At 42.2% G+C, this 138,640-nt stretch overlaps 1 protein-coding gene and 2 long non-coding RNA genes across 6 annotated transcripts; 1 reads left to right on the top strand and 2 right to left on the bottom strand.

The window, feature by feature from the left end:
* The first annotated feature begins 28,523 nt into the window (after positions 1 to 28,523).
* Positions 28,524 to 87,126, top strand: ARK2N (arkadia (RNF111) N-terminal like PKA signaling regulator 2N). 4 transcript variants are annotated; one of them, XM_077777607.1, is made up of 6 exons: positions 28,524 to 28,668; positions 40,471 to 41,255; positions 62,090 to 62,272; positions 75,284 to 75,410; positions 76,277 to 76,330; positions 83,673 to 87,126. In XM_077777607.1, the coding sequence occupies exons 2-6, from the start codon at positions 40,541 to 40,543 to the stop codon at positions 83,860 to 83,862; spliced, it is 1,269 nt and encodes a 422-aa protein (XP_077633733.1). In that variant the 5' UTR covers positions 28,524 to 28,668; positions 40,471 to 40,540; the 3' UTR covers positions 83,863 to 87,126. The 4 variants fall into 4 exon arrangements, with proteins under 4 accessions (XP_077633733.1, XP_077633735.1, XP_077633734.1 ...); XM_077777609.1 differs by lacking the exon at positions 62,090 to 62,272; XM_077777608.1 differs by lacking the exon at positions 76,277 to 76,330.
* LOC144242624 (uncharacterized) lies at positions 35,327 to 111,307 on the bottom strand. Its single transcript, XR_013338398.1, has 3 exons — positions 111,148 to 111,307; positions 108,969 to 109,082; positions 35,327 to 35,401 (listed from the first exon to the last, which is right to left on the bottom strand). It is a non-coding gene; the product is annotated as an uncharacterized LOC144242624 (long non-coding RNA).
* Positions 111,308 to 128,694: 17,387 nt separating this feature from the next.
* On the bottom strand, positions 128,695 to 129,893 carry LOC144242740 (uncharacterized). The gene is made up of 2 exons (XR_013338449.1): positions 129,705 to 129,893; positions 128,695 to 128,846 (listed from the first exon to the last, which is right to left on the bottom strand). It is a non-coding gene; the product is annotated as an uncharacterized LOC144242740 (long non-coding RNA).
* Between the last annotated feature and the right edge of the window lie 8,747 nt (positions 129,894 to 138,640).

The raw sequence follows: 138,640 nt of genomic DNA, 5'->3' as shown, positions 1-138,640 counted from the left end.
CCTGTTCTCCGGGCGCTGAGAGGAGGCTGGAGATGCCGCAGCCCGCGGGCTGCGCGGGGGAGCGGCTTTTCGGCCTGGAGTTGTCTTCACGCAACTTTCCTGCGTCCCGGCCCGCCGGGGAAGCGGCCGCGGCAGCTCTGCCAACTCTGCCAGCTCCGCGAGCGGGGATCTGGCGCCGACACCTGCCCCTGCTCCCGGGAGCCCAGGCATCCGCCCCTGCGCCGCGGCTGCCGCGGCCTAGGAGGAGGGAGAAAAAGCTTCCTTTGGCTGGCGCCGCCTGCCTCCCGGCGCTTCCACTACCTTGGGTCGGCAGACGCCTCCGGTCGATGGGAAGGAGGTGTCAGCCTCCAGAATTGACCTATTCTGGAGAGTTTGTCAACTTTATTTGGAAAATCACGGATGTTAAACTGACGGATCCCAAGTTAAAGATCATTGTCTTCTCTGGCTCTTCCCAGGGAGTTTTCCTTTCTCACCATTAGCGCGTCCTACTTTGTAATTTACTTCTGATAGCCCTGATCTCAGTTTATTGTTGTGGCAGCAGCCCCCTCGAGAACAGCAGGTCATTTATTCTCCCATTAATTTACTTTAATTTTATTATTCTGAGAGAGAGAGAGGAGAGAGGAGAGAGAGCATATCAAGTAGGCTTCCCGCTGTGATTGCAGAGCCCCATGGTGGGGGGCTCGAGATCATGACCTGAGCCTAAATCAAGAGTCCACGCTTAAGGGAATGAGCCAACCAGGCGCCCCTTATTTTCCCATTAAAAAAATTTTTTTAATGTTTTAATTATTTCTGAGAGACAGACGGGAGCGTCAGAGAGAGAGAGAGAGAGGGAGACACAGAATCTGAAGCAGGCTCCAGGCTCTGAGCTGGCTGTCAGCACAGAGCCCCATGGGGCTCGAACCCACCAGCTGTGAGATCATGACTTGAGCCGAAGTAGGACGCCCCACCGACTGAGCCACCCAGGCGCCCCCTTATTTTCCCATCTAAATCGTGCTTTCTGCTGTCGCAGAATAGTGTCTCTCGGGTTGAAGGAAGGAACGTCTGTCTGTACTTGATCTTCCAGCTTGAACCGCCGGAGCAGTTTATGCTTAGATGTGCTTTTCACTTCTTGACTGAGCTTTTGCTTTCTGAATCCTTCCACTCGGTAGGATGAAAATCCCACTGGTGATGCATTGTCAAGGTTGGACCTCTTAATTACAAATACATCTGGCAGTTTTGCCTAGCCTATTATTGTGTAGTGTTGTTGGGCACATGCTAACAGTTTGAATCACTCCCTTTCTTCTCCTGGGATATTTTAAGGATGGAGGCTATTAACCTTCTAATGTAGTTTTGCTGATCTAGGCAATCTGAATTCCTCCAGTAAGAGCATTGCCTTTTGGTTTAACAAGCATTTTTAGAGACCTACAATTGATAGTTATTACCTGATGTCCTGAGGAGTCATAACGCTAACTGTTTGTTAGTAGGAAGTGTAATATTTTGGCTGTCTAATTAGTAGGAAGTGTAATATTTTGTTGTCTAATCTGGCCAATATGATGCCTAATTTAGTGCTTTATGCACAGTAGGTGGTCAGTAAATATAAAACTGAGTTAAATTTTTAATCAGAATTAGTTTGGGAAACTAAAATGAAATTTACTGCAGTCACCTATGCTACTTTAAAAAAAATTTTTTTTTAATGTTTTATTTATTTATGAGAGAGAGAGAGAGAGAGNGAGCCCCATGGTGGGGGGCTCGAGATCATGACCTGAGCCTAAATCAAGAGTCCACGCTTAAGGGAATGAGCCAACCAGGCGCCCCTTATTTTCCCATTAAAAAAATTTTTTTAATGTTTTAATTATTTCTGAGAGACAGACGGGAGCGTCAGAGAGAGAGAGAGAGAGGGAGACACAGAATCTGAAGCAGGCTCCAGGCTCTGAGCTGGCTGTCAGCACAGAGCCCCATGGGGCTCGAACCCACCAGCTGTGAGATCATGACTTGAGCCGAAGTAGGACGCCCCACCGACTGAGCCACCCAGGCGCCCCCTTATTTTCCCATCTAAATCGTGCTTTCTGCTGTCGCAGAATAGTGTCTCTCGGGTTGAAGGAAGGAACGTCTGTCTGTACTTGATCTTCCAGCTTGAACCGCCGGAGCAGTTTATGCTTAGATGTGCTTTTCACTTCTTGACTGAGCTTTTGCTTTCTGAATCCTTCCACTCGGTAGGATGAAAATCCCACTGGTGATGCATTGTCAAGGTTGGACCTCTTAATTACAAATACATCTGGCAGTTTTGCCTAGCCTATTATTGTGTAGTGTTGTTGGGCACATGCTAACAGTTTGAATCACTCCCTTTCTTCTCCTGGGATATTTTAAGGATGGAGGCTATTAACCTTCTAATGTAGTTTTGCTGATCTAGGCAATCTGAATTCCTCCAGTAAGAGCATTGCCTTTTGGTTTAACAAGCATTTTTAGAGACCTACAATTGATAGTTATTACCTGATGTCCTGAGGAGTCATAACGCTAACTGTTTGTTAGTAGGAAGTGTAATATTTTGGCTGTCTAATTAGTAGGAAGTGTAATATTTTGTTGTCTAATCTGGCCAATATGATGCCTAATTTAGTGCTTTATGCACAGTAGGTGGTCAGTAAATATAAAACTGAGTTAAATTTTTAATCAGAATTAGTTTGGGAAACTAAAATGAAATTTACTGCAGTCACCTATGCTACTTTAAAAAAAATTTTTTTTTAATGTTTTATTTATTTATGAGAGAGAGAGAGAGAGAGAGAGAGACAGCGTCAGCAGGGGAGGGTCAGAGAGAGAGGGAGACACAGAATGTGAAGCAGCCTCCAGGCTCTGAGCCAGCTGTCAGCACACAGCCTGATGCGGGGCTCAAACCCACAAACCGTGAGATCACGACCTGAGCTGGAGTCAGATGCTTAACCGACTGAGCCACCCAGGCACCCCTCACCTATGCTACTTTAAAAAGGATCTCAGTGAAATTTCATGCAGTTCCATTGAGAAATAATATTTTTAGCCATTTTTTGGGTAATTAAAAAAATATTTTTATTGGGGCACCTGGGTGTTTCAGTCGGTTAAGCGCCTGTCTTCAGCTCATGCATGATCTTGCAGTCAGTGAGTTTGAGCCCCACATCGGGCTCTATGCTGACAGCTCAGAGCCTGGAGCCAGCTTCGGATTTTGTGTCTCCTTCTCTCTCTGTGCCTCCCCTACTCATGCTCAGTCTCTCTCTGTCTCTCAAAAATAAATAAATGTTAAAAATTTTTTAAAAATGTTTTTATTTTTGAGAGAGGGTGAGAGTGTGTGCATGCGAGAGCACAAGTGGGGGGGGTTGTGGGTGCGGAGGCAGGGAGAGGGAAACACAATCTGAAGCACGCCTCAGGCTCTGAGCTGTCAGCATAGAGCCTGATGCTGGGCTTGAACTCTTGAACCATGAGATCATGACCTGAGCTGAAGTCTGATGCTTAAATGACTGAGCCACCCAGGCGCCCCTTTAGCCATTTTTAAATATGAATGCTTTTCAGTGTCACTGTACTTTTTTTTAATGTTTATTTATATTTGAGAGAGAGAGAGGCAGTATGAGTAGGGAAGGGATGGAAAGAGAAAGGGGAGATAGAATCTGAAGCAGGCTCTAGCCTCTCAGTTCTTAGCACAGAGCCGATCGTGGGGCTTGAACTCATGAGCGGTGAGATCATGACCTGAGGTGAAGTCGGATGCTCGACTGACTGAGCCACCCAGCCACCCCTAGTATCACTGTACTCTTAAAACTTCAAACCATGTATTTTTTCATAATGTTAACATGTAGATGTAAACTTCGATACAGGTGTATACGATATGAAAAGCAGAGAGAAACTGCAAGATAATTATACCTAAAGCATCAGCTGAATGATTTCTTAATGAAAAAAATTTTTTCTGACTTTTTTGTGAAAAATGATTGGCCTGGATTTTGGAGCTAGAAACTTTTCCCATTGCTAACTTCGTATTACATTCACAGTGTAGTTGTTACATTACTCACTAATTAGTTTATATTACTCTTAAATGCATTTATGAACAAACAAGTGCTATAATGCTCTTTGTTTTATACTCTTCATGATTAATGCAAGATCTGTATATCAAGGGTAAAATCAGCTTTAGATTCTAATTTAATACAGTTCTGTTGGAACTGTATTATTCCAATGTTATGTCCTTCCAATGTATTCCAAATGTATGTCCTTCAAAGATTTTATTTTATAAGTGACGTTGGTACTTTAAAGGTCCAGTTACCACACATGACCATTAACTTTTATGTAACTTGTAAACTCATTAATCAAAGAATTGTTTTGCTGGGATCTTCAGTTTTACAGTTTTGTTCTGACATGTGCATGGAAAGTTTGGTGTTTGGGCAGTTAGAATGTTTTTTGTTTTGTTTTGTTTTGTTTTTAAAGTTTGGACTGGTATGTACTAGAGACCCAAACCCTACATTTGTAATTTTGACAAACTGTCTTAGACCTTTCTAATTTTCCTGTATGTAACTAGGGATATGAAAACACATGTATATTCATGCTTACAATTGACAGTACTTGAGAAGACCTGTTAAAATATTTATTTTTATTTATTTATTTTTAATTTTTTAAAAAATGTTTTATTTCTAGGAGAGAGAGAGAGAGAGAGAGACAGCATGAGCAGGGGAGGGTCAGAGAGAGAGAGGGAGTCACAGACTGAAACAGGCTCCAGGCTCTGAGCTGGCAGTCAGCACATGAGCCCGACGCAGGGCTCGAACCCACGAACCGCGAGATCATGACCTAAGCGAAAGTCGGACGCTTAACTGACTAAGCCACCCAGGTGCCCCAAGAAGACCTGTTAAAATAAATATGCTACTTTTGGGGTGCCTGGGTGGCTCAGTCGGTTGAGCATCCGACTTTGGGTAAGATTATGATGTCATGGTTCGTGGGCTCATCTTTGCGTCAATCTTTGCTGACAGCTTGGAGCCTGGAGCCTGCTTTAGAATCTTTGTCTTGCTCTCTCTTTCTGCCCTTCCCCTGCTTGTGCACTCTGTCTCTCTCAAAAATAAATAAGTAAACATTTAAAAAATGTTACTTAAAAATTTTTTTTTAAGTAAATACTACACCAAATGTGGGGCTTGAACTCGTTGCCCCGAGAACAGAAGTCATATGCTGTACTGATTGAGCCAGCCAGGCATTCCTAAAAATATGCTATTAATGTGTTTTCTTTTGAACCATACTGACTTTTTGGTATTCTATGTTATTTTAAGAAAGAAACTGGGGTCAAATGAATTTTCTTGGATAGGTGTTGTAAAAATGAAATAGACACAGTAATAAATGAGTAAAAAGCTGACTGTAGAAAGGGGGAAGAGCTATTGAGAAAGCACGGCAAACCGTTCAGGTAGAACCTCTTTATTCTCAGGACACTTATTTATTGATTGCTTACAATGCCAGTAGTGCTCTAGTTGTTAGAGCTATATTTGGTGAATAGGACTGACTAACCAGGTCCTGATGCTAAAGGAACTTAAGCATTTAAACTGGCATTTGTGGGGCGCCTGGGTGGCTCAGTAGGTTAAGCATCTGACTTTGGCTCAGGTTTTTGGCTCATACAGCTCATAGGTTTGAGCTCTGTATCCAGCTCTGTGCTGACAGCTCAGAGCCTGGAGCCCTGCTTTGGATTCTTTGTCTCTCTCTGCCCTCCCCTCCCCCCATCCCCATCCCCATCTCTTCAAAAATAAATAAACATTAAATAATTTATTTAAATGGAGTTTGAGATGGGTTTCCAGATGGACATTCTAGGCTAGCTAACAGCCTACGTAAAAGTCATGAGTATCAATAATCTTGACTAGTTAAGTGTGAGCAGTGCCTTGAGTTTACAGAGGGATAGGTTGTGAAGATACTTTAGTCTGCTGATGAGTTATTTTCACCTTTTAGGGAAAAAAGGTTCAGGTGGAATATGAAGGATTTGAGAGGCATTCCTTTAAAAGATTTTCTTCATCCTTATGTTAAATGAGTAGAAATGTTACTGGTTTTCTTTATTTGGGGTTGATTCTTATTTGTAAGACTGAAGTAATTTGATAGTTATTTTTCTTTNCACGAGCAGGGGAGGGTCAGAGAGAGAGGGAGACACAGAATCCGAAGCAGGCTCCAGGCTCCGAGCTGGCAGTCAGCACAGAGCCCGACGCGGGGCTTAAACCCTGGAACTGAGATTATGATCTGAGCCGAAGTCGGATGCACAACTGACTGAGCCACCCAGGCACCCCAACCATTTATCTTTAATTGTACCTATATTCCTTACTCTTTCAGGGCTGATTGAATTTAGAGGAAATAAACAGTTTTCTGCTTCTGTGTGGGCCACTTCTCAGCACAAGTGGGATTGATGTTCAGTCAGTTTTCACACTCAGCCTACAGGTCCTTGTGGTGAAAAGGAGCAGGGTGAAACTAGGAAGCATATTCCTTCTATGTTTCTTAACTAAAGGAGGAATGTGTGTTGTATATATTTTACATATTTTTCATAACAGCATCAGATGATAATAGTAAACATGGTTTAAAAATACCATAAAATAACCAGTATGACTCACATTTGATGATTGTCTTTTTTAGGTTTTGTGGCTTTATAGCGTTCATTGTAAGTTTTGTTTGTTCTTTTTCATGTCTTTATTCAAAACAAGGACCTCAGCTTTTGTCACTTAATAGCAAAAAGATAGGTGGTATAAACTCTTATTAATTTGACGTTATTAACTTTTAAAACTACCTAGATAAGTATTTTCTAATTAAGTGAAGGTTAATTAAAAGTAGAAACCAATCACAGAACTGACTTATGTGTATGTTGGGGGGGATGTTTATACTTGATTAAATTAAAATCCCATTTACTGAGTATTTAGGTGCCAAGTGGGGATGGGTGGAAAGATGGAAGAAACCATTTCTGCCTAAGGTACTCAAATCCAGTGACCCAGATGACTTCTAAATTTCTCTCCTGCTCTAAAATGTGAAGAAAAGTTGTGTGCCTGGTGGCTCCGTCAGTAAATAAGCATCCTACTTTGGTTCAGGTCATGATTTTGAGATTCGTGGGCCCTGCATCGGGCTCTCTGCTGTTAACACAGAGCCTGCTTTGGATCCTCTGTCTCCCTCTCTGCCTCTCCCCTGCTTTCTCTCAAAAATTAAATAAAAACCAGTAAAGTTTTTGGGGCACCTGGATGGCTCAGTCAGTTGAACGTCCTGCTTTGGGTCAGGTCATGATCTTGTGGTTCAAGCCTCATATCAGGCTTTGTGCTGACAGCTCAGAGCCTGAAGCTTGCTTCAGATTGTGTGTTTCCCTCCCTCTCTGTCCATCCCCTGCTTTCATTCTGTCTCTCTTTCTCTCGAAATAAACAAGCATTTATTTATTAAAAAAATTAAAAAAATTTTTTTAATGTGAAGAATAGTAGGCTATAGGAGAAAATAGTTCTGTTAAACAAAATAATTATAGTATGGAGTTAGTCTTATCCTTTATAAAATTATTTTACTGTTTTACTTATTTTAATTCAAAATGTTATTCCTTTAATTAGCAAATTTGGGCGGGAAAGGGGAGGAAGGGGGCAGGTGTCAATAGATAGACACATTAGTAATCAGCTGATTTATTTTTTAAAGTTTATTTATCTGAGAGAGAGCACTTGTGCGCAAGCGGGGACGGGGCAGAGAGAGGAGAGAGAATCCCAAGCAGGCTCTGCACTGCCAGCCGATGCGGGGCTCTAATTCACTACTATGAGATCATGACCTGAGCTGAAACCAAGAGTCTGACAGTCAGCTGACTGAGNGCTCCAGGCTCTGAGCTAGCTGCCAGCACAGAGCCTGACGTGGGGCTCAAACCCTTGAACCGTGAGATCGTGACCTGAGGCGAAGTCGGACACTTAACCAACTGATCCACCCAGGTGCTCCAATGATATTTTTCTGAAATGGGTCTCTAAGTATAAAAGAAAATGAGGACTTGAGTATTCTTTTTTTAAAAAAATTTTTAAACATTTATTTATTTTTGAGAGACAGAGACAGATCATGAGCAGGGGAGGGGCAGAGAGAGAGGGACACACAGAATCGGAAGCAGGCTCCAGGCTCTGAGCTATCAGCACAGAGCCCGATGCGGGGCTCAAACCCACGAACTGTAAGATCACGACCTGAGCCAAAGTCGGAAGCTCAACCACCTGAGCCACCTAGGCGCCCCGCGTGTTCTTTTTTGCACTGCCAGTTCATTTACAAAATACTTTGGATTTCAAGTCCACTTATTACTAAGTTCTGGTCATTTGTTCAAAGAGCAACAAAATGAAATCTGTTAAAACTTATAGCAGTCATTCTTAGGAATGTGGATAAACTAGGATTGTGCTTAAGTAATTTAGAAATTTAAGTTTTCAGGGTACCTGGGTGGCTCAGTCTGTTAAGCATCTGACACTTGGTTTTGGCTCAGGTCACCATCTCATGGTTCATGAGTTTGAGCTCCACATTGGGCTCCGTGCTGTCAGTACAGAGCCTGCTTGGTATTCTGTCTCTCTCCCCCTCTCTCTCTGTCCCTCCTCCTGCTTGTACTCTCTCTCAAAATAAATAAATAAGCTAAAAAAATTTTTATTTTTAAATTTTTTTAATATTTTATTTATTTCTAGGAGAGAGAGACAGCGTGAGCAGGGGAGGGTCAGAGAGAGAGAGGGAGTCACAGACTGAAACAGGCTCCAGGCTCTGAGCTGGCAGTCAGAACAGAGCCCGACGCGGGGCTCGAGCCCACGAACCGCGAGATCATGACCTAAGCGAAAGTCGGACGCTTAACCGACTAAGCCACCCAGGCGCCCCTAAAAAAATTTTTTTAAAAAGTAGTAAGTTTTCATTAGCATGGCAAATATTAGGGAAACAAGATACTGACCAAAGTGTTTAGAAGTTACTTTTTACTGAGTTGTCTGGTTTAAAAAAATAACTTTTATGATGTTCTGAGTCAGCGTTTTGCTAGATGCCTTATAATTAGAGAAAGGTATTGTTGGGGTAGGGAAGTTGGGTGTGGACTAAAACTCTGGGAAAACAGAACTGTTTCCCTTTCTGTGTTAAGAACAAAAACCTCATGTGGTTAAGATTTTAAGCAGTATCCTGTCTGCCTTCGTTAAAAAAATTTTTTTAAGTTTATTTATTTTTTAGAGAGAGATAGAGAGAAAGTGGGGGAGAGGCAGAGAGAGAGGGGGACAGGATCCCAAGTAGGCTCTGCACTGTCAGAGCAGAAGTGGATGGGGGGCTTGAATCCACCACTGTGAGATCATGACCCAAGCCAAGACCAAGAGTCGGATGCTTAACCAGCTGAGCCACCCAGGCACCCCTGGCTGCCTTAGTTTTAACCTAACATAGAAGCATAGTTTATTTTTACGTCAATACTTTATCATCAAGGGTTTCCCATTATTTTACTCCACTGAAGTCCACTAAATGATTTGCTCTGATAGGTTTTTGGTACCATTTATCTTGGAGACCTCAGATCCTGCCATATGGTGACCCATCTTTATGTGTTTGTCTGTATTCTGAGGGAGATAGAAATGGCCAGAGCAGAAATCTTGCAGAGAATCTAGAACCTGTTCTTTATTCTTAATTTACACAGTGATGTTGCCTTTGAGTAGAGGGTGTCTCATTAGCCATGGTGCATTCCTTGCACTTGGTAACTTCCTTGGCTCTTGATGCAGGTTTATTCGCAGCCTGGGGCTGGGCCAGATGCATGTCAGTAGTGGTAGTATCTGTAACATGAAGTGATTTGAGCAGCCGTTATCACTCTTGGCCTATTTATAGAGCTTATATCAGCGGAGGGAAGGTTGGCTGGCAAGCAAGCAGAGCTGCTCTCTTCCTGTGGTTGCAATCTCTCAATTTATGTTTCAGTCCGGACAGGCCAAATCCATTCAGCTGCGTTCATTTTTAGCGTTCCTTTTCTGTACTCCAGTCTTTTAGCATTGCAGTTTTTTAGTCAACTTCACTCTTAAGGAAGAAACCCAAACAGCTATTACCACACTGAAAATAATTAGCAATAATTCCTTACTATCATATGACATTTAGTGTTCAGATTGTTCTCTCATAAATGTATTTTTATGCTTATTCAGATTAAGTCAAATAAGGTCTGTAATGTTTTGTAATTTAAAGGTTTCCCCCTCGTTTTTTCCCCTGGCAAATTATTTGTTGAAGAAAATCTCCCTAGTTTGAATTTGTCAGTTCTATTCTGATGGTGGTATTAAACATGTTCCTCTGTCCCTTTGGTTTCTTGTTATTCGGTGTTGGGTTTAGAAGCTTGATCAGATTCAGTTTCTGTAATGTATATTCTCTTTTTCCCCTTTTTCTTTGAGGGGGCAAAAATATTTTATAGGTGATGTTGAGTACTTGCATCAGGAGGCACATAATATTTGGTTCTCTGCGGTATTAGCAGCTCTTGATAATCATTGCTGAGTTCCATTACTTAATTACTCATAACTCCTCATTCTGAATGTCCTTCATCATTCCCAGTTCTAAGCCTTTTATACCGTACCTTGTTTATAGACTCTTCAACCTCTTCCTTTCAAGAGTTGAGTGAAGGGAAGGGATGGATTGCTGTGGAGAAGAGAGCTATTTCAAGTATATTATAGTTTTGTAGGAGTTTTTATTTCAATCCTGATATTTGGTTACTGCACTTTCCATTTTATCCATGCTACAACTTCTCAGTGGAAAACTAACCCCAAATCCAACAAATAATCAAAAGAAATCCTTCAATGGTAAAATTTGTTTTGAGATATTAGTGTTTATCTAAAATAAGGGTACTGTTGTCATTAAAGTAAGTTAGTGTTTATATTTATACATAAAAATAGAAACAAGGTTAATTTTTCTACTTCAAAAGATTTGGCAACGACACTATTAAGGACATAATGGAATCTCTTTCTAGAACTGAACATTTAGGAGGAGGGGGCTTTTTTATTTATTTTTATATACAAGTTGATAGTACTGTTAAGGTGTTTAATCAGTGGTCTTGGTGATTTTTTAAAAAAGATTCTTCAGTTCATCAATTCAACAGATATTTATTAAATACTATGTATTAGCGGGGCGCATAGGTGGCTCAGTCGGTTAGGTGTCCCACTCTGGCTCAGGTCATGATCTCACCATTCACGAGTTCCTAGCCCCGCGTAGGGCTCTGTGCTGACAGCTCAGAGCCTGGAGCCTGCTTCAGATTCTGTGCCTCCCTCTCTCTTTGCTCCTACCCAGCTCATCCTCTCTCTCTCTCTCTCTCTCTCTCTCAAAAATCAACATTAAAACTTTTTTTAAAAGTTAAAAAAGCGCAAAATAAAGCAAAACTTGAAAACACCTTAGGCCTTTTTTTCTTTTTTAAAAAAATTTTAGGTGTAGGGCAGTCAGAGTTTAACAAAGAGCTTAGAAATGGTTTTAAAGACTTGCAACTGATTGTCATGGATTTTTTTTTTTTAACGTTGGTCCCAATTATTAGGAAAGCTATTCTTACTTAAAAAAAAATGAGTAGTAGATGCAAACTATAATCTGTTTTATATCATAACTGTCTTAGAGGCAGAAACTTCTTTTAGAGTTAAGTTACATTGTTGGTGGTAGGTAGTCTCCTGATTTTTGTTTTAAGTTACATTTATGTCAGAAGTGATTTTACAACAGTGTAGAAGCAGTCCAGTTGCTTTGATTTTTAGTGCTAAGAGAGTGCATCCTTTTTGAACCATAGTTTCAATAATAAACACACATAGTTGAGTATTTAAACTGTAAAGAAGTCCCACAGTTTTTGGATTTTGAAGGCAAGCCTATTAAAAAAAAACAACTTAAAAAGATTTGTTTAGACTGCTCTGAGGCTATTTATTCATTTTTTAAAGATCTTATTCTTTTTAAGTAATCTCTACACCCAACATGGGGCTTGAACTCACAACCTGAGATCAAGAGTTGCATGCTCCACCATCTGAGCCAGCCAGGCGCCCCTGCTATGAGGCTATTTAGACTGCAATTCCCTTGCTTAAGAAACTCCTTCCCTATTAATATGGCGTAGTTTTTCTTTTATTGATTAATTGTTTGGTATGCCTTGGGCATAATTTTCAGTGCAGTATGGAAAAGTACATCTATTTTTTTCAAATATAAAGATACTAAAGAAATGGTGGTTGTGGGGTTTCTACAAAGTGAGTAAAAACAGTGGATATTTGTTTTTAGGGAAAGTTATCAAAGGAGTAGCCTTGTAGCCTCTTAAGTGTAAAACGTAGATATACATTGATTTACATAAAATAAGTTTTTTTGGTTAAAATATATTTAGTTTCTGAAAATGCTTATTTATTTATTTAGAGAGAGAGTCAGCAGGGGAGGGACAGAGAGAGAGGGAGACAGAGAATCACAAGCAGGCTTCCTAGCTGCTAGCACTGAGCCTGACGTGGGGCTCAAACCCACCACCTATGAGATCATGACCTGAGCTGAAACCAAGAGCCAGACGCTTAGCTGACTGAGTCACCCATGCACCCCATATAAATACATATAAATACACAATGTGGGGCTTGAACCCATGACCCGAAGATTAAGAGTTACATGCTCTTTTGACTGAACCAGCTGGGTGCCTCACAAAAGATGTATTTTTGTGTAATTGTGGGCAAAACCAAATTATTAAGTGGTTTAGTATTTATGTAAACGTTTAAGCTTGTATTAGTTGGGCCATAGATGTAAGCAAGGAAAAAATGGAATACCATTTGCTTTTCCTGTGGCTGCAATTTTGAAAAAATAATTTGTTTTACATAAGCCTTGTATCATTATTGTGCATAACTGAAAGGCATGTGCTAATAATAATGATGAATTTGTGAATAAAGCCAGTGCTAAAGGGTAACTACACTTGTAGCAGTTTGTCCTTAAAATTGTTATTTATTTATTTGTTAATTCATTTATTTAAAAAATTTTTTAATCTTTATTTTTGAGAGAGAGAGCATGCCTGTGAGCTTGCGGGGGAGGGGCAGAGAGAGAGGGAGACATATAATCTAATGTTTTTGTTTTTTTTTAAATTTATTTTTAGGAGAGAGAGAGAGTGACAGTGTGAGCAGGGGAGGGTCAGAGAGAGAGGGAGTCACAGACTGAAACAGGCTCCAGGCTCTGAACTGGCAGTCAGCACAGAGCCTGACGTGGGGCTCGAACCCACGAACCGTGAGATCATGACCCAAGCGAAAGTTGGACGCTTAACCGACTAAGCCACCCAGGTGCCCCGAGGGAGACATATAATCTAAAGCAGGCTCCAGGCTCTAAGCTGTCAGCACTGAGTACGACATGGGGCTCGAGATCATGACCTGAGCTGAAGTCGATGTCTTAACCAACTGAGCCACCCATGCGCCCCTATTTAGTTATTATTAAATGTTTATTTTTGAGAGAGCGCTTGTGAGCAGGGGAAGGGACAGAGAGGGAGACAGAGAATCCCAAGCAGGCTCTGCATTATCAGTGCAGAATCCGGCTTGACCCTGAGTGAAATCAAGAGTCAGACGCTTAACTGACTGAGCCACCCAGGTGCCTCTGTCTTTAAAATTTTTAAATGGTTGGGAAATTACTAAAAATAAGATTTTTAAAATGGACAGTTTTTTTCTTAATGTTTTATTTATTTCTGAGAGGAAGAGAGACAGACACAGCATGAGCAAGGAAGGGTCAGAGAGAGAGGGAGATACAGAATCTGAAGCAGGCTCCAGGCTCTGAGCTAGTCGTCAGCACAGAGCCCAACCCGGGGCTTGAACCCACGAACCATGAGATCATGACCTGAGCTGAAGTCGGATGCTTAACTGACTGAGCCACCCAGGCACCCCTAATGGTCAGTTTTTGAAAAAGCAAAACATCCTCAATATTTTAATGAAACTTGTTTTTTAAAAACTGTATCTACAGGCCCTAGCAACATATCTTTTACTTAATAAATACTGAATATAAGTATATGTTGTTTAACAGGTATTAAATGTCTGCTCTGTTGGGTGTTTTTCTAGATGTTACAGTGAGACAAATTCTCTGCCCTCTTGTATTCTATGAAGCAGACAGAAACTATAAATACACAAATGAGCAAGGTAATTTTAGATCCCTTCTAAAAAATGGAGAATAATGAGGTATGGGTGAGAGGTGTTTAGTATATTTAAGGAAGGCCTTTTTTTAGGTGAGTTTGAATTGAGATCTGAAATATAGGAGTGATCCAACCTTCAAAAGTGAAGGAGCATGCTTTCCTGGTAGTGGGAATTGCATATGCAGAGTCCCGTGAATCAGAGAGTATCTTATTAATGTGTTGAAAAATCTGGAGCCTAAGGAAACAAAATGATGCTGAAGTGAGACTAAAGCAGTACATGCCTTGTAAGCCTTAAAAGTTTTATTTTAATTGTAAGGAAATGTATATAAAAGAAACTATAGGTCTAAGCAAGGAGCAGTCTTGTTTACCTTCTTCAGTGTACAAGGTAAGATATACCCTGATTCATTCAGGAGATATATTTTTGTATATTTGTGTGGAAAACCCCAAATTTTAAATGTCAAACCTCGAATACATTAGGAAAACTTATTTTGAGGAGCTTATATAAAAGCCTTATTTTAAAAATGTATAACCTAAATTATCTTTTGTAAAGATCCAGATGTTCAGAACTTCCATTTTGATTGAAGGAGGCTACTTGTGTAGCACAGTTAATCTTAGGTTAAGAAGCAGGTTGGAAATTCAGAAACTGTTCTACTAAATATATCTATCTAAATCTATCTAAATATATCTTGGCCATTGACCTACATATTCTTTTCTTAGAAACGAAGATTATACATTTCAGGTTAACTATGAGCATTAATTAATAAAAATAATTAAAATGTTCTGGAAACCTAGAATTGTTTAGGAAGTTGTCAGTGTGAGCAGACCACTTACTCTTTTTATCTTTTTAAATTACAGCTTTATAAAGTGTCTACAAATAAGCAATGAAACATTGATCAGTTTCTTTTTTTTAAGTTTATTTTGAGAGAGAGAGGAAGCATGTGCATAAATGGAAGAGGGGCAGAGAGAGGGAAGAGGAGAATCACAGGCAGGCTCGGAGCCCAGTGCAGGGCTTGATCCCACAAACTGTGAGATAATGACCTGAGCCTAAATCAGGAGTTGGATGCTTAGCTGATTGAGCCATACACGCTCCCCTCATCAATTTCATTTTTAAAATTAATAGTGGCTGAAGCATTCTTTTAGTAGGGTTTTCAGTTGAAATTGCTTATGTATTTTTTGCTTTTTAAAATATCACTTGAAACTTTCTGAAACATTGAGGTCTTGGCTAATTCATGGTTGAATTTTATGCTGTATCTGAAATTGACTGTAGTCACTATTAGTAGTGCTTGGAGGCACTAGGATACCAGGAAGCAAGGGCCAAGGTAATGCAGATTGCTCTCATGTTGACTTTTCAATCAAGTCTGCACGTAGATCTGTTTTCTGTGTACAGTGGCCCTAGCTCCTGCAAAAATGTTTATGCAGATGACTGTACCACATGTGTATTGTAGCACCACATGCATTTTTCAGAAAGCAAAACAGATCTAATAGGTTCACTTAACTTTGAGAAGTCTAAGGTACACCTGGCCTCTAGCCTATCTGGGGCTAGGAACTTATTTGATATCATCTGGGCACTGTTTTTCTCTTTGTATATAGGCTTCCTACTGCTTTTCTTTGTGGGCTTCATTTTTAGCCAGATTTTCCTTTCATGAGGGCAAAGTTGGTTTTCCAGCAGCTCTAAGCTAACAGTTTGCTCAGCATTTAGAAAAATTAATAGGGGTGCCTGGGTGGCTCAGTCGGTTAAGTGTCTGACTTCGGCTCAGGTCATGATCTCAGTCTGCGGGTTAGAGCCCCACATCGGGCTCTGTGCTGACAGCTCAGAGCCTGGAGCCTGCTTCACATTCTGTGTCTCCCTCTCTCTGCCCCTCCCCCACTTGCTCTCTGTCTCTCTCTCTCAAAATAAAGACGTAAAAAAAAGAAAAATTAATAGACTTTATATTTTAGAGCAGTTTTAGATTTGCTAAAAAATTGAGCAGAAAATGCAGAATTCCTGTATACCCCCTCTTCAGTTTTTTTTTTTTTAATTTTTAAATGTTTTATTTATTTTTGAGAGAGAGAGAGAGAGAGAAGCAGCATGAGCAGGGGAAGATCAGAGAGAGAAGGAGACACAGAATCTGAAGCAGGCTCCAGGCTCTGAGCTGGCTGTCAGCACAGAGCCCGACGTGGGGCTTGAACCCACGAAGCGTGAGATCATGACCTGAGCCGAAGTCAGACGCTTAACGGACTGAGCCACCCAGGCCGCCCCCCGCCCCCTTCAGTTTCCCTATGAATAATATCTTGCATTAGTTTGGTACATTTGTTACAATTGATGAGTTAATATTGATACATTACTAAAGTCCCCGTTTACATTAGGTCCCACTTTTCATGTTGATAAACAGAGATACCACAGTATGGAATAACAGTTCTGTGGATTTTGACAAATGCCTAATGCCTGTCCATCATTGTGGTATCCAGCAGAATAGTTTCACTCCCCTAAAGATCTTCCTTGCTTCACTTAATATTCCTTGCCGTTCTCCATTCCTCCTTGGCAACCATGAAATTATTTTGGCAGTTTATTTATTTCATAGACTTTTTAAAAAAGAGTAGTTTAAGGTTCACAGCAAACTTGAATGGAAGGTACAGAGAGATTTTTCATGTGCTCCTTGGTCCCACACATGTATAGTCTGCCCTGTTGTCAATATCCCCTGTCAGAGTGGTGCATTTCTAACAACAGAGGGACCTCCATTGACACACCATCACCCAGAGTTCATAGTTAACATTAGAGCTGACTCTTGGTGTTGTATCATTTCTGGGTTTGGACAAATTTATAATGTATATCCACCATTGTATTACACAGAGTAGTTTTCACTGCCCTAGAACATCCTCTGTGCTCCACCTATTCATCTCCTTCCTCTGAGCCTCTGGCAACCACTGATCTTTTTACTGTCTCTGTAGTTTTGCCTTTTCTAGAATGCCGTATAGTTTGAATTACAGAGTATGTAGTCTTTTCAGATTGGCTTCATTACTTAGTCACATGCACTTAAGTTTTCTTCCTGTCTTTTCATGGCTTAATAGCCCATTTCTTTTTAGTACTGAATAATACTCCATTGTCGGGATGTGCCACAGTTTACTTGGTCACCTGCTGAAGGACATCTTGGTCGCTTCTAATTTGCAGTATATCCTGTAGCATTTTTGACTGAAAATCACAATATTGAAAGCATTCTTTTTCTTGACTTTATTACTGTTGTCTGTAGCAAATATTTTCCCCCTGTAAGAGTTATTTGCTTTTCAAAAAATGGCAAGTGTTAGAAGAAATTTTTCTCCTACGCGAAGACAAGAACAGTTCTATTTTAAAAACAATAAAGTGCATGGGGCGCCTGGGTGGCTCAGTTGGTTAAGCGTCCAACTTTGGCTCAGGTCATGATCTCACGGTTCGTGGGTTCGAGACCTGCGTCGGGCTCTGTGCTGACTGCCAGCTCAGAGCCTGGAGCCTGTTTCAGATTCTGTTATCTCTCTCTCTCTGACCCTCTCCTGCTCATGCTGTCTCTCTCCCCCCACCCCCCCCTCAGAAATAAATAAAACATAAAAAAATTAAAAAACAATAAAGTGAAGATTAAATGTTTCTCCATTGTTAATCTAGCATTGAATGGTTTACAAAACTTTTGACATTAATACTCAAAATAACATTCTTAGGTTAATACTGTAGTATTATTTTGTAGCTGGAAAGTGGCTTAGTGAGGTTACATGACTTATCCAAAGTCACATATGTGCCAGATAAAAACAAAAGTCATTTTGCTGTAAGTCTTCTGGGTTTTGCATGGCACTTTGCCCTCCCTTTGCTTTATCCTAACATTTTTTGAGGGGTAGGGGGTACTAGTTAAGTATTGTATCTAAGTGCTTCAAAATCTACAAATTCTCTGTATAAACTCCTCTGTGTAATCTCTATTTGTTTCTCTGATTCCAAAGCCCTTACACTTTATGGTTTAACAAAACTAGCACCTAATTGTTTATGTTAAGAGTGATGGCTTGAAGGTTGTCAATAGCAAATACTTATTGAGCATCTCATTATTTTAAGGTATAGTGCTAGGTGGGATATATTGTAGAGTGATAAGTGATAAAAAACTTGGGCTCTGGAGTTCCTTCTGAGAAAATCCTGAGTCCAGTTTTGACTTTGAGTTTGTGCAGATTCCTTAGCTTTGCCTCTGTCTGCAAAACAGAATAATAGTATTTACCTTATAGAGTTGTTGGGGGTGGGTTAATGCATTTTAAATGCTTACGATTTTCTGGAGATTAAAGAGTGCTTTACTTTAATAACATTACTGTTTTTATGAATATGAACAGATGTAGTGTATCCTTGGGCATCAAACAGTTCTATGCAGTCATCCAAAGGCTGGATAATTTGCAGTTACTTTTACAACAATGTAAGATTAGCACTAAAATACCACTAAAACAACTGCTTCTCTTTTCTACATAAATGCTATGTATTCAGAAGTGTCTAAGTAGTGTGCTTGGGCAATCTTTGCTTTAGACTTTTTAAAGTTGTATGCTCTTTCATATATGCGTCTGTTCTTTTAACCTTCAAAATCTGAATTTCTACTTCCTATTCCTTTTTAAATTTTACAGATTAGGAACTGGAGAAGAGAACAAAGGTAGAGACTCAATCCTAGGTTATACAGTTAGTGGCAGAGCTAAGATTAAAATCCAAGTACCTGACTCTTATCAAAATTATTTTTCTTCTCTACTTTGCTGCCTTTCTTTCTCTCTTTTTTCCTTTGTCTCTTTCTTTCTTTCTTATTTTAGAGAGAGAGAGCGAGAGCGAGAGAGTGCACACACAAGTTGGAGAGAACAGCAGGGCAGGGTTGGGGGGAGAGAGAGAGACAGAGAGAGGAAGAGAGTCAGAGAGTCTCAAGCAGGCGCCATGCTCAGTGCAGAGCCCAAAGTGAGGCTTAATCCCACGACCCCAGAATCATGACATTAGTCAGAGTCCAGAAGAGTCAGATGCCCAACCAGCTGAGCCACCCAGGTGCCTCTGCCGCCTTTCTTCTTCATGTCATTACTTTTACACACAGTGAGAGGTGCAGAAAGAAAATAGAGAAAATAGTAGCTGATTGTCAAAGAATAGAATTTTTCCATTTCATTGTTTTATTTGGTTTTAGGAGTGCCAGGAATACTTTAATATTCTTGGCGGGAAAATCCCTCCCCAACCTCTGCTGAGCTTAGACCTAAATATGAAATATCTTAGTGCTTCTCCAGCATTTCTTTGGGTGTCTCAAAGCTACTTTAGAATCCCTAAGCCTAAAACCAAACTCTTGATGTTCTTTTCTCCTCCAATCGCTACACAGGTCCTTTCACGTTCCCTTAGTGATTGGTTTAACTGTCAGTCTAGTTGCAGAATCCAGAAACAGAAGACTTGCCCTTGACATGTGCCTTTCTCACTCCGCGTGTTTGCCCCATGATCTCACATCCATCTACATCTCTCTGTTGCTAGTAGCATCAGTCCAGAGCTGCTGTAATTTTTTGCCTTGCCTTCAAATTGTTCTATTGACATTTACTTGTCTCCTTTTCCATCCTGTTTCCACTATGCAGCCAGAGTGCTCTTTTTGAAGTACAAATCAGCTTAAATCTAGGTCTCCTTCCTCTTTCTAAGAGTGGGTTCCTATTTGCTTTTGGCTATGATACATTCCTCTTTCTTTTCTCCTTTAATGATGCCAATATTATCTTTTCTCTGACTTATCACAGTAGTGAACTTCATATTTGTGTGATTATTCAATTATGTGATTATTCATTTGTCTCTTTCTTAGACTTTAAGTACTGCTAGGGAGGTACTGTGTATTTCCCAGTGCCTGGCACAGGTACTCAATAAATATGTACTGAATACCTGAATGAATTCAGATAACATTGTAGAGAAGTGACATGTTCGTTCTGTGAGGGACTTGAAGTGAAGAGGAAGAAGAGAGAATAGAAAGGTTTAAAAAAAATGCTCTTTCTTAAAATTTGACTTTGTAGTTATATACTAGGTGCTTTGCATGTGTTACTCATTTTGTCCTACCAAGGACTGAAGTTTTACAAACAAGGAGTTTGGGGTTTAGAGAACATCAGTAATTTGTCAGTGGATACATAGCACTTCAAGTTACCTTTCTTTTCTTGCATCAGGACTGGTGTTCTTAGGAACTTTGGTTTTTTTGTTGGAGAGGTGATGGATTACCATATCTCAATGGCTATGACCATACTGTGTTAGTGCTACTACCATATTGTATGAATGCTGAGAGTAATGTTAATGAAAAGTGACTGACAGCAGTTTTGTTTATGCAGGATTATTATTTTTGCTAATAACCTCCTCATCTTAACATAATCAAGTTAACTCAGATGAAATCCCATCTTGGGTTTTGAGTCCAGTGTCTCTGACCTTTCTTGCTTCTAATGTTTTTTTTTCATGTCTCTTAGTATACAGTTTTAAGATTCTGTGGTATCCCTTTTAATTCTTGCTTTTGTTTATTAAAATCATTCTTACTTTTCCAAACCCAGTTTAATTATCCTCTTCATAGATAGTTTTCCCAGTTCTGATCTTGTGAATATCTGGAGTTTTTATACCTCTCCTGTAGTGTTTCCCTGTTTTGCCCTATTTGTTACATTCATCCAGTTCATTTTTTTAAAAATTGTTTTAAATGTTTTATTTATTTCTAGGAGAGAGAGAGAGAGAGAGAGAGAGAGACAGCGTGAGCAGGGGAGGGTCAGAGAGAGAGGGAGACGCAGAATCTGAAACAGGCTCCAGGCTCTGAGCTGGCAGTCAGCACAGAGCCCGACGGGGGGCTCGAACCCATGAACCGTGAGATCATGACCAGAGCGAAAGTCAGACGCTTAACCGACTAAGCTACCCAGGCGCCCCTCATCCAGTTCATTTGTGTAGGCTGCTTCCTGTCTTTAAGTGCTCTGAAACTCTTGAATAGTAGGTTTTCAACCTACACATTTGTGACTGATTACACCTTAGTGTGAGTACTGTGATTTATTCATTTTTGTAAACCCAGACCTAGCATGTTGCTTGATATATAATAGGTTTTTGATACATACTAGTTTCTAAAAAATTTTTTTATGTTTATTTATTATTGAGACAGAGAGAAACAGAGAATGAGTGGGGGAGGGGTAGAGAGAGAGGGAGACACAGAATCCGAAGCAGGCTCCAGGCTCTGAGCTGTCAGCACAGAGCCCGACATGGGGCTCAAACCCACAAACCCTGAGATCATGACCTGAGCCAAAGTTGGACGCTTAACCCACTGAGCCACCCAGGTGCCCCAAGTGGGAAAACGATTCTTAAAAAAAGAACTAAATTCAGAGAGATGAGAATGAGACAACAAAGGAGATCTAAGTTGGTTGAATTATAGTGGGAGTGGGAAAATCCAGGATACTGTGATGGTAGAGAAATCTGTGGAAAGGAATTTTCAAGGAGGAAATGGTTAACAGCATCAGATACTGCTGAGAGGTAAGAAATGAAGACTAAAAATGTCTCTTGGGTTTAATGACATGAAATAAAGGTAGTCTTATCAAACTTTAGGTAGAATGGGAACAGAGATTAGATTGCATTGGGTTAAGCAGTGAAAGATAAAGAATTAGAGATGGTGAAGCACTGAGTGAGTGGCTCAGTCAGTTAAGCGCCTAACTTCTGCTCAGGTCATGATTTTGTGGTTTGTGAGTTTGAGCCCCATATTGGGCTCTATTCNGTACACACATGTGCTTGCTCTCTCTTTCTGTCTCTCTCAAAAATGAATAAACACCAAAAAAAAAAAAACACACAAAAAAAACGCAATTAGAGATGCTGACGGATCCTAAAGTTTGGTAGTTGAAGTGAAAGAGCAAGAAAGATTGTGNACATACTTTTTATTTTTTTAATTTATTATTTATTTAAAAAAATTTTTAATGTTTATTTTTGAGAGAGAAACAGAGTGCAAGCAAAGAAGAGGCAGAGAATGGGAGACACAGAATCTGAAGCAGGCTCCAGGCTCTGAGCTGTCAGCACAGAGCCCGATGCGGGGCTCGGACCCACAAACCGCAAGATCATGCATGACCTGAGCCAAAGTCGGAAGCTCAACTTACTGAGCCACACAGGCGCCCCTGAGCATACTTGTTAAACGTTTCCTTCTCTTGACAGTGCCTTTGCGGAGCAGAAAAATTTAATTTTAATAAAGTCTGTTTTTTTGTTCATTGGTTGTGCTTTTGGCATTACATATAAAAATTCATTGCCAAGGGGTGCCTGGGTGGCTCATTTGTTGAGTGACTGGGTTGGGCTCACATTATGATATCCTGGTTCATGGGTTTGAGCCCCTCTTCTGGCTCTGTGCTGGCAGCTCAGAGCCTGAAGCCTACTATGGATTATGTATCTCCCTCTCTTTGCCTCTTCCCTGCTCGCTCTTGCTCTCCTTCTCCCTCTCCCTCAAATTAAAAATAAACAATGAAAAAATTAAAAAAAAATTAATTGCCAGGAGCACCTGGGTGGCTCAGTTGGTTAAGTGACTCTTGATTTTGGTGGGTCATGATCTCACAGTTGGTGAGATTGAGCCCTTATAGGGGACTGTGCTGATAGGGCAGAGCTTGCTTGGGATTCTCTCTAATCATTATCTCTCTGCCCCTCCCCCACTTGCTCATGTACCTGCACTCTCTCTCAAAAAATAAAATAACATTGAAAGAAGTAAAAATTCATTGCCAAACCTAAGATCACTTAAATATTCTCCTGTTTTCCACTAGAATTTTTATAGTTTTGCATTTTACCCATTTATGTCTCTCATCCATTTGAGTTAATTTTTGTAAAAGGTGTAAGGTCTGTGTCTAGGTGATTTTTTTTTCCATGTGAATGTCCAATTGTTCCAGTACCATTTGTTCAATAGGCTTATTTATCCATTGAATTGCTTTTCTTGCTCTTTTGTCAGTGGTTAGTTAAATGTTCTGGGCTCTCTATATTCTGTTCCATTTATCTGTGTAACTGCCCTTTGGCTCGTACTACATTATCTTGGTTACTGTAGCTTTTATAGTAAGTCTTAAAACAAGGTAATGTCAGTCCTTCAACCTTCTGTACAGTGTTGACTGTTCTGGGTCTTTTGCTTTTCCATATACACATTAGAATCTATATGTTGATATCTATAAAATACCTTGGCATTTTGATTGGGAATATATCGAATCTGGATCAGATTGGGAAAAATTAACATTTCAACAATCCATGAATACAGGTTAGTCCCCCATTTCTTTATATCATCTTGAAAGCTTAGAATAGACAACTTTAATCAGTGGTGATATAGGTCCAGAAAAGTCCAAAAACTTTTTGGGGGAGGGGCAGGTAATGATTAGAGAGGGCATGGAGGAGGCTTCTGGGATTTGGGGAATGTTCTTTCATCTGTGTGGTCATTACATGGATATGTTTATTTTGTAAAAATCATCAAGTTGTACACTTAATGATGGGTACACTTATTTGGTAATATTTTCAATTTCTTTTTTATAATGTTTTTGTTTTGTTTTTGTTGGTTTTGTTTTGTTTTGTTTTGTTGAGGGAGAGTGCAAGTGGGAGAGGGGGCATAGGAAGAGAGGGAAAGAGGATCTGAAATGGGTTCTGTGTTGACAACCGAGAGCCCTGTGAGGGGGGTTAGACTCACAGGCTGGAGATCATGATGTAAGCCAAAGTCAGATGCTTAATCGATAGAGGCACTCTTGTGCCCCTATTTTCAATATTTCTTTAAAAAAAAAAAAAAGAGGAAAGAGTCTGACTATTTTGATTAAAGAGCAGAAAACTTGGAACCCAAATTTGTGTTTTAGTGGTCTTAACATTTACTAGCTTTGAGATTTTGTGGGTATGGAGTTTTTGTGAGAAAGGAAGTAGGTAAAGAATTTAAATTTTAAAAATAGGAGCAGACTTACATGAAAGGTTTTGGGGGTTTATATACATTTTTTTTAACAGTCTCTCACAGAAGTGACTTTATTTATTTATTTTTAAACATTCTTTAATGTTTTATTTATTTCTGAAAGAGAGAGAGAGAGACAGCTTGAGCAGGGGAGGGTCAGAGAGAGAGGGAGGCACAGAATCTGAAGACAGTCTCCAAGCTCTGAGCTGTCAGCACACAGCCCAACGCAGGGCTCGAACCCACGAACTGTGAGATCATGGCCTGAGCCAAAGTCAGAGGCTTAACCAACTGAGCCACCCAGGTGCCCCTATACATTGTTTTTATGTTGGATGGTTTGGATGGTCACAGAGTTAGGAGTTTTTTAGTATCAATTTTAAACAAAATGATGGACTGAAGTAGACTAACTCTCGGGAGAAAGTTATGTCATAAATTTTATTTTGAAACATAGTGTTCTCCCAAGGTTGGTTGATGTAAACTTGGTATTTGATGCTAGATTAGATAGAACAGTAGAAGACATCCTGTTTGGAACAATTCCACATTATTTCAAGGAAATAGTATCATTTGCAAAGAATCAAAAATTAAAAAAAAAAATTATTTTGAGAGAGAGAGAGAAAGTGCGCAAGCAGGAGAGGGGCAGAGAGAGGGAGACACAGAATCTGAAGCAGCTGTCAGCACAGAGTCTGATGTGGGGCTTGAACCCACGAACCATGAGATCATGACCTGAGACGAAGTCAGACACTCAACCAACTGAGCCACCCAGGTGCCCATAAGGATTTTTTTTAACTTAAAGTTTTATGACAGAGCAAATATTATATCTTGTACTACTCTAGTGATCAAAAGCATTGTTATTTTGTCATTAAAATATTGACCATTTTTAAAGTTGCTCTTTTGGGGCACATGGGTGGCTCAGTTGGTTAAGCATCTGACTTCGGCTCAGGTCTTGATCTTACGGTTCGTGGGTTTGAGCCCAACATTGAGCTCTGTGCTGACAGCTAGCTCAGAGCCTGGAGCCTGTTTCAGATTCTATGTCTCCCTCTGTCTCTGACCCTCCCCTGCCCATGCTGTCTCTCTCACTCTCAGAAATAAATAAAAGTTAAAAAAAAATAAAGTTGCTTTTTTGTCTAAATAGCCATATTTAGTGCAGAGTATTGCTTTGTATAAGAGAACAGTGTTGGTGTTTATTTTTTTGAGAGAGACTGAGTGTGAGAGTGGGAGGGGCAGAGAAAGAGAGGGAGACACAGAATCTGAAGCAGGTTACACGCTCTAAGCTGTCAGCAGAGCCTGACGTGAGGCTTGAACTCAAGAACGGTGAGATCCTGACCTGAGCTGAAGTCGGATGCCCAACCGACTGAGCCACTCAGGTGCCCCAAGAGAGCAGTGTTGGAATTCAAGAATTATCTAATACTATGGCTTGTACATGTGGAGAAGCAGTGTAAATTAATGGGTTAATGGGTATATATCATGTTTGAGGCATTAGCTGCTTATTTTTCTTTACTGGTCTAAGGTGGTGATATGTAGCAATGCTAGCAATTAGAATGCCCCATTTTACATGACTCTGGAGAAAATCTTGCCTAGAAGCATTTTTACATAATGGGCTGTGATTGTGTCAACTTGTGGTTTCAACGGAAAAGTGCCTGTAGCAACAGTAAACTTTGAACAGCAGATGACTGCAGTTTGCATTTGTCACATTAGGAAGAACAATATTGCTTTAGTTTATTCGTTCATTTTATGTCATTATAATGTTATTAAAGGATGGTTAGTGATGGTTGTAGCCAATAAGAAGTAAAATTGAGCAGTGTAAAAGGCATACCTTTCATATGTTGAGTGCTTAATGATTTTATATGCTCTGCTATGTCAAAACTCTCAGGAGGGTTTCCTGTAGTGGTTGGTCTTAGATAAGTCCCGGTTAATCATGGTCGATTCTCACAATTCTAAGTTCATAGGAAGTTGTTAAACATCTAAAAATGTATTGCGAGAAGGAAGACTTTCTTCTATGTCTGTGTTTTACTGATACTTTTATCTTTTTTTTGGCCCAAGTATAATTTTTTTTTACCTATCAGCTTATATGCTAAAGCATATATTTACATTTTTATTTTTATTATTTATTATTTATTTTTAAAATTTATTCCTTTAAAATTTTTTTAATGTTTTATTTATTTCTGAGAGAGAGAGAGAGTGAGTTTGAGCAGGGGGGGTCAGATAGAGAGGGAGACACAGAATCTGAAACAGGCCCCAGGCTCTGAGCTGGCTGTCAGCACAGAGCCCGACGTGGGGCTCGAACCCACGAACCGCGAGATCATGACCTGAGCTGAAGTCGGACACTTAACCGACTGAGCCACCCATGCGCCCCTACCTTTTTTAAAAAAGTCTGTTTAGAGTCTCTCCTCTATTTTATGCTTTTTAAAATTTGATGGTATATTCATCTACCACCTCTTCTTGTATCAATAATGTCCAAATCTGTATTTCTTTATTTTTTTCCTTTGAGACCTATATTCCTGAGCGTTAATCTACTCAAATTAAAGTTGATTCTTTCTCTTTTTACTTTCTAGTAGTCCATGTCTTAGTTTGGGGTTACCCTGTACCCAGTTGCAAATGCCATTCGCTATCCAAGGAGTAGTGTTCCATATTGTCATATGGGTTGAACTTGTTGATAATGTTCAAGTATTCTAAATTCTTGCTGACTTTCTGTCTAGTTTTATCCATTTATAATGAGGACTGGAAATCTGCAACTCTTGGTGTTGAATTCTTTCTCTCCTTTCCATTTTGTTAGCATTTTGATTTTTATGTTTTTCTGATATATTAACATTTGTATCATTATGACATGTCCCTCTGTCTCTATCAGCATTTTTTGTCTTAAATTCTATTTTATCTCATGTTGATGTAAACATTTTAGCTCTCCTGTTGTTGGTCTTTGCATAGTATATCTTTTCCTGTTACTTACCCTCAACCTATTTTATCTTTGAACCTAAGGTATGTTTCTGAGACTATATACAAATTGGATCTTTTTTATTCATTCTGATAATCTCTTTCTTTTGATTGGAGCATTTAGGCCATTTACATTTAATGTAATTATTAATTTAGTTGGGTTTACATTTGTTGTTTTATTTTATTTTTTAAATATCTTTTAACATTTTTATTTTTATTTTTTATTCTTTTTAATAGTTTATTGTCAATTTTTAAAAATTAAAAAAACAAATTTTTTTTTTTTTACAAATAGTTTATTGTCAAGTTAGTTTCCATATAACACCCAGTGCTCATCCCCACAAGTGCCCTCCATGCCCATCACCCTCCACTTCCCCCCACACCCATCAGTCCTCACTTTGTTCTCAGCATTCAAGAGTCTCTCATGGTTTGCCTCTCTCCCTCTCCCCCAATATTTCCCCCCTTTTTCTTCCCCACGGTCCTCCGTTAAATGTTTATTTTTGAGAGAGAGAGAGAGACAGAGTGCCAGCAGGGGAGGGGTAGAGAGAGAGAAAGACCCAGAATCTGAAGCAGGCTCCAGGCTCTGAGCTGTCAGCGCAGAGCTGGACATGGGGCTCGAACTCACGAACTGTGAGATCATGACCTGAGCTGAAACCAAGAGTCAGACACTTAAACTGACTGAACCACCCAGGCGCCCCTGCCATTCTATTTTCTAATGTGTTACTGTTTGTTGTTCCTGTGTACCTTATTTATTGTCTTAGGAGATATATACGTATGTGTATACATATGTATGTGTGTGTGTGTATTATTTATGTTAGTGGTTGCTATGGAGATTACATCTATATCTTTATCACAGTCGTCTTCAAATTAGTATTTATTTAATTTCAATAAAATATAGAAACATTGCACCCGGAGGGGAGAGCTTCATCTCTTCCTTCCTTTTTTAGTATTACTTTTGTATAACAGCTGTGTATATTATAAACCTTGCAACACAGTGTTATAATTACGGCTCTGTGTAGTCTTTTATTTTTTAAGGGAAGAAATCATCATTTATAGTGTCTTTTATGTTAACATATGTATTTAGCACTTTTTGTTGTCTGCATTTCATTTTGTGGATTTGAGTCACAAAATCTTTCCTTTTAGCCTAAAAAATTTCCTTTATTATTTGTTGTAAAGCAGGTCTGCTATCAATGAAATTTCTAAGTCTGTTTATCTGGAAATTCTTTTTTTTCTTTCTTTTTTTAATTTTAATTTTTATTTATTTTTTAAAATGTTTATTTTTGAGAGAGAGAGGATCTGAAGTGGGCTCTGTTCTGATGGCAGAGAGTCTGATAGGGCTTAAACCCATGAACTGCAAGAATATGATGTGCGCTGAAGTCAGACGCTTAACTGACTGAGCACCCAGTGCCCATCTTTTTTCTTTTGCCTTCATTTTATTTTTTTAGTAATCTCTACACCCAGTGTGGAACTTGAACCCATGACTCTGAGGTCAAGAATCACACACTCTTCTAACTGAGCCAGCCAGGCACCCCCATTTTTAAAAATTCTTTTTTCTTTCTTCTTTTTTTTTTTTTTAATTTGTTAATGTTTGTTTATTTTTGTTTGTGTGTGAGAGAGATGGAATGTGAGCTGTGAGCAGGAGAGGGGCAGATAGAGAGGGAGACACAGACTCTGAAGCAGGCTCCAGGCTGCAACTTGTCAGCACAGAGCCTGACACAGTGCTTGAATTTAGAAACCGCAAGATCGTGACCTGAGCTGAAGTTGGACGCTCAACTGACTGGGCCACCCAGGCGCCTCATAAAAAAATTCTTTTGGTTTTAAAGTAGTACCTCTGCTCAACTTGGAGCTCAGACTCATGACACCAAGATCAAGTCACATGCCCTATACAGACTGCCTAGCCAGGTACCCCTTTTTATCTTCATTTTGAAAGAATATTTTTGTTGGATATAGCACTCTTAGTTTTTCTCCTCAGCGCTTTGCTCTCTCTCTTCCTTTCTCTCTCTCTCTTTTTTTTTTTGTTTTTGTTTTTTTTGTTTTGTTTTTAGAGAGAGAGCTCGAGTAGTGGGAGGTGAGGGTCACAAAGGGAGAGACAAGCAGACTCCACATCAGTGTGGAGCCTAACATAGGGCTCAGTCCCACAACCCCAGGATCAGAACCTGAGCCAAACCGAAAGGACACTCAACCTGCTGAGCCACACAGGCAGTCCCTCCCCTCAGCACTTTGAATGTCATTCTACCTTCTGGCCTCTAGGATTTTTTTTTTCCTTTTCTTTTTTTAAAGTTTACTGGGGCACCTGGGTGGCTCAGTCATTTGAGCATTTGACTTCAGCTCCTGTCATGATCTCGCATTTTGTGAGTTCAGGCCCCATGTCAGGCTCAGTGCTGACAGTTCAGAGCCTGGAGCCTGCTTTGGATTCTGTGTGTCTCTGTCTCTGTGCCCCTCCCTCACTGTCTGTCTGTTTCTCAAAAATAAATAAACATTAAAAAAAATTGAAGTTTATTTATTTTGAGAGAGGGAGAGGGGAGTAGAGAGAGAAGGAGAGAGAGAATCCCAAGCAGGCTCCATCTGCAATGTCAGTGCGTAGTGCAATGCGGGGCTCAAACCCACAGACCATGAGATCATGACCTGAACTGACACCAAGAAGCTGAAGCTTAACTGACTGAGCTAATCTGTCTGGCGCCCCACACATGTTGATATTCTTGACATTGTCCCTTGTGTTTCAGAGGCCCTGTTTATTTTTTTAAATTCTTTTTCTTTCTATTCTTCCAGTTGCACAGTTTCTATTGACTTATCATTTTGTTCACTGATTTCTTTATTCTGTCATCTTGAACCTGTTGTTGAGCCCTAGTAGTGACGTTTCTTTTGAGTTTTTATATTTCTCAACTGCAGAATGTCCATTTGGTTCTCTTGATAATTTGTTTCTTTATTGAGATTATCTACTTGTTGATTCATTGTTGCCATACTTTAATTTTTAAGTCATAGTTTTCTTTAGTACTTTGAATATATTTAAAGTAGTTCTTTTGAAATTTTTGTGGAGTCCATCTAAGGACACTTGTTTTTCTAGTGACTGCTTATATCTCCTGTGTATGAGTCACGTTTCCTATTTTTTAAAGGTCTGTTAATTTTTTCTTGTAAACTGGACATTTTAGATAATATATTGCAGCAGCTTTGGATTCTTACTGTTTTTCCCTTGTAAATGTTACTTTTTTTTGTTTAGGTAATTGGTAAATCAGAAATCTGTCTCTCCTGCAGTGTGTTGTTGCTTATGTCTCTGCTCAGCTTTTTATTTTTTATTTTTTCCTATTTTAAATTTTAAACCTGGCGTTCTAATGGTTGCTCTTGTCCATTCCAATACAGTTTACTGATCAGCCAGTACTTGGACAGAGATTTTGCTCAAATACCTCCCACCAAAAAGGAATTTTGTTCTATACTGATGGATCTGTACATGGATGGGTGAAAGCATTTTAAAGTTCAGGTCATTTTCAAGTCTGCCTGGACTTTTTTTTTTTTTTTTACTCTCTTGAACCATTTGGCATTTTCTCTGCATAATCTTGCAGCCTCAGCCAAGAATATGCTTGGTCCATTCATGATCACATCCTCAGGCTAGTTGGACCCCTTGGCCTCCCTGCTGACCTGCTGCTGAGATTGTCACTTGCCCATATATGCCCCTTGGCGTAGATGTGGCCAGCCATTCCACATTGAGTGAGGCCCCTTTGTATGTACAAAAGCAGATCCTCAGATCCTCCAGGCCTGTTGTGTGTAGTTAGGCTGAACCTGTTGAGCTCCAGGACTTGCAGGGAGGAGTGGGAGCAGCCCTAGGCAAGAACATCACAGACCCCCACTATTCTTTTTTTTCCCCTTAGTTTATTGTGAAGTTGGTTTCCATATAACACCCAGTACTCATCCCGACAAGTACCCCCCTCCATGTCCATCACCCCCCTTCTTTTCTCCCCCTCCTCTATCAGCCCTCAGTTTGTTCTCAACATTCAAGAGTCTCTCACAGTTTGCCTCCCTCCCTCTCCCCCACTGTTTATTCCCCTTTTCCTCCCCCACACTCCTCCATTAAGTTCCTCCTAATCCACCTATGTGTGCAAACATATGGTATCTGTCCTTCTCTGCCTGACTTATTTTGCTCAGCATAACACTCTCAGGTTCCATCCTCGTTGCTACAAATGGCCAGATTTCATTCTTTCTCATCGCCATGTAGTATTCCATTGTATAGATAAACCACATCTTCTTGATCCATTCATCAGTTGATGGACATTTAGGCTCTTCCATGTTTTGGCTATTGTTGAAAGTGGTGCTATGAACATGTGCCCCTATGCATCACCACTCCTGTATCCCTCGGGTAAATTTCTAGCAGTGCTGTTGCTGAGACCCCCACTATTCTTAATAAAAATCCGTACAGGTTTTCATTTTTTTAAAATGTTTTTTAATTTTATTTTTGAGAGAGAGAGAGAGAGACAGCATAAGTAGGCGAAGGGCAGAGAGAGAGGGACACAGAATCTGAAGCAGGTTCCAAGCTCTGAGCCTTCAGCACAGAGCCCGACGCGGGGCTTGAACTCATGAGCTGCGAGATCATGACCTGAACCGAAGTCTGATGCTCAACCGACTGAGCCACCCAGGTTCCCCATCCTGCAGGTTTTTAAACATCAGTACTTTTTGTGTATGCTTTTGACAGATTACTAGAGCTCTGAAATGGTTAAATTTTGTCATGCCTTATAATTACATTTTGGAGAGTTTTGCTGATCCCATCCCTTGCTCATAGCCAGAAGTCCTGCCCTGCCCAGAAGTCCAGCCTTGTAGGAAACCCTACATACTCAGAATCAATCACCTCTGCCTCACCCTGAAGAACTATCCTGATAGTAACCACTATCCTGACAGTTTGGTAACCATTCCTTTGCTTTTTAAAGTAGTTTTACTCCACAGCTGGGCATCCGTATATATTACGTCATTTTGTTTTGTCTTAGTTTGGACTTTATATACATTGATACAGGTGGGGGGTTTTTGTTTTTTGCAATTTCTTCTTCCATTTTTCTTTTTTCTTTTTTTTGCTTACCATCGTTTTTATTGTTTTATCCATGTTGATGTAGTTGTCTTTGGTTTCCACTGCTATATGCTCCTTTATTGTACCACAGTTTATTTTTCCATTCCACTGTTTGTTACTAGATGTTTTGTTTTTGTTTTGTCTGTCTCAGAAACAGCTGCTGTGACCCTTGTGTTTCTCTAGACAATGTTTTTCAAGTTTTAGGTCACCACCTACTGGGTTGTGAAATCAATTGACTGAGTCATGACCAACACTAAATTTTTTCAATGTATAGAATGAAAAAGAAAACATCTGAATACTTTACATAGGTTTTTGTTTCATGAATGTTACCACAGGAAGCTCCGAACTCCTAAGTCACCCCTTATTTCCTGTACTCTAATCTTCAGAAAGCACTGCACAGTCCCTGTTCTTTTCCTTCCCCTCCTTCTCCAGTTCACTTCTACTTTAGTTCATCATGAGCACAATCACCGATATTCTTAACATCCTCTCTGAACTTCCCCTTTTTGCACTAATAGCAACATGGGTTTCCACTGAGGGCACTGCTTGACCTTGCAAGAGGGTGGCTGTGCTTTTTTTCTCCTGCAGTCCTTATCCTTTGGGTTGGATTTCCTGGTTCCTCATTGCTTTTCAGATAATTGCTGTCAGCTTTTGACCACTGACCCCTTATACTGTGATGATTTTTGTTCCTTGATTAGTGTCATTTTGTCCATTATTACTGTTAATTTTTGGTGATTTCAGTATACAGATGATCCTTATGGCACTGCCCACTCAATTCTGTGTACTCTCCTGTAATGATTTTGTTCTCTCCCTCAGCTACTTATTTCCACAGCCATACTCTAATCAGTGCTTCTAGAATTACGTGTTTTGAAGGATCGGTATTTTTTTTTTTTTAGGACCAATGTTTTGTTTTTTAAGTTTATTTATTTATTTTGAGAGAGCGAGTGAGAGAATCCAGGGAGAGGGGCAGAGAGAGAGAGAGAGACAGAGAATCCTAAGCAGGCTCCATAGGTCAGCATAGAGTCCCATGTGGGGCCCCAAACTCACGAAACTGTGAGGTCATGACCTGGGCCAAAATCTGACCTGATGCTTAATTGACCAAGCCATCCAGGCACCCTGGGACCAGTGCACTGTATTTCCAGTCTATCATTGGTGGATTTTTTTTTTTTTGGTAAAATACAGTAAACTAATTACTAGGAAATTGAAATACTGTTTGGATGTCATGACAGTATCATATTGCTCAAAGTTTCTAGTGAATTACTCTTAATTTCTGTCACATAGTCCTTCAAGAACATCATTTTGAGTAGGACAGTTTTAGATGTTGGCAGTTACCAATAAATGCAACCCTTCCATAATCTGTTTCTTTCACTTGCTCTTGGGCTACCACCTTCTCTTTTCCAGTTCACTGTAGTACTTTGACTCCACGGGGATATCCATTCCATTGGACATTTTTCACTGTCCTGTACCTTCTGGATGTGATAATTACAATCATTTTCTCGCATGCACTTTTGTTTCTTTCTTACACTGTTCTGTTTGCTTGGTGAAACTAGAATTCTGGTTATATTTCTTCCTCCTCTGTGTTTGGCCTTGCACAGTTGAACTTCAGAGGAGAAAAACATAACCATGTATGCCATTCTCCCATGAAATTTGTACTCCAGCCCTTAAAGTGGGCCCTTGTTATTGCCTGGAAGTCCTACACTGTACCTCCCTAGTGTCTTCCCTTTCTCACTTCTTTTTCATTCCTGGTCCTCTGATCACCCTCAATACCACCTCATTCATCTTCCCTCTTAACAACGACCTTGGTTTCTACTGCCTTGAAAAATTTGTAGTCAGAGGGAACTTCTACAGATTCCCATTCTGTTTATCACTGGGCCATGAAAATTAGAATGACAAATTTTGTCTTGACAATAATTTTTGCCTTAAGGTCTGTTTTACCTATTAATCATAGAGGTAGATCACCTGGGGGTTACATAATTTTTCATTTGTATAATTTTTTACTTCTTTAAATTTATATAAGTCCCTTTGTATGGTAGATGGACATTAAATAAAGTTAACGACAATTATGTAAAGTACTATGAAAGAAGATAGGCATATATATGATCTTTATATAACAGGGACCCTATTAGTAAGGTACCAAAGGCTGTCCCAAGGAAGTGATACTTATTCTAATATCTGTGAAGAGTAGCCAGCAAGAGGGCTGGCATAAAATGAGTAAAAGTCCAGAGATCTNACCCGTTCATGTGACATTCTTTGTAGCTGGAGGGAGCTAGAGTGTGAGTGGCCCAACATGAAACTGGAAATGGTGGGCAGAGGTTTTCAGCAGGGAAGAACAATCACACACTGCCCTCCCACCCCCATCCCTTAAGTTTGTGTTAATGGTCCCTACATAGTGTGGGAATTGAGTAGTATTATGAATTATTCTTTTTGACACTGTGTAAATTACTGTGCTTAGCAGTTTTATTCTCCTCAGATTTTCTGTAGCAAAAGTTTTAGCCCTTTTCCATATTTACAAGCTTCAAAACCTGGTCTTTTCACCTTGTATTACGTTTTGCTGACGAAGAATGAGGTCTAATGGTAAAGAAAATCCCTTCAGATGTTCACAATAGCCTCATTTAGCCTTATACTTTGTACTCCTTTTTCTTAATACTTTTAACTTCTGTGTCTTAGAGGGCAGTATATTGCTTCTTTTCCATGGTTTAACTCTCCTTCCTGTCCTCCTCTTTTGTCATCTTAGTTTCAAGATGAACACAGGACTAATACATGCTGCATTTTGATTGTCCAGAACCCAGGTTTTAAAAATAATTGCATATAATTCTCTATAAAGGGGAGAGAGAAACTCACATAAATCTCAGGTTGCCTTGATACTCTCTTCTTATTCATCCCCCCATTCCAACCTCGTAAGACATTAAAAAAATACTTTATGTGTAATCTGAAAAACAAAAACCTCTCTCATATAAACATGTCATATTTGCCATATAAAAATATTGTTCTGCCTGCTCTATGGAGCTCAGGTTGGTAGGCCAGGAGCAAGACTGAATATGGAGAGAGGAGATGATGATTGTCAGTGGTTCCAATAAATCACAGAGGTTGTGTTTAGAGTGGGTGACAGTGGAGATGGAAAATAGTATCCTGGAAATATAACGAGGTAGGATCTATAGGAATTAGTGAATGATGAGATCCAATAAGTAAAGGAGAAGGCATTGTTAAGGATAACCCTCAGGTTTTTGATACGAGCAACTGAAGTAGTAGTGATGCTGTTTTTGTTGAGCTAGGGAGAGCTAGAGAAAAGTAGAGTGAGGTAGTTCAGAGATGGCTGGTTTGGTTTTGGACGTGAAGAGATTGTAGTTTGGCCTTTATGAAACCTAAATGCAGATGTCAAGGGGCTATTTGTGTAGACTGGTATAGCGCTTGGAGAAAAGCTGAGATGGAGAGACAGGATTACTGGTATAGGGATGGTATTGGAAACTGGATGTAGAAAAGGTTACTTTGATGGGTGTGAAAAGGACCTACCTTTGGACTAATGCTTGAGATTTGGTAGAGGAAGTTAAATCCACAAGTAGGCTGAGAAGGAGCAGTCAGAAGAAAGGAAGCCTGGAAGCCAAAGAAAAATATTAGTTTAAGGGGGAGAGGGAGTGGATAAGTGTAGAATACTGCTTAGACATTAAGATGAGGGCCAAACTATGTTTGTTGGATTTAGAGGTATGGGGGTCATTAATGACCCCAATAAGAACTGTTCTTCAGATGTGATAAAAGCAGATGTCAGATGAGATTGGGTTGGAGGAGTATGAGAAGTAAAGAAATGGAAGGAGTTTAGACAACTCTTAATGAGGTTGGCTGTGAAAGAAGAGAATGGTATTTGGAGGAGGAGATGTGAGGTTGAGGTGGTAAGTAGGAGGGGGATTTTTTCAAATGAATGAGTGAATGAATGAATGAATGAATGGATGGATGGATGGATGGACAGTCCATTTGAGCTGAGAGGATAATGAATGCTGAAGAATAATCAGCAAGGGCTCTAGAGAGATGAGGTGGGATTAACTGTAATATCCAGGTTGAAGGGGACCAACTGTAGAGTGGAGATTAGAACAGCATGGTAGGAAATAAATAAAAATTACTAAATAAGTGCTATATGTTGTTTATTTAATACTTCATTGTGAATTCATCAAATATTAAAGCAGGTGGTTGAGAGCCTTTTATCCCATTTATGAGATGCAGGTATCATTTGACAGTTTTATATTTTTGCTTCCAGCTTCTTTTGCTTACCTCTAAAAAGAAAATATACATATTTTCCCTGACCAAAAACAATATGCAGTAAATACTCTGGTTCTTCAGGAAGATTACTGTTTTCTATACATACGACATCTTATCCCCCTATATTTAGGGTACTTCATTTTTATTCTGCAGAGAGTTTTGTCAGAACTTCTATTTTCACTTTGTGACTTTTTTTCATTGTGTTTTATGAGTTATAACAAAATTCCAGTACAGGGGGCAACTATTACACTTCACTGACTAAATTTGACTGGAACATTAAGTAGTCAGTGTCATGAGCAGAAAATGCCAAGTCCTGTTTTCTTCAGAACACTTTTCAGTAGACTTTTATGTTAGAGTGGATTTTTGAATAGATAATAACTTGTACATGATAGTAAATTCAAGGTGTAAAGACTGTGTACAGTGGAAAGGTCTTTTGATTCCTGTTCCCCTCATTTGCTTTCCTTCCTTGCCAGAGTAGCTTCTGTTACTGTTTTCTTAAGTATCTTCCCAGTGATTCTGTACATTTACAGGCAAACTCACATATGAATATAATTTCTTTGTTTACACTTTTGGTATAATGTACCTTTTTTGTTCTTTTGACATTATGTATTGAAAATTTCTTCATATTAACGTATTAAAGAACCTTTTTCATCCTTCATGGCCACATTGTATGGACATACCACTATGAGCTAACTGATGTCCTATTAATGATACTAGTGTTTGTGATTAAAATCGCTTTTTTGGCAGTAAAAGTTATTGTTAATTTCTTTTTCTTCCTTTCTCTTCCTTTCTCTCACTCTCCCTCTCTCCCTCTCTCCCTCTCTCCCTCTCTCCCTCTTTCTTTCTTCCTTCCTTCCTTCCTTCCTTCCTTCCTTCCTTCCTTCCTTCCTTTCCTCCCCTCCCTTCCCCTCCCCTCCCCTCCCCTCCCCTCTCTTCTCAAGTTAGTTAGCATATAGTGCAATAAGTGCATATAGTTTTCAGGAGTAGATTCCAGTGATTCATCCCCTATGCATAACACCCAGTGCTCATCCCAAAAAGGTGTCTCCCTTAATGCCTCTTACCCATTTAGCCCGTCCTCCCACCCACAGCCCCTCCAGCAACCCTCAGTTTGTTCTCTGTATTTAAGAGTCTCTTGTCCCCCTCCCTGTTTTTATATTATTTTTGCTTCCTTTCCCTTATGTTCATCTGTTTTGTATCTTAAATTCCACAAATGAGTGAAGTCATAGGATATTTGTTTTTCTCTGACTTATTTCGCTTAGCATAATACCCTCTAGTTCCATCCATGTTGTTGCAAATGGCAAGATTTTATTCATTTTGATTGCTGTGTAATACTCCACTGGTGTGTGTGTGTGTGTGTGTGTGTGTGTGTGTGTGTACCACATCTTCTTCATCCATTCATCCATTGATGGACATTTGGGTTCTTTCCATACTTTAGCTATTGTCAATAACACTGCTATAAACATTGAGGTGCATGTGCCCCTTGGAAACAGCACACCTGTATCCCTTGGATATATACCTAGTAGTGCAATTGCTAGGTCATAAGGTAGTTCTATTTTTAAATTTTTCAGGACCCTCCATACTGTTTTCCAGAGTGGCTGCACCAGTTTCCATTCTCCCCACAGTGCAGAAGAGATCCTCTTTCTTTGCATACTCGCCAACATCTGTTGTTGCCTGAGTTGTTAATTTTAGCTCTTCTGACTGATGTATTGTAAATTTCAATTAATTCTTAGATATAACCATCTTGAAATGAATAATAATCATTTGATTGATTTGTCATATTAAAAATACTCATGTTACATTTTCCTAAAAGAAAAGCAGTTTAGATTTATTTGTCTTACCCACACAATTCATTTACTGAAGAAACAAGATTTTTATGGTCATGTTAACACATTTACTTTTTAGCCTGATGTTATATACTTTGAAAAGGTCCAGTACCTTCTGCTTTCAAAAATTAATTTGAGACGTTTGATTCTTGTGCTTTATGGCTACATTAATTTCATTTGAGTATATTTCTCAAATATTTCAGCTGTGAGAAAAAGTTTTATTACAGAAATATTAACTTCATTCTCTGCAGAATACTCAGCTCTTGTTTTTATTCCGCTAGAAAAACCTTCGTTTATTCCTCATCTATGGGGTTTTTCATATGTGTGAATATTTTATTTCCTGTTTATATTGCCAGCATGCTTTAGTTATGACACTGGCAGTTTTCTGGTTTAACTTTTACTCCCTCTGTTGGCTTTCAGAGGTGTTACATTCCTTTTGGAATGGTGTTAGGAATAATATTTATGCTTGTATTTTTATTTAACTTAAAAATTAGTGACAATGCAAATATACTTATAAAATAGGCTACATATGAGATTGTTTTACATTAATGTTCCTATTGGCCATGAATGTTCTGGTTTTCATGAATATGTTGAGGAATCTTCATCAGAATGTCTGTGTTATCAGCAGCTGAGAATAAGGCCATAAAAAGCAAAGAATAGTAGTATAGATTATTCATGTTTATGGTAAGCAGAAAGTAGCCTTGGCATGTTAGATAAAAAAAAAAAGATTTTCCAAGTATCTTCTAGTTGCTGTCTACCATATATTGAACTGTCAAGCAACTTGATAGAGTGAACAGTAAAGCTGTCTGCAGCTCCTGATGAGCACACCGTCTCACTTCGTGTTTGTGTTTGTCTGTTACCAGTGGGACATCATGATAACTGCTTTCTATGGCATCTCATGTACAGAGTGAGGTATTTACTTGCCTTGCACATTCTTAGCCTTACCCTTTATTTATTTATTATTTTTTAAGAACTTTTTTTAATGTTTATTTTTTAGAGAGAGAGACACACAGAGCGTGAGCGGGGGTGGGGCAGAGAGCGAAGAGACATAGAATCTGAAGCAGGCTGAAGGCTCCAAGCTGTCAGCACAGACCCTGATGCGGGGCTCAAACCCATGAGCTGTGAGATCATGACCTGAGCTGAAGTTGGATGCCCAACCACTGAGCCACCCAGGCGCCCATAGCATCATCCTTTTAAAACCAAAGCACCAGTTAATGAAGTCTGTATAGATCACCACTCTTATGGTTAAGGACTATGTCCTGTTTCTCCACGATTAAGAAGAGTTGTAGTACATTCAGTGGGGGAAGAGTGTTAGGCTCTAAAGTTAGCATATAAGGTAGGAAAGGTATGTAGGATGTTTTCTCTTAAACCCCTTAAGTCATTCATAGACTAGAGTGTACTAGGTTCACAGAGTAGTTTCTCTGTATTTAGTGGCTGTTGCTTATGAAACAAAACATTTGAAACACTAGGCTCACATTCAGCCTGAGGAGAGTAGGTGGGAACTAGGAAGGACTATGAGGAAACAGTATCGTCAGGCCTGACATCTTTTTTTTTTTTTTTAAGTTTATTTATGTATTTTGAGAGAGAGGAAGAGAGAGTGTGCACAAGAACTGGGGAGGAGGGCAGAGAGAGAGAATCCACACTTCCACCATGGAGCCTGATCCAGGGCTCAGTTCCATAAACCATGAAATCATGACCTGAGCCGAAATCAAGAGTTGGACACTAAACTGACTTAGCCACCCAGGCACTCCAGGTCTGGCAGCTTAATACTCCTCTAGAGCAGTTCTTCCTGAGAGAAATAGCAAATAGGTTTGATGCATAGTTACTTTGGGTTCTCATTTGCCCAAATGCATGTGGTTGAAGGTTTTTTTAAACACAAGTGTACATTTGATGTTACTCCACTGTAGCTTCTTCTCTTTGTTGGTTTGAATATAAAAGTAATTATTCTAGTTAACTTGTTTCTGAGATTTTTCAAAAATCTCATTTCCAGAATTTTTGGGGAAGCATTCTTTTTCTTTTATGTTAAAGTCAGAATGTACATATTTAACTATATCAGAGTTTTGAGGCTCCCTTTTTTGAACATCTTAAATAAGGCTTTAAAGTTAAATCTTTGGTTGCTTGCTGGGCTTGCAAGTTTAGTAATTAAGGATTAATATTGTGCCACTGTTAGTAGTTGTGTATGCTAGTTTTTTGATAATACTAAGTTTTTTGAATTTGACTATCAGGCAGATAAACAGATCTATTAAAAATTTTTTTAATTTTTTTATTTAATTCTGGTATAGAGAGGGACAGCGTGAGCAGGGGAGGGTCAGAGAGAGAGGGAGACACAGAATTTGAAGCAGGCTTCAGGCTCTGAGCTAGCTGTCAGCACAGAGTCTGGTGCGGGGCTCAAACCCGCAAACCGTGAGATCATGACCTAAGCTGAAGTCAGACGCTCAACCGACTGAGCCACCCAGGTGCCCCTAAACAGATATATTTTAAAGGCTTGTATGATGGTAACTTTTGCTACCCATTTAGAAAGATAGGTATGTCGTGTTCATTAAATAATCTATCATTCTTGTTTATTGATTGTCGTGTTTTTTTGTACAGGTTGCTTTCCTGTTGCATCTTTGACCTACTTTCTTAGACTCTGCTCCATGATTGAACTTGAAAGTCTGAAATGAAGATGGAGGAGGCAGTGGGAAAAGTCGAGGAACTCATTGAGTCTGAAGTCCCACCGAAACCATCTGAACAAGAGACCACTAAGGAGGAGGATGGATCTGTAGAACTGGAATCTCAAGTTCAGAAAGATGGGGTAGTGGATTCTACAGTTCTTTCTTCAATGCCCTGCTTGTTGATGGAACTGAGAAGGGACTCTTCTGAGTCTCAGTTAGCATCCACAGAGAGTGACAAGCCAACAACTGGCCGAGTTTATGAGAGTGACTCCTCTAATCACTGCATGCTTTCCCCTTCCTCTAGTGGTCACCTGGCTGATTCAGATACCTTGTCTTCTGCAGAAGAGAATGAACCCTCCCAGGCAGAAACAGCAGTGGAAGGAGACCCTTCTGGAGTGTCTGGTGCCACAGTTGGGCGCAAGTCTCGACGGTCCCGGTCTGAAAGTGAAACCTCTACTATGGCTGCCAAGAAAAACCGGCAATCCAGTGATAAACAGAATGGCCGAGTCGCCAAGGTTAAAGGTCATCGGAGCCAAAAGCACAAGGAGAGAATCAGGCTACTGAGACAGAAGAGGGAGGCTGCTGCACGGAAGAAATATAACCTATTGCAGGACAGTAGTACCAGTGATAGTGACCTGACTTGTGACTCAAGCACGAGCTCATCAGATGATGATGAAGAGGTTTCAGGGAGCAGCAAGACAATCACTGCAGAGATACCAGGTAGAGGATGTTTTTTAAACTGACTGTAGAGCAACCGATGGCATTTCTAAGCTGTCAGGCTGAGTTAGATGAGTGACACTTGAGAAAAAACCCAGGAGACCTGCAGCTCTGTGTAAATTTGAAGACTGCAGTGTATTAACGAGACATGGCCAATTTAAAAACCTGTTCTGAGGTTTCCAGTGCACTTTTGCACATCAGCAAAAAAATATTTGAATGGTTAATATAGGGACAAGATTATTTTTAAGTCATGGAATTTCCTTTCTCTGTAACTCATTACCTGAACTCCCATCATTGCCTTTTTAGCACTGCTTAGATTTAATATTCACTGTTTAGCATTATTACTAAGTAAACCCTCCTCAGGAATAGGCACCTTGCTTTATTATATAGCCACTGTATTCGAGCTTACAGTGTCTGAAATAACATGTTCTATCTTCCGTTAAAGTTTTCTAATAACTGTTCCTCCTAAAACCATAGTTTTATGCGTTTCCCCCAGTTCAGCGCATGATAAGATAGTTATCCTTGTGGCATATTTTTCTATTCTAAGTTGTCACTTGCACTGAAAAGAATGCTTTTTGTGGAGTTTTACCCTTAATCCCCCAAGCTTTAAGAAGTCTGATAGAAATCTGTTTGTTCTAGCTCTCATTGGTGTAAGGGTCTGTAATTTATTACATGTTTGACATATCTGCTTTCTCCATATTATATCCAGTACTGTGTACTACAGGGGCAGTTTTGAGAGTTCAAGGTGGAAGAAAGATGAAGTCTGAACAGTTCTTAATTGGTGAATTCTCATAATTGAAGAGACTCTTATGATTAGGAACATTTTATAAACTACATGGCATTTAATAGATAATGACAGCATTGTTTATTGCTACATTAAAGAGGGGGAAGTTTTGTTTTTTAAAATTTTATGGGTGATTGTTTTTTCCTCCTAGTTTCTGAAATGTTTGTTTCTACACATGAAGACAGCATATTGCTGATATACAAAGAATATTTCACAAAAAATCATATTGGTTAATTAAACATGTAGCCAACCAAACTTCTATAAACTCAGTAACAAGAATGATTTTATAGGTGTTCATCTTATAATAAATCTCATCCATATAGTACATTAAATATGAGTTTTTAACAATTAGAAATGCTTACTGTTTTAATATCTATTGAATTCTTTGGTAGTTCCTTGTGTTAAAATTGCTGGGGAGGGGATTTAATTGAAGTTCATTAGTTGAAAGCATGAAAGAAGCAGATTTTGGGGTTTTCCGGCAGGTTCTAGGTATATTTCAGTTTTACATCAGGTAATATGTTTAAGAAAGCTGGATTAACACCTGTAAAATTGTTTATTTATGCATTCTTATGTCCTGTGTTCTAATCCATTAATCAAGATAATGATGAATCTTCGATACAGTGCTTAATTTAACTCACTGAACAGATTTTTAGGTAACCACCTTAATATTTTACCTCCTTATGGAAAGGGAAAAGAAGGCAGGTGAACAAAATTCTCTTTGAAAATAGATCCAATTATAGAAGTGACACGAGAAATGTCTTCATGGGCACTCTGCTATTTGGCTTACATAGATTGGTTGTGCTTTGTGTATATTATCCAAACTTCCTTGGTAATTGACTTTCACCAGTGTGTAAAACTTTAAAACACCTGTTTCTTGTCTATTCTGAAATGTATGCAAACCAAAACACCGAATTATCTGAATCTATGATTTAATTTTCTTTTTTTGCTCACACCACTTAGTAAGTTTGTGACTTTTGAAAGTTTGTAGAATTTTCTAAGGTAATCATGGAGAATCAAGTGGTAGGTAAGGTGCTGGGCCATGCATATGACTGCCTAGACTGTGCACACTGCACAGTTTCAGGGGGTACTGTTCATATAAGCGGGTATGCAAAGCAGCAAAAGAGGGAACAGCCTAAGTTTAAATATTAGGAAGTTCATTTAAACTATCTATATTGCTACCCCTAAAAAATTGTGACGTTGTTCATTTGTAATGTAATAGTAATGTATCCCTCAGTTTCCTGAGTCCCATTATTACTTTGGGAAGGGGATATACTCAAGTGTATAGCTAGGGCAGTTGTTGAAAGTTGTATAAATTGTAAAGATAGGATAAATTATGAACTGACTTGAGGGCAGCAACATGGACATTCAGGTGAACTTAAACTAGATGTGCCTGATGGAATCTCTTGGATTTTGAAATTTAAATCAAGCTGTTTACACAGAATGAAAATCAAAAGGACAGGTAGAAACTGAGATTCTTGTTATACTTTCTCATCAAGGTACAACTGATTTAGTAATTCAGAAAATGCTTCATTTATAAGCTTCCTCAGCAGCATAAATGTTCTCTTATGCGAAGTAATTCACAATTAATAGATTTTCTTTTAAAGAGTGAAGATAACAATGCAGACTTGTACAGTGTCCGATCGTGCTTAGTAATTGAGTTGGTATCTGGAAACAGGTTTATGAAGATTTTTCATTTTTAGTTAACAGTGAACTGATAGCGTAGCATCCACACTAAGTCCTTCTCTCCTTGAAGTCTTTGAGAACCTATTGCTGTTTTAAGAATCGTTTGGAGATACATTATCAAGATTATTCTGGCAGTTCTTGCATTTGGGAAACTTAGAGATGAGCAAAAGAAGAGTATTTGTAGTGAATGATAATGTGAAAATACTTTGTGATGGACTTGAGTATTTGAGGCTTTTAATCAAATGTCTCATTTATCTTTATAGATGACCTTTCTGTACTCTTAGTCACTCTTTGCAGTTTTACGGTGAGAGTATTATTTCTTCTAGTGATGGAGGGGTGGGACAGAATGTTACTTCTCTGTAAAATCACTCTAAGTTGAGACTAGTTCTGTAAAGTCTGCTCTTGCAGGGAATTTTGATTTTAGTGAATATGAATAATGGACATCAGACTTCATTAAGTTCAAGAAATTAGTTCTCTGAACAGACTAACTTAATGTCTATCAGTGTACGTGGACAACAAGGAAAAGTTTTTCCAGTAACTGTTATTTTTGATAAATATTTAGCATAGAATAAACCTCAGGGTGGCTATCCTATAAATGCCTTTTCAGACTGAGGTACCAAAATAGTATCCACGTTTGTAGGTAAGGGTCAGTTGTCTTGGCAGGTTTGCATTTAGAAAATCTAATTGATCTATTTTGGAGAATGTGAGGGGAGAGGGAAGCTGTTGAGGACAGCTGGCTAAATCACTTGCATTTTCAGTCCGTGTGGCCAGGCTCAGCTCCACTGAAGCCAGGATCTCAGCACCTCTTACTCACTGTACACATTTATGCACAGAAATGCATCATGATAAGCTATCACCTTACCTCACGGTTTTTCTGAGGTAAAGACTTAATGCTTAATCAGTTAACTCTTGCTTGGAAATGAAAAATAATTTTTTTTAAGTAGTAAATGCTTTGTAGAAAATTTTGAAAATAGAAAAATGTGAAATAGATTAAAATCACTCACAATTCTCCTTTTGTTAACATTTGAGTATGTTGCCTTCTATAATATGTATATATCCATCTTCCTTTCTCAGTGGGGTTTTGAACTTTTTAACAAAACATAATATTCTCCCTAGAATGTATAGATTTTGAATTATTTAGCTAACCGTAAAATAAATTCCCCAGTGTTGGTCCTTTGGGCTGTTTATGGGTTTTGCTATTATAAGGAAAGGGTATGAATACTTAAAGGCTCATGACACATATTGCCAAGCTGCTTTTTAAAATAATATGTTAAGTTTGTTGCATCCAGGAGTTTGTGTATTTGTTGCATTATATTCTTTCTATTGAATACTTACATTTTTAAAGTCTTGCTGATTTTATGGAAGAATTGTATCTTAGTGTTAATTTGCATTTCTGTGCTCACTAGTGAAGCTGGAAAATTATGTTTGGCCATTTGTTATTTCGGTAGACACCCTATACCCATTCTTTGCACATTTTCCTCCTGCTACATTTGTTTTTCTTATTCATTTGTGAGGGTTCTTAGCCTATGGGGGATTGGATTACTTGGGATTTTTTTTATATTGATTTAAGCAGTTGGAATTCATGGGAGAAGACCCCAAACCCACATAAGCAATCCTGTAACTTTTTTCTTGGATTGCATATGAAGTGGGTAAAAGCCCCACTTTTCCCATTTTAAGCCTCTTTTAATCTTACTGTCTTTTGATAGCTATTTTGAAGACTCATTAAATACACTGATAACAAAACACTGAGATGTAGCAATCAGGTGAAAACTGCCTATTTTCAGCTTAGTAAATGCAATCAAGGCAAGTAAAATCCATGCAGTTTTCAACCTGACTACATGTTAGAATCACTTGGGAACATTTAAAACTAATGATGCCCGGGCCCCACTCCAGACCAATCAAATCAGAATCTCTGGGTCTTACCCAAGGCATCAGCCTTTTCCCCCAGCTTTTTTGAGATACAATTGACCTATAATATCATGTAAGTTTAAGATGTATAATGTGATGCTTTGGTGTATGTATGTATTGCAAATGATTACTACAGTAAGCTTAGTTAACACATCTGTTACTTCACATAGTTGTAATATGTATGTTGAGAACTTTTAAGATCTCCTTTAGTAACAGCATTGTTAACTATAGTTACATCCTCAGAACTTATACATCTTATAACTGGAAGTTTATACCCTTTGATCACCTTCACCCACAATCTACCCCATGAGTTTGGTTATTTTAGATTTTATGTATATGTGTGATAACATATTAAATTTTTTTTTAAGGAACATATTAAAATTTTTTTTAAGGTTTCTTTTTTGAGAGAGAGAGCAAGCGAATGTGTGCATGAGTGGGGGAGGGGGTAGAGAGAGGGAGACACAGAATCCAAAGCAGGCTCCAGACTCCAAGCTGTCAGGCTCGAACTCACGAACCCTAAGATCATGCCCTGAGCCAAAGTTGGATGCTTAACCAACTGGCCCACTTAGGTGCCCTGCATTTTTTTTCTTTTCTTTTTTCTTTCTTTTTTTTTTTATTTTATTTTTAATTTGAGAGAGAGAGAGAGCGCCGCGATGCTGGGGAGACGAGCAGAGGGAGAAAGAGAGACAAAGAATCCTAAGCAGGCTCCATACTCAAAATGGAGTCCGATGTGGGGTTCTATCTCACAACTGTGGGATCCTGACCTGAAATCAAGAGTTGGATGCTCAACTAACTGAGCCACCCAGGTGCCCCTAGATCTTGCATTTTTAAACTCCCTAAATGATTACAGTGCGCAGCCAGGGCTACTCAGTTGAGTGCTGATGTTAAGTCTTCTACATAGTTAAAAATCATTCTGAAACTGGTAATCTGCCTCAATTGAGTTCTGTTACTGCTAATAGGTACCAAGTTCTGAAGAGTGGAGTCTAGTTTTTAAAAGTCCTATTAGTTATAAAAACTGTAGCACAGTTCTGTATTAATTTAACACCTATAAGCACTTTTTTCTTTTATTTCATTTAAGTGATTGTTTTAAAAGCATGCATTGTTTCTCTTTCATACAATGTCTGGTTAATGTGATCTTAAATTTGGAAGCTTTGAAGTCTTACTGGTGGATATCCTTTGGTAATCTCATGTTAAAGCACTAAGGTATTATTTTTGGCCTGCTTTTCCTATCCCTAAAGTTGAGTGCCTATATTAACTTTGTATATGCAAAAGCATAAGCTTTGCTTTCAGTAAGTCTTTTTCTCAAAGTAGGATATATCTTAGTATTAATAAAAGGACATATATGTGTTTAAAGTGAGAATATGGTCCCTGTTTTTATTTTTTAATATACTTTATTTTTTAGAGCAGTTTTAGGTTCACAGTAAAATTGAGCAGAAGGTACAGAGTACCCATATATTCCCTGCCCCCACATATGCCCCGCATTTTCAGCACCCCCAATCCCCTGCCAGAGATGGTGGTGAACCTACATTGACATCATTATCACCCAGAGTCCATAGTTACATTAGGGTTCACTCTTGGTGTTGTACATTCTGTGGGTCTCGACAAGTGTATAATCAATTGGTCCTTGATTAAAATGCCTTATTTATCAGTATTTATTGCTGGTAGTAATCTCTACAAGGCCACAACTTAACTCACTGTCCCTGGCATAAGAATTCTTACACCATTTTCTGAATTTAGCTTTTAAATACCCATTTTTTAGTGTTTGTGGAAAAATAAGTGCCAGAATCAGAAACAGATCAAAGTAGCCATCTTAATTGTCTGTTCTATACACTAAAATTTCCTCAGCACTTATAATGGATAAACTGCTTAAAGAGAGTGTCATATTCTGTAAATTCCATTTAGTGTTTCTGTAAGTCAAATACAAATTTGGGGGAAAGGTATGTTCTTCTTGAGGATGTTTTTGTATAAACAAGATTTTTTTAAAACGTTAGGACAAGGGATGGAGTAATCCCGGGAAGAGGAATAATATCAACTTAGAGAATAATAAACTCCATGAGTTTTTTATTTGCTAAGTATGGGCCAGAAATTTTTCCTGTAGCCTTTTTAGGCATTGTAAAGAGGTGGAATGACTGATTAAACCGTTCTCAATTTCTAGAAGAAACACTGCTATTCTTCATACTGAGACCTGGGAAATTTTTCTTTTGCATCTTCATAAAAAGCCCTTATGACATAAAGTGAACCATATTTTCAGAAATACCCTGGAATAAATTCTGTAGAGCATTTCATAGGGCTGTTCTTTGTAAAACTTCTTGGTATAGGTAGATGGTATAAGGGCAAGGTTGATTGATTCCATCATTCATTTATTCAGCAAATACATGAGCACCTGCTATGTAACGTGAGCACAGCAGTGAATGAAGTCTCTGCTGTCATGGAACTTCATCTTTTTTAGAAGACAGATAATAAGGGGGTTTATCATATGCTATCAGAATATACACTACAAAAAGTAATAAAGCAGCATATAAGAGATAAAGATTGACTAGGAATGGAGTTGAAAAGCTGTTTTATTTATTTATTCATTTTATTATTTTTTTTTAATTTTTATTTATTTCTAGGAGAGAGAGAGAGAGACAGCGTGAGCAGGGGAGGATCAGAGAGAGAGGGAGATACAGACTCTGAAATAGGCTCCAGGCTCTGAGCTGGCAGTCAGCACAGAGCCCGACGTGGGGCTCGAACCCACGAACTGCGAGATCATGACCTAAGCGAAAGTCGGACGCTTAACCGACTAAGCCACCCAGGCGCCCCGAAAAGCTGTTTTAGATAGTACAGTAGTCACGAGTGGTCTGATGAGGTAACATTTTTTTACTTTTTATTTGTTTTTTGAAGAGGTAACATTTTTAGTAGGTCCCTAAAGAAATGAAGTGTTCAGCATAATTAGTTTTATTGGAAACCCAAACTCTATGGGATCCGATCCAGACCAAAGATAACCTTACATAGTTTAAAGATAAAACAGTGTATGTAAAAGAGCATATCCTATACTGGAATCCCATGAAATGACTTCTTACTGGATATTAATAGCTGTAGACTGTTCACACATTTGGAAAAGTGCTGGATCATGTGGAAACAGGTTTCTTTACTGCAGTACAACTCAGACATTAATGTGTTTTTAAGAGGTGGAGGATACGATTTGTAGCATATCCTAAACTTAAACGCAAACTTTTTTTTTCTTTTGTTTTTTTAAGGCATACCTTTTAGCACCTTGTATAGACCAGAGTTTGTAACAAAGCTGACCCAGAGGTATATACATGGATTGCGTATATCCTTTACGTGGTTTTCTATAAGGCATATTTTTTAACTTCATATAAGAGCATTTGATAAGAATCAGAATTGTATACTGATTCATTATGGGTTAGCTGTGAAAACGGCTTTTAGAATTTTAAAGTCAAAACAGTGAAAATATTCAGGGATACAGTGGTTCTCAACTGAGGTTGTACACAATAATTCACATGGGGATCTTAAAACAAAACAAACCACCAATGCCTGGGAGCCCTAGGTTTTGATATTTGTTAAACCACTCCAGGTTTTTATGTGCAGCAAAGGTTGAAAACCACTGTTACAGGTTAATGATTAGTTGTATAGTAACAGAATACAAGTTACTGGGCAAATAATATTGAAGCTGTGAAAAATGGTAGTGTTACTTAATTTTTGTTGGAGTTATGTTACTCTTGTTTAGTTAATTTAATTGCTGCTTACCAATGCTTTATATGGCTCTTCTTAGTAATGCTTAAGCAATTTTCCTGAATAAGCATGTCTTAATAAAAGTACAGTTTTCTGAATTAATGATGTTTTATCAAATGGCCTCAATGTCTTTAAAGCTGACTTTAGTTGTGCTGGGGGAACTGAAGGAGCGCCCAGGGAAATTCCAGGATTACTTGACAGGGGTGCTGTGTATGCTAGAAACTGCAGAGGCAGTGTCGTAGAAGAGGCCATGAGCTGTTTTTCCAAGATGCAGAGGCAGACAGAGGAGAAGTTTCGCGTGTGGATGGAAGAGCTAAGTTACCTTGACACTGGTGAAGAGAGCAAGCAGCTATGGAACCCAGGGAACTTAAAATGCAACTAGTCGTCCAAAGAATTACCCTTCTCACCCAGTCAGGGGCTTATATTCAGATGCCTGATTTCCAAGAACTATCACAGCAGCCCTTTGGTTCTTATGCGACTTGTCGAAATGTTGACAGTACAGTAGAATTCCCAAAGACATAACACTTTTCAGTCAACTTGACCAAAAATGGGACTATTACAGAACAACCTTTGAATCTATCACAGAATCACTTGTGTTAACTGTCTGCTTTTTGGACTGTGTAAGAAGGAATATGCTTTTGCCTATTGTAAGTTTCTTTTGATGGTGTTTTAAAAATTATAATAGTAAACAGTTTCTTTTAAAAAAATAGATACTCAAAACAGCAGAGTTGGATAAATTTTAGCTTGTTTCATTATGTATGGTTGGAACATAGAACCATATTTATACGATAATTGGAGTGATCCTCATCTTTGTGCTTTTTTCACCTCAAAAATATAAATAAGATATAGGGAATGTTAGTGAATCCAAATAGGTAAGTAGTGAATTCTTTGAGAATCTCTTAGCATTTATTCTCCCCAAACACTGTTGACTCTCTTCTGATTACAGAGGAGGGAATCATGTAATTAATCCCACTCTGAAGACCATAAATGATGAATGCACTGCATGAACATTTTGATATCATTCTTCCATATGTCATTTAATGAATGCATTTGTTGCCAGTCTTTAATGAATTATGACTTTAACGTTTGTATGTAGGAAGAATGAATTAATTTTTGAGGATATATATACTCTGTACCTACTATGCAAGATATTGTAGAGAAAGCAGAGAAGAATGGAGTTTGATCTCTTGCATGAGGACTTTTCATTGCTACATAGATGAATTTTTATCTTGAGTATTAACTTAAAAGCTCACTGCCCAAGACAGTAACCTGGCAGACATCATTCAGTGAAATTGTCTGGTACCTTGATGTAAAAGGATACCTCTAGAGGAAATAGTTGAATAGTCTCTCTATTAAGGGTATGTACTGAATGGGTTTTTAAGTTACTAGTGACTTAAAACTAATGTATTAGCTAATATACTACCAATTTAATTTTGCTTTTTAATCCCGGGACTGAAAATAAATGGCCCTTTGGCACGTTAAAGGGCCCATAGAGGGTATCAGAGGGGAGAAAATATCGCAGGATTGAAAGTCTTGCAGTTTGATAGTTGTTTTTATGTGTGGCCTGGGATTGGGAAATACTGTTATTTTATCTTCTCTGGGTTGGTGAGAAACCACTAAATGAGGATGAAATTTTTTTGTAGGAATATGTAACTTTACTAATACTGTTTTTGTTTAAAATTTTGCTTTTTACTGGATTTACTTACAATAAAAATTTATTGGTTTTTCCCTACAAATTTATAACTTAATAACTTCTCAATATGAAAAAGGTTAATTATTTTAATATTTAATGAAGTTGCAACATTGGAAAAACTAATTCTGTTTTGTGAGAGGAAGCATAGGTGATTTACATAACAATGAAGACCTTTATTTTAGTAATTTATCAGTAACTTTACTCAGCAAATTGTTAGTGTATTTTCTATTTAGTTCTTTAGCCAAATATTTGCAGCTTCTAAATTAACTGTAATAGACCCAGCCAACCTTTTTTTCCTTATTTAGTTTTGAATTGAAAGATAAACTGTATGATTTGGTTTTTTCTTTTTAGAACTTGATGGAAAAGAATTGGAAGTTAACTTTTGGGGGAGGCTTGTTAATGTGCTCAGTTCTCTTGGAAGAATGTATGCAGAAATTGATGAAAAAGATTAGAAGTCTCTTAATTGTGTAATGATGGTCAGATTTCCTGAACTTCATGTTTGACAAATAGGAGTAAGGTTTGAACATCAGTGTAAATTGCAATAAATTTCTTAACATCAGCTAAGCTTTTATATAACATTAGTATGAATTTTCAACATAAACTATTATAGGAGTTTATAATAACTGATGTAGTTTTCTCTGAAATGATAAAGTACATTTGTAAATTACTTCAGCTAGTATTATTTTTAGATTAAGTTTTATATCAACAGGAAGATACTGGTTTGGGATAACTGACTAGATTTTAACTAATTTGCAGTCATTATTTGAATTTGAGGTATTTTCAGGGGACTTTGTTCTGTCTTCAGTTTCTTCCTGGGATCACCAATTTTACTAGACATGGAGTTTTAGACATAAAAAATGTCAGTATAGGGGTGCCTGGCTGGCTCAGTCAGTAGAGCACGCGACTTTTGATCTCAGAGCTGTGAGTTCAAACCCCACATTGAGCATGGAACCTACTTAAAAAAATAAACTTAAAAGGTTAACTTCTGCATGTTAACATGACTACTTTTTTCTATGCACGTATGAACTGTTTCAAATACTTAGCAGGTTTCTTTTCTGTTTCATGACTTAATATTTGATATATTAAGCATGTACTGATACTTTTTATTTTTAAAATAGAACATAGGAATTCATCTTTTAAAAACACAAATTATTCCTAGTGTTGACTGGATATATTCTAGTTTTGTTATTAGACAATTGAGCAAAAAGTTTATAGATACATTTTTTGCCTTTAAGAGGAAAAATTAAAAGTTTTAGTGGGATAGAACTATCAAACATAGGCGTTATTTATTTTGTGACGGGAGAGGACCAGAGAGAGGAGGGGGACAGAGACTCCCAAGCAGGCTCCACACACTGACGCAGGGCTCGAACCCAGGAACCACACAAATTATGACCCAAGCCAAACTCAAAAGAGTCAGATGCTTAACCAGCTGAGCTACCCAGGTGCCCCTCAAACATAGGTATTAATAACTTCTATCCTAGGTAAGATGATATTTAGGATATTTGAGAAGGTATGAAACAATAATTTTGGGAAACCTTTCTACATAATTTTGGATAAAGAAGTGGAGAGAAGTTTTGGTAGAAAGAAAAGGAACACCAGAATGTATTGATTTAATTCATAGAATATGTTTCAGATATTAAAATTTATTCTAAAGTAAAATTTGACACTTTCTGGTTTGGAGTGTTTAAACTTAATAATTTTGAAGCAGAAACATACATACAAAATTTATCCTGATTTTTTTAAGTTTCTCACAGTGCCTTGATAATGAAAATGTGTAGCTGTCATAGGGAATATTATTTTGAAAAACAATAAGTTCTTATATGAGTTGTGCATTAAAATGGTTACATCTTGTCCAGATTGCACAATTTAAAAATTCCTCTTTCAAAAAATTTTATTTCTGTTATGTATTTACAGAAGTATCCAGTACTGAACTTAAAAAAAATAACTGCTGTTTTGGATTATTGAATTCTCTTTCAGTGAGGCAAAGCCTGTATCTCTAAGATTATACCCCCTCATCTGTGGGGGTTATGTTCCCAGACCCCAGTGGATGCCTGAAACCACAGATAGTACCGAACCCTATAAATACTATGTTTTTTCCTATACAAACTATGGTAAGGTTTAATCTACAAATTAGGCACAGTAAGAGATGAACAACAACAATAAAATAGAACAATTATAACAATATATTGCAATAAAAGTTATGTGAATGGGGCCTCTCAGAATATTTTATTGTACTGTACTTACCCTTCTTGTGATGATGGGAGGTGATAAAATGTGTATGTGAGGAGAAGTGAGGTGAATGGTACAGACACTGTGACATAGCATTAGACTACTTTTGACCTTCTGACCATTTGTCAGGAGGATTGTCATCTGCTTCTGGACCGTTCTTGACTGATGGTAACTGAGATCATGGCAGTGAAACTGTGGTTAAAGGGAGACTGTTACAGGTATGAGTACTAAAACTAAGAAGTGAGAATTGCTTATGGATTACATGGTGGCATTTTTATGTACGTGTTGTATGAGAAGTGCCTAGTGGTCTTCCCTAATTTCTCTTGAATTCCTTAATTTTCCTAGAATTTTAAGAAGGATAAGGAATGTATCCTGTTTGAACCTTTTTGTAGTATATAAAGGGCTAATGCTGGGAAGAAACTTTTTTTCAACCTAAAACATTACCCTAGCTGTCGTTGAAATACTTTCTACTTAAGAATAAAAATCTCATTTCTCTAATATGTACACATGGAATTAGGTGATGGTATTTAAAAGGAGGCATTATCCCCTCATTAAAGGTAAATGTGTTTTCTGATAATCTGTCTACAGACTACTTTCTCCCTAGTTTTTACTAAGTCACTGTTGTAGGACATTAGAATTTTAATCATTTTAAGAGCACTTAACCAGATTAGAACAATCTGGTTATTTGAGTCACTTGTTAGATAATAACTCTCTTAATTGCATTGATGCATATTTTGTGCACATCATTAAAAATGAGTGTAATAAAAGCCCAAATAAAATTTTAATTTAGAACACAACACAGTGAAAATCTTAGGATTTAATATTTTATATGAAGTGTTTTTTTTTTTTTTTAAATAAAGGATTCTATAAAGCCTTTTTTCTTGTTACCAAGTCAGAGAAATGAGCCTTATCTCAAGGTGTGTGTGTGTGTGTGTGTGTGTGTGTGTGTGTGTGTGTGTGTCTGTTTGTGCCTGAATGCACGCACATATGCCCACCTTCTGAAATAACTAATTTTTGTTTTTTATTAATGTTACCTTTGACAAGTTGTTGGAGACAGATAACAATGGAATAGTCTACAGGGATTTTTATTAATATAATATCCATTCGTGTATGTAAGAGTTGCCCACACATAAGCCTAGTTGAGGTGATAAAATTGGAGAAAAAGTTACTTTATGGATTTTGTTTTTGTCATGTAAAGGTTTTTGACCTTTTGTTTACTTCACTAGCAGACTGAGTAAAAGAATAATTAATTTTGCTTCATTGCTTTTTTCATTCTATGCTGTTATGTAGATTTACCAGCAGAGACCTAGGTCTCTGAATCTAGGTATATCTCAATTTACATAAGATTTATTACTTAAAATTTATATGCAAGTCAGAATATTAGAAATGAAATACTTTTAAATGATTAAATCTGCTTGTTAATGGAAGAAATGCTATAGTGAATCCTTTTGTTGAGCAAATAAAGCACCCAAATTGATACTACTGATAATTTTCATTTTTAATATACAGCTGAATTTGCCTAATGGTACAGCTATATGAAAGTTATAGTTAAGATGATAAACAGGTTTCTTTCTATCACCATTTGTTTAGAATAACAGATTATAGGCAAGCTGACTTATAGAAGGTGACCTTTTAAAGTAATTGTACCTGTTATATTTCGTTTAGCTTATATTTATTTCCCTTTTTCCTGTTTGAATTATTTAAATGATACAGTGAGGGCACAGTGAAAGAGATTTTGTGGAATGTCACATATTAGAAAATACAGCATCAAAACAGTTGGAGCAAATTTATTAAACTTAAACATTTTTTACTATTAAAATTTTTCGATATAAATTGTTCTAGAAGAAAAATTCCTCTCAAAATTCTCTCCATAAATGGTGTCTATGTCCTTAATAATTGTACAGATAAGAAACTTGTCTTTTTAATTTGTCTGGAACAGCTGTATATTACGTGAGTTGTACACAACGTGAATAACTTCAAAGTTTCTACACTTTTCATTTTTTTCTTGATTTCTGTTTTTAGTTTCTCTGAGTTTTAGGAAAGTTGGTGGCCATTGAAAACAAATTATTAGTACTAGCATTGAGTAGATCTTCTTGAATTATATTAAATTTACCACAGCATAAAATAGAAGGCATCCTAAAAACTGAAGGAGTAATAATCTATGAGGAAGTATATTCTTTGGTAATGAAATCTTATAGCTTTAAGATTTGGGAAAAATGTTATCAAATAACTGATTTTTATTTTATTGCACTTTCTTTATATATTTTACCTAAATGCATTTGAAGTGTAACAATCTAGATAAATAAAAGCTTTAAAAAAGAAATGTTTCTTGTTACTCTGTTGAGGACAACATTGATTGTTATATTAGTGATTCTCTACCAGTTAATTCACATTATGTGCTTGGGTGTCAAGAAACCTGCTTTTCCATAATGAAATGATGATATTAGTTTGTGGTCAGAATAATAGGTTTTATGTGATGTTTTTGAGATAATTTTCAGGTTTTTTGTAATTGCTATATTGAAAAGTAATAATGCCAGTGTTAACACAAAAGTTTGAGATTCTTTTTCTTTACATGTCCTACTGAATTGTCCTATTAAAAATTGAGGAATATTTGGAAAATAGTAGAATTTAGACTACTTCAAGGAGTAAGCAGAAAGCTAGAATGGAGGTATCTTTAACAGGAATCATAGACATGGAGATGTGGCTAAAATAGTACCTAATTTTTGTATTCTTTGTGTACATAGTACAGATACTTTAGTTTTGTTTTCTGAATCCTCAAAGCAGTGGGTCATGAGTTTGTGTCTGAAATAGGAAGATAAATTGAAAGATGGTGACTCTTCAGGTGCCCTGTTTTCTGAATTTTTAGGTTTTGTTGAATATCCAGATAGCTGACCTGAGTTACTTTATGAATAACCTCCCAGTTTTCTCAGCTTTATTGTTAATAGTGAAATGTTAAAATTAAATTTTCTTTCTTGAGATCAGCCTTCTAACTACTCTGATAATCTTGAATATTTGCTTTTACCTTACTTTGATCCTCTCAAAATTAACTCTTAATTGGTATCATAGGTAAATTTCCTGTGGACAGAATGACCTATCATTTACCAGTATAAGGACAGATGGAATCCTTAAAACTTTATTTCCACCTTGCAAACTTTATAATGTCTAAAATTTTAATAATTGAAATGAGTATAATGGAAAAAGTACAAAAACAGATTTGGTTTCATTTTGAAAATGACTTATTGCCTGGAGCCTGGCTGGCTCAGTCAGTGGAGCATGCAACACCCCACTTTGGGTGTAGGGATTACTTAAAAAACAAGTAAAAATTTAATTTAAAAAATGAAAATGACTTAATGCCTAAACATAAAATTTTATTGCTGCATTTAGTTTCCATTTAGCTCTGTCTCAGACATTTTTCTTTTTGCTGAAATAGCACTTGATATTATTCTGGAGAAAATATACACACACAGGTTTTGGTATTTAAAGCTTTCTTCTAGAGATGGCACTTTTCGGTATAGCTTTTTGTTTTTTTCTGGTAGGTGTAATTATTCCTCTTTTTCAACAGCTGCTTTGAAAATGACTACTTTTTATTTTTTCGCGTGCATTAGTATTCTCAAGTACTTTTTTCTCATTTGCAAATATAAATTTTCACCTTGGTAAGTATTTTGGTATGTAATGAAAATGCCCTTTGTCTTGAATAGGTTCTGCCAAAATGCAGATTTCCTTTTGCAGCTCTTGAGGTTTGCCCTTCCTCTCAATTCCTTATTTCCCCTCACATTGCATTCCCTTATCTGGCCACCACATACATATACTCTCCCTTCTTAGACCCCTTGGCTAGATAGTTCCTAAGAATCCTTCTTTCAGGTGTAACTTTTTTGAATCTGACTATCTGGATTGAGGCCAAGTGTAATTTCCACCTTTCTCTTGATGTTGTAGATAATGGCACTGAGCATAGGGCCTTTAATGACAGTGGCAGTAGAGCTTATGTGGGATTGTTTGACAGTAACAAGATAGTGTTTTCTCCCCTCCTAGTGAGGGGTTTCAGGAGATTGGCTGTACTAGGGAGGACAGAAGGAATTTTCTCTGGGTTTTGTTGTACATTACTACAGTCATAGAAATGGGAGTTGAAGGGGCATTGGCCCACCTTGCCTTGGGTCTAAGACTTAACCATTAGAGAGAAAGAGAGAGAAGGAGGAGTGGCAATTCTAGGGTGTCTGAGATACTTTGAGGAATTCCTGTCTTTCAGATCTAATTAAACCTCATACTGTGAGACTGACACTTGTGTTAGTGAGGGGCTCTGTAGGCAAGGATGATGCAAAATATGAAATAATCCAAAAATGATCTCTTTGGCTTTGAAACACTTTCATATGAACACACCTAAGCTGACATTACACTTCAGACAAAAAATAAAAGTACAGAAGCCTCCTTTGTAAGATCTCAATAATCCTAGCAAAGCATTTACTTAACAAGTGGGGTTAATCTATGACCAGCATGAGGTACCACCCCAGGCAGGGATGTTTTCTCACAGCTGCTGCTGCTGCCTTTTTTTTTTTTTTTTAATAAAGTTTATTTATTTTGATAGAAGGAGTAGGGGCAGAGAGAGAGAATCCCAAGCAAGTTTCGTGCTGTCAGCACAGAGCCAGATGAGGGGCTCAAACTCATGAACTGTGAGATTGTGACCTGAGCCAAAATCAAGAGTTGGACACACAACCAACTAAGCTACCCAAGAGCCCCTTTTCTCAAAGCTTCTTGCATGCAGGCTCTGTAGAGTAGAATTTACATGTAAAGATAAACAAAAAAAGTAGGGCAGGTGCTAATTATAGTGGAAAGATGGGGCAATGGACCCCATCTGCTGGTATGTCATCTTTAACTCTTACCATAACCCTGTGAAGAAATGAGTCCTACAGCTTAGTAGTAGCAGGCAGGACTTTGACCTATATGTTTGCTGCCAAAAATCTGTACTTCCTATGTTGCTCCCAGTCTTCTCTTGTATATTCCCAGTTTTCTCAACATTGAACAACTGTAATGTAATTCATTTCTGGTTCCACCTAACTAGGACTCAGATCTCTCATCTGTAAGACAAGAGTGGTAAATTATGTATTCCCTTACATAATTTTAAGATTCTGTGCTTTTGGTAGTGAAATTCTAAAAGAGGTTTGTCAGGGATAAACGCAGTAAAGGATGCTAGTTTTGTTTTGCCTTTTTGTTTGTTTCATAGTCTTTCAGTGACATTTAAAAGANCCTAAGCGAAAGTCGGACGCTTAACCGACTAAGCCACCCAGGCGCCCCTAAAAGAATATTTTTTAAAGAACATAATTGATTGAAAGAAAACTAATTCATAAAATCAAACACTTGATGACAGTAGTAGAGAAGGTTTAAGTTCCATAAAAGAGTAAACCACTATGTCAGAAATGTGTGATGACACCGATGCATCTGTATTTTATTATTTGAAAAGTTAGAACCTGTGTGTAGGTGAGGATATAATTGAGAGAGCACAAACCTATTTCTAGCATAAAATGGACAAATTAATGTTCTTAAAAAGTCAGTGGATTGCTTGATTTTTAATTTTTTGCCTTGCAATTGTAATGAGCAGCAAAATTTTCAAAATCTTGTAATCAGAGAAGGAAACAGCACTTTGATTAACCACAGGCCAATTAGTTATTAACTAATTGTGTTAGATTTACCTTTATAGAGATATGCTTCTAAGGATTGTAGAAAAACTAAGAAGTAATTATTATAAATTTGTGTTTTACGATTGTGACAGACATCAAGTTTAGCAGATGGGAGAATGTGTAGTTTGGCTAATCCTTAAATGTTGTAACATGGAATGTGCTTACATTAATGATTAATTTTTAAATTGGAAATGTTTCCATTTGTAACTTTACTTGAAGTGACTATTTTGATGCTTTTGAAAGTCAAAGTAATCTTAGTAGCAGTGTATTTGTTTTCGCAGTATAGATTAGTAATCAAGTGGGAGAGAGGACAGTATCTCCATGTTTATTCCGTCCTGTAATGAATTGTTTGAGTCAAATTGGAAGCATAGTTGCTGCTTCTCTTACTAATGTGCTGAATTTTCCTAGCTCCTCCTCAGTAGCTTTTGTTTCCTTTCTTTTAAAAGACAGATGAAATTACTACAGGATCTTACCTGTCTCTTAATTCTGCTGTGCAGCAAGAATCACTTTTAAAAGAATAGCACAAATTATCACTATCAGTTAGCTCATGTTCACTTAGTTCTTTCAAGTCCAAGCCTTGATGCTAACTAAGTGCTTTAAACCTACCTTATTTCATCTTGGTTTGCTAATGAGAAGTTTAAGATGACCTTGGAACACAAGATCCTTAATTATGGTTTCTTGTTGGAAGAAAGATGGAAAGGCAACCATTCCTTTAATTTATTAAAGTTTGTATAGTATTGACTTGTCATTGTTTTGGATATACTGGAAATGAGAAATGACACTGATAACTTACTTTAACTTTTAAGTGTAATTAAAATATGAAAATATTACTGTCTTTGTTTATGATGAATACTAAATTTAAGCTAAGCTATAAGGTGTGCTGTTTGGAAATATGGAAGATACAAGAATGAAGCCAGATAACAAGTTTATGCTTGTATTTCCTACTGATGAAGACTTTCAGACCAGTTATTTCCATGGGTAGGTGATGTTAACTCTGCATGTACATATACAACTCTACTCTTTGCATGATTCTACATGTAGGAGTGGTACAATTTTGACTTGACTGTTGACCTGATGCCTCAATTTGGTGGTTGTAGTGGGGAGGGATGTTAGAGCAAGAGGTTGTGAATGGTATTAGTGGTATAAATTTTAAAATCATTAATTTTTTTTTGCAAAACAACACTTAACTAAAGCCCTTTTTAAAATAGAACATTTGGTCAAATAGTCAATATTGTACTTGACCCTCATATCTTCTGCACCCAAGTATTTGGACATCACACAGTATCTTGATTCCATAATAATCATTTTGAACTCTGACGAGAACTCCGTATATAATAGAGCTTTCTTTTCTTTTTTAGAAAAGAAAAAGCATCAAACATGAGCTAATTTTTTGCTATTTGAGCTAAAATCCATTACCAACTGACACCAAGGCTACACTATTGAATTTTATGAACTTGATTTACCCTCTTGGGGGAATTGGAAATTATCGTTAAGTAATCAACTAAATTTGTCATGATCGTCAGAATTTCATATTGTGACATGTCTGTTCTTATACAGTGGCACTTAACAACTTGTTTGCTTTTATTTGGTCATTTTTATTTTAAAAATGTTGCTACGTAAGCCTTTGGTTTGGGACCTTTGCTTTAAGGGATAAATACCCCAAATGTGTTCCATGTTTTGTTCAGTCACAATTCACACAATGGATGTTTGTATTAAAACTAATCTTTCATTGTGTTCTATTTTAATGATTCATTGGCCTATGTATTCCTTCATAGTCAAGAGTTTCATACAATAGGTGTGTTGAATGTCAGACAGTCTTGATATTAAAAAATCTTTATGGAAATAAATAATTTGCCTGCACTTCATAAATAGCTCCTGGGGGGAGAAACTGCAGTCCTTTATTTCTGCTTTATTCTAAAATGGAGATAGTAGTAAGGGATGTATTTCATAATTGAATGAAAACTCTATTTTTGTTTTTTTGCTGTTAGAAAAAGGGTAGCATTAGCATTTTAAAGCATGTATCTATTATACAAGCATGATTATTGAGTTATTTTAGTATGAGTCACTGCAGTTTAATTACTTTGGAACTCAGCTGCCTTTTTCAGCTAGTTTAAGGGTGATTTGGAGGTAGAAGAGATCTTTTATTTTCCAGTTAGAACTTTAATATCTTCCCCTAAAATAACCCATAAGGTTGCATATCATTGCCTTGGAATGTGAACTGGTTGTCTTTCTCAGGGAAAAAGAAATTTTATTCCTAACAAGACATCCAAAGCAAAATTGTGATGGTGGATTTTGTGAATATTATCTTTTTGTAGAATGCTAGAAAATGCATAAGAACCTTGATATTTTTATTTTTTAAAGTTTATTTATTTTGAGAGAGCAAGAGAGAGAGAGAGCATAGTGGGAGAGGGAGAGAGAGAGAAGGAGAGAGAATCCCAAGCAGGCTCTCTTTCAACATGGAGCCCGACACGGGGCTCGATCCCACGAGATCCCATGAGCTGTGAGATCATGGCCTGAGCCAAAACCAAGAGTTGGATGCTTAATTGACTGAGCAACCCAGGCGCCCTGATCCCTGGTATTTTTAAAGGGCTTTATTGGACATAAAGAGCTCAAGTAGCGCTCTTAATGTTAACTTTATTTCTTTAGAATAGAAACATATGTATTTGATATTCTTCTTTGAATCTAATAATGACTTTTAAGTATTAGCTACTAAGAGAAAGAACTAGATTTATTCTCTTAAAAACTATAAATTGAGTTTTAATAGTTTGCATCAGTTTTTTTTTTCCTTAAAAAATCAGTTTTACTTTCTCCTGTGGAGTCTTCTCCTTTTTTATAATCTTTTGCTCTTTAGGAGTATGATGAGAATTCAGTGTAACTTTGTTCAGTACAGTCTTGTCTTCTGTTCTTCATAATAATGCTCCTTTTCTCCTTTTCAAATGTGTCCCCTCATCTTATAAGCTTGGGTTATCTTTTCTACTTCCACATCGTGTACAAAATATTGGATGTATAAAGTGCAGCTTTTCTGACCAGGTAGAGTAATAAGATAAAGGCAAATGGTGTTTAGAGGGCTCTTAGTTGCAGAAGTATTTTTCACCCCACAAGTTAGATACAAGTATACATTTTCTTTCCTCCCTAGATGGACCTCCAGTTGTAGCTCATTATGATATGTCTGACACCAGCTCTGACCCAGAAGTGGTAAATGTGGACAATTTATTGGCGGCTGCAGTAGTTCAAGAGCACAGTAATTCTGTAGGAGGCCAGGACACAGGAGCTACCTGGAGGACCAGCGGGCTTCTAGAGGAGCTGAATGCGGAGGCAGGTTGGTCTCCCTCCCCTTCCCCTTCTCTGATGGTGTACTGTGCATGTGTCCTGGCAGCTGTTTGCCTGGTAGCGGGCCCCGCCAAGGAGAGCAGGCCAGCTAGAGACATCTGGCATTAGATGATTGCGACTATCCAGGGTGCCCTTTATAACTGAAGAGGAGATGTGGGTAGCATGTCTGTCATTCATCTTTCCTAACCTCAAGGAAGCAAAAATGAGAATTAATTGTAAGCATAGGTAGATTTCAGTAGACCTATTTCTTGGGTTAAAAATGCTTAACATATGTTAAAAACCACCCAGATGACCTTCACGCTCACCCACCCTCCCCTTCCTTCTCTAGGGGTTTCTCTCATTTAATCTGTATAGCAGCCTTGTAGTTAGGAGAGGGAGCTGATTAAACTTGCCCCCGGGCTGTTCCTGTGCAGGGCTGCACTGTTTCTTCAGCTTCTAGCAGTGCCAGTGTCCCTGTCCATTCCGCTCCAGTAATTCTCATGTTTGTCTTTTCCAACACTTTTCTTTCAGTTTCTGCTTCTTGTATCTCGGGAAAATCTCTCTCCCTGTCTTGCATAATTTATCTGGGCTCTGTAATAATTATGAAGAGTGATTAAAAAAAAAAGATGAAAAAAAAAACATTGCATTACTTTTGAAAACCTTGCCCAGTGCCTCCAACTCTCCTGCAGTGTGTTCCTCAGTACTTGTTCAACATTCTTTCTCGTTTAAACCTTTTTCTTACTGTGCTAGTTCTTAAGTTTGAGAAAAGAGGGGAAGGAGATTGAGAGACTACTTTTGTAGTGTGTATTTTCTTTAGTGCTACAGAAGGATTATAGTTTTGTAGTTAAATTATAAATTGCCTTGGCTTTTATGAGCTAATCCTGTAAATCAGAACCTAAAAAATGTTTATGGCAAACGGGTTTTACAAAAATAATAATGGACTTAGAACTGTTTATACTGAAATTGTTAAGAAATAAAAAAGGAGACAGAACTCCACAGATCATTGTCCTTAATTCTTCCTTTCATATCTTCCATATCTTTGATTGGAACAAAATAGAAATCTCTTGTTGAACTTCGGATTAATTTATTGCGACTAATTTTGGAGCAGGACCTAGATTTAGTTTTAAACATGTTTAGACTGCTATCTATTTGACCTTGACCTTGGATAAGATGTTTTTCCTCTGGACCTCAGTTTTTATATCTATAAAGACTTGTTTTGCCCAACAAGGATCTGTTAAGGATTTATTAATATGTATAAATACTTTTAAGAATTAAGCAGTAATATTTTATATCAAAGGACAGTCAGTAGTTTGACCATATGTGTTTCTAAGTTACATAATTTGTTCTGTACACTGGAGAATTTATCTTCATTTTTTTTTTTTTTTAAATGTTTTATTTATTTCTAGGAGAGAGAGAGACAGCGTGAACAGGGGAGGGTCAGAGAGAGAGGGAGTCACAGACTGAAACAGGCTCCAGGCTCTGAGCTGGCAGTCAGCACAGAGCCCGACGCGGGGCTCGAACCCACGAACCGCGAGATCATGACCTAAGCGAAAGTCGGACGCTTAACCGACTAAGCCACCCAGGCGCCCCGAATTTATCTTCATTTTTATCCGTTGACAAATGATCCATTCTATTTCAGTTTTATTCCCCTGTTTCTTAGTCTTTACATTAAAATGTAGACCACTATATGTATAGTAAATTCTTGGAGAAAACATCAAAATTTAATTTTTGTTTTTTATGGAGAGAGGTTTTTTTTTTGAGGGTTTCTCAAATCTTCATTTATTTATTCATTTATTTTTTACAAATAGTTTATTGTCAAATTAGTTTCCACATAACACCCAGTGCTCATCCCCACGAGTGCCCTCCTCCATGCCCATCCCCCCCCGCCCTCTTTTATGGAGAGTTTTAATACTAGTTTAAACCACATGGAATTGTTAATACTTGACTTTTTGACCTGTAACAAACCCAGCAGTTTCAGATACTTCAACCTAATAATGCAGGCTGTGGAGTCTTAAAGTATCCTTAAAGTTACCAGCATTGGGGATAGCATCACATTTTAAGATTCAAGTAATTGTTAGCTTGGTTATTTAAAACATCACTAGCCTTTGTGTACTTATTTTTTTTTTATTTTTTAAAAATTTCTGTAACACAAAAAAATGGTTTTTTTTAAGTTTATTTATTTATTTTGAGAGAGTGTGTGTGTGCACGTGGGCAGGGGAGAGGCAGAGAGAGAGAGCACTGTCAGCATGGAGCTCAATATGGGGCTTGAACTCAGAAACCGTGAGATCATGACCTGTGCTGAAATCAAGAGTTGGATACTTAAGCTTAACCACTTAACCTCTTAACTAACTGAGCCACCCGGGCACCCCTCAGTCATAAAAAATGTTAAGAGTATATCACTCAGGTACTTACCACCATTCTTAAGAAATGAAATGTGACAGGGATGCCTGAGTGGCTTAGTTGGTTAAGTGCCGGACTTCAGCCCAGGTCATGATCTCAAAGTTTGAGCTCCACGTCGGGCTCTGTGCTGACAGCTCAGAACCTGGAGCCTGCTTCAGATTCTGTGTTTCCCCCTCTCTCTGCCCTGCCTCTGCCGCTGCCGCCTCCGCTGCTGCTGCTGCTGCTGCTGCTGCTGCTGCTGCTGCTGCTGCTTCTCTCTCAAAAATAAATAAACATAAAAAAAAAGAAATGTGACAAAAATATATGAGGAGGGAAACACCCATGTCTTCAACTCTGTTCCCTCTTTCTTTTCCCTCTCCACTCCAAAGCTGTCCTGAATTTAGTATTTGATGTTGGCATTTCTGTGTATTTCTTTATATTTTTACTGCATTTGTTATGTATCTATAAACAGGCATGTTTTAATATTAATTGGTGTTATATAGAAGGTAACCATTTGTAACTTTTTTTAAACATTTTGAGTTTTGTTCTTGTTGATTAGTATGGCTCTAGTTCATTCATTTTTCACTATTTAGTATTCGCTGTATGAATATATCACAGTTGACTTACCCATTTTCTTTTTGGACATTTAGGGTGCTATTCCAAGAGATGCTAACGATTAACATTTCTTGTATGCCTCTTGATACATGTATGTGATAAATTTCTCTAGGGTATAATATGTAGAGAACACATGTGTGTATTGGGCCATAAATTGTGTGTAGATTTTTGTGTATCATAAGACATGGTCATCACTGTTCAACAGATCCTTATGACATTTTCTTATGAAAATGTGTTGGCTCATGAAAGTCTTTTTTTTCTAAATTTGACAATGCAGGTATGTGAGTAATAAAGAAAATTTAATAATATTCTCTAGTCTTGATATAATTGTCATAGTAGGAACTCATCTTGCAGATTTTGTTTTGTTTTTTTTTTCATCTTGCAGATTTTGAATATACTTACAGTGCCACACCAAAATGTTAACAGAATTTATGCTTGCTTGCCAATTTTATAGTTTTGAAATTTGAACTGTTAGCATCAATGAGATGTCATTCTTGTGGTTTTAGTTTAAGATAAATATTCTGATGGTTGATCTGAGTTGCCCTACTGTCCCTCCCACCAAAATAAAAGCCCAGTCACTGAACTGATTATTCAGAGGGTACTTAGTAGCAGGATCTCAGACCAGGTCTGCAGCCCCACTCTGTTGAGGATCCTGTAAGTAATCATTGGAGATAAGAGTAGCTTGCCTCCTTTTCCAAGCAATTAGATGATGTTCTTGTATGCAAGAGTTTTTACTCTTTAGTTTTAGTTTTAAGCAAGGAAAAGATTTGAAATTAGGAGAGCCACTGGTCAACAAAAGACCTAAACTTTCCATTTCGACTTTTGCCATGTGTTTTCTTTTTTCTTGGTTGATGCTGGCATCAGACAGTGTAGTAGGTGGCAACTTGCTGCCAGCAAACATCCTGGTTTGGACCAGCAGTCACTCGCATACTATGTGAACGCAGATAAAGGACAGTTGTTTTCCCTATCTGCGGCACTGGGCTACAATTAGTATGCACTCCAAAATGTTATTGTTTCCACTAGGTAAAATAATATATATAATGTACTTAGTACAGAATACAGTACATAGGCCCTCAGGAATGCTAGCGAGCATTATGTTAATGTATTTATGCTGAAGTAGGCTGAGTAAGGAAGGAGGTGACTAATGGACCTAATCCATGAATTTCTAATTTACTGTCCTACCCTGCAGTGAGTTGCTCCGGCTACAAGAATGTCCTATACTTGACCTGAGTGAAAAAATTACCTAGGGTGCTAATAAAAATTCAGAATCCTAGATTTCTTCCTGAAGATTCTGTAAGTAGATCTGGTATGGGGTCTGGAAAACCTGTTTTTAATAATCACCCCCAGGTAACTCGTGCATTGGACATGGTTAGGAAACTGTATCAGTGGATCTTAAAATGGCTTAATTTTTATGTATTGCTAGTTATAGCTTACTGTAAATGTAAATGTGGATGAATCTAAGACCAGCAGAAGTCTGAAGTACTCTTGATGTGCAAGGCTTGTAATTATGGTAAACTAAATTTATTTAGAATGCCCCCCTGCCCTCCAAGAAATTATAACTAATATAGAAATGATAATTGTTTCCCATCGACCTTCTTGTCAAGAAGGTAGGCTATGAGTATGTTCCCATCCCTAAAATAGGGATGATAGTCTTGATTTGTGCATAATACTAGTTGTAGTGCAGAGAAACGAAGAAACAAATCTTGTTTTCTGTTCTTAGGGCAGGGCTTTTTATAGTTAGGCCAGGATGGGCATGTTTCTATTACTAGCACTTTAAAGTCAATGTATCAGTCGTGTGAAGGGGATAAATTTGGTCAGGTACTGCTTGTTTTTACCTGTTTAGTATGGACTATAGAAGATTTTACATTTCTGACTTTTTCTTCCCATACTTAAAAAAAAATTTTTTTTTTCATTTTATTTGTTTTAGAGAGAGAGTGAAGGAATGCAAGTTTGGGGAGGGGCCAAGGGAGAGAGAGAATCCTAAGCAGGATCCACGTTCAGCACAAAGCCTTACACGGGGCTTGATCTCACAACTCTGGGATCATGACCTGAGCCGAAATCTAGAGTCAGATGCTCATCTGACTGAGCCAACCAGGTGTCCTTCATCCCCTACTTTTTAAAGGTTTTTTTAGCGTTTTTTTTTTTTTTGTTTGTTTGTTTTAATTTATTTCTGAGAGTCAGACAGAGACAGTGTAAGCAGGGGAGGGTCAGAGAGAGAGAGGGAGATACAGAATCTGAAACAGGCTCCAGGCTCTGTGCTAGCTGGCAGCACAGAGCCCACCGCGGGGCTCGAACCCATGAACTGTGAGATCGTGACCTGAGCTGAAGTCGGATGCTTAACCCACTGAACCACCCAGGCACCCCTAAAGATTTTTTTAAACATTCTTACTGAAAAAACTAAATATAAGGTAATGATTTACTACTTGCTATAAAGCTAAGCGAATAGCGACTTGAGATATTAGCCTTTTTATACCTAATATGCCATTGTCATCCAATATGTAATAATTTCCTTTAATGTGCTGCATATCAGCTTAGGACCAGTTCTTACCCAGTAGATTTGTGATTTAAAAAGCAACTACCTTGGGGTGCCTTGGTGGCTCAGTTGGTTGAGCATCTGATTCTTGATTTTGGCTCACTCAGGTCATGATCCTAGGGTCATTCAAGCCCCTTGTTGGGCTCAGTGCTGAGCCTGGAGGTTCCTTAAGATAGATTCTCTCTCTCTCTCTCTCTCTCTNTCCCCCCTCCCCCTCCCCTCCTGCCCTGCTTGTGCGTGCACGCTTTCTCTAAAAAATAAAAGTAAAAACATGATTTGTCTTTAAAAAATGTAGCTATATTATTTCTTTTGAAGACAAAAAAAATGTTTGTCATGATGATTTAGTTACTACTTTTTCATGCTGTTTCTTTCTGACTTGTGTGTTGAAAACTGGGAGGACAAAAATTTAGAATTTTCTCACAGAGTACATGAAGTTATCTTTCCAAAGAGTCGCGCAGGCAAAGAGCTACACAGAGACAGCCAACCACCCCAATAGTTAAATATAAGTCCTATGATTTATTTTCACTTTAATATGGTAATTGTGGTATTTACACTTTTTCTATAGGGCTTATGCTTGCCCTGAAGTAGGAAAGATTATTGCCATTGACAGAATTTGAGAACCCCATAGCATCTTTGAGAGTCACTTTTATGTATGTATGGTTTAGCCATTTCTCTGTTGTTGGAGTCCTGTGAGGTCACTGGTTGGAGGGGTGACAGTGGAGGACGGCCCAGGGGCGGGAGAATGGAGCTCTGCACAGGAGCTCCTGCAGGAATGTGTGACACACTGAAGAGTGTTACACTGAGAGAAAAGGACGAATGTCCTGGCTCTGAAATAGATAGAAGAGGGGATGTATTCCTGGCTGTTGGAGAAAGCCTTGGTGTCTCTTGTAGAGCATGACGTCCCATAGACTCGGTGGCATCTCAGCTGACTTGTTATCTGAGTGGCACATTTTATCTAATGGCTCTGACAGAAAATGTGGCACAACACTCACACCACATTGACCAAGAAATTTGTATTTAGTCCCCATCATTTACTTCAGTGTCCCTTTATTTTATTTGATACTGATTTTTAGACTAAGCAGTAAAGATACTGGCTATAGAGACCCTGGTTTTAAGTGGTCAATTTAAGAATATCACACAAGTTCTGTAAATGCCAGCAAGGTTGGATTACAATTTTTATGGCCCATATTGCACTGCCAAAATGATTTGAACTGCTCTAATATAAAGGCAGTATGTTAATTACTAGTTTCTGGATCCATAATGAATGAATAAAGTTAGAAGAATTTTAAAATATTGGTGATAGTTACCTTGTTTTTCTTAAGATATTGTTATAAAATTGTGAGCAAAAGTAGCATGGTAATTTTCATTTCTTCTCCTTTCTTTAAAAAAAGAAAGGCAGAGTAATGATATTTCTAGGTCTAAAATGAGGTGCTGTAGGTGATAGGGTCATAATGAGGGACCTGATCAGTGAAGACTGATTATTTAGAAATATTGATGACTGAGGCAGAACATTTCACAAGTTGGAATCATCATTTAGAATTGCAGGCTACCCTCAGATTAAAGAAAATAATTTTAAAAATTAGAACTGTGGAGATAGAACCGGGCACAGAGGTACTAAGAACTAATTCTGTCATATTGTCGTGTTTTCTTAATGACCGTTGAAAAGATTCGAGTAATCAAATATAACTATATTTTAGTTATAATAATAACTATAATTTAGTTATAGCAACCATGACTCCTACAATCTGCTTTTTTAGTTTGGTTTAATTCAGTTATCTTGTTTGTTTTCAGGATGGTTAGGGCTGAGCCCCTTGCTGGGAGTCTCCCGCAGGGGGTTATAAGTGCCTCTTAGGGCTCAGCTCCTTAGAGAGTAGGCATGGACAATTTTGGGCTGGTTGTCCACAGAAATAATCAGCACACATAGAAGAATAAGGAGACATAAACTGGAGAGAGACAGACAGACAGACAAAGTGAGGTGCCAGTAATGTTTCACTGGATGAGTGAAACTGTCCTCGGGTTGGTATTTGACAGTCAAGGGAAGTACCCTGGGAGATGGGGGCAGCTGGCGTTGGTACATGAGGATGGTCGGCAGGATTTGTCAGTGATTCTGGTCCTGAAACTCAGGTGTAGGAGCAGCTTCAGAGGACTGCGGGGTAGGTGGCATTTTCAGGAGAGTCCAGTTTCCACAGGGAGAGGTGAGAAGAAAAGGTCAGTGCTGTTTTCCATGGAGCTGGCATTCCAGAAGGCGGTGGAAAAGTTGTAGGAAGGTAAATAGTGGGTGGCTGGATGGAACAAAGGAGAGTAGCCGTGGAGTGAGGACCAGACCCAGACCGGAGGGCAGTGGGTGGGTCCCAGAGGCTCGTGTTTGTGGGATGGAATTACGGTGTTTATTTCTCCTAACCACTGCTTTTGCTCCTGTTCTTGCTTTCGCCTTCTCCTTGTCTCCGGGGGCTCTTCCGTCCTCTCATGCTGTTCCTTCTTGCACTGCTCTTCTGCCCGCAGCCGGCCCTGTGCCAGCCCCCTGCTGGCTCCACTTCTCCTCCACTCTCGTGTGTTCAAGCCTAGCACTGCTTTACCAGCTCCCCAGCTTTCCCGTCGTACCCAGCTGGCAAAGTCTAATCCCTGGATGCACACTTGGAGCCTGTGTCACACTGCTTAGTGTAGCTGGGAGAAAATCACATAGCTGCAGAGTTGAGGGCTGAGTTTAACTTCCTCATCCGCAGCCTCAACCTGGGTCTCCGTGCTGCCCAGCAGATCCTGTCTTTGCTTAGGCAGTGTGATTCCTTCACTTTTCTGACCCCGCACCCTGCTACCCTACCCATACCTGTGCTCTGCACATACATGGCCTTCCCTCATTCTTCACAGATGAAGATTGCCTCAGCCTTCTGCCGTCACATGTCTTTGTTCTCTGCCTCCCCCACCTCCCCACCCCCAATTTGGCCAGGTCTCTCCCATCTTTTAAAGTTATTCATACGCACACATTCCCCTTTCTCAAACCCATTTTTTTCCTTTCTCAGTACTATGCTATTGCATTTTCCTTCATAGCATAACTATTTTAAATATGTCTGTTCTACCTGACTTTCCATTATTGTTTAGCTTGCTTTGCTACATTGGCTTTAGCTCTATCAGTCTTGAGGCCTTTCTTGCCAAGGTCATGGTCATCTTAACTGCTGAGTCTAGTAGACTCTACATAGTTCCTCTTCTCATTGAATCTTTCTGTTGGGCACTGATAAGTACTTCTTCCTAGAAATGCTCATTCCATGGTATACTGGCTTCGTATTTTAAGGTTTTCTTACTACCTCTCACTTAACCTGGTGAGCTCCCCTTCGTCTACCCACCCTTAATTATTGATGTTCATCAGCGTTGTTCTAGGCCCCCTTCATTCCTCTCGTTAACCTTTACCTACTCAGCTGTTGCCGAGGACTCTATTTCCTCCGTAGACCTCTGACCTGAGCTTTAGAACAGTACCTCCAGCTGCCCTGTGGACATCTCAGAAGCATGTCCTCGGCATGTCCTTACAAGCAGCCATCCTCAGCTGTTCATTGGTGCCCCGAAGGGCACTGTTACTCTGTCTGGTTACCTGAATCAGAAACCTGGCCATCAATGTTTACTTCGATTTGCCCACTGTTACCAACCCTCTGTATATACACACACGCAGACTATTCCCCATTTTGTTTCTTTCCTAGTTCTGCCATAGTCCTTTCTCACCCAGGAAACTACAGCAGTCTGACTGATTTTCTTGCCTCTAATATTCCCTGCCCTGATACTAGTTCCATTTCTACACACCAAAAAGCAATTTTTAAAAATGGAAAACCAGATCAGGTCACTGCTTAAATTCTTTAGCAGTTTCCTACTTTTCAAGGTCACGTTCCAGACTCCTTACTATGATCTGAACTCTGTTGACTTTGCCAGCCTTGTTCCCCATTACTGTTTTTACTATGTTACCTCACATCTCACTGAACTTTTATACTCTAAAGGACAACATAGTGTTCCTCATTGCTACTTCATCTCACCTGTGCCTACTCTTTCCTGAGAGCTCAGTGTCTTTGATTATTCTCAGGTCTGGGAAATTTTCCTTTTCTGTGTCTTTATTTTTTATTTTTTAAAAAAATGTTTATTTTGAGAGAGGGTGGGGGGGAGGATGAGCAGGGGTGGAGTAGAGAAAGAGGGAAAGAGAATCCCAGGCAGACTTCATGCTGTTGGTGCAGAGCCTGATGCTATGCTCAAACCCATGAACTGAGATCGTGACCTGCGCCAAAATCAAGAGCCAGACACTTAACCGACTGAGCCACCCGGGAACCCTCTCCCTTTTCTATATCTTTAAAGGTACTCTTTACCTCTCTAGCTGAGCAATTTTTTCCTTTTTCTTTTTTTTAACTTTTTTTTGGTTGATTAATTTATTTTGAGAGTGAACGTGAGCAGGGGAGGGGCAGAGAGAGAGAGAGAATCCTAAGTAGGCTGTGTACTGTCAGCATGGAGCCTGATGCAGGGCTCAAACTCACAAACCATGAAATCATGACCTGAAGTGAAATCAAGAGCTGGACACTTAACTGACTAAGCCATCCCGCTTTTTTCTTTGAGAGAGAGAGGAAGCGTGTGAGCTGCAGAGGGAGAGAATCTCGGGCTCCATGCTCGGTGTGGAACCTGAAGCAGGGTTCGATTCCATGACCCTGGGATCATGACCTGAGCCAAAATCAAGAGTTGGAGATTGAAGCAACTGAGCCAGGCCCCCCAGCAATTTTCAAGCCATAGTAAAATGTACTGCTTTTTCTAATCCCAGAGTATATTGTGAGCTCCTTGAGGGTAGGCACTACACTTCCTGTCCTTGTTCTCTAGCATTCGAAGCACCTGCCTAGTGCATAGCATGTCATAAACAAGTATTTATTTTAGGAACAAATAGAAGAACCAAATTGTTATAGTTGCACAAAACAAGGCTGCTCAAAAGATTGAATATGGACAAATTGAAGGTTTGAAAAAAGATACTATCAATTTGTATTCCTTTCTAGAAGTGTAGTAGGAACAGTGTGTATGATAGTTCAATTTTTTTTTTTAATTTTTATGCTTTTTATTTATTTCTGAGAGAGGAAGAGAGAGGCAGTATGAGCAGGGGAGGGTCAGAGAGAGAGGGAGATACAGAATCTGAAGCAGGCTCCAGGCTCTGAGCTGGTAGTCAGCACAGGGCCTGACGCGGGGCTTGAACCCACGAACCGTGAGATCATGACCTGAGCCGAAGTCGGACGCTTAACCGACTGAGCCACCCAGGTGCCCTGCTAGTTCTAACTCCAACACTGAACTAGAAATTAGACAAAAGACTTGGCCACAAACAAGATACTGGCATCAGAGCAAGAATCTTGAGTTTACCAAATCAAGATTTAACCATACTTCATTTAAATACCCACCCCACATTTAACAAAACTGACCTTTATCTGGTAAATGCCATCTTTCATTTGCTTGTGAGGCTCAAAGATATTTACCCACTGCCAATATTTAGAATTCTATTTAGGCTATTCTTTAATACAGAAAGTTTAACAAGCCCTTGCAGACTGTAATATAATCTCAATTACCTGTTGTATGTGGAAGCCATTTTAAGCTTTTTAGTCTTTTTTCTCATATGCAGTGTTCAATTAAAGAAAAAAGTAAAAGTAATATTAAAGAATTGTAAAAAAGACCCACAGTCATATTCAAGCTTGATTGGTTTTTACAACTTTTACCCAGCACCAAAATGTTTTTATAGTGTTATATGTGACACTTTCTGTGTTATGCATATATTTCCCCAAGTTTCTACATAGACTGTAGTCACTATCTTTGGACCTCATAACATTTCGCTTATTTAAAGTTTTTTCCCTTAGGTTAAATTCTCAGAGATGGGATTACAGACAGGGTCAGAGGGTATAAAAATTGTAAGGCGTTTGCTTTGTGACTGTGTATCATTTTCTAAGAGGGTTATACTAAAAGTTCACAGGAGTATGAAAAGTACAGGGTTTCTCAGTGAACTTGAAGCATTGGAATTAATGATGTGAAGGGGTAATAGAGGGGGAAGGGAGAGTTGTGTGGTTAAAATCTTACTGATACTGGCTTAGTTTATATGAGGTGTCACCAAAGATTTTTTTTTTAATGGAGAAACAGTATTGTATCAGATGATAATATATTTAAATAAAAATACCCTTTAAAGAGTAATTGAAAATGTGTGCCTGTTGCAACTTGATTTATTTCATGTTAACTCCTAGATATTCTATTTCATAAAGGTTAGAACATTTTAGAGCTGGGTACATAAGCTGAATTGTTTTAACCCTTGTTAGAATTGTTTATATAGCTGTGTACTTTGATGTTATGCTCTTAGACTTTATTGAGAGTTCTGTGAAGTTTTCTGTGAGTTGGGCGAATGTTTTATTCCACCATGAAATAGATGCTTTGTGAAGTCCCTTGTGAAAAAGTTCTTACATGCCCCGGTGCCACAAATTGTTGTGCTTTTCCAGAATATGTGCTTTTTTTCTAATAACTGTCAGCAACGTACAGGTTATGTTTCAGTTGCTCAGAACAGAAATTGTGATCTGCCTCTAGCCTTTTCTTTTAGATGTGGTTTGGGGTCAGATTTTGTCAACTCTACTTTCCTTTTGAGAAAAACTATTAAGATTGTTTAAAATGGAAAGAAATTTGTTAAATCCTTCATAAAACATTTTAGTATAAATATGATATTAATGAGTACCTCTGTTATTTATTCCATTTATGCCTTTGAACTTTGTTGGTTTAGAATTTTGCTCTCTTAAAATTTACTGAGGGGCGGTGGTGGTGCCTGGCTGGCTTAGTCAGAAGAGTTGCAATTACTGATCTCAAGGTCATGAGTTCAAGACGCACGATAGTTGTGGAACCTACTCAAAAATGAATGAATGAATGAATGAATGAATGAATGAATGAAATTTACCGGTAAGTAGAGAACCTTATTGCTTTCTAGGTGGTGACAAACCTATTATATAGGCCATTTATTTATTTTTAATTTTTTAATTTTTAAAAAAAATTAATTTCTGAGAGACACAGTGTGAGCAGGGGAAGGTCAGAGAGAGAAGGAGACCTAGAATCTGAAGCAGGCTCCAGTTTCTGAGCTAGCTGTCTGCACAGAGCCCGACACTGGGCTCCAACCCACACACTGTGAGATCATGACCTCAGCCGAAGTCGGACTCCCAACCAACTGAGCCACCCAGGTGCCCCTATACAGGCCATTTAAAAGGAGACTAGAGTTGAATGCAAAAGGCATTGTGGAATAAAATATAAGAGTATTATCACAGTTTATATATACCTATTTACTAAAGTACTCAAAGTTTTTTTTTCTCTCCTAATGAATAGAGAGTGAGAGACTTGATGGTTTCACTCTGCCAAGCTCTCATACGGCAGTTCTCTTTCTGTGGTTAACCTGGATGGGAAATCTGTCAATGAGTTTTTCGTGCTGATTGTAAGAAGTCAGACTGTAGTGCTTATTTTACCCCCCTTCTCTCTCAGGTCATTTGGATCCAGGATTCCTAGCAAGTGACAAGACATCGGCTGGCAATGCACCACTCAATGAAGAAATTAATATTGCCTCTTCAGATAGTGAAGTGGAGATTGTGGGAGTTCAGGAACATGCAAGGTAGGACGTTCACTGGAGCATTCTGACATTTTACATGTGAATTTGATTTTAACCAGAAACAAAGTAAGAAGAAAATGGTAGTCCTCGTGGCATGGCTGTCATGAATGGTGGGAGCTGTCTCTTGGCTTCCTTTGACTTAAAAAATGCTTTTTGATTAAACATGATAATGAGCTTGAGAATGTGTTGCATCTTATATCAAGAACATCTCAAACATATGCATGTGAAATAGAACTGATGTTTTCCTCTTATTTTTAGCAAATATCTAGATAGCTTGACAGATTTTTCTCTTATGGCATAAGTATCATCCTGCTTATTATCTTTTATGGCATAAGTATTATCCTACATTTACCCCCTGTCATTCATATTTTCTTGCCTTGCACTTTATCTTGAAGTATATTGGGAGCAAACAACTGGGAAATATACATCTGACATCATATCTCTATTACTTGTTTCCTAAAGCACCTCTTGTCATTCATTAAAACCTGCAAGTTACTTTGGTCTGTTCCTAACATAGTATATTTCTAGTGATGTTCATGTGACTCAGGCAGTCCTGTTTTTAGGATTAAAAGCCACAAGACATCAAATTTGTCTAGTGTTGTAAAAATAACTTGAAGTTTGTCATTGTTTAAGATAGGGATGAGCAAACTCGTCTGTTGCCTGTTTTTATATGGACCTTTTGCTAAGACTAGTTTACATTTTTAAATGGTTGGGGGGGGTGGAATCAAAAAAAGAATGATGTTTTATGACTTGTGAAAATTTTATGAAATTCACTTAAATACAACATATTTATCCGTAAATAAAATTTTATTGGGATGGAGCCATGCTTGTTCATTTACATACTGTTTGTGGCTGCTGTTGCATTCCAGTGGCAGAGTTGAGAAGAAGTTTCAACAGACACCTGATAGCCCTCAAAGCCTAAGGTAATTACTGTCTAGCCCTATGTAGAGAAACATTTACTGACTCTTGCTTTAAGATAATGTTCCTAAGAATTGGTTATAGTCCTCTCAGAGGTATTCCTGAGGAACATTTAACACACACACGCACTTGTATCGAAAACAAAAATTTAGACTTTGGAAAATTTGTATTCTATATAGCAAACAACTTTTCTGTAAGAGTTAAGTTGTGATTTCCCTAAGTAGGCATGTAAAACAATATCTACATTACCTGTTTCTTAGATCTGACTTTACTCTTTGGTTAGAAAGGTAAGAAAACATTCACCAGCATTTCTTCTGTCATGTAGATATATAAAAGGCGAACTTAGGAGTAGAGAGCACAGGCAAAATACACATGCGTATATAAATCGAAGGTACATTTGTCTTAGAACTGAGTCTACTTTCTTTTTTTTTTTTTTTATTTTTTTTTTAATGTTTTATTTATTTGTAGGAGAGAGAGAGAGAGAGACAGCGTGAGCAAGGGAGGGTCAGAGAGAGAGGGAGTCACAGACTGAAACAGGCTCCAGGCTCTGAGCTGGCAGTCAGCACAGAGCCCGACGCGGGGCTCGAACCCACGAACTGCGAGATCATGACCTAAGCGAAAGTCGGACGCTTAACCGACTGAGCCACCCAGGCGCCTCGAACTGAGTCTACTTTCTGAGAGCATTTTTCAGGTCATACCTGTTGGGACTTTAAGGATGTAAAGTTATGTCATAGTTTAGCATGTCTTCTCCCCAAAAGTGGCCAGTTCACTTTATCAGAAGTAAGCACTTCATCCTCTGTCCTGTGTTGATGCCAGAAGTATGCCTGCATAGCTGCTTCCTTTTTTCTTTCCTGTGTTTAATGATTATTTCCCCCATTCTGGTGGGAAAGAATTTTCATTCTTCTGTCTTTGCTTAATCTCATCCTTTTTTTTTCTGCCTTAATCACGAACTTTTTCCTGTTCTCTTTTTTTTTTATTTATTCCCTTAATGCTGACTTACCTCTAGATGAAAGGGCATAGACCTTCTGACTTTTTCCCTTTACTTCAGCATGTGTCTGCCATTATTTATTTCACCATGTTCTTTACAATGAAAAAGACATGAGTATCCTTTTAATCCCTACTATAAATCTCACCTTGCCTATTAACAGATTGATATAGGTAAATTATCGTCAGTTGTGCACATTATCCATTCACCATCTTCCTCACGAGTTACATTTCAAATTTTAATTCATTGTTGGTCCTGTGTTCCTACTGAAGTAACAAAGAATAGGTAATAACCTGTGTTGCTTACCTAATCTCTTTCTCGAAACATGTTACTTGGCCCAGTTCTCTATTAACTTATACTGAGTCTCACTTCTTTACTGTTTACTTGTGCCTACAAATGTTACAGAGTGAGCCACCCTTCTTCTTGGCTTCTTTGTTCAACTTTTCTTCCATCATGAACTCTTTAGCTTTTTTTTTTCTACCAATATTTTTGGTATCTGGAGTTAAAATTATCATTATATTTCTCTTAAAACTCAGAAATTTAAATTTTAAGTTCCTACCCACTCCCAACACACACACACACACACACTCACACACTCACACACACACACAATCTCTAGTACACCCTTCTCTATACTTATTAGGTCTTTTATCCAGATTGCCATTTTACTCTATAGGTATGTTTGTTCCACTCTTGAACTAAGTGGCTGACTACATTTTAAATAACATACTGTATGTAACATTACTTTCAAGGACATTTTCCTTACAAACCCTGAAGCATAAAGATGTGTTTTATTCTGATACTTCTGTTTGAATCCTGTGGAAATATGGTCTTAGAGGTGACACATTTATTATGAAATGTCACTGGTGGTTAATGCTGCCCATACAATAGAATGTTGTGTTGAGAAGTTTCGTTGAAGTACTTTGAACTGACCCTTTTGTCATCCCGAGAGGGTCTTTTATTTTGGTCTTCAGGTCTAGGACTGAGCAGAGTCTCACTGGTTCTTCTTTGTCTTTCTGAACATTTTTCCAGCACTTTCTTTAGAGGAAGCATGATAATCTTTCAAATAATTGAGATTAAAAGCTGAGGAGCAGGTGGGGGGAGAAGTTTTCTTGTTGGTTACTTCAGAGTTACCCTTTTGGCTGCCTGTATCTCATCTGGAATTTATTTCTTTTACAGGTCTAGGGTTGCAGTTATGAAGTATTGATGGGCTTCTGGCAGGGTTATCGCTTGGAAAAAGGTTTTAGGTTTTGATCCACATCTTTTTGTTCTAATTTGATTTGCATGCATAGATGTTTTGTTTGGATTTAGTTGTCCTGTTCTCATTTCTTCTTCTTTTTTTTTTTTTCCTCATTTCTTCTTTTGATAGTCTACCTTGTTGTGGGCTGAGAGTTTAAAAAACTCAGAATTGGTTCTTGAGCTTTTCTCTTTAGGAATGCTCTGACTTACATTGCATTGCCATTTTTCCATACTGGAAACATTTTGTTTGACATTGCGCTCAGTAATTTTAGTTACAATGGGTCTTTTTTTTTTTTAAACAGTTTTTCTTTTCTTGCGTGTTAATATCTTTACCTGCTCTTTTAATTTAGATTTGATATGTTCCATTAGCTTCTCTGTTTCTTCTACTCACAGACTAGAAAGCATGCCTTCTGAACTAATGGTTTGAATGCATCTTTTATGACTGCCTTGTTATTGTTGTAATTAACTCCTGATGTTACCTAAATGTTATCATTTCGAGGGGTTAACTTTTGGACAGTCCAGTTTCACAAGATGTTCTTTGCCAATGAGGTAGAGACTTTTCCAGCATCTCTGGCTCCTCTGTGCCCACTTAATTCTGTCAGAACTTTTAATTTATGGCCCTCATGACAATATTTTTCTTTTTCCTTTTGCCTTTTCTTCTACCAGCCTCATTGGTAATTGCCCTAGGAAGATGAACGTATACAGTGCAGATCTTTCTGTTAAGGAACTCTTAGAACAGTTTCTCTGGTACCTGTCCTCTGAGGCTTTTGGCAATAATCAGATCCTTACCTCATTAATTGTAGTCTTTGGTCCTGTGGTCATTTGTCTTAATGTTGGTTCATCCCTCAACAGAAGAGTTGATGCTAGAAGCATTTTGCATGGAAGACTGATTGCTTCCTAGAACCAATTGCAAACATTAACCCTAAAAAAAGCAAAGGAGGCAGACAGGCATTTCTCTGAAGCTATGAAGATTCACTTCATCTTTAGCTAGGAAAAATAAGTAGGAATGTTATCTAAGAGGTCACATTCAGGCTCTGTAAATGAGAGCAAAAATGATTAATATTTAATGTTGTTTTGTTAGGATAGTCAATTAACTGTTTTAAAGCCGACCATCAGAGCCTGCCCTATTTCTTGTTTTTTTCTTTTCCACTGTGAAGTCCCTCCGCTATTGGTTTCAGTGTATGAAGAACAGGAAATTTTTCTATCAAAACTTATTGTTTATGAAGTAGGTTTTTTTGGGTGGAAGTAAGTCCTAAGCATTTTCTTGGATATAAGACTCAAAATATGACTCTAGATTATGTTTTATGTGTATTGTCAATGATATGCAGATTAAATGCTTTGTGAAAACAAAGCCTATATCTGCATTAGATATTGATTAGATCAATTAAAAAAAAAAAAAAAAAACAACAAACATCTGAGTATGGGGCTTCTGGGTGGCTCAGTAGGTTAAGCGTTCGACGTTTGATTTCAGCCCAGGTCATCATCTCACAGTTCATGGGATTGGGCTCTGTGCTGATAGTGTAGATGTTGCTTGGGATTCTCTCTCTCTTCCCTTCTGTCTGCCCCTCTCCCACTTGCTTGCTTTCTCAAAATAAGTAAGTAAACAAACAAACTTTAAAAAAAAGCTGAGCATCTTTCTACTCCATGTCTTTCATCATACAGATAAAGGGTATGTGTTAATACGTGAAACTGTATATTTTATGTGCGTGGACTTAACAAAATTTTGAGCCTCTCGCTTCTGTTTCTATAGGATATCTCTGTAGGGCTTATAACAATTTTTCTGATGCTTTTTATTCTGAAACTTTTCTCTTTCTATCTGGTATAAGTTGATCTATGAAGTACACACGATCTTATAAAATGTTTCTCCAGCACTCTTTGTTTACTAGCATGAGTCCTTTTGCTCTGTATTTAAAAAGGAAATGTGTTAAAGTCTTGTTCTGGCCTCATCCATCTCTTAGCTACCATTTTATTTAAGATGATTGAGGTCATTAAATCACGAAAATATTTTTGAGTTCTTTCATTGACTTTAACACACTTAGAAAAGCCATACATGTATGCTTTAGTTTTTACAAACTGCCCCTACTCAGGTAATAACCAGCACTCTGATCAAGAAACAGACATCCCGAGTGCGTGGGTGGTTCAATCAGTTAAGCAGCTGACTCTTGATTTCCGTTCAGGAAATCAAGGTCAGGTTTGGGAGTTTGAGCCTGACATGGGGGTGTGTGCTCACGGGGCAGAGCCTGCTTGGGATCCTCTGTCTCCCTCTCTCTGCCTCACCTCCCCAACTTGTGCTCGCTCACTTGCTCTCTCAAAAAACAAAAACAAAAAACCCCAAAAAACAGAAGTCCCTCTTGCGCCATCTTCCTGTCAAGAGCCTTCCCACCACTGTGGCCCTGTGACTTCTAAAAGGAGAGTTTTGCCTGTATTGTTCAAAATCTTAAAACTCAATGATAATCTTAGAAGACATCTTAGAATACTCTTTCATATTCCTGACAGATGTCCCAGCACTTGCTTTAAGGTGTAAATGGAAGCTTATTCCATTTGATAGTAGCTGTAATTGTTGCATAGTCATGATTATCCAAAGCTTCCCGCCATACATTTATTGATGGTTGTTAGTCTGCTCTTGAGACCTCTGTACAGGATGGAGTAGCCACCTTCTTCCATGACGATTCTCCTTTTTGGGAATTGACCTTCTAGTTACAGTTACTAGGAGCCAGGACAACTTGTGACTAAAGATCGATCATCACATTCTCCAGAGAATCAAAAATTTTGAAATGAGAGAAACAGATTGAGAGGTTGGGAGCTTGAATCCAATGAATGAGGCCTAGTTATTCCATCATCCTTAGGTTCTTTGAGGTGCTCAAGTGTCTTTCCAACAAATTCTCTTTTTTGCTTAAAGTAGTCCAGGTTAGTTTCCAGTAACTGGAATCATTTGTAACATAACTACAGAAGTGATCTAACTTAGATAGTTGAAGAAGTGTCTCATATCCTTATTTTCCCTCTATCCATCATTCCTCAGTAATAAATATTGGCTCTACGCCTCTCACTCGTACTCTGAGTACCTTCTGGAATCTGCTTTGCTGTAATGACTCCCAGGGGCTAGGCAGTGCTCCTTGCAGTCAGACACGGTACAGTTCTTTAGGTGTAGTCTGAGGAGGGCATAGTTACTTAGTAGAAAGTGAACTCCCTGCTGGAGACCTGGTTTTGTTTGGGTTCTGTGCTTAACTTGCTTAAGACCCTGGGCAATCACCTTTTAGCCTTAGTTTTCTCTTTTGTAAAGTGAGCACATTGGCTCAGATCCCTTTTAAAGCCAATCCCTTGTATGATGACTTAGGGGAGCAGTGTAGAGCAACATTTGGGACTAAATACCTCTTTTATTTCAGAAATATTTCTAGGAATTCTGCCAAAGATTACATCGATTCTCTCTGTAGTCATTCATTCTCTGAATTCTACTCAGTTTGTAAAGTGACAGTGTGATGTTGTAAAGCATTGAACTCCACACCAGACCTGGCTTGAAGCTCCTTGGCCTACCACTTTCCAGCAGTATGACCCTGGGCAAATCATGTAACCACTTTAACCCTCCATTTTCCTTTAAATTGAGTATGAATAGTAACTTCCACATCTACCTCATAGGTCTGTTGAGATTGTCCGATGAGGTGAGACTGCTTAAGAAACAGTATTCTAGTGCCATCAGTCATCAAAACCATTTCTATCAATGTTGAATGGACTCCTCTGGCTGACATTCTTCGTGATTACATGACCAGTTCATCTGAGTGTACTTAATGCATTGGACAGATCTGTATTAGTCTTTGGACTTGATGTCTCATATTTTAATGCTTTTCACCAGCTAATCATTGAAAACCTAGTAGCCTCTGGGTTAGTAGCTATTTAGCCCATTCTCAACAGATGATGGGCCTCTGGTACGGTAACAAATCTACCTTCTACCCCCTGCTCTGCCCCTGAGGGATCTGTTTTTCGGCACCTCTCTTGGTAAGGGAGTAACTTTCAGGCCACCTTTGTAGGAGTGGGACCTCTTTCCAGGAGCTTAGGGGTCCTTGGGCAGTTCTGCAACTAAACCTTGTCCATTGTTACCCTAATGTTCTTTTGAACCTGGCAGTGTAGGTAGCAGTGTATCAAAGCCAGAATTCTCAAGTGACCAGCATCGCTCATTGTACACAGGTTGTTAAACAGCTGCTCAAGATCCACTGTAGTAGTTAATGTGACTAGAATCCTGCCAGCTGTCACTTCTTACAAATATTACATAGGGATGTGAGGACAAAAGTAGCAATGATAGCTTGAGCGGCCTGCCTTCCTCTTGTCCGAATCCAGTTACTCAGTGATTCATCCTGGAGGCTCACAGTTTTATCATTTGATTGGAATGTGGAATTCATTATGTCAGTGTTTTGAAACCTTTTTCTTCAGTGAACTTTTGGTGAGATTTATCAGCAAGGAAGTTCTGTCCCTCTGATAAAGCAGTTTTACAGAACCTTAACTGAGTACTTAAGCCTTGCTACTTCCACTGAACTAAGGCACATAAGCACTTTAAATGAATGAGCCAAGTGTGCTGTTGTGACATTTAGGATAAGGAAAATTGATCCTTTATGCATGACCTAGTACTTACAGACTTCTAGAAATCCAATCTGTAAAAGAGTATTACTACTACTGTCTTTGAAGGTATTCCCCCAGTATGGCATAGAACTTATTTTAAGAACAGCTTGTACTTTCATTTCTTACCATGTCATTTGGTTAGATTCAGATTGTTTGGGTATCTCAGTTTTGTTCTGGATTAATATTCTGCCCTGTCCTGAAGACCCCAGAGGTTTAAATGTGTTCGGAGAAACATCAGTTATCTATCCATTGTCAGTAACAGATCTAGACATAAGTCAGGAGTTTCTGACTGAGACAAGACTCTTGTCAATTTTTAGGCTAAACTTGACAAAAGGCAGAGAGGGAGACAAACAGGGAAGGAAAGGGAAGGATATTGGTTGTGAGTTTCACAGACTCACATTGTAGGCCTTTCTTTGTAAAAGTATCATTCAGTGCTAGTGAAGCCATATTGCTTTATATTTTTCCTACAGTGGGATTAACCATGCTTATACTTTTGCTTTTCATCTCAATTGCAGGTGTGTTCATCCTCGAGGAGGTGTGATTCAGAGTGTTTCTTCATGGAAGCATGGCTCGGGCACGCAGTACGTCAGCACCCGGCAAACACAGTCATGGACTGCTGTGGCTCCCCAGCAGACTTGGGCTTCACCTGCAGAAGTTGTTGATCTTACTTTGGATGAGGATAGCAGACGTAAATACCTACTGTAATACAATGTCACTGTGTCTCCTCTGCACTGTTCCCTTCCTCCTCCTCCTCCTCCTCCTCCTCCTCCTCTTTGTGACATGGAAGTTCATTGTCATAGCTTCAGCCTCAGAAGCTGTTTGTGGCATTTGTATAATCCAAACTCATGGAAAATTGCCCCCCCCTTCCTTTTTTTTTCTTTCATTTTTTTTTTTAAATTAAAAGAAATCACTTAGGAAAATAACTTAGCACAGAGAAAAGAATTTCTTCTTTCCCTCAGTAGGAATAGGAGAATGATGAATTTTATTAGACAAGTTCATTTTCCTTGGTGACTTTCAATCTTAGGAAAGTCTGCCTTCCTTTTAGAATAATATTTTAATTATCAGGTGAAATGGATTTAAGTTTTTGAATCTTGTATTTATTTTTCTGTGTAAAAAATTAATACCTAGCCTTGACCACTGTCAGCCCACCCATTGGCACTCCTACCGTAGGGCATTTGCACACATCTAGTCAGGTCCTTATTGGCACCTAGTAGGGCATGTGCATTTGAAAATCTGTCCTTAAAAATAGAAGACAGAAGTATTACTTTTCTTTTAGCTTGAGTCTTCTGCCTTCTTTCCTGCCTTTGCTCCTGGCTGACTTCCCACAGCACAAATAATTGATATGCCCCTTTGTGTTTATAAATACTGCTGAGGTGACATAGTTGGTCTCCTTGTTGCAATAATTCATAATTCTTCGGAAAATGTCTCCTTTTGGGGCAGAGGCATTTCAGTTAGATACCCATGAGGTTTTCTGGGCATGTGAGGAAAATATTGAGAGATCAGTAAGAGAATCTCTCTCCCTCACCTTTTTCCGCCTGTTTGCTCAAATAACAGGAGAACACAGAAACCTATTACTTAAGTAAAATATGAAAAGTTGTCTTCACCTCTTAAGACTGTGAGCACTCACAGATCTGAGAAGACAGTGCTTTCTTTCATAGCTGGTCTCTCTAAAGGATGTACAACAACTGTTTAAGTAATGCTTGAGCTGAAAAGACCTGATGCTATATTTGGGTATTTTTCTCCTCTACCATCTAAAAGTGGAAAAATCAAAATAAACCATAAGAAACCAGATGCAAAGCACATAAATGACACTGTAGGCTTTACAGTATCTAAATAAGCAAAGGGTGGTTAGGAGCTTCAGGGAATTCAGGAAATGCCAGTGTTGGAGTTCTGTGGCATTAGTTACTATCTTTTTTTCCTATAACATGTTGTAGTTACTAGTGAATTCTTTTACAAGCAATACCTAGTTAGAACACTATGTACTGTGCACAGGGAGGAGTGAAGTACTATTGGCTTAGAAGACCTCGTCTTTTGTTTTTTCCGTGGTTTTTGTTTGCTTTTTTGTTTCCATATTTACCATATAACATTGCTGTAGCCCTTGTCTCCCTCCCCAGATGCCTTGGTGGCTCTTCCTTATCTTAAGAGCCTGAGAACTACCATTTTAGTTGTCATTTAGTGGACACCCACGTACCAGGTGCCTGTTCTGCACATGATACTGTGCAGGGTAGGTGTGGTGTGGCCACTGAGACAAATGGGACACCCCTGCGTGCGCATGCATCAGAGTCTGCCTGGCTCCACCAGCCTGGGCTTTTCTCCTGTTTTTCTATAAAGACTCATTTATTCCTTTACCCTTCTTCCTGCTGCTTTAGTTCTTCCATATACCTCTTCCACCGGAGTGGATATGAGCATGTGTTCTTTGATCTTCTTTGGTAGCATCTCATTTGATCTGGCCTCTGTTCTTTTATTTTTCTGTCAATCTAGTTTTAATAGATTAGGCTTTTAAAAGATCATGAATCTCCAGTTTTAGCACCTCATGTATCAGATCTCTCACATGGCCACAGTTCTAGACAAAAACCAAAGATCCAGAGGCCAGAGCTAAATAGGACCTTCTGCGGATTCACTACTGGTATATCCTTGGACCTTCACATTTTCCTTTAGGATTAATTTATTGAATTTTACTGTTACACGTTGTTTTTGACTTGAATTAAAATGCTAGACAAAGCAGAAATGTACAATTTCTGGTCTGTGTTTTCCAGGAAATCATTGGGACAAGAATAGAGTGAATTATATGACTTGAAGTTTTTGCAGCTTATTTTTTCCCCAGTATCAGGGCACAGCCCCATTTTAAAGAATGTTTTCTCATTACCTATTCTTATGTTAATTGTGTTTTTGTCTGATTCCACACAGCAGGTGATTTCCCATGATACGCTTTCTTTAGCCCCTAAATAGTCATCCTCTAAACAGAATTCTTCTGGTGTGCTCTGTGCACTGTGGATTGGGAGCAGAGTGCTGTGGCCTTGTGTTTTTATGCCTGGTTGCGCTTTTCCCACACCTGCCCCTGTTTCAGCATCCTGACTACCCACTGGTTGCCAGAACAGCGATTTAGAAGTTAACGTGCAAAAAGGGGAGGGGAAAGGATGGTAGAGACAGCTCTTTTCCCCTACAGGGTTGGGAGTTTTCCACCTACTAACTAATTGTAGAGAGACTATTTCAACTCTTTTTTTATTGCCAGATCCACCAGGGTGAGGGTGTGGCTTCTGACAAGGTATCTTACTGATAAAATTCTGTTGGAAACAAGTCCTATGACATTGGAATTTTCTTTTAAAGGGATTGTGTTTTAACCAAAGTGTTGCATTTGGTAGCATCAGTACTTCTTTATGCTCCACGGAACATTATTCAAAGTAGTATCTCTGCTAGAGTGGTGCACTTGGGTCACAGATTGGATTGTGGCACCGATTTAGTTAAGTCCCTCCTTACCCTCCCCTCCAGTGTGAAACCACAGAGCAGTAACTAGCTCTCATGTCATCCTGGCTGCCCTTGAACATGTACATCTGCTTGCCAGTAGTCTTTCCATTCTGATGGAAGGAGCCAGACTGAGTGGACTCCAGTATTTATTACAGTTGAGCATTGCATAAGTTCTGCTTTTATTATTATCAGTTGTGAATATGACTGTCTGATTTGCCATGTTTGTCCATTTTTCACTGTTCCTTTTAGCAGAATAGCACCACCATAGGTAACTTAAAAATGAATTTGTTGCCTGCTTTTTATACTGTGTCACAAGGTTTTTGAAAGAGCTGGGGACACAATTTTGTCTTTAATTTTTTTTTTTTAATGCAAGGAGCCCCTAATCTCTGTTTTCCAGTATGTGTATGATGTGACTTCCATGTATATATAAAAATGATTGCGCCCTAACCAAACTTCCTCAGATTGTGCACTGTTTGTTTAAAATAATCACGTATTTTAGTCCAATGCTGTTGTATTTTTCATTTTATTTAAAACACTACATAACTTCTTATTCTTTTAACAAATTTTAAAGGGTAGTGATCTTAAAAGAAAAATCACTGGATAACTAGGAAATATTTTTGTTGTTGTTTTGTTTTGTTTTTTAAAGAGTACAAAGGCCATATGTAGCCTTTTGCTCCTCTTACCATGAAAATGAAATGTTAGCCATTGTATGGCTAGGAACCAATGCACTTGGTGGTTAACAGATCTGCTGTTGCTGGAGTGTGAGTGTGGACTTGATGCAGTGACGACAAATCATTGCTTAGAATTAATGTTTTAAAATGTGCAACTCTAGTTTTTAAAACAAAATTTGGTTCTTCTTTACATTCATTATTTAGTTTTTGTTTCCATTTAGTATTTAATGGTCTTTGGAGAAAAAAATAATAAAACAGAGTGTTATATATATATTTTTTGGTGCAAGATAAGATTTTCTGTTTTTTGAAATAAGTCTGTAGCATAAAGGTTAAACTATTTTAAGACAAAATAAAATAGAGTGTATTTAAACAATGATAATTTCTGAGGATTTTCTTTCTGTCTGCTTCAGTTAATTAGATGGTGCCTGGAGCAGCTCCTAAGTTAGCTTTTGAATGTGAGAGTGGATTATATTTTGTTAACAGATCTTTTCAGTGTGCCAACTTTGTCCAAGCAATAGCAGTGCCCTATTCCCAAAATGTTTTGCAAATGTCCATTGGTACATTAGGTCTAGATAAAAGTAGCTTTGTACTGCCTGTCCTGTAGCCCCTGCTCTCTTTCCATCTAGGACCAGTGAGATTTCAAAGAGAGCTGAAAGCTTCCTAGTGCTAGGCACCTTTGCTTCTTGGGAACCAAATGTCAGCTGACAGTTAACTTCCCAGAGACCAGTGCACCAGGGCAGGGCGACGTGACTGTAGGTACTTTGTATGTGGTCGAACATTGAATCAAATATAGGGTGTTTCAAAAACAGCCTAAAGAACTTTTCTTTTAATTTGATTCTACTTTCTGGTTATATTATTTGGTTCTACAAAAGATAGGAACTACCATATTAGCATCTCATGACTTTTGTAACTTCATGTAAAGGGGAATGGGCACCTGGGGAGAATGAGGTGTATGTTTACTAAAATACCACTCCTGGGTGTCGTATTGTTCTCAAGAATTTTTTAGTTTACTTGCACTGGAAAGGGGCCTGTTAACAATTAGGAAATGCACTGTGAACAGTTGGGGAAATGTTTTCAGGTTTTTGGAATGGTTCTATTGTACTGCCTTGTGTCTGAGACCTATGTATTAGTGCCTGTGAGAAACTCTTCTTTTCTTGGACTTTAGAAGAAAATTGTTTATCTAAGGCCGTGCTTTTGATCCCTTTTGCCCTTCGATGCTGCTTTTGTAAAATGAGTAAGTAAAATAATTTGTAGCTAAGTACTTACTCTCATCCTGCCTTCCTCCTTTTGGTCTTGGCTAGCTTTTGGCCTTGCCTTATTGGTATGTTTTTCATGGTAGATGACAACTATTTATAACTTTGGAGAAAAATTATAGATAAGTCTTTGACCAAATCTGTACATATCTCTTTAGCTCCAATTTTGCAGCTGAAGTAAAGTGGATTTCTTCTAGGATTTGTCTTAATTATATTACTGATCTCTGAAGGAGTGATCTTCCTGGGTCATTAGTAGGTACGATTTTCTTTACTTCCTTGACTCCATGTTTGAGAGCACCGAGTCTCAGAATCTGAGAGGTTCCTGGGCTGCTATGGAGCTTTGGCTGGGAGAATCCGCTTGCAGCAGATGAAGGCAATAGAAAATACTAGAAGGAGCAGTGAGCTCAGACAGAGATGCAAGTGATGATTGTACGCATTCTAGAGATTCATAGAGAGCACCCATTTGCTCTTCAGCTCAGCACTGCTGTGTGCATCTCTGCTCAGGCGCACGCCTTGTAGATGGAGGTGGCTTTAGGCACGGATCCCTTTTTGTGAATGACCTTCAGTGATTCTTTGTTGCTGCCTAGCCTTGAGATCCCATTTGGTGTGGGGTGAGTGAGTGAAGGGTCAGAATGAGTGCAGATGGTAGAGTTAAACCTCAGAAAGGGGGTATGGCCTCAGCAATCCCTGTGATCTCTTAGATACTAGCCTGCTGGTTGGGAATGCCTCTTGCTTGTAAATTGTATCAATCCAGCTTCTTATTCTTTGGTGACAGAAGCTATGATACCAGCTTTTTCCTTTGTGCTTTTGATACTTGACACCTGTGATTTGTTTCCTTTCCAAGATGGCTCCCTCTTCAGAGTGGGAAGGTGTGGAGTATTGTTCACTTTTGAGCCCTCACTCCTGTGACGGAGTCTGACGCAAGCAGGCAAGTCGGACATTAGGATGGATCTTGGCATCTGCAGCACAAGGGGCATTAGACCGGAGGGTGTGGTGCCTAGTGTAGGAAAAGCCTGAACTAGAGACTAGGAGACCTCAGAAAAGCCATCTGACCACTAAGGGGAGTTAACTTCCGTACCTGTAATATGAAGAATTTCTTAGATCTCTTTGCTGAGACTGAAAGGTAGGACCATATTATTTTAGGTAATAATTTGGTGTTCTGCAGAGCCATTGAGCTTCTCAAGCAAGAATTCAGGGAAGCAACTCATGCTAGGAAGCTGTTCGAAGGACTACAGTTCCATCGTCTTCCTGAGCCTTTTGGAAGGCACTGGATGACTAACGCTCATAGAACCTTGACTTTCTACAACCTTTTATTTTCAAAGTTTTGAAGAGTGTTTAGTTCAGAATTTCCACATGGGAGTAAGAAGTGGTACAGATTGTTATCCTAATTTTACAGATTGGAAGACTGAGAACAGAAGAATAACAATTTACCCAGATTTGCATGGCTAGACCTTGCAAGAACAGTTTTTTTCTGTGGTCCAAATTAGGACTTTTAGCTTTAAGAAAAACAAAACCTCTTTTCTCCACCTGGTGTTTCTTCATTCTTTTTGCTGCTGATTTCTACCTTGCTCTGGCCTGGGAAGAATTGAAAGTTTTCCTGAGAAGGTAATATTTGATTGATTCTCTTTTCTCTTGGGCACATTATCACAGGTTTAAACATCAGAACCGTACACTTGAGTATGTGTCCCAGCTACGGCTCCGAAGTGGCCGTGGAAACTTCTTCCATAGTTAGAGTCCCTTCCATAGTTTCCCTGTATGATAGTTGGTGGAATGGGAAAATACAGATGGCCAGTAAACAGGAAAGATGCTTGGGCTCACCACTAATTATGGAAATGCATATTTCACAGGATGCCATTTCACGTAGGCAAGATCAGGAATACATGTAAATCCAGCCAGGAGGCAGAACAGCGACAACTGGTCTTTCTGCGCAAGCATAATTTGCTACAACTATTTTGGAAAACAGTGAAATTGTCTAGTAAAGCTATGTGTATACCACATGTATGGACTGAATGTTTGTTCCCCCTCTACCCCCATTCATGTGTTGAAACCCTGCTCCCCAGTCTGATGCTATTTGGAGGTGGACCCTTGGGCAGTAATAAGTTTAGATAACAGGGGAGTGCCCATGATAGGATTAGTGCTCTTATAAGAAGACAAGAGACCTGAGCTTTGCATATGCGAGGACACCATAATAAGGCAGCTAGCTGTCTCGTATGCAGGCAGAGGGCTCTTATCCAAATCTGACTGTGCGGCTACCCTGGTCTTACCCATCCAGCCTCCAGAACTGTGAGAAAACACGTTATTTAAGCCATCCACTCTATAATATTTTGCTATGGCATCCTGAACTGACTAAGACCTGTCAGGACCACAAATTCCACTCCTTGGGCTAATTCCCTTGAGTATGTTTTAAACTGTGTTGGAAACCTATATAGGGAACTCATGAAATCAATTCAGTGTCTGTAAGCCATCTTTTGTTTATCTATTTAAGAGAATATAACAACACAGCAATTAACAGATAGTATTGTTACATGAAGCTTTTGTTATATGCTGATCACACCTACACACAAATATAGGTCTGTGCATAGGGTCAAGATATAAAATGTAGTTCTTTCACTGTGAGTTGCAGTCAAAAAGATATGGAAAGTCATGGTTCTAGAGAAGCTATTTCATGTGTTCAAAAATATTTAGTGTCATTTCCCCCAGGTTTTGGCTATTTCAACATGCATGTCCATCTATAGGATGGACAACAGTGTATTTATACAACGTTTAGCCCCTTTGGAAATTAATGAACTAGACCTATATTCATATACTTATAGCAATTTTATCTACATAGTTAAATCTCAGTATGGAGTGGAGAAAACGCAAATTTCAGGATGTGTGTTCCATAATGCTGCTTTTATGAAGCTTTAAAAATACAATATTTTGATAAAGGATACATACACAAGCAGTAAGAGTATAAAGAAATTCATGAGAATAATAAACACCAAATTCAGGTTAATGGTTACTGCCAGAAGGTTAGGGTAAGGTAAAAAGGGGACATGGGGACTTCAATTTTATGGGTAAAATTTCTTACGTTGGGTAGTGGGGACACAGATGTATGTTATTCTTTGTACTTTTATGTATATTTTAAATATTTCAGAATAAAATTAAATTGTCTTTCTTTGTCTCTAGAAGAAAGAGCAAAAGCTTTTTATGACTTCCCAGATGATACTAGTGGGCATGGGTAAGATCTGAAGCTGAATTACTTTTAGATGTCCTCAACACTTTTTTTCCCCTCGACACTTTCTGTATATGTCACCAAAAGCACAAGCAACAACAAAAAATAAAACTGGTAAATTTTGTGCTTCAAAGGACACCATCAAGAAAGCAAAAAGACAGTTCACAGGATGGGAGAAAATATTTGCAGAACTTTACCTGGTATAAGGGACTTGTGTCTAGAATAAAAAAAGAGCTCTTACAGCTCAGTAATAAAAAGAGAAACCAATTAATACAAGGGACAAAGGATCTGAATAGACATGTCTCCAAGGGAGACATATAGTTGGTCAGTAATACATGAAAGCATGATACACATCATTAATCATCAGGGAAACGCACATCAAAACCACAGTGAGAGGGACATCTGAATGGCTCAGTTGGTTGAGCGTCCAGCTTCGCTTCAGGTCTTGATCTCACAGTTCAGGAGATTGAGCCCCACCCCTTCTGGTGGTGACCTGCTCCAAGTCTCTATCACTGTTTGGCTGAGAATCTGGTGTTCCCTGGAGGGGTTGAGGCAGAAAACGTGTTGGGACCTTGGCTTTTAGGCTGTGCTGGGTGGTACCTGTTCTCTTTCATCCCTTTAGTGGTCTTCCACAGCCCAAAGTGAATGGCTAGATTCTAATGATTGGCTTTTTGGGCTCTTGGCAGAGTACATTAGTTTGTGACCAACCTGAACCCGTTCTGATGAAGTAGTCCAAATCCCTTCGGCCTGGGCACCAGCCCGTCAGCACTGGAAGTATGATGGCCACCAGCTGCTTTGGCACATGTGGGATCATTGCTAATCTGCAGATCCCCACAAAGTGACCAGGGCAGTGGCAGAGGCACTCAGGTGGCTCAGGGCAGGGACAGTTTGCCAAATACAGTTCAAGTATGTTATTTTAACAACGGATAGAACCAAACCAGTGTATCATCAGAATATCAGTCTTGCATTCACCGGACCTCTCTGTGCCCCTCATAAAATGGGAACAATAGTACCTGCCTTATGGGCTTGTCATGAGTAAGTGAATGAAGGCCAAGCTGGGCCCTCCGTCTCGCCAGTGCTGCTGTTGCCCTAGCTCAACCAGGCAGTGTGTAGATCAAATAAAACTAACCTGCGGGCTGCTAACAGTTTCGCAGCAGCAAGGCTAAATCTTTAGCATATTCTTGAAACAAGTGAAGGACTTAAAGCAAGCAACAGTTCAGGCGTGTGATTACCAGCATGAGGCGGTGAAAAATAACAAGTCCCAGGATCTGGGTTTGAGTTCTGCCTTCATTGCTAACGAGCTGTGTGAGCTGTATGACCTGCCAACGTCAGTCACATCCCTGGATCCCAAACTTTTTTATGAAAGGAGGGGACCTGTGTGCCCACCGTGGGGCAGGGAGGGGGCAGCAGTCCAATAAGATAACAGCATAGGATGGTTGGAAGCACTTCAGAAGCACTGTAGAAAGCAGGGTTGGTAAATGGAAGCAGTGCATGGGGTCAGACAGTGGGGCCTGTGCTTTGTCTGTGGGGAAAGCTGCATCTCTTGTCCTGAGGCTTGGCATGGCCAGATGTATGGAGGTTTACAAGAGAAAAGGGGAATCTGGATTTTTAAAATGTAAATGTGACATTTATGATTTGTGTAGTCCTTGTGTGGCCATGGTCAGACCTGCTGAATATACAGCCTGAGTAGATGTGTTGGTACAGGAAGAAATAAAAGTAGGGTGGATCCGTGCCACACCCGCCTCTCCCACTCCCCACCTCCCGTCCTTTTGGCCTGGGATAAAACGCAGTGAGTCGGGGTAAATCTGGTGCTCTGATCCTCATTCTGTACAGGTTGCAGAGACTTTTCAAGCTGTAAGGGACACTGCACCCTAGGGAGCTGTGGTCACTTGCATTCTTGGTCCAGTGTATTGCCTGCGTGCATGTCTGGTTGGCTAGACGGTCAGCCAGAGGGAATAGAGGCCAATTCCGTGTCATCAGCCCTGTAACCTGGAGCGATCCTAATTGACCTCACTCAGCCAGGAAGTGTGTGGGCCAAGGAGAATTTGTCTGCAGGTCTGATTTAGCCTGTAGGCTGCCAGTTTGCTACCTCGATACCATGCAAATTTCACTGGTTCAGCAAACACTTAACATATACTTGCAGTATGCTAAGCACTGGAGCCAGTCCCCAGAGACAGGAAGGTGACTGGAGGCCAATCCTCATTCTCAAGTAACTTGCCGTGGTGTAACAAGTCATTGCCACAAAGCCTGACAGGTGCTAAGACCGAGCTCCGCACTGGGAACAGAAGGAAGGTTCCCTAGGCCAGTGTTGGGGTGGAATGAACAAGTAGGGGAAGAGCTCCTGTAGAAGGTGACAGCTGAGCCAATTCACAGGATGGATAGGGGCTGGGGGGGTCAGAGGAAGCAGGGAGTAGAGGGTGTGTGCGTGTCATTCCGGGCACAAGCTCAGGTGAAGCATGAAGGGGAGAAAGAGCAAATGTGGTTTTAATAGATGAGCTGCTGGTTGGGAGAAATGGGGCGAGTGCTGGCGAGTAAGCCAGAGGTCCGTGGCCCTGCGGCGAAGGCCTTGAACGCTTCACTAACATCCCACAGACACTCTGGCTATTGGTCTCCACCAATGGGACATGTACATTACCCTCAGGAAGCCTGCAGTTAAAGGCATCAGTGTAATGAAGATGTATGTCTGAAATGATGGGAGCACTAAGGCATTGTGTGGAGAGGCAGAATGAGAGCAGCTCTCCCTTGCGGTAAAATGGGTCAATGTTCTAGAAAAGAATCAAGATTGGAAATGGTGAGTTCAATTAGGAAGCTTCTGTGGGAATTGAACAGATAAATGAAGAAGGCTGCATCAAGTTGGTGGGAAGGAGAACAGGGAGGAGAGATCTAAATGAAGAAATAAGTGTAAGAGATAGAATCTTTAGGACCTGGTGACTGAGGATTAAGGGCTACAGAGGATGTGAGTGAGGAAGAAAGGAAGAGAAGGGCTCAGCTTCTTGTACCCACTGAGTAGGAAATGCAGAAAAGGGGTCAAGTTTGGAGAATGTAACAGAGGCTTTGGGGTGTACTGTGTCCCACTCCTCTAAAAGAGGACAAGTTCCTGCCCTCTGCCATTAAGAAGGAGACATAGCCCTTGATGGACCTCTTTGGCTCTGGGACACAATACATAGGATATTTGGAAATACTGCTCCAGTTCATTCATTGAATGATTTGACTGTGTGGACGATGTGACCAGCAAGTCCAGTGGTGCTAGAGATCTTCACGGGGGGTAAGGATGCAGCATGGAGTGTCTGACAAGCCCCAGTAGGAGAGGTGTATCATGGACCCTCTGGGTTTGGGAACAGGACTGTGCTTTCTGTTCCCCATTTGAAAAGCAGCTCCCAGCATGTTCTTGGCCCCTGACCACAAGACATCGTTCGACCAAGACCTCAGAACTGCTCATCATGAGCTGGGTTTTATACTATTCATGTTAGAAATCCAGGCAGGCCCTGTAGCAGTCGAATCTAAGACGGGAGTAGCAGCATCTAGGATCAGGCATTAGCAGGGCCGGGGGGGTGCAAGTAAGCTGCACAAATAGACTGGCTACACATGCCTCTTCCCCAGACTTCCAGGGTGCACAGGCTGTTGCATCGATGACTCTCCCTCAGGTGTCACTAAAGTCCCAAGCAAGGTAGCCCTGAAAGACTGTGGTGAGTGAAACCTCCCCCCTGTGGGCACAACTTCAGGCAGTTACACCTGTGAGTCAGTGTGCTTCAGTGTGTATTTTATAAGGATATATATCTTATGCACTGGCCAGTGATTTGGTTGGTCAGGTGCCTGAAAAGAAAATGCTAAGAAGGGAGACAAGGGAGGGCTGGGGTAGGGGCGTGGGGACTGTTCGATGGGAGTGGGTACAGAGTGTGTGTCTTTTATGTTCATGCTCATGCTCATCAGCGCCCACCCCAGAGGATGTGCTCAGCAACCAGTGGGGCAGCCTGACCTGTGGACGTCAGCCTTGTCCTCAGCCATCCCGGGGCTTGCATGAGGAGCGCCCCTCACCTCCTGCTCCCCCAGGGTAGCCATGGTGATGGATGGAGGCTGAGCATGGGCCCACCAGCACGGGCTCCCTCTTGAGGCGGTCTGGCCACTGCCATTGCTGACTGATCTAGGCCCTGAGCCCTTGACCAGCAACTTCTGCTGGCCAGGTGTTGGTTACATAGGGCCCCTCCCACGCTAGAAAGAGCAGCAAATCCTCCCTCTGGGGCTTGATACCTACTCTAGTGTTAATCTGACGGTTTACAGAGTGTCTGATGTATTTACACGTGCTGCCTCATAACATCACCCCAGATTACGAGGCCCATTTTACGGCAAAGGAAGTGCTAGAACATCGGGTGCATGATGGGACCCACTGGTCTGGTATGTACCAAGTCACAGGAAGCAGCTGGCCTCATAGAATGATGGGATGCTTTGTAAAAGCTCAGCTAAGGCGCAAGCTCGAGGGTGACGCTCAGGCTGGGCGCAGTCACCAGAATATAGCCAACCTGTAGTCACCAGTTGGCTGGGATACACAGGTCCAGGAATCAAGGGTGGGTGTGGGCTCAGTCCCTCTGACCACTACTCTCAATGCTCCCCCAGCATCAGGTGAGAGGAGATCTAGAGCTCAGGCCTGGCGATGTTAGAAAATGGACCCTTGCAGCAACCTCGGCCTGACAAGGCCAAGTCACCTGAGGCCCCAGAGCCCTCCGTGATGTGGGTCTGACTCAACCCATCAGGCATGCAACCTAGACTAGCTGGCGGGAAAATCTGGAATAGGTGGTGGAGAAGGAAGGTGATGAGCAGCAATTTCAGCCTCAACTTGCTGTGCCAGTGAGAGTTTGTGGCTCATCCCACTGACTCTCCTGCACAAACCACTTTTACTAGCTCATGGCTGGCCACGACCTTGAAGACTCTGTGGCAGAATGGACTTACTGTGGGGCAGAAGTGGGTTGGAGAGATGCAGGGCGGCAGACCAGGGTAAGACCATTTGGGTGCCCTGCATCACATCTTCCTTGTCACCTGATTTCAGCTGCAGCTATGGGAGATGTTCTTTGTGAACTTTGACTCACATTGATGGCACCCCCAGTTGAAGCACAGGGTATGCATCATCTGATGTCTTTTCTAGGGCCTTCTTCAAAGCCATAGAGGTCTGTTTGGTTTGGATGGCTCAAGCACAGCCCAAAGTTAGGGGAGTTAATGGCCCTGGGACAGCCGTCAATGATGAAGGATGGGGAGCCAATGGACAGATGCCCCACTGCACGTGCCCTACCCCAGGGATAAATGCCCAGCCTTACATCTTTTGGTTGGACAGTTCTGGAAGGCATCCCCTATGCCTCTCCGGAGATTCCCAGTGGAAGGGAGCCCACTCTGATCACAGCAGTGGCTTTGATGTTGGACCTTATATTGGCTTTTCCTCTTTTGCTCTCTCACAGTCTTCCATTCCTCATTTCTATTTCCTGAGACCACCTCCCAGTTGACCACCTCAACCACCTGTGCCTGAGATTTTGTCTCAGGCTCTGCTTCTGGAAGAATCAAAACTAAGACCATAATAGAGTCTGGAGTTCACTCTGGACTCAACAGGCTGAAGACACCTTTTGTTTCCAGGCACAGGGCTATTTGAGATGTAGATTTATATAGAAAACGCATGTTTAAAGTGACCAATGAAAGAGAAGCACCCTTTTAAAGCAGTGGTTTTCAGTCAGGGGCCATTTTGCCCCCCAGGGCCACTTGACAAAGGCTTGAGAAAATTTTTATTGTGACAGTGGGGGGTGGGGTGGCATGGGGGGGTGCCAGTGCGGCTCCAGGCATCTAGTGAGTAGAGGTCAGGGTTGCTGATAAACATCCTACAGTGCACTGGTCAAGTCCCCATAACAAAAGAATGACCCAGCCCCAGCTGTCAATAGTGCTGAGGATGAGGAACTGTTCTAAGGAGAATGCACAGGAGCAGCGGAAGCAGCAGGAAGAAAACTGGTGCTGACAGCCAGAGTTGCACGGGACCCAGAAGGGCCAGCCAGCCAATGCTGCAGGGGTCTGGGGAGGTGGGGACCAATAATTGCCTATCTAGTTTATAAATGTTCTTTTAATGTTTTATTTATTTCTGAGAGAGAGAGAGAGAGAGAGAGACAGCATGAGCAGGGGAGGGTCAGAGAGAGAGGGAGACACAGAATCTGAAACAGGCTCCAGGCTCTGAGCTAGCTGTCAGCACAGAGCCCGACATGGGGCTCGAACCCACGAACCGTGAGATCATGACCTGAGCCGAAGGCAGACGCTTAAGTGACGGAGCCACCCAGGCGTTCCTTGCCTATCTAGTGTAAGATAGGACCTTCATGCAGTCAGTTTGTTCAACCGAGGGGCACAAGTCCATCGGCGTGGAGGAAGGCATGAGTGGAAGGCAGTGAAGACAAGGACAGACCTCCTCAGGAGCTTGGAGGTCAACTTGGAAGGGCTGCTGAGACAAGGGGGAAGGAGCAGTAGAGTGTAGGCAGAGTTTGGAAAGATCCTGGAAAGACAAACATCCTGTGTGTTTGATGATCAGGAGCCATGGGGGTGTAGGGACGGGGACGACTGATGGTAGATAGAGCCCATGGACATGTGCTGCCAAACCTCAGAGCACAGGGGCCATGGGAGCAGTTACACACGCAGTTGGGGAGAGAGTATAGACTGTCCAGGGGTTAACCCAGGGCCTTTCGGTTCTTCAAAAGTCTAGAAAAGGCTGTCTGCAGGCTATGAGGGTAGAGGTGCGGGGTGGGAAGCTTTTTAAGAACTACCTGATGACATTATAGATGGTTGTTGACCGTCTTGCTATTGGTATTGCTCTGCCCTCCTGAAAGAGTCTCTTTGGAAATTCTGTCCTTTTTATTGCCTGGTGTGTTCCAGAGGCTGTTGTGGACACTCCGATCTCCCCTTTTCTGCAGAATGACTGTGGAGATCTAGAGTTCTCTCCCGAGAGGTTTGTGGAGTTGGAGCTTTTAGGTTTTGGGGTTACCTCTGCCTCCTGGTTCCTGTGTCTATATGGGCTGTCTCTGCCATGGCTTCAAGCTTGGACGTGAAGCCCTCCTCTCAGTCTGCAGGACGACCTCACACCAAATGTTTGGTTTGTGGCTGGGTCTGGGGTCATGCAGTTCCCACCCTCGAGCCATTTTGTGAGCACCTTGCTCTTCCTCTTCCCTTCGCTGATCCTCATCTGTTGCCTGCAAATCATCCTCATCCCCACATCCTTCTCCCCCTATTTACTCAGCCCTCCTGAGCTCCCAACCCCTGAACAGGCTTAGCCCAGACCATCACGGTGCATTGCAGACAAGAAGACTTTCTGTTCGATTCATCCTCCAACAGAAGGTGGTTCCGTTAAAACGTGTGAAGATGTACTTTTCCCATAAGACTGCAGATACGGCAGTTAGGGTGTGGGCACACAAACCCACTGCAGCTACTCCCTTGAAACCAGAAGGCCCCACTCTCTGAGATCATCGACTCACCCTGCAAGGTATTAGCTCCTCCAGGGACAGTGTGGGGAGGAGTGAAACGGCAGAGCTAAGCTAAAGGTGAATAGGAGGCCCAACCCACCCCCCTCCTCCTTTTGTCTCCAGAGGGCCAGCTGAGGTCAGAAGGCCTGGACACTGGAACTTGTTCCTCTGTCAACCTTGTGATGCCTTCATGTTCTCTCAACCTTGTCGGCCTTCATGTTCTCAAGGAGAAGAGGGAGCAACAGAGATTGAATGAAAGGGGATCTGTGAATACATGCCTCAGAGAGAACAGCTACTGTTCTGGATGCCACGTTCCCTCCACTTCTGCAACAAGAAGAAGATGCGAGTCTTGATTCTTGTTCAGGTGCTCAGAATCATCAGTAAAACGTTTGGTGGCCCTCCATAGCTGCTTTGGTGCTGGTCAGCCAGTCTGCAGCCCATACCGTCCATCGCCATGAAGTCTGTATTTATTTTGAAGGTTAAAATGAACTCATATTTCATCAGGAAACTTTTTTGTATTTTTATCTGTCATTAGGAACTTGCTGCTGCCTCCCCCCAACCCACACACCCAATCAGGGCCAGACCCTCTCACCAAGGGACAATTTTAGGGCTTCTCGTGCAATTTTGGAAGATCCCAGCAGGGGGCAGCCTAGCCCTTCTCCGTCTCCCGCTTGCTGGAGAAGGGCTGGCTGCCTGGAGATTCTAGGGTTTGGCAGACGCTTTTGACCGCGACCCACAGTTGGACATGCATTTTTACATCAGTATAGGGTTGCACATGTGTTATTTACTAAGCAATACTTCAGTGCTAGTTCGGTTCTGCCGGAGATTTGGTCATTTTAAAAATGCTGCTCACACCCGCCAGTAGATGGAGACCTGTACTCTGAAACCCACTGGGAGTGTAAGTCCGGGGAGTGGAGATGGGGTTGGGGAGATTTGGGGTCACCTAGAATAGGATCTCTCAGAACAGTGGTTTAAGGTGTGGGCTTGGGAGCCAGGCTGCTGTGTGGAATCCTAGCTCTGCCCTTTCCTCCATCTGTGGCCCAGACCACGTATGCCACCCTCTGTGCTCAGTAAAAGACAGCTCCTTATCCATGCAGAAAAGAAAAACAAAAAACAAAAAAACCACAGATTGCTGCAGAGCACCGATCACCATGCAAAGCCTGCCTGGTGTCTGGTGGATTCAGTCATCCAACATGTGTTGACATGGGTTACAGAAGATAACAGAGCAGAAAGCTCCGGGCCTGCCAGAGGTGGCCGAGAAGCACACAGCCGGTTACAACAGATGTGACAAGGGCGGAGGTGGTGATTAGCGCTGCACCCTCTGGGAGCACCTGGGTACCCAGAGGACTCCTTAGCTCAGCAGCCCTCCAATTATGGTCCCCAGACCAGCAGCAGTGACAGCAGCAGCAGCAACAGAACCTGGAAGCTTGTTAGCAAAGCTCAGTCTCCAGGGCACCTGGGTTGCTCAGTTGGTTGACTGTCCGACTTGGGCTCAGGTCATGATCTCTCAGTGCACAAGTTCGAGCCCCACAGTGCAAAGCCCACTTGGATCCTCTGCCTCTCTCCCCCCACTTGTGCTCTATCTCTCTCAAAAATAAACATTTAAAAAAAAAAGAAAGAAATGCAAAGTCTCAGGACTTAACCCAGGTGCATAAAATCAGAAACTGAGGGTGGACCCGGCTGTCTATTTTATTTTTTTTTAATTAAAAATTTTTTTTAACGTTTATTCATTTTTTGAGAGACAGAGTGTGAGCGGCGGAGGGGCAGAGAGAGAGAGGGAAACACAGAATCTGAAACAGGCTCCAGACTCTGAGCTGTCAGCACAGAACCCGATGCGGCACTTGAACCCACGAACCACAAGATCATGACCTGAGTTGAAGTTGGATGCCTAACCAAATGAGCCACCCAGGTGCTCCCCACCCCACCCCCCATCCCAGCTGTCTGTTTTAATAAGTTCTCCTAGTGATGCACCAGTTTGAGAATGACTGCCAGCGGCTACCAGACTACTGCGCTTGAGAGTCATCTGGGAGCACCCATTACCAGTGTAACCACAGTGGCCGGGAGTGGGAGCCAGGCATCACAAGTTTAAAAAGATTCCCAAGTGATTCCAATGTGCAGCAAAGTAAGGGAACCGCTGCCCCAACTCACACCTGGACAGGGGGCAGCAGGGAGGGGGTTGTGCCATCTGAGAAAGCTTCCTGGAGGTGGTGTCAGGTAGGCAGAAACTTTAAATGCAATGGGGACTCATGAGTCAATGTGGGTTAGAGGGGAATGTGGAGGGGGAGGGGGGTTGCTGGTGCCACATAAGATTCTAAAAGGACCTTAGTCTAGTGCTGAAGAAGCTGGGCTCTGGATACTAGCCACCTGCGTGTGAATCCTGCTGCACCCCCTGCTAGTGGGGCTGCAGACAAGTCCCTCGACCTCGGTGTTCCTTATCCACGTGGAGTTTTGTGAGGATTAAGCACATATATAGGAAATGCTTCTTATAAAAACAAAACAAGAAATATTCCTTATTACTGCTGGGATGGAGCTGTAATTATAAGTTGAGCTAGAGGCCCAGACATGAGCCAGGGTATCTCAGGAGATGACGCTAGAGAGATGGGGGGACAAAGCCACGGGGGCTTTATCACCACACTCTGGACAAAGGCTCTGGGGAGCTGCTGGGGAGTTTCAGATGTGGGGGTAAGCGTGTGGAGGTGTGTGTGGGGAATGTACTGGAGAACAGCACGGCTAGAGGAGTGCGGGCAGGGAGGGGCGCGTCACCCCGAGGCAGGTCAGAGTGATGGTGGCCCGCCCGGCAGAGAGAGGTGATAGGAGGGCTAATGAGATGGTGAAACCAGACCTGGATTGGGGTCATGTCCCATTCTGGGCCACAGTGGGTGGGCTGTGTGCTGAGTTGGGGCACCCCCACTCCACACTGAGCTCCAGCCCCAGTTTTCTCATTTTGTAGACCTGGCGGTGAAGGGGGCTTTTCCCTCCTCCTCCTCACACCACCCCCTTCCCACAAGCACACTCTTCCTGGGAACTGCTGAGCGGTTTGCATTTTGGAGCCGTTCCCTGGTTGAGGGCATTGAAGGCCCATGCAGGCAGGTGCACCTTGCCCACACCTCCGCCTCTCTCCCATCTCTCAGAATCCTGCTTCCCGTCCGTCCCCTTCACACACACTCCAAGATTCAGCTGCTTGAAGCCTCCTGACCACAGTGACTGTCCTGGGAAGGACAGCAGTCATGGACGTGCCACTCACTCCCATCATCAGTGCTTCACCGTACCATAGCACCTGAAATATAGCAGCACCCGGAGGAAGCCAAAGATTGTCTCCATGCTTCTGCCCCTCCCAGAATGCCTGGCCCAGTGTCCTGCAGAGAAGATATGGGGGGTAAGCCCCCCTCATTGGATTGGGAGGAAAATCACTGAATTCAATCTGAGAATTAGATGATCAGAATTGTCAGCTGGGGCCTTGGCCCCTGAGGGGTTCACTGGGAGAGAACAGAAGGTGGAAACTTCTCATAGTGTTCACATCCTTGGGGTCTCAGGGGGGTTAGGTGCATCCCTCTCCCTTCTGTGATGTAGTCTCTCTTTCACTCTGCAGTGAAGGGTGGCAACAGCGAGGCCCTCTCTCCACCCCTGCCCAACCCCACTGCGGCAGCCTCTCCCAGCACCTGGCTGGGAAAGATGTGTCAGCATGGAGTGAGGGCCAGGACCCGTGCAGCTCAAAGGCCACTTAGCCTCGAAGGAGGCTGACTGTGTGCCTGTGGTCATGTTAGGCACCAGAAATACCAAGATGAAAGCCCCCAGAGACAATAGGAGGGCTGAGTTGTGTAACACAGATGCTAATGCCTGGGGGTGGGGGGCCGTGAGGACTGTGAGCTCGGACCCAGACAAACCCAGGTTGGTTCACCAGCTGAGGGATAGTGAGCAATGCAGGAAATTGAACCTCTCTAAACCTCAGTTTCCTCACCTGCTAAATGGGGTCACAATAGCACCTGTTACTCAAGTGATTAAAACTTCAATTATATAGATTCCAATATATGATACAGTGATTAACTAAGTGATACATGTGATAAAAGTACGTAGAGTCCTTTAGCAAGGCGCCTGGCACAGAACAAGCTCTATTAGGTGGAAACTGCTACTATTACTGCTGTTTTGCTTGGTTGTGAATGGTTATAATTCAGGAAAGGCTGAATCCACTGAATGATCCCGAATGGCCGAGACGGGACTCATAGGATGGGTTAGCGAAGAGCAGAGGGACTAACCAGCCAGAGGGAGCAAAATGTCCTGATTTTCTAAAAGAAAAGGAACGTGGTTGTTGGGATTTAAGTTTAATGTCACTCAGCAGCATTCTAGAATTATTAAACAGATGGGCTGGGAGCACTTTACAGAAAACCATGCTTTTCCAGAATTAATTCACTAAATTCCGTCAAACCAGACTCTCAGTGACTTTCATTACCAAGGGTTTTTTTTTTTCATTCACTCAACATATTTATTGTCAGCATGTTAGGAAAAGCAGAGCATATCTTGGCAAGGCACTGAATGAAGCTTCCCCTGCTCTCCATGTGACATGAGAGAGAAATGTGAGCAGGGTGGTAGCGATGTGAACAGTTTCCCCCCAAGAGTTGGCTGAGTGGATGGACTTCACCCTGGAGAGCCGACCCTGATGGCAGGCTCCAGGGCTCTCATCCAGTCACGGGAGTGCCAGAGGAGCACATGGTGGGGAAGATGGGCCAACAGAGGACATAGCTGGCACTTCAGGATTGAGCTAATTAAGAGCAAAACATAATAGGGGCACCTGAGTGGCTCAGGCAGTTAAGCGTCCAACTCGGCTCAGGTCATGATCGCATGGTTGGTGGGTCTGAGCCCCACATCAGACTCTGTGCGGACAGCTCAGAGCCTGGAGCCTCCTTCCGATTCTGTGTCTCCCTCTCCCTGCCCCTCTCCTGCTCACTCTCTTTCTCTCTCAAAAATGAATAAACATTAAAAAAAATTAAGAGCAAAACATAATCGGATAGCAGAGATCATACAGTAAAATATTTTTTTTCTTATAATGGAAGTAAAATAAGCTCATGGTAGAAAACTTGGAAAACATAAAAGGCCATATGGAAGTAACTAAAAGACACCTGTACTTCTCCCCGAATGGCACAGTTTATAAAAAATATTTTTATTTATTTTTTATTTATTTCTGAGAAAGAGAGAGAGAGAGAGAAAGACAGCATGAGTAAGGGAGAGTCAGAGAGAAAGGGAGACACAGAATCTGAAACAGGCTCCAGGCTCTGAGCTGGCTGTCAGCACAGAGCCGGATGCAGGGTTCGAACCCACGAACCGTGAGGTCATGGGTTAACCGACTGAGCCACCCAGGTGCCTCCCGAATGGCACAGTTTAATAACATGAGCAAGGAGAAGGATGAGAATCGAATTAGGATGATGTTTAAGATGGTCAGGAGTTCAGGACTGTCGCACCTTGAAAAGGGTACGTGCCGTATCCGTCTTTGCCAGGTGGACAGGCTGTCAGGAGGATCGGAGGCTGCCTCACACTGTTCAGGCAGCAGAGCCAGTGCTCAAAGGGCCTGGTGATCTTAGCTCTAGAAGGAAGGCTCCTTCCAGGAAGTAGCTCCGCCCACCGATGGACTCCCTGCCTTGGTGGGGGTAGGGGGGTAGGGAGGGACTCCCATTCACCAGGAGTGTTCTTAGCCTGCTTCCTCTCCTCTCCCAATGTGACTAAAGACCCCTTGCCCTGCTCTGGTTCCTTTCCACTCTAAGATTCGTGTATCTGGCGGTGAAGACGTGGAGGCAAAAAGAAGTACATTCAGTCACTGCCAAGGGAAAAGAGCATGTTGCAAAACAGCGTGCTTTCAATTTTGTTAGAAGTATACAGTTAAGCATAAATTCACTGAAAGTAATGACAAGAAAATATTAAAGCTTCTGTGGGAGATGCTTTTCATCTTTAGGCTGTTTTGATTTTTCCAAGTTTTCTACACTTATTTTAAAATCCAATAAATGTCATAGTAAAGTAAATGTGCCTTGNATAGTCTAGACAGATATGTAGGGTGGGGTTGATTGTGGAGGAACTGAAGAACTCTTTAGGTTGGTTTAGTCTTTGCAATGGCAATGATAATGACCTTATACGCTGACCCAAACTCAGGACTGATAATCTGACAGATAACAGCATATTTGTTGGGTTAAGAGGACATAGTACTGTAATCAAAGCTGCAGCGTTCCTGGAGAATCAGTGTTACAACAGGGAGGCTCACAGAATTCTCATGGGTTTGACATTCATTTGCTCGCTCATTCATTCATTCATTCATTCAGTTGTGTGACACTAAGCTGTCACCGTGTGGCACGCTGCTCTGTGCATCTGATGCAAGCAGGTCTTTGGGGGAGCTGAGTGCAGGACACACCACAAGATGAAGGCAAAATGGCCAGTTAGTAGGTCCCTGCACATCCAGGTGAGAGGTTCTGAGCCTCAGCAATAGGAGTGGTGAGAATGGAAATTCCAGTGATATTTCCAGATCGTCTTTGCTTGCTTCACAGTTGCACTGTGGGTCTTTTTCAGCACCCAGGGCAGAGAACACAGGAGACACTCAACACACATTTGGTAGTTAATGGGAGGGAGTGTTAACTATGGTGTGAGAAGGACTTGAACTGAACCCCAGATGATGGATAGTTATTTACTCTGTGAACCCTTCATTGCAGTAAGTGTGCCCTAATGTTTACCGTGTGGCAGCCCAATTACTCTGAGCTGAAGCTGCCAAGATGAGACATAGGTGGTTGGGTTTTTTTGAGTTTATTTCTTTTGAGAGAGAGAGCTCAAGAGAGCAAGGGTGCAGCAGAGAGAGGGAGAGAGAGAGAGAATCCCAAGCAGGGTCCGCACAATAAGTGAGGCACCCAGGTGCCCCAGGACATAGTTTTCACCCTATAGGAATTCACAACATGACAGTCTGACTGGGGAGAGTGACAGAACTGTAACCAGTGAAAGGGCTTGTACAAGACCAATATGAGTGAATCTAGATAAAGGTGTAATTGGGAGCTAATTAGTCAAAGGAACCACCAAAGAGGAAATGGCATTTGAGTTCTAAGACAGCCCAGGGTGGGAATGGAGTGGAATGAATTCCCAGCATATGGAAGAATATTAAAGTACAAGGGACAGTCCAGGAAGGGCAAGGTCCTTCTCAGTCTGCTTTATGAGTGCATTTACTTGGGCCCATCTCTCCAGAGCGGCTGTACATCTGTAGGGCTGGAGCTGAACCGATCTTGCCCTTTTCTGAAAACTGCTCCACCCCCATCCAAATCACAGCAAGATATACACGTCTGCCCATCTGGCTGCAGTTGATTGGTCCAGGGATGGGACTGTGACCAAACTGGACCACTCAGAGTCCTTCCTGGGAATTTGGAGTTGGGACACTAGATCCCACCACCAGTCTCCTTGGTGTCTTGCTGTCAATGTGAATTTGAGAGTTATGGAGCCCTGGGGGAGGCCCTTGCAGTGTATGCTCATGACCATAGGTGTTTATTTATTTACTTTTTTTAACTTTTTTTTTTTTAATTTATTTCTAGGAGAGAGAGAGAGACAGCGTGAGCAGGGGAGGGTCAGAGAGGGAGGGAGATACAGACTCTGAAATAGGCTCCAGGCTCTGAGCTGGCAGTCAGCACAGAGCCCGACGCGGGGCTCGAACCCATGAACCGTGAGATCATGACCTAAGCGAAAGTCGGAAGCTTAACCGACTAAGCCACCCAGGCGCCCCATAGGTGTTTATAAAATTTGTAAAAGTAAGATAATTTTCAATGTAATTGGTTAAGTCTACTGTCTCTTTCCTTTCTGAAATCCCCTCTGTCCCTTCTTCTCATGGTGGATGGTGTTGGAATGGCTCTGGGTATTTGGGGATCTAGCTGAAGGTGCATTTAGTTATGATTAAGTGGGATTTATTTATGTGATTTGCAGCCGCTTATACTCTAGTCTGTGTAGAAACGGCTCACTGTGAGCACCACACCACGTGGGTGCAGGAGCACAGGGCGTATTGCGATGGGAGCCTGTCCTCTGAAGCTGGACTGTGGACACGTGGGTAATGCAGGAGAAATAAGGTTTGAAATGATGGATTCTTCTGGTCATCACATACATAAGACTCAGAAACTTTGGTTTTATCAATCCCTATTCAAAATGGAAGTGCAATCCTATAATCGACAAAGTTCTCTCCTTGCTCAAACTCTACTCAGCTTTAGCTGGCCCCAGACTTTTGGGCTTCTAAGTTTTTCTTTGAATGGTCCAATTTTAGCAAGGATCCTGCTAAGTCTATTGAGCCAGAATGTCCCTGCCTCCAGATCTGGTTGTTCTTGTCATCCGCTAGCTCCCAGGTGATGTCTGATCACCCTGGCCTGCCCGCGGCAAGAGTCCTGTGAGGTCAGCTTAGCCAGAATCCTTTCTCACCCTTGATGTTTCCTGTGAATGATTTTCCACCTACTGACTCCCATCCTGCTCTTTGCCTATAAATTCCCACTTTTCCTCCTCCTATTCTGGATTGAGCCCAATCTATCTGTCTCCTCTACTACAAAACCCCACTGTAGTAGCTCCCCCTCGTTTGAGATAGGGCACAAGTGGGCAAGGGGCAGAGAGAGAAAGAGAGAATCCCAGGAGGGGCAGAAGTAGAGAGAGAGAAAGAGGGGGAGAGAGAAAGACAGAGAGAGAAACAGGGTTTACCCGATGAGGGTAAGTCTCACCGATGTGTGAGACTCATGAACCTCATGAACCATGAGATCATGACCTGAGCTGAAGTCAGATGCTTAAGGACTAGCCACCCAGACACCCTATAGTAGCCCCCTTGAATAAAGTCTTCCTTACCCTCTTTTACAAGTGTCATGAATAGATTTTTAAAGTTTATTTATTTATTTTGAGAGAGAGAGAGAGAAAGAGTGTGTGTGAGAGACAGAGCAGAAGAAGGGTGGAGAGAGAGAATCCCAAGCAGGCTCTGAACTGACAGCACAAAGCCCAACATGGGGCTCAATCCCAAAAACTGTGAGATCATGACCTGAGCCAAAACCAAGAGTCATATGCTTAATCAGTGGAGCCACCTAATTTTTAACCACCCCTAATTTTTTTTTAACATAATGCACACCGTACTTTTGTATTAAACTGGGAATCACATGAAATTGAATTTATTAGAATTTTTGTGTTTAAATTTCTTGCTGTTTTGAACAAGAAACTTGTGATGCCTTGAATTCCCATAGCTCACATACAAAGAGAAACTGGTAGAAATTTCCCTGCGTTTCCCAACAATCCGAAACATTTACATGACAATAGCAATAATAATTTGTGACTGGGAACGTTTTCTAAACTATCCGTAATAGAAAAACAAATTTGGATCAAACCATATTAGAGGAAATACTAGAATATTCTTCCATTTTCTCTATGGAAAAACATCACAGAACTGCCCCACGTGGAGGTAATCAAAGAGTAGGCAGCCAAAAGCGTATAGAAGAAAAATACAGTAGAGGTGGACTGGGCTCCACATTCATTAAGATGTTGTGTTATTTTTCTGGACTTTGTGATATATTTGCGATTTCTTAGCTTTTTAACATTTGAAATGTGCTCTGCTTTCTTTTCTCATTCTAGATAGATGTTCAGATTTGAACTAATTTTGTATTTGTCATTTTGTATTTGTCTTCTTACATAATCCCTCCCCCCCACCCCAAAATGCAGTAGACGCTTTAGGCCCCTCTGTCCCTGTCCTGCACCCCTATGACTCACTCACTCTCTTTGGGCTTCTGTGTCTTTCCTCCCAGTCAGTCAGTGTTGGTGCCGTGACCTTCCCCCAGACCTTCTTCCAAGGAGTATTAGAGACGAGCTGGTTAATCAGTCCTCGGGCCTGCAGAGAGGCAACGCGACGGTTATTACACTTGATCCTTACTGCAAACCATTAGGGGAATAAAACACACTCTCTTATGATGGGAATGTGCAGATTTACACGAAAGTAGGCGGAGTAACCACAGCCTGTAGGGCGGGCTTGGTGAGGTCTGGNAGAAGGTCAATCTCACCAGAGTCCGAATCCCCTCTTCATGCTGCCCCCACGCTTGTTGAGGACGCCCAGCACTATGATTATGTGGTCACGTCCGCGCCCTTCCGCCAGGCTGGGGGATGGGCAGAGCGTCCAACCCGCAGGGCAGGGCCAGGTTGGAACAGCCTTGGAACATGAAATGGGGCCTCGGCTACCTCTCCTGGGGCCTCCTTCGTCCTGGACGGCAGGCCTGGGGGCTGGCAGGGGCGGCGTCAGAATCGCTGGAGCTGGGGGTTCCCAGTTATGTTCTGTGCACCTCACCCAGCCTATTCTGATACAAGCCAGAGTACAGAAAGGACAGGTGCATTTGGGAAACTTCCAGGCAAATCTGATACCCACCCAATTCCAGGATGAGAGCCGGGCCGGAGGGGCTCATGAGAGTAACCAGAAGCCCACGGAGGCCCAGATCTGCTCGCCGCTGAACGGGGCCATCTGCTCCTAGGGGAACGCAGAGCCCGACTGCCAGGGCGGAGTCCCTGACCCACCGCCTAGTCTTTTGACCCTGGCAAGTCACTTTACCCTAGAATCTGCCTGCTTCTCTGTCATACGGGAATAACGAGCACCTTGCCTGAGATGTGACCACGCATGTGATGTCCCTAGCACAGAACCTGACACACACGGCTCAGAAACGTTAGCCACTGTGGTTACTTCTACACCGACATCAGCCAAGCGTGAAGGGAGAGGTAGACAGTGCTCCCTTCTCCAAGGGCCAAGCTGGTGATGGGCTTCCCTCCCTCCTCCACACGGAGGAGGCTGGAGACCAGCCGCCACACGCCGGGGACTCATCCTGAAATCCAGCCCGGGGCCAGCAGTATCTCCTTTCAGCAGCCAGGACCACCACACTCTTTTGTCTGGGGCTGGGGAGACTGGTTTGGGGAAATAGTCTCTGGTATCACCCGTTACCAGCCCCTTCTTCAGGCAGCTGGTGCGGGGAGGGAGGAGGGAAGGGGGGCGTCCCGGGTAGCGGGGGGGGCCTGCAGACCGTCTTTCTTTTTCAGCAGGAACAGGTGGGCAGCTGGACTAGAGAAGGGTGGGGGGAGGGCTGGGGACTAGGATGGCACCACTGTAAAGGAGGCCATTCTTCTCAGGCTCCCGGCCTCCCCTTTCCCTCCTCTCTGGCCACCCTGATCCCCAGGCTGCTCAGGCCCTCACACTACCCAAGGGCCCATTTAGTAAACTCATTCTCGTGAAGGTTTCGAGGACCGAATGCATTTCGTTTCAGGGCAATGTCCTACAGTGACTTTCTTCAAATGCTCTTACGAGGTGCTCAGGCTCAGGCTGGGAGAGGCTGAGGTCTTAGCCTCCTCCTCAAGGACCTCCGTGGTCGCCAGGGCCAGGAAAGCCTGTTCAGGAAGCCCGACCATTTGGCAAGGGAGGGTCTACTGTCTTTTCCTCCTGAAGCAGTGAGGGCGGAGTCGGCACTAGAACTCAGTACTCTGTCCCCCAACTCCTGTGAGGCCCTTGGCAGATGGGCAGTGGGGACTGGGGAAGGGCCTTCCTCGAGGCCCAAGCTGCCAGGCAGGCTTCTGGCCCACGGGGCCCTCAGGAGGCTTGGGCTTGGGCTGAGCACCACGGCCTGTCTGCCGCAAACCCTGGGCTCCTTCTCTGGAAGTTTCTGTTCTCTGGTCCTGGGAGCTGGGGGGATGGGAGCCAAGATGACAGTCCCACCCCAGCTCTCCTGCCTCCCCAGCCCAGGGATCAGGATAGGCAGAGAGTGCTTTTGAGGCAGCTCCCCGAGCCCCACTGAGCTGATGAGGGAAGCTGATGAGCCGAGGGACAGTGTCCTGCTGTCCCTAACGTCACTCCTTCCCTCCCGTCCCCTGGAATGCCCCCAGGCGGCCCCCAGGCGGCCCCCACCCCCAGCAGAGGCCAGCACCTCTGAAATTCATCGGAGCCTAACTGGATGGGACACAGGGCAGCCACAGCAGCCGTTTGGTAAGCGCGCTGAGGAGCTGGCCCTGCCCAAGATCGGATCAGACAAATCAGAAGCGTGAAGGCCCTGGCTGAGCCCCTTCCGGTGATTTGAGCCGTTGGACCCAAACAGTCCTGCTCGCGGTATTCTCCTGCTCTTCCCCCGGGTCTGTCTGACGCCTCCTCGCGAACGGGCAGAAGAAACAGATTTGATGTGCACACGGCCACATGGAGGAGCGTAAAACAGCCAAGAGGAAAGAAGTCAGAATGAGATCTGTAACAAAACCCAGTTGCATCAATTAAAATTACATGTGGCCCAAACAAGAACGTACATGTGTCAAAACGACGAAACCTGTTAGGAAGGGGCCTTTCAGGCTCCACCTGAACCAGGTGGAAAAAAGAAGAAAGGAGATGAGGGAGCGGGGCCCACAGGAGATGGGAGAACAGAGCAGGGAGGGAGGCAGAGGGAGAGAAGGAAAGGGAGGGGAGGGAGGGAGGAGGAGGGAAGGAGGAGGAGGGAGAAAAGGAAGAGAGAGGGAGGGAGGGATGGGGGACAGGGAGGGAGACCTCTGAATGTTTTTTTCTGGGAATAAACATGCATATTTTTTCATGTAAAAACATAAAGCCTATTCACTCTTCAAAAATGGGAAATGTATTGATTTTTAGTTTCTTTAAAAAACTTTTTTCATGTTTATCCATTTCTGAGAGAGAGAGAGAGAGAGAGAGCGCGCGCACACACACACACACACGCGCGCGCGCGCGCGCGCGCGCACGAGTGGGGGAGGGGCAGAGAAAGAGGGAGACACAGAATCCAAAGCAGGCTCCAGGCTCTGAGCTGTCTGCAAAGAGCCTGACACGGGGCTCGAACCCATGAACCGTGAGATTGTGACCTGAGCCGAAGTCAGATGCTCAACCAACTGAGCCACCCAGGCGCCCTTGATTCATAGTTTCTTAAAGACATATTTTTTTCCCCTCTTGTCCAAAAGCCATTTTAAGGCATGCAGAACAAAGGACAAAGGACAGGTACAATGTTATCTTTAAAATGTAGTTTAAAACAGAAAAAGAAGAAAAAGGAGTATCTCTCTGGGTAAATGGAAGGAATGGTTCATTGAGGAGGTCCTGTTGGGACCCCTGGTGTCAGTGCCATGTGCAAGTCCTACTCGTGAGATTGAGACTTTGAACATGTGCAGGTACAGGAATGGTGGGACCTGAATCAGATGGAAAAAAAGAAAAAATGAGAATGGAGAGTCGTGTACACCTGCTCCAGAGAACTATAATGAGGGAGAGGGTTCTTGTAGCCTAAATGACTCTGAGATCAAATGTGACCAAATAAATAAACCTTCACTGAGGCTTTGCCTGGTTAGGTTGTAGTAGGGGTGTTAATCCAGGAGGCTCTCTGGAGGAGGTGAGTGCCAGAAGCCAGAGGCTGAACTGGCTGGACAGGAGATACTGTCTCTGGAAGCAAGGATAACTGATTTGGACCCCTTGATCTGCAAGGAGACAATTGAGATCACCTTCCCAGGCACACTCCCTTAAGTAACCTCTCTCGCTACCTTTGGAAGCGTTAAGAAGTCAAGGGCTCAGTCTGAACCTGAAGCTGGGTTTCATTCTTCACGCTCTGTCAGATCCCCTTTGTAGGCTCCTCTAGAGACAAGTGTTGGGAGCAGGCTCGGGCTTCCTGTTGAGCTGGTCTGGGTGTGTGTATGTGCGCGTGCGCACGTGTGCACAGGAGGTGTCAGGGTCCAAACTTATCCAGCAAACAGAGCCCAAGATTGCAGTGTGGGTCACCAGGAAACATGGAGAGCCAGGCCAGCAGGCCCCAGGACGGAGACACAGGAGAGCAGGTTCAGGTTCACAGAGGCCGTGGTAGGCTGGGGAGGGCCCAGGGGTCTCTCCCTCCAGTAGGGCCCATCAAAGGAGAAGCACTCAGGGTCCCAAGTACGTGGAGAAGTGGCCACCCCTCCCGGAGTGTGAAGAGAGGTGATGGGTGTCACTCCTGGGCTGGGGCTTTAGAGGAGCTGGCACGCCTTCCCCCCCCACCCCCCCAGGTCTCCTCACCCCCCAGGCAGCTGCAGACAATACCGCCTGAGGGCTGGGATGGTGGAAACACAGAAGGAAATGGGCCTGGGGACCTGAATCCCTATGTGAAGCAGGGCTGTCCCCTGACCAAGTTTGGGACCATGCCTTGGCCTAGAACCCGAGAAATGGATTTCTGTGTGATCAGGCCTTTCTGTCTCACAGCACTTTCCGTGCCCTGCCCCTCCCCGAGTTACCAGGCCTGCGCACGCTCACATCCTTGTATCCTTACCCCCGTTGGGTCTGTCTTCACTGGCGTCTGCACGGCTGCTCCATGGACCCTCCGGGACATGTGCGCTGGGCTGGGTGCAGGACCCGTCTTTTCCCTGGGTCGCTCACACTCCCCACTGTCCTCCGCCTTCTTTGAATCCCACCTAACGTTCACAGTCTAGTTCAGACCCCACGTCTGCCTGGAGGCCCTCTCTGGGCACTTGACGCCAGGCCTCTGATAGCTCGGTCCCTCCCTTTCCTGGCTGGGCAGTGGGGAGATAGCTGGGCATGGCAGGGTCTCAGGGAAAGCGAGGGCTAATTTTAACTACACCCCGCAGGTTGTAGGCATGTGGGGGAAACACGACCTCTCCTGTTGGTGATGGATTACACTTCTCCTGGGTGTTCCTGGACAAGTGCCGCATGCACTGCACCTTCTCTCTCTCTCTCTCTCTCACACACACGCATTTTCAGGCCCAAAAACAAGACCACAAGGCCACGTGTGTGTGAAACAGCTGAGCCGTTGGGTCTACAGTAAGAGAGAACAAACCCACTGCCTCCAGCTGGTTTAACCAACTAGTATGTGTCAGGGGAGCTCTGAGAGGTGGTGGGCCCTGGCTGAGCACAGCTCAGGAGGAACTATGACTCTGTGGAAGGACCCTGCAATGGCCGAGGAAAAGGGATGAGTGGAGGGGTCAGAGCTCCACCTCTGAGTCTAAGGATCAGAAGGTACTGGAAAGGGCCCTGGAGTCCATGCCATGCCTTCCTTTCCCCTATCCTTTCCCCACCTGCATCTGTTTGCCTTTCTATGTTTTTGTAGTTTTGATCACTTTCTAAAAGTCACCTCCTCTGTGAAGTCTTCCTAGCTTCCATCAGGCACAGAAGTGCCTTCCATCTTTTTCTTCTTTCTATTACAATTCTCAGGACATCATGTGGAATTCTTCTCTTTTCCTAAACTATGACTGCCCTAGTTATAGGATCCCTAGTCCTCTGTGCGGTGCTGTGCACAGAGGAAGTAGATGTCACCCAGTAATAATAATATGAGAGATCCATAATATTAATAAAGAATATTTAAAAATTGAAGAAAAAAGCATTTAAAACTTGACAGAATGGACAAAAGATATGAACAAACAATTCATACATAAAATAGCCCTTAAACATAAAAATACTAAAAAAAATGCTAATTAAAATTACAGTAAGGGGCGCCTGGGTGGCTCAGTTGGTTAAGGGTCTGACTCTTGATCTCAGCTCAGGTCTTGATCTCAGGGTCGTGAGTTCAAGCCCCGCAGCTGGGTTCCGTGCTGGGCATGGAGCCTACTTAAAAACAAACAAACGTAACTATCCCAAGATACCATTTCTCACTCAGCAGACTGTCAAAAATCCAATTGCTTGACAATCCACTCTGTTGGCATGGCTGTGGGGAAACAGGCCATCTTCCACCCTGCTGGTGGGAATGCAAAATGGCGCAATCCGGGGAGAAGAACTAGTCAAGACCTAACGAAACTATGTATATACATTTACGCTTCAACACGGCTTGCCCTGAAGACGTACCTCAACAACATGGAAGTACGTAAACACACATGGTTCATGTAGCATATTTGTGATTGCAAAACATAGGAAATTGCCTACATGTCAGAGCACAAGAGGCTGGTTGAATAAACCGGGGAGCATCCCTGCCCTGAGAAATACTGTGCAGCTATGAAGTGAATGAGCGTGATCTCTTTGAACTGATATGATGTGATTTTCAGGATACACTATTAAATGAAAAATGCAAAAAAATGCAAAAAGGAACACATACTATACATATAATCTTTTATATAAGAAAGAAGGGAAAATAAGAAAACATGCATATATCTGCTTATTTCCAAAAGAAGTGTAGAAGGGATTAGACTGGAAACTAAGGAAATTGGATATTTACGAGGGGTCCGGGGGAAGGAGGCAGGGAATGTTTATGAGAGTGACACTTCTCTGAGCGTACGTTTTTATACAGTTTTGGCTTTTGGAATCATGTCAATATTCTATATATTTAAAAGTCAATATTAAGTCAACAAGGATGGGAGTGACCCCTAAAATTGTATTTGGATGGAAATAAATGAAGTCACCTATATTTCATAGCAGGAAAATAACCATACTGAAAGAAAAGAAGGAATCCATGTAATATTTTTTTAAATTTATTTATTTATTTTGAGACAGAGACAGAGAGAGAGAATCCTAAGCAGGTTCCATGTGTCAGTGAGGAGCCAAAACAGGACTTGAACTCACGAACCATGAGATCATGACCTGAACTGAAATCATTTTAAGGGTGGCTGCCACGGAGGCACCGGGTTAGTAAGGATCTGACACCCTGCAAAGCCCCAGGACGCATTGACTGAGGGCACTAAGCCCATTTAACAGATGAGGAAACCAAGACTCCAAATGGGGATACAAACTCTAAGCTATTTTCCAGTTAGTGACAGAAGAGACTGGAATCCAAAGGAGGGTTCCCAGCCTTCACCACGTGTGTGAGGAGTCGTCTCTGGAGGCAGCTTCCTTGGGAGTCCTCCCAACGTTGGGACAGTGGGAACTAGGCTCCTGCAGTCTCTTACCCCAGCCCTGGTCTCCCAGCCATGGAAGGGGGGGGTGCTGCTGCGGGAAGGAGGATCCTCAGGGACAGCAGGTTGGGGCCTCGGGCTGGGAAAGGGAACTTCTCCCTGCAGAGAGCTTGGGCAAGAGATTTGCTGCACGCCCCAGCAGAAACGCCCACGAAGGGTCTGGTCTGGTGTCACCAGACACTGAATCTGCCAGCACCCAGACTGTGGGACATCGTAGCCCCAAAACTGTGAGAAATAGGTGTTTGTTGTTTAAGCTGCCCTGTCCATGGTATTTTGTTAGAATAGCCCCGAGCTGACAAAGACACTCGCTATTTGACAAGGAGTGATAGATTCCAAAATGTTTGAGGTTTATTCATTATAGCAGCTAGTATTACTCTGACTAATGTGCAGGAAGATGAGGGGTTAGGGAAGGCTTCACAGAGACATTAAAACCTGAGAAAGGTTTTGAAGGATGAACAGAAATTGCAGTGGTAGATTCGGGGTGGGAGGGCAGATTTCAGCTCAATGGAAGAAAGAATTGTTTGGCCCTATAAAATCTCTGTGTAGCATATACACAGAGACTGTCAGGAATGTTACCCTGGGGAGCATGTGGGACCAGACGCCCTCTGCTGTCCCTGTCAGCTCAGAGGTCCCGTCCGGCTTCAGGAGGGGTTGCCCGGAGTATCCCACGCCCTTCCTCAGGGCTCTCTGAGCCTAGAGCAAGAGCTCACTACTAACTACACACAATGACCATGTTAACTGGGTATACTGAAAAGGCACCTACAGTTCCCAGCATTGTGACCAGGCTATGTTCCAGAAATCTCCACATGAGCCAGTTGTTTGGAACTCAGAATGAATGTTCCCCATAGAAACCAAGTTATAAAAGGTGGTTGGTTTTTCAGTCCGGTCCACAAATTTCTATTTAACTCATAATGTTCCTGAAGTTTATCATTAACAGTACAATGTTAACTGCCCTTGGTCACCTTTCATGGTATGGTATGGTGAGAAAAATGCATTTCGTGTTCCAATTGGGAAGGCAGACATACATTTCACTTCTAAGTGGCATCAAGGACCCGGGGGGCAAGTATTTGGGGCACCAGGAACTCCTTAATTTTCCCCCACTGTAGACAGAGAGCTCCATGTCCCAGAAGTTCTGAATTGCGCAACAGTGGGCCACGACCCTGCAGTGAGATAGGGCAGGGGCGGGAATTCAGACACAAGTGGCTGTCCCCACCTTGTTGGAGCAGATCAGCCACAGTGCTTGCACATACTCAATGGCCCTGCTCAGGAAGTAACTGAACCCTGACTGGTCCAGGCAGTCCCCTGACTGCAGGTGGCCCATGTGCAGGTCACTTAGTGACCATCTGGCCAGAAGAGCTCTGTCCATCAGGGGCCGTGGAGGTGCGCAGAGCCAATCCACCTGGCTGCCTCCAGAATTTGGACTATGGGTTAGAGAGAGATGAGGTCAGCTGGTAGCCGGGAAGGACTGGAATGGAGGCACACGTTCATCAGCCAGGGCTCCGGGAGGCACCAACAGGCACTGATTCCAGATGATTAAATCAGAAAAGAAGTTTCTGAAAAGCACATGGGATACACACTATAGCAGGCCCCGTCAGTGCCCTGTCCAGACCCCCTTGCACTCACCACCATGCGCCAAGTCTACTTACTGTGACACCATGCAAGATCTCTGACCACAAGGAGCACGCTTGGCCCATGTGCAAGGCAACCAGAAGTGCTGGCGTGTTCGTGTGCCCAGAGGCAGCTCTGAACCAATGACAGATGGGGAGTTGGTCAAAAAACACCCTCTTCCCTCAACGGAGCTAACTCTGCAGCCTGTTCCGCACAATCTTCCAGAGTTCCCCAGCAGGATTGAGCTCCAGTTGCCCTGAGTGGTCACTGACTTGATATAACAGTTATCTGTTGCTGTGGAGCCATCCATCCAAAAACTGTGTGGCATAAAACAATACTGATGAGTTGTCTCTCGTGCGGATTGGATGGCAACTCTAATGCGGGTGTCACCTCGTGCAGCTGCATTCAGCAGGAAAGAAAGTCCGAGATAGCCTCTCTCACATGTCTGGCAGTTGGCTGGGTGCCTCAGTTTCCCTCCAAGTGACCTCTCATCCTCCAGCAGGCAAGACCAGCTTCCTGGTGAGGTGGTCTCAGGGCAGTGTTCTGAAAGGGCACAGGCAGAGGCTGCAGGGCTTTGTTAGGCTCCAGAACTCACTCAATGCCACTTCTGTCTCTCTTCTATTGGTCAAAACAAGGCTCAAGCCTGGTTAGATCCACGGGGTGCAGAAATACACTCCCCACCTGAATGGGAAGCATGGCAAATTCACATTACCAGGGAGCATGGGTACTGGATACTGGAGGGGAAGAAAGGGGGCCATGAAGCAGCCCACCACATCCGGTAACACGTGCTGAATTAGCTTCCTTCTCTCTCTTCCTCTCTTCTACCAGTGTTTCCTGGGACTCCCTGCCCCCAACCCCAATAGTTATACTTGAATATTTCTATCACTGTCTACTCTGGGGGAACGTAAGCCAAGAGCCACACAGAATCATCTGGAGAGCAGGGAACCAGGCTTGGTGCTCAGCTCCCAGGAAGGATGGCCCCTGCCTAGGAGAAGCCAGTGCCTGTTCCGAAGCTAGATGCCTGTGCCATGTCGCACTTTCTTTTTCAAGTACTCATGTCTGGTCCAAGTCTGGTGTGGGTGACACTAAATATGGAGTCTAGGTCACTTGCTTGAAGCCTTATTGCCAAGAGGCTGCAGAGGCCAGGTTTCTGGGCTCAGCAGTGGGGAAGAGGGCTCACAAGGGTGGAAATGCCCCCGGACCTAGCAAGGACGTTCAACAGCATTGGCCTCCCAGAAAAGCAAGAGGAATGGAGAGAGAAGGACGTGGAGGAAGGAGTGGCACCAGAGAGGAGCAGCAACCCAGAGCTTTCCCAGTTTGACCTGTCCTGTTCCAATTTAGTCCTCCCTCTTTCTGACCATTATGTCTTTCTTTCTGAAGGTGGTCTAGGTGAGTCTTGGTTTCTTTCTACCAAAGGAGTCATACTAACAAACCCCAAGTTCCTGTGGACACAGGCACCCAGGCCATGGGGTTAGTTGTCCCATGTGTGTCTGGAATTGGGACCACCAGACCTCCTGTGGAGAGTGGGGGTCCCTCACTCGGAGGATGCCTGGTCATGTGCAGCCATCTTTGCCATGGCCCCTCGCAGATGGCATCCATCCACACGACACCAGCATCTTATGAGTGTGTTCTGCTCTACTTCTGGTGGCTGTCTGGCTTGTTAGTTCATCTGTTGGTACATTTGTTCACTCCACAAATGCTTATTGTATATCTTGGAAATATTCACTATCTTGGGAAGAAGCTCACATCCAAAGCTATTAAGTAAGAGCAAATGCATGAGTCTTTGTCCAGTATTTACAAATCAGACATTGGAACAATTTCCAAGCCAGGGCCTTCTAGTATTTCTGTACTGTTATTTGTTTAATTAATTTAAAAAGCCAATATGATGTATACACACATTTGGGAAGTGAAATAGTGCTAAAAAGGCTTATGACATTGTGGTGGTTCCCTGTTCCATCCTTCCCCACTTTCTCTGTTCTCTTCCTTAAAGGCAACCACCAAACTCTGTTACCTGTTTCTTCTGGAATTCACCCATTTCTGTATGTCTAAAGAATATGCCTATGGCTGCTGTCTTTTGATTACTTAATTATAGGCTTTATCAATTGATTTCTTATTATGATAGATGAGGTTTAATGCCCTTACACCAATATCCTCTCTCCTTCCCCTCCCCCATTCTTCCAATATGATTAATTTACAATTTTTGCTTAGGTCAACATTCAGAGTCTATAGTATCACTCACACCTATGTAAAAATTATTCACAGCTGAGCTTTGTAATTTGTGCTGTTGTTTTCTTTCTGGTTCTTTTGGCTTTTGTTTTCCCCAAAGTTAATAATTGCTTTGTTGTTTTGATTTGCTTAACTTTCTTTACAGTCATGCATACATGCGAGTCTTTGTACAGTGTTTACAAATCAGACACACTATACTGGTCCATAAGGTCAATCATAGGAGATAATCTATTATTTCCAGTTTTTTTCCCTGGAGCTGTCCTACCTGGAGACCTTTGTTTTCCTTCAGTCTGAGCTTGCTCTTCTCTAGGCCTGACAGCCAGTTGTTGTCTTGGGATTTTCTTTTGCTGTCATCCTTAAAATTCCCTTTGCCTCTCTCTGGAATTGGGGGTCTGTGTGTCCTGGATCTCATGGCTTTCTCTTCCTTGGTTTTTACTCCCTTGCTCTGGTAATGCACCTTGTCTGGCGAATGATGTGGTTAGCAGGAGAGGACATGATAATCACTGCTCCAATCTGGTCTGGCTGCGCTCCAGAATCTCTCTCCATCGCTCTCTAGGAAATGCCTTTGATTTTTCTTTTGGTTGGATCACTTGTTTCCTGCATCTGTCTTTCTTGGTTTTAGTGGTGAATAACTTCTAGTAGCTTCCTGAGCAAGGGTTTGGACTACTAATCTTTGGAGACTTTGCATGGCTGAGAAATACTCCTCTCCTGCCTGAGGGCCTTGCTTCATTATCTTCTTTGCCAGTATGGTTGTTGAGAGGCTCAGATCCATTAGAAGCACTGATCCCCTCCTATGTGACCCATACTTTTCTCCCTGAAAGTTCACAAGATTTCTCCTATTCTCAGTGTTCTGAAAATCTCCAGTGATGTACATTGAAATTGGGACTATTTTTAGCCACTGTGCTGGAAGCTCAGTGGGCCATTCAGTCTTCGTGGTACAGAGCTATTAAGAAGACCCTGGAAACCTAACTCTGGGTTGCCTAGACCTAAGCCAAGGACTAGATTGGAGGAGCTACACCGAAGTTTAGCTTCTTTTAGGACCAACAGCTCTCTCTCCCATACTTCCCCAGTGGGGGCCTGGAGGTAGATCTATAAATCCACAGACTCCAAGGTTACCAGATGTAAAACAGCTGGTGTTCCCCAGCAGCTGCAAACATCAGGAACCCTGAATCCAGTCTGCCTGGTGCCCCATAGCCTATTGCTACTCCTTTGAGAAAGCTGCTTCCCTCCAGTTGCCTGTAACAGGGAGACTCCCAGTGAGGATGAGGTCCTTCCCCAGGAACCTGACCCACACTACACCCCAGCTGCATCCTGACCCCAGCATACCTTCTGGGGAATCATGGGAGATTCAGGTGCTTCCACTGGGTTTCCCATGTCTGTTCACATGTTTTTGATTTCCAAGAAGTATTTTTTTGTTGTTCTTCTCTAAATGGCCATTAAAAAAAAACAACATTCTGTTCTCAGGATGCAACATCTCTTATTTCTCTGGGGAGATTAATGATCTTTTAAAAATCGTTCTTTTTCTCTTTTCTGCTGCCTCAGGTCATTTGGTCTCTGGGTTCCTTATTAGAGGTTTTTCTAGGCAGTCTGGGAACCTTTGGTTGTCTGCTTGTAATTAAGTATAGTGGTGAGTGGGGAGGAACCAAAATGCTGATTAGAAACTGGGGGCACTTTGACTCTGAGTCCCCACTGTAGGGTGATCTTGGTGGACCTTCTGTTGGGAAACCTCTGGGTCAACGTCTGCATTTAGGTTTTTCCTTTTGGATGGTCAAATGTCCAGAGAGTTCTCTTCTGACCTCCTACCTCAGGGGCAAGATTGGTGCTGGTCCTGAGGGGTCTGGGTTGGGAAGGAGACCCCGAGGGTGGGCGGGCTGAGAATGAATCCCTGCCCTCTCTTCTCTGCCTTACTTTCTGCAGAGAATAAAGCTCCAGCCCCCACCCTGAGGGAGAAGGCAGGTGCCCAGCACTGCGAAGCTGGGAAAGGACCTGAGGGCCCCGCTGCTTCACGGGTCTCCCAATCTCTACCCTTACTCCCGGTTCCAAGGGCACCCCGGCAGTTAGCTCTTGAGCGCACTGAGAACTCTGCGGTGGAATTGGATCCATTCTGAGTTTCTCCCCCATTGGTTTAGGATTTTTGCTCCCTTGGCCTGCCCATGTCGTTACCACTTGTCCATGTCCAGCCCTCCTAGATTCGTCACTGCAATCTTCTCTCTGTCTTCTCTGTCCTTGTAGGTTTATGTCTTTAAAAAAAATCTTTTTATTAGTTTTGGAAGGGAGCAAGCCTAGATGTGCATGTTCCATCTGCCATTTTGCCTGCTCTGTCGCTATGCTGACTGGTCTATCAGTTCCCTGCAGGGGTTCTGTCCTGCTGACTTCATCTCTCTGCCTCCTGGCAGTTCAGCCAGGCCCCCCACTGGCAGTTTCTCAGATTGCTGCAGCTAGGAGGCGGGGACAGGTGGCTGTAGAGCCCCAACCTCTCTGGTCTCTCAGAGCCCCCACACCTGCAGAAGGAGCTCAGAGGGAAGGAGGCGTGGGCTAGCAGGTGCTGCTTTGCTGAGAAGGGATGGAGTCCAGCCAGGCATGGCCAAGGGTGACCCAACCCACGGGCCTGGGTGGGCAGCACAGTTGTCTTTGCGTCCACGTGGCCAGGTGCTGTGGATGGCAGGGAGGATGGACCACACACTGGGAAGACTCTGACGTTGTTCCTCCTGGGCTTCATTCAAATGCTTGCCTTCTGAAGCCTGGTCATTTTGGGGACCTAGGACCCTTCTGTTCAGAACCAGGGCTGATTCTTTGTCAGGCTGATTCCTCCCTGGTGATGATGTGTTCCTCCATATGTGGGCAACCCTTATGCCTGGGTGGGGAGCTGCAGCCCATGTTTCTCCTGGAAGGATAGTGTCCTTGTGGGGCACTGTTGGTGCCCACCCAGCAGCCATGCCCCTTCTGCCTAACAGAATTTTGATTGGTACAGCTCGGGTTAGGCCAGCCCCGGGATGAGTGAGGAGTGGTCAGAGCCAGTCATAGCTATCCCGTTCCTCTGTGTCATGACTGGTCCAGGGATGAGTCCGCCCCCTGGTTCTGGCCAATGTGATGTGCACCTGGGCTGGGGGTGGAGTGTGTGTGGTGCAACTTCTTGGAGAGATTTTCCTTCCTTCCTTCCTTCCTTCCTTCCTTCCTTCCTTCCTTCCTTCCTTCCTTCCTTCCTTCCTTTCTTCTTTATTTTTTGAGAGACAGAGCAACAGAAGGACAGAGAAATAGGGAGAGAGAGAATTCCAAGTAGGCTCTGAACTGTCAGTGCCCGNTGCAACTTCTTGGAGAGATTGTCCTTCCTTCCTTCCTTCCTTCCTTCCTTCCTTCCTTCCTTCCTTCCTTCCTTCCTTCCTTCCTTTCTTCTTTATTTTTTGAGAGACAGAGCAACAGAAGGACAGAGAAATAGGGAGAGAGAGAATTCCAAGTAGGCTCTGAACTGTCAGTGCCCGATGCAAGGCTCAAACCCACGAGCCATGAGATCATGACTGGAGCTGAAATCAAGAGTCCAATGCCTAACCGACTGAGCTACCCAGGCACCCCTGAGATTTTCCTTTCTGTTAAAAGAGAGAGGAGCCTTTTTCACCCTGTTTTTCTTCCCATTTTGGATGCTATCATGAGAGGAAATGATGCCTGAGCTAGGCAGCCATCTTGTGACCATGAGGCAATAAACCAGAAAATTAAAGTCCATATGCTGTGGTTAGTGGAGTCAAAAGGTAGAAAGAATATGGGGACTTGATTTCATTGTTGAGCCTCTGAACCCATTCTGAAACCACACTTACTCCCACTGCAGGACTTGCCACGTCAACAGTAAATGAACTTGTGGCTTAAGCTTCCGTAAATAAGGTTTTCTGTTCATTACAGTTAAAAGCAGCCTGACTAATAACACTCACGGACCATCTCTGGTCTCAGAGTCTTCTGGTGCCTGGGAAAAGGGCTGTCTCAGTTTGCTCTAACAAAGTACCACAGAGTGGGTGGCTTATGAATAACAGAAATTTATTTCTCTTAGTCCTGGAGCCTGGAAGTCTGAGATCAGGGTGCCAGCATGGTCAAGTTCTGGTGGGGTCCTTCTTCCGGGTTGCAGAACACCAAATTCTCACCATGTCCTCACAGGACAGAGAGCAGAGGGGAAGCAAATTCTCTTATGACTCTTCTAAGGGCACTAATCCCATTCAGGGGGTTCCGCCCTCATGACCCCATCTCATCCTAATCGCTTCCCAAAGGCTCCACATCCTCATACCATCACATGGAGGTGATGACTTTGGGGAAGACACAAGCATTTCATCTGTAACAAAAGCTATGACTTATTGGGGTTGAATATAGGCCAGCAATTTTTTTCATTCAGTATTCATTGAGTGACATACTCTGTGCCAGACCCTGATTTAGGTACTGGATTTGAATTCCAAAACAGAATGAGGACTGTGTAGGAGGCATCAACCAGAAAGAAAAGCACAGGATGACTCCTGATGCTACCCCAGTGTATATCAGGACACGTACAGGGCTTTGCTGTGGCCCACTGTGTGCTAAGCGTCGTATGTTGAATCTGTACACTGGCACCTGTGGTAAGGAGTGGTATTGCCCCCATTACATGGATGAAGGAACCAAGGCTCAGAGAGCTTCCAAAAATTGTCCATGGTAACATAACTAGTCAGCCTCGGATCTCTGAGCCCACACTTAGTCCCTTCATAGGTAGATAGGAAATGAGTGTCTCTTCCAGTCAAGAATAAAAGGTTGTGATTTGGCAGAGAGAATAGGGAGAGTGCTATGAGTGCAATGTCGTTCTGTCAGTCAACAGACAGCTGGTCAGTAGTGGTGGTGGTGGGGGAGCGACTAGTCACCCTGTCAGTCAAATATGGATTCACTTTGGCCCTGGCTTATCCTGAGCCAAGAGCACATGATTTCCTGAGGTTGTGAGAGTCAGGAAGACCCTGGCCCTGCCCTCAGGGCACTTACAGCCTAGAGGCCAGCAAACAGATGAGGAGCCGCCAAGGCCAACACCACAAGGGCTGCATTTGTTAGGCACAGGCGGCTCCTGGTTGACCTCGGTTTAGGAGATGGGCAGAGAGCAGGAGACTGAAGCCTCCCAGCAGAGGGCGCAGTTTGTGGATTTCAAAGCAACGCCTGGTCAACAGCACGGTGGTTTCTTACAAAGTTAAACATAGAGTTACCGTATGGCCTAGCAATTCCACTCCTAGGCGTACACCCCAAAGAACTGGAAACAGGGACTCGAGCAGATACTTGTACACCAGCGTTCATCGTGGCAAATGGCCACAGTAGCCAGAAGGGGGAAACATCCCAAAAGTCCGTCCACAGGTGACTGCATAAACAAAATGTGGTCTGTCCACACACCGGAAACATAGTCCGTCCTAAAACAGAACGAGATTCTGACACACGTTACAACATGGGGAGCCTCGACGCGGTGAAGTAAGCCAGTCACAGCAGGACGAATACTGTATGATTCCACTTATACAAGATATCTAGAAGAGGCAAATGCGTGGGGACAGAAAGCAGATTAGAGGTGCCCAGGGGCCAGGGGGAGGGGGAATGGGGTGCTTGATGAGTACAGAGTTTCTTTTTGGGGTGATGGAAAAGTTCTGGAAATAGTGGTGTTAGTTGCACAACATTATACCTGAAGGTACTTAGTGCTAATGTGAATGCACTTAATAGAAATGTACACTAAAAATGGTCCAAGTGGTGAATTTTATGTTATGTGTATTTTACCATAATAAGACAAAATGAAATAAAAAAGTGAGGCTCACATTTTGCCCACGTTGAGAATATTTGCACCTCCCCTTAGGCAACATAGAGAAACAAAAATGAGTCGGACGTTGTCAGTGTCTGGAGGAAGCAGGGCAGATGAGGGGATTCGAGAACACATGGAAAATAAGAACACAGGGCTGGTTCAGGCCCGTGCTGGAGCCAAGTGGGGGGGGGGCGTGGCCAGGGTGAGCAGGGTCAGAGGTGTTTATGGGAGGATGTCCTGGCAGAGAGGTAAGCCAGGAATGGCAAATTTAAATGCTTCAGGCACAGGCAGATAATGGAAAAAGACACACGGGCCAGTATAAGGAGTAGATCACAGGGAGTGGGGCTATGTGCTGGAGTGAGAAGCTTTGAAATAAAAATCAAACACACCCAGAGCTCTGCCGACTAAGCAGTCGCATCTGCGAGGCCCGCACCTCTGCTGCCTGTATATCCTAGGCCAGCTCATCCTGGTCGGCCGGGAAATGCTGCAGTCCCCTGTGCTCTCACCTCAGCTGCTTCCCAGGTGTCTCACGGTCCCCTGACCCCCTGGGCTGTGCAGGGACCTGGGACTCACTCTCGCAGCCTTGGATGGAAGCTTCTAGGATGAACATGCTGCGGACCCCTGGCTGCACACTTCTGACTCCGTCAGCCATTACTGCTATAACCTCATGTAAGGCCAAGTCAGAAGCCCGCCAGGGTTTAAGAGTCCAGGGGTCAGGGAGGAGTGTCAGCACAGACAGGGGTTCTGAAGAGCGTCCGGATGAGCCGCTCGATGTACAGACGGGTGGGTGGGACCCAGAAGGACAGACACATGGGGAAGGAGCCCCTTTTCTCAGGGAGCATCCCTGCTGAGTGACCGCTCTCAGGTGATGGTAGAGCGAAGATTCCCTTCCTGAGTTGGGGGCTGGACCAGATTTTGTAAACTTTCCCTTCTGAGTCTGAGAGTCCCTGATCCAAGGCCCCCCACATGCCCCTCTCCCTGCGGACACAGCTCATTTCCTTCTTCATTCAATTTGAACACTCACTCCCCATCTGGCTTTGCTTTGGAGCAGTTATTATTTGTAATCAACATCAATTCAGGCCTAATGATGTTACCTGAACACATTGTGGGGTGTGAGGCCGGGACCACAGCTGCCTCGCAGGGGGACATGCCCAGGTCCAGCTGGCCTCTGACCTCTTCTTACCTCCCTCTGGGTCTTTGAACGGCTAGAGGCTGGGCCTCGGCCCTAAGCCCCTCCCTGTCTTGAGGACCAGCCTCAGGAGGCCTCTCCAATCCACCCGTCCACCAGGCCCCAACCTGAAACCCCTATCTTTGGAGCTTGGCCCAGAGCACGTATAGTACCCAGGGAAGCAGGGGCAGGAGACGCAGGAGAGGGGGAAGGGAGCGGGAAGTCTCTACAGGTCAATTTGGCAGATGTGGGAAATACGCTGAGGAGGCCTGAGCATGCACTTCCTGAGCTGTGGGAAGACTCAGCTTTGAGAGGGCTGACAGGTCAGAGAGGGGCACGTGCACAAATTGGCTTCAGCATTTACTGCTTTTTCCCAAGGCCTCATTTTCGAGCCATTGAGGGAGGGGTGGTGGTGTTTGAGGGCGCTGTGGCTGATTTGGGGACAAATGTTGAGGAGATGGGCCGATAAGTCTAGGCCCCACAAGTGCCGCTGTAAAGTGAGGCCAATGCCTCCAACATGGCGAGGGGCCACCCTGGGTTCTGGGGGTTGGGACCCAGAGTGACAGGGTGCCAATGCCAGCAATGTGCAGTGTCCTGTGCAGTGACCAGGCCTAGGAGGCAAGCCTGAGTGTAAATTTGGTGCCCTGGACTTGGACAAAGTGACCTAACTTCTCGGAGCCTCAGTTTCCTCCCCATGCCCACTGCAGGGAACGGTGAGGAGCACCGTAGGGAAGGAGTGAGGATGGCCTCGGTCCCCACACCCTGTCTCTTCCCTCAGCACCCTCCCAGGTCTGTCTCCAAAAGTGCAGACCGCCCAGCACTAACCCAAAGCTCATTGGGGGCCCGTCAGACACTGGCCACCCAGTCAGAAAGTAGGTTCAGGATCCAAATATTGGCCTGACAATCTGATTTTTTTTAAAAAAGAAAATCCTCAGTTCCTGTTGGGTTAGAAATTCTTTTGTTCTCCCTTAGCAGGTCCAGAGCAGCGGGGCCAGAAGTGGAAGTGTTTTTAAAGTCACTCTCTTGGTCCAGACGGCGCTGCGGCTCCCCATTGCCAATAGATAGGCATTGAATGGGCGCCCGAGCCGCAGCAGCGTGCTGAGCAAAGCAGACACGGCAGAAGCTGTCCTTGGGGCTGACAATCTAGGCCTCACAGCTGGGTTTCTTCCAGCTAGCCCGTCACCATCTGCATGAGATTCACCAGGGAGGAGGTAGGGCTTGCTCAAACGCAGATTCCCAGGCCCTGCGCCGGGCCCTCCTGGTCAGACTCTCAGGGGCTGGGACTTCTGAAGCAAGTTCTCCATTAGTCTTTTGCACACTGATGTATGGGAACCAGCCCCTAAGGACAGTGAATCTAGGGACTGCCTTCTGCCCTCAACATGGATGCCCACCCCTCACTCAGCACCCCCAACTAAGAAAAAAGACCGAGAGAACTAAGGAATAAGATAAAGTCATAATGCCCCCATTGCCTGCAGAGACAGGTGAGGTCATTCATCTTGTCACACCCAATTTGTTCCAGCCGCCCTTAACATTTGCTGATTATATTTGGCCACATTCCCCCTGCTTTTTTCTTCCTCATTGCCTCTTGGTGTGCATGAAAGTAGTGTCTCTGTTTAGGAACTTAGAACTTATACGTGTCCATAAGCTCGAGCAAAGCCTTGCATGTCACCTCTATCCAGTACTCACACAGACACACAGACAGGAATCAGTGGTCCTGTGGTGATTTTACACCTGCCTGCAAGTGGGAGACAGTGACAGAAAGTTACCAAGTACATATGGCTTCAATGACATAGACATGTAATTCCTTTCTATTTTAAAGAAGTCATGGATTCCTAGGAGAAAAAAAAAAGTTACAGAGAGACCATCTGGGGGTTATAGATCAGCTTTATGAAATCATCCGGTGTCCAGACTCCTTCAAACTTGCTTCTCCACCAGCTGCATGAGGTTCACTTTCCATTTTATGGTCCTAGATGGCTGCTCTAGCTCCAGCCCTTACATCCATCTTCCAGTTAGTACAACTGATAAAGAGAAGAAAGACACATCTCTTTGCCTTAAAGAATACTTCCTGGGAGGAATGCATGAATTTCTGCTTTTAGCCCCGTAGTCAGAACTTAAGTTACACAGCCACACCTGGCTGCAAAGGAATCTGGGAAATGTAGTCACTATTCCAGGTGGCTGGATGTCCAATTAAAAGTCACATGTATCATCAAGGGAAAAGGGCGGAATGTATCATGAGGGCTGCCAGCACTCTGGAGCACCACCTTAGTCTTCCTCAATCTGAGGCACGTTTGCTATGGCGATCCTTACATTTGAGTTGATTTATGAAAGTAAAAAAGTGCCTCATGTCTAATAAGAATAAAATCAGAGAAAATGTGGACAAGATAGTAAGAGAATCAGATAATTACAAAGGGAGTGAGAGTAAAGCATAAATTTTCAGAGACAAGTATATGTAATCACTTTGGATTCGAGAGCAGTAGGGCTTGGGAGCCACCTTTGGAATCTTACATCCTCATAAGGGGAGGAGTGCTCATAGAACATTCTTTCCCTGGTTAAAAATGTCAAAGGTGTTTTCTGTTCCTCCTTTATACTCCTGTACTCAGGATCAGTGGGTGAACCACCTAAGTCTGACTTTCAACTTCACCCCAGTATTTATCTGCCCGATTTCCTGAGCCCTAGAATCTACCCCCATCCCCATTCATTTTGTGCATACATAGATTTCTCTTCCTGATCGTTCACCTCTCTGCTCAGAAACCTCCAGGTTGCCCATAGATGACCAAATATGTTCTTGTTTTCTTCACCAAGTACACACACACACACACACACACACACACACATAATTTCCATCAAATGAAACACTTGTTGTTTCCCTAATTCACCATCTGCCTTGGCTTCTTTGGGGCTCTGAATTCCATCACCACTGGCCTTCCTTATGAGGCTCTGCCTGGTTCCATCAGCTCCTGCTGGAGAGGGACATGGCGGGCTAGCTGATGGAGGAGGAGAGGCAGGTGGAGCAGGACCAGCCCACAACCTACAGGTTGGTTGTGAGAAGCAGAGCCACTCCGGATGCCTCGGGGCAGGGCGGGGGGCTGGCCAGCCCTGGGATCTGTGAGAATAAATGCTTATTGTTGTGTCACTGTGGTTTTACAGCTATTTATTATGTAATATCTTTGCAGCAAATGCTAACCGATCCACCTGACTACATACACTCTCTCCATACCTGAAGCCCTGGAGTATTTTCAGTGTGTCTTTTGGAGTATGAGTCCCTCCTACCTTCAATTTCGATTCGGTTTGGCTATGAACAGACACCCAGAGACAGTGGTTTAAATAAGATCGGAGTTTATTTCTCTCTCATGTGAAGGCTGTGAAGCAGGTAAACCATCGTGGTGAACTAAATGGCGAGCCGACCGGCCGTGTTGCTGTGCGCATCACACAGCAGAGCAGGGACTGTCGGTGGTGGTGAGCAGGAATTGACAGTCAGCCTGAGCTCCCGGCTAGGCCTATGGCCAATACGAGGAACAGGCACCATTTCCGAACTTGCCCAACCAGAGGAAACATCTTTTCATGTGCTTGCAGAGTATGAGGACGTGTGCTGGCTGTTTTTCTGTATGTTTTAGTTTTTACTTTTATTTTTGAAAAATTTAAAATATAAGCTGTATTAGGGTTTTCCAGAGACACAGACCCAAGAGGATTTATGTAGATATATAGAAGGAGATTTATTATAGGGGTTTGGCTTACATGGTTATGGAGACTGAGGTGTCCCCCCGAGCTGCCATCTGCAGAGCCAGGAAATCCGGTGGTGAAAGATCTAGTCCAAACCCAAGGCCCAGGAACCAAGGGGAGCCAATGGTGCAGGTCCCAGGGGAAGTGTGAAGGCCCAGGAACGAAGAGCACTGATGTCTGAGGGTAGAAGGTGGATGTTCCAGTTCAAGCAGAGAGCAAGTCCTGCGCTTCCTCCACCTTGTTCCGTGGAGGCTCTTGGTGCATTGGGCGAGGCCCACTCACACTGGAGAGAGGAAGTCCTTTACACCATTCACCAGTTCAAATGCTTATCCCTTCCAGAGTTACCTTCTCAGGCGCACCCAGTTTTCGTGTTTCCCCAGCTCTCTGGGCATCCTTTAGATCAGTTACGTTGATACACAAAATTAACCATCACATAAAGAAGAGCAGAGAGAATAATAGAAAGAATCCCCACATGTCTGTCATTCAGTTTCAACGATTATCAGCTCAATGCCAATCTGGTTTCACCTATACTCCTCCCCGTCAAGAGGTAAGAGCCTTCCTCTCTACCTTCCCTCCTTCCTTCCCTCCCTCCTTCCTTTAATCAATCAACCAATCAATCAATCAATTAGTTAAAAGTAATCTCTATACCCAGTGTGGGGCTTGAACTTACAACTCCAAGATCAAGAGTTGTATGTTCCACCGACTGAGCCCCCAAGACATCAGTTAATCTTATCTGCAAAGCATTTGTAAATACAAGGATGCTTTGTGTAAACAAACACAATACCATTATCTTATCTGAAAAAACCCAATTCCGTAATATCCTAACATCTGATGTCTGCATTTCCCCAATTATTTTTTTGTTCTAATCATGTTCACAAAAGTCTAAATGTTGCATTTGGTTGATATATCCCTTCTGTCTCTATAGGTTGCCCCTCCATCTCCTTTTCTCCCCCTTAGAATTCATCCATTCGTGGAAAAAAATGGCTGGTTTGTTCTGTCGAGTTTCCACGATTTAGACTCTGTTCACTGCCTCCCATGGTATCTTTTAATATGTTTCTGTTTCCTGTGCTTCCTATCAGTTGGGAATTAAGATCTAGAAGTTTCATTAGATTCAGATTCCATTTTTCTTGAATGACTACTTTATAGGTGGCGGGCTGTTCTTCTATTAGGAGACGTGTCACCTCCCACTGTCTCTCTTTTGGTGACATTAACAACTATTAGTGGCCATTGCCTAGAACTATTATTTCATTATGTTGATATTCTCATCATCTCATTTCTTCCTCATTTATTAGCCGATACTTCTATAAAGAGAAACTTCCCCTCATCAAATATTTCATTAACCTGAAATAGAGTTCATAGAGGAAAGGCAGGATACATGTTTGATTCTATTTACCAGTTGTTTGTTTGCTTGTTTTAAATGACTTCCTGGCATCCTCCAAAACAGCTCCNAGATCATGACCTAAGCGAAAGTCGGACGCTTAACCGACTAAGCCACCCAGGCGCCCCTAAAACAGCTCTATTTTCTAAGAAGGCCATCCCATAAAAGTCCTGCTTCCGTGCCTTTCCCCAGGACGTAGCCACAGGACCCCACCTCACTTGCCCGCCTGGGCAGCCGGGGGCTCAGATAATATCCCTGCTACGGTGGAGAAGGGGATCATGGGCCCCGGGTCCTGCTTCACTTCCTGTTGGCCCACCTAGGGTCGAGGGCTTCGGCCAGCTCCCGGCACCCAGGGCCCTGGTCAGCGTGTGTACGTGCAATGCTTGGTCCACAGTCCCCTCCTTCCTGCTCCATCCGCCCCTGTGTCCCAAGTCAGTGCAGAGCACAGAGCTTTGTCCTGTAGCCTCGCTACCGCTGCCTTTCCCCCTCCTCCCTCTCCTCCTCCTTCTTCATCCCCCTCTCTCCACGCTCCTCTTCCCTTCCTTGCCTTTCCTTCTCTCTCTCTTCCACCCCTCCAGCTCCTTCTCTTTCGTTCCCTGTTTGCTTCTGGGCTTCGGTTCATATTTTGCCTCCCTCATTTTCTCAGCCTGTCGCAAATGAGACCACCCTTCGGGGTCCTCTCAGGCCCGCCTTGACCTCCGCCTGACTCACCAGCAGCCCTCCTGGTTTGGGGCAGCTTCTCTCGGACCTCTCCTATTTCCTTGCGGTTATGCCCTGACTCCCAGTGGCCAGCAGTGCCCCGGGCCGTGCCCCTTCCTGCAGCACGCTGCGTCTAGAACCCATGACATGTCGGCACAGAGGCTGTTGTGACACCAGTCATGGAGGGCCGTCTACTGAAGTCCAGCCGCCTTGCACAGATTTTGGAAGCTGTGTCTACCTGATGCCAACCCAGCCTGGCGACGGGCAGGAACCCTGTCGTCTGTTTTGGAAAATTGTGGATGTCTGTGTGGCTGATGCGCTAGGTTTGTTTCCATTTGTTGACTAAAGGGCAATGGTGGTCTAATGTTGGGCTCCAAAAGAGTCGTTCTCAAAACAGATGTGTCTGGGCCCCAGAATCGTGAAGTTCTGTCGAATCTCTTCAGCAGGTAGCCAAGGCGGAGACAAAAGAGAGTGAGGAATCAAAGCGTGGGTCAAGGTTCAAGGGTGATGTTTCTCCAGTTTGAAGCAGGACTTACAGATTTCATTTTTTAAATATTTCTTCACCTTTCATTTTTAAACGATTTCTTCCCAAATGTTACATGCTAAACCTGCAAACACGCTCTAGGTATTGACTTTGGCAGGGGGGCAGGAAGCACATTTAAAGAAAAACCCCAGGGAATGAAATATTTCTACATATCTTCATATTCTCAGGAGTCTGCTTTATTGTATCCCGTGGACATTAACTGATGTGGGGAAGAGTGGGAAACAGCCATCCTGGTGTGATGAAGAACCAGTGGAAAGTAGCAGCAATACAAGCTATGTGCCAGGAGACAAGGATTCTTGTTCTAACTCGTCCGGGAATGGTGGTGCCCTTGTTCATAACCCCATTTCTGAGCCCCGGTTTCCTTATCCATAAGACAAGGAGATGGGCAGAACAATAATCAAATTTCATTCTTGGAGATACCACTATATTTATGTTTCTAGAATTTTCCATGTTCTATGCTTCTAGAATTTAGCCGTGGCTCCACAGCTATCTGCTCATTTGATCCTCACAATAAACCTTTTAGGTAGTCTGACAGGGGTTATTATATTCCCATTAGTCAGATAGTTGCATTGAGGCTGAGGCATGGTAAACACCCAAGGTTTCATTCAAAATGAAACCCCTTCTTGTAATGCAAAATAGTTCCTTCTTAGGAGCCTCATGTCTGTGTGTGAATGTGGACATATTGGTGAACGTGGGCATCTGTCTTTCATGTTTCTCTGATGTTTGAGAAGAAAGGTACAGTTAATAATTGGACTCATGATGTTTGCTTTGTCTGATGGATATTCCATGTAACGGTATAATTCTTGGTCTATTCCTTGATGTTTGCTTTTGTCTGATGAGTGTTCCATGTTATAGTATAATTTACACTAAACGCTTTAACTAGGCAAAAATAAATACTAACAGGAGAGCAAGAGGTAGTGGGCAAGGAGAGACAAATAAGTAAAGGGGTAAGAACGAAAAGCTGAATTGCTGGCACTATTGTATGTACTCCAGTGCATAGTTCTCTTGATCTTCACATTAACCTATGAGGAACGTTGCTATAATCACACTCATTTTACAGATACTGAAACCAAGGCCTAGAGAAGTTAAGTAACTTGTCCAAGCTAATAAGTAGCAGAGCCAGAATGTGAAGCCAGGCAATCTGGTTTCAGGTTTTATAGCCTTAACCACTCTGCTGTGGAGGTTAGGTTGGGTGGTCATCAGCCTTTGTGAGCTGCTCTGATATAAAGTAGGATTAAAAAAAAAAGGGGGGGGCGCCTGGGTGGCTTAGTCGGTTGGGCATCCGACTTTCACTTAGGTCATGATCTCGCGGTTTGTGGGTTCGAGCCCCGCGTCGGGCTCTGTGCTGACTGCCAGCTCGGAGCCTGGAGCCTATTTCAGAGTCTGTATTTCCCTCTGTCTTTGACCCTCCCCTGCTCACGCTGTCTCTCTCTCTCTCTCTTTCTCCTAGAAATAAATAAAAATATTAAAAAAAAAAAAAAAAGAAGAGCTACTCAAGTGAGGAAGGATGCAGAGAAATTGGCACACCGTATATTGTTGGTAGTATTGACCACGAGTTTAATCATTTCAGAAGCACTATGTGGCAAGAGCCATAAAGTTTTTCTATATTTGTCGACTCAAGAATGCCAGTCCTGGAAGTTTGCTCTAAGCTTACAGCTCAACAAAAGCAACAAGCTACAGGCATGAAGTTTATTGTGTGATCTCTAACAAGCGAAAACTGGGAGTGAATTAAATGCTCAAGAATAGAGTAAAGATTAAGTAATTTCACAGTACCTTCACATGTTGGATACTATGAAAACATTTTAAATCAAAATTAAGAAGATAATTACATCAAAGGATGGGGAAATGTCTTTTAAAATGTTAAGATTAAAATGCAGAATAAAAAATATGTAGATTATGATGACAAATCTGGTCTATATGCATATTGGCAAAGCCTGAAATGCAACAGCAAAAAAATTCTAGTAGTTAGGTGTTTGTTAAGGTCTTTTCATTTAAAATTTTTAAAAAAATGTTTTATTTACTTTTGAGAGAGAGAGAGAGCATGAATAGGGGAAGGGCAGAGAGAGAGAGGGAGACAAGAGTCAGAAGCAGACTCCAGGCTCTGAGCTGTCAGCACAGAGCCCAACACGGGGCTTGAACCCTCAAATCGTGAGATTATGACCTGAGCTGAAGTTGGCCACTTAACTAACTGAGCCACACCAGCGCCCCAGTCTTCTCATTTTTTAAGAGGCATTTTATTTTTTTAACTGCTTTTTATTTATTTCTGAGAGAGAGAGAGACAGCCTGAGCAGGGGAGGGTCAGAGAGAGAGGAAGATATAGAACCTGAAGCAGGCTCCAGGCTCTGAGCTAGCCATCAGCACAGAGCATGAGATAGGGCTTGAACCCCCGAACTGTGAGATCATGACCTGAGCCGAAGTCAGATGCTTAACCGACTGAGCCACCCAAGCGCCCCCCAGTCTATTCATTTTTAAAAGAATTTTTAATAGTGGTGACATTGTGTTTATTTGACAGATCATGAAAACAGGACAGAGCTGGTGGCAGAATCTTGTAGAAATGACCCTCCAGAGGGGGGCTTGGACCTGGAGGGAGGTTTCCTCCCCTGGTTCATCCCTGAGTTCTTCTGGGCAGTCACAGGTGTTGGGTGGGGAAGACATCTGAGGGATATGTGTGCTTGGGAGGGAGACAACGGTGTGTCCCGGGACCCTGCCCTATCACTGGCACTGGGAATGTGGTACTTGTTGTGGCAAAATCAGACTGTGGCTTTCCCTTTACTGTCTCCTTCTTTGCCTCACCTCACGCCTTCATTCTTTGTCTCAGCTTAGAAGTCACTTTCCTGCAGTCAACACAATTGCCCCCACCCCCTTCTCACCCACTGGGCTAGGTGCCCGCCCCCAGGTATCCCCTTCCCCAGCACCCCATCCTAAGCTCCATCCCAGCACCTAGCAGGCTTTTTGGTGATTGCCTTTACTGTCCTGAGACTCCTCTGCACTGCAAGTGCTGGGATGTCAAGAGGTCCTGCACGGGCTCCCTATACCCAGACACAAGCTTACTCATGTGTTCCATGAACAATCCTCTTTTGCCTTGTCTCTAAAACGGGGGGTTGGGGGCGGGGGAGGGCGCCTGGGTGGCTCAGTTGGTTAAGCATCTGACTTCGGCTCAGGTCATGACCTCGCAGTTTGTGAGGTCAAGCCCCATGTCAGGTGCTGTGCTGACAGCTCAGAGCCTGGAGTGTGCTTTAGATTCTGTGTCTCCCCCTCTCTGCTCCTCCCCTGCTCATGCTCTGTCTCTCTCAATCTCTCAATAATACATTTAAAAAGAAGTTAAAAAATTAAAAAAAAAAAAAAGAGGGAAGGTTAGGTTGTCTTAGATTCCTTTTAGCTCCATATACTATGATTCTACCATCTAACTTTTACCAGACTCATTAAATAAAGTCATTGGGATTCGAAGACAAGTCCCATTGTAGGACACGTCCTCCATCTTGCTGCCTGTGGATGGGCTCTGGGCAGGCTCTGGCCTTGGTGTGGACTAAGATCTTGGCCTGAGGGTTGTGCTGGGAATTTTCATAGCAGGTGGGCTGAGTGTGCACAGACACAGTCTGAGCACTGTGTCTCAGGGCTGTGGGGTGAAGGCTCTTCCCTTCTGTCTTGCTTATACCTGGCAGACCAGCCACAGGCCACACGTGACACGGTGGCTGTGCCTCCACGTGTGAATGTAAGGAGCCTCCTAGCCCTGATGTGTTCGCCTTCCCGCTGAGGAAGTGGGCGTGTCTGTGCACATGGCTGCTTGTGCCTGTGTCAGAGCAGGGTGAATGGTGGCCAAGTGGCTCTGGGTTTTCGGCCTGCACATACTTCAGTGTATGAGTGGATTTCAATTCAGCAAATAATTATTGTGAGCTTTGTGCTCTGCCAAAGCAACAAAGCGTTGCCACGGGCAGGGAGCCTGCGACTGTACATATCTGCATTGTGCGTTCCCTCTGTGTGTCTTTGGGAATGTGTTCTTGGCACGTGTCCTGCCTTAACAAGGCTTTCGATGTGTGCATGTCTGTGTGTCAGTGCCTGATCTGTGTGCTGCTGCTTGCTCGCTTTCCACCTTCACTTGTGCCCGCAGTCAGGCTCTGCACGTGCGCCAGCCCCCATGCGCACGTCCCCGAGTGACCTGTGCGCGGTGTGCAAGGACCTCTGGGTCGTGTGCACTTGGTGCGCTCGTGCCTTTCTCTCCGCACACACGAATGCACTTCCACATGTCTAGGTGCACGTCCCCCTCGGTGTGTGCACGTTCCGTGTGCACGCCGCCCGTGTATGTGTGCAGGGCGCTTCAGGCGCGCTCTCGGGCCTGCGGGCGGCCAGGGACCCGCGCCAGGCTCCACGCGCCCCGCGGGGCTGACCNTCAGGGCACACCCGCGGGGACGCAGGGCGAGCGGTGGCTTCTCCCCTCTCCCTTTTGGGGGACCCCCCAGTGTGGGGGTGGCCGCCCTCGTGGGAGCTTTTGTAGTGAAGTTAGGGTTTGGCGAATTTGGGTCCCTCCCTCCCCAGCCCCATTTTTTATTCTTTGCGGCGGACGCGGTTCCCCCAAATCACAGCCCCTTCCCTAATACCTAGCCCTGTATGATCGAAAGAAGGCGAGAGATACATGACTGTGTGCGTGCGTGCGTGCGTGTGTGTGTGCAAGCATACTTGGTTTTCTGTTATTTGTGGTTTTTTTTTGAAGCATATATATGTTTTTGTGTTATTTGTGTTTGTATTTCTTCATCTTTTTGGTCATTGATACCGAAGGCTGGTTAGCTGGGATCTGGCACCAGCCCCCACCCTCTGGTGGGCGCTTGCTCGGTTTCCCGTCCCGTCCCATCCTTTTCTCCCCTTTAACCCTTTTTTGTATCGCCCTTGTGCAATCCAAACCCCACACCCCCCACCGTTGTCTTTGTATGACAGTTGCAGTTATGGGTTCAAAATGCTTGGGTGCGAGTGTGTCTGTGAGCGTGTGTATAAGTGTGTGCGCGCCTCGGAGTCAGACGTGCCCTGCCGTGCACCCCTGGTCCCGGCCGGAGCGGGGTGCCCGGCCCTCGGGTGTTGCGCTGTGTGTGAGGATGAGGTGGGTCGCTGCCTCCACGCCAGGCCTTTGCCCCGGGCGGCCGTTGACAAAGCAGGAGGCCGGCGCCGGCTTTGTTTTTAACTGTGATATATGGGGTGTGTTTGCACGGTCCCTTTCCCCACATCCCCTTTCCCTTACATTCTGCTCCAACAATAGCTTGATTTCCCCCTCTTCTCCCCCCACCCCCTACATTTCTTCCATTTTCTTTTAATCAAAAATTCCCACCTCCCAAAGCAAATCCGGGATGCATTTAGATTCATTTTTTTTTTTTTTCTTTTTGTATTCTGCCTCTGGACTCACATTTCTCTTCTTGGAAATGTTTCTGCTACCCTCTCCCACTCCAAGTCTGCTTAAATCCCTGCTGGCTAAGGCCCTTTCTCCT

The sequence above is a fragment of the Crocuta crocuta genome, unplaced genomic scaffold (genome assembly GCF_008692635.1).
Source record: "Crocuta crocuta isolate KB4526 unplaced genomic scaffold, BGI_CrCroc_1.0 scaffold36, whole genome shotgun sequence".
In the NCBI taxonomy this organism is placed as follows: Eukaryota; Metazoa; Chordata; class Mammalia; order Carnivora; family Hyaenidae; genus Crocuta; species Crocuta crocuta.
The sequence above is the reverse complement of the archived record's forward strand: the minus strand, read 5'-3'. Positions and strand labels throughout refer to the sequence as shown.

What these genes read in the sequence shown, in the direction of transcription:
- ARK2N (XM_077777607.1), top strand. Translation starts at nt 40,541, where the DNA reads ATGAAGATGGAGGAGGCAGTGGGAAAAGTCGAGGAACTCATTGAGTCT. An exon ending in GGAGCTGAATGCGGAGGCAG is followed by an intron (nt 62,273 to 75,283) that starts GTTGGTCTCCCT and finishes CTTCTCTCTCAG; the next exon opens with GTCATTTGGATCCAGGATTC. An exon ending in GGAGTTCAGGAACATGCAAG is followed by an intron (nt 75,411 to 76,276) that starts GTAGGACGTTCA and finishes GTTGCATTCCAG; the next exon opens with TGGCAGAGTTGAGAAGAAGT.